Source organism: Vanellus vanellus (genome assembly GCF_965231255.1).
Source record: "Vanellus vanellus genome assembly, chromosome: 1".
Lineage (NCBI taxonomy): Eukaryota > Metazoa > Chordata > Aves > Charadriiformes > Charadriidae > Vanellus > Vanellus vanellus.
Window position 1 is genome coordinate 98,690,749 of NC_138905.1, and position 144,179 is coordinate 98,834,927.

The 144,179-nt window shown below is 42.8% G+C and overlaps 1 protein-coding gene across 1 annotated transcript; it reads left to right on the plus strand.

The window, feature by feature from the left end:
• Positions 1 to 2,452: 2,452 nt before the first annotated feature.
• Positions 2,453 to 114,166, plus strand: BBX (BBX high mobility group box domain containing). The gene is made up of 17 exons (XM_082498182.1): positions 2,453 to 2,981; positions 35,940 to 36,033; positions 55,354 to 55,524; positions 57,042 to 57,284; positions 63,509 to 63,707; positions 69,535 to 69,602; positions 75,257 to 75,337; positions 77,606 to 77,686; positions 82,930 to 83,010; positions 86,331 to 86,411; positions 88,689 to 89,607; positions 90,512 to 90,650; positions 93,860 to 94,008; positions 101,088 to 101,177; positions 108,573 to 108,770; positions 109,443 to 109,635; positions 112,476 to 114,166. The coding sequence occupies exons 3-17, from the start codon at positions 55,363 to 55,365 to the stop codon at positions 112,561 to 112,563; spliced, it is 2,772 nt and encodes a 923-aa protein (XP_082354308.1). The 5' UTR covers positions 2,453 to 2,981; positions 35,940 to 36,033; positions 55,354 to 55,362; the 3' UTR covers positions 112,564 to 114,166.
• The last annotated feature ends 30,013 nt before the right edge of the window (positions 114,167 to 144,179 follow it).

Genomic DNA, 144,179 nt, shown 5'->3' on the forward strand with positions numbered 1-144,179 from the left:
CACTGGTGTACATGTGTACTTGAACTGAAGAAGTAGAGAGGAGGAAGGAGGCTAGTATATTGTCTCAACAGCATACCTGGCTAGTATTTGTGAGAACTGAGAAGTGCCCTTTCAAAACTGAATATCAATTTGAATAGCAGTGGAAAACCAGCACTCAGTGCTGTAGAATCTCTCTTCTATAAAGCAGGTAGGAAACAACTGCTCTGAAATACACAGAATAATCCTGGGATTGGAGGTGGGCTTGTGACCTCGTTTACCTCTGGTGTGGTGGACTCACAGAGCTGTGAGTGATGCTGTACAGGTGTTGGTTTTAATTTGAAGAGAAGCCCAGGCATTTATGTAACAGTAATGATATCAGAAAAGGTTTGGGAATATCTTTGCTGTTGCTCCTAAGTTGAGTTTTTACCTGTATTTTAACCTTGCCTGCTGTTGGTCCACACACCACCACCAGCACAATATCCCATGCAGGCTTTGTGGATTGTTGGGTTTAAAATTCACTAAATCTGTTCAGCTGAGTGTATAAATTACATTCCCAATTCTGATATAGTTCTAGCTTTAAACTACATGTTTTCTTAGTAAGGAAGCAGCTGTACATCACTTCAGTGCTAATAGCTTCCCCGAAAAGGACGAGTAAGTTCTCCTGAAAGTGAAACTAGAGTGTCCCAGCATATGAAGAAAAAGGGATACATCTGCCAAACTACATGGGCACTAGTGCAGAAAAGACATTGAAATTAAGGTGGATAGGATCTGGTGTGTCGTTGCTCATATGCTGGCTGGCCTAGCCTGTGTGCTGAGGCTTAGCTTGCCTTTAGTCTCCTTGTGGCTCTGCTGATGTTGCTGCAGCACCTGAAGGGACTACTGCAGTGAGGCTTTGCATCTCCTCCATCGGAGCTGACTGCTCCATCAGAGTAGCCATAGGTAGGGATGTACGTCTGCATCTGTGACCTTCAACTTACAGCCTGCAGACTTAATGTAACTGCACTCACCAGAGGTAGGCTGTGAACTGGGGAGGCTGAAGACAAAGGCAACGGGTCCTGTCTGTCTGCTCTTGGAAACGAAGGCCATCGGGCTCTGCAGAGAGGTAGGGAGAGAGGTTATGTCTCCAGCCCAGTCTGGATTTGACTGCAGGCTGAGTATAGGACATACTTTGAAACAGTGTCAAAAAGTAAACAAGGTGCAGTGGATATCAAAGGAGTCATTAAATGCTTTGTTAAAAGTTGCTGGGTTTCCTAAGCTTCTGCAGTGGCATCTTCCAAATGTGAGTGAAAGGCATACTACAGGTTCCTGTATTGAGCAGAAAAGAGAAAATATGTGAAAGAAGTGTAAAGATCAAACTGGTTGGCCACCTTGCTTCTGTTTTCCCTTCTGTCAGTGCTGGTGTGGAGGACATCAGACAGGATTTTAAAAAGTGTAAGAACTTGACTTAAACTGATGTACTGTTTTGTTTTGGTTTGGTCCCGTGTCCCCTTTGCAACCCCCAGTGCAAAATACCTGCAAATCTTGCCATGCAAAGCTAATGAGGCAAAATGTTCAGACCTGAAAGAGAGCAAGACAGGTGTGCTGTAGTAGGAATACTCTCTGTGGTTACCCCCATGGTCTCATTTAGAAAGACCATAAACGAATAGGGATTGTCTGCTTTTAGCTGAGGTATAGGTCAGATCCCGGCTGTGCGAGTGTTAGGAAGATCCATTGACGTGCTGCTTTCCATTATGGGTTTTAATTCTTCTTTTGAAACAATGGCTGATGGCTCCCATGGTAGTCAGCACACCTTGCCTGGTGTCCTTCTGGCTTTACCTTGATGCTTTGTTTCCCAAGCTGGTGTTTACTTAGAAAGTTATGTGTCGCTCTGTTTTATGTGGGGGTTTGTAATGCCACCCTAATGATGTGAACAAACCTCACTCCAGAGGAGGGTGGGGACAGCCGACTCTTGCAGAGGGTGTGTGGGGGTGTCCCCCCCCCCCCAATCTCCTGGGACACGTGTGCCTTTGGGGGAGAAGGTCGATGAAGGGCAGGAGTTGATGCTCTTACCGACTTAAACCCACCTTGGTGTCGGGTCGAATTTTAGCCTGAAAAGCCTCGCGGTTCTTGAAGCTGTTTTCCTGAAGAATTCCCCACACGCCCCCGCTTTTTTTTTTTTTTTTTTTTTAATGTATCTTCATCAAAAGAAGTTAGTTACGCACAAAACATGGCAGTTCTCTTGTGGCTTGTAAGGCGCAGCAGAGAGCGGGCGGGCTGCCCGCGTCCCGCGGGGTCGTACCTTTCTCAGGCCGGCTCACGCGTGGAACACCCCTGCCGGCGCAGCCCTTCGCCCGGGCCGGGGCGAGCGTCCCAGGGTGGCTCGGGGGGAGGGAAGGGGACGGGCGGGCGGGCGGGCGACCGGCCGCGCAGGGCTGGCTACCTGCGCGCCGCGCGCCGCCGCTGACGTCGGCCCGCGCGGTGGGGGGCGGTGGTGGCGGGGGCGGCCGTGTGTGTGTGTGTGTGTGTGTATGTATTGTGTGTGGAAGGGGGAGGTGTTGTGGGCGTCCGTGTTTAGCCGTGGGGCTGGCGTGCGTGGCGGTGCTGGGCCGTAGCGCCGAGCTCGGGGCTGTCGCTGCTGCCTCCACTTCTGCCCGCTCCGCTCCGCTCCGCTCCGCTCTGCTCCGCCCCGTCCGTGCGCCCCGCGCCGCCGAGATCGGCTTCCTGCTTCTCGCCTTCCTCCGAGCGCCCTCACCCTTCCCGGGGGGGGGGACGACAAAGCCCAAGGAGAGAGGAAAAAAAAAAAAAAAAAAAAAAAAAAGAGTTATTCTTCATCGGTCTGGAGTTAATTTTTATGGGTGGCAGTGGGCTCCGCTGTTGCTGACGGGCGAACGCGCCGAGCTGGAATAAGCGGTATCATGGTGATTTTTGTTCTGTCGCGGCGAGGCAGAGCTGTAGGCAGAATGGTAGCCTGCTGCACCCAAAACATTTCTGTGCCAGGGCCGTGACCGTGGAAGGCGAAGGAGGTGAGTGCCGGTTTTACGTCGCGGTGGGTTCGGCCGGTTGTTAGAGGCGGAACAGAGAGTCGCAACCTGCCCCAGCTCAATAACAAGAAACGAGCAATTACGTTGTTATGCGCTCTGATTAGATGCTTTTGCTCCTACTAATACTGTAATGGAGTATACTCAGGAAATGATGGATTTCGCTGTAGCAAAGAGCTGTAGTTAATGAAAGTTTGTAGTGTGTAAATCTGTTTTTCTTTCATTGAAAACTGTAGATGTGGTACAAATATAGCCACAAAGGACAGATGATGAAGCTAAGGTTCACTCCAAACAACTTATGATAGAAAAAGCACTTGGGTAGTTTCAGAACTTTTAGATGGATTGAATAGTGCCAGAAAGAGATGTTACTGTGATTTAGTAATAACTGTGGATCTTGAATAATGAGGGAATATATATGAGTATATGAAGGAGTGACATGATTGTATAATGTGTGGAAATAAAACTAAACACAGTAAAAACAAAAAGGAAAAAAGAAAATTCTTTTTACAGTTGCCAAGCATCCCTTAGGATGAAAGCCAGGTTGATTGAGAGAAAGCAGATTCTTTGGGAGAGTATCTCAGTTGCAACAAATGGGCAACTTGTATAGAAGCGTGTTGTTATGTTGTTGCAATTTTTTTAAATTTAACTTTTAAGATTATTTTTTCTTTATCGAGTGAAGAATGTAAATACCACAGGTTCGTTAACCAGGCTTCAGCTTTTTAAACAGGTGAGCATTGTTTTCTGTATACCTTCTAATGGCGCTCTAAAATCATTAATCCATAACTGGTGGCAGGTTGCTACTTTGTTTTGTGGTATCCTTCTGCTGATGCCTTCTCATTACTACCCATTAACAGTGAGATTAATGGGACAACTTTGTTCATTCTGACTGTGGTGCCCTGAGTGATTTTGCAGAGGACTCTTCATAAGAAGCAACTCAAAAAGGGTAGCCGTGGTGGGCCAGCTGGGCGTTGGATGCTGCTGGCACAGCTACAGGGCACTGCTGCAGGTCTGAGCTGCTCCCCAGATGACAAGGGACTATAGGAAGAAATCAAGGATCTTGTTCAGCATCACAGGAGGTGTGATGTGTCCCAAGCTCTGAGGCCTGATCAGAATTGCTTGTGCTCTTGATCCAGACCAGAGTGCACGCTCTGAGTAGCTGTTTTCTGTGATGCCAAGTTGAATTTTTTGGTTCTGGTATAAAATGAAACAAATTTAGTCGTTGATTAGTTGTGGTAGTCGGGGATACCCTCTCTTACAGTGAAGTTCCTCAGTAGCTGGGCTGAAAGCAGTTCCAGGGAAACTCTGATTTTGGTTTGATGCATTTCGATGGAAAATGAGAAGAGGTGTGGTAAATCAGAAACTGGGTTTTGATTTGTGGTAACATTTTTGGGCATGACTGACTTTCCTTTTTTTCCTTGGTGGAAATTAGCACCTCTTATTTCAGTTGTGGGGCAAATAGGGGCATATTTTAAGTGTGTTGTGTTACAGGGCCACATTTACCACTTGTAATTGAACATATTTGTAGAGAAACCTGTAAGGTCAAAAGAAAAATAACAAACCACTTCTATTGTCCTGTCTGTGGTAGTGGTGGAAGAACCTTGTATAGGCAGTAACAAAAAAAAGTTCCAGTCATGTATGGCCCTGCATCTTTTGTATTTGGCTTCAGACTTTGGGTCTACTGCACTGCGTGGTTTTGCCTCCATGCAGTGTGTACATTCATTGCTGCTAACTACTTCTTGTTATAAGCTTGTGCTCAAGGCATTAACCTTGTGTTATGTTGTTACTCTGAAGGATAGAACTGTGTTTAAAGATATTTCATGTGCTGTTCATATCAGTGTGTTAGATGATGTGTGGCCATTTGCCTCAGTGTGTCGATTCTAAAGATAATTGTAAATGCTAACGTTCCCACAAGAAGTGTGGGAGAAATGTGCTTATCCAGTAGATGCAAATGTATTTCCCATGTGGGCCCAAGTACTCAACTCTTCTTTGCCAAAGTTGCTACCTTTTTACTCATATTCTGCCAGTAGAGAAACTCTGAAGCACTGAGAACACAGATGTGATGTTAAGTATCAAGCCCAACAGCTGCTGGACTACTTTGCTGTTTTACTCAATTTGTACATATTTTCAGAATGTTCATTCTGATTGATAGGAAGCTGCTATAAAAAATCCGACCTGTATAAGTAGAGTCAAGAGTTCCTACCAGTGGCTCTAAATTTTGTGTGTGTAACTGATTTGCCAGCCTTGCTGACAGCTAGGGTCGAAGCATTTGCCCTCGTTGCATCTTCATCACATTTTGGCAAACTGTTCTGCAGTTAACTTGTGGAAATTTGTTAATTTGTTTTGGACTGCACTGAAGGGGGGGGGGGGGAAATTCTGTCTGCAAGTTATATCCTTCCTTGTTGAAGAGATTGCAAGGGTGTTAATAAGTGCTCTCTATTCATAGGCCTGAAGAGAAGAGCAAAGGGTATGGCTCCCACAGTCTTTTTTCACCTTCAGTTCACTACATGTGTAATGCTGACCCCATCTTCAACATAGATAGAAGATGCAATATCTTATTTGAACTACAGCTTCCTGACAAAGAAGTGAATAAGGCTTATTTGACAGAAGTAATAGTGAAGCACCATGTTTAAATGGCAGCACTGTCACTGAAAGAAGCAGCCTCAGACACTTGCATCCCACCCCATGGGGCCGTGCTAGTGTTTTTGCAGTTGTGTAATGAACTGGACTGGAAGACTGATCATAGATAAAATTAATGGTTTTTTATTAGCCTAACTTTTTCTGTCTACTAAAGACAGAACAGACTGCTTTTGGGTGGATCATGTATTGTGTCATGTATCAGACTGGAGAACTGAACAGCTCTGTTGTCCCAAAAAAGGGTTCCGGGAGTGTGGGGAGCAGAAGCAGGACAGGGGACAGGACTGCTTTTGGCTTCAGAGCTGGCTTATGCTATCTTACTGCTGGTCAATTTAGAGCCTTAAGGGCAGGCTAGGTAAAATGCAAGAGAAAGAGGATGTATCTCCAGAAATAGACCACTGTTATCAATATTTCTTCTACTGGGGACACATATGCATCTTTTAAATGTGATTTTGCAGTCTGGATAGTTTCCAGTCCAGATAGCATCAGGTAGTTACTGATGCTGAAGATAACATGTCTTAATTGTGATGTTGCTCCTGTGATCCTTTCTGAAGTAGGTGCTGCCTTGCATAGCTTTCCTATATCTGTAAGAACAGTCTGACTGTTCCTACAAGTTGCATGGGACTTTCACTGAGTGTGTTTGATAAGTGATTTTAGCAAGGTAGCTCCGCCTGGATACAGAATACCAGTTTACTACAGATTCAAGATGCTGGTTAAATTTAAGTACTCTATTAAATTTAAAGTGCTGTAAACTGTTCATATGATTAGTTACTGAGATTTTGACTAGTGGTGGAATATCTCTAAAAGAGAAGGCAGCATCTCATCCAGTAAGAAGAGTATGTATCTGTGGCCAGTACTATAATGTTTTTGTTTGTTTTTTAAATAGCAGGGTGATTGTTGTTCCTTGTGTGTGATTTGTGGAGTTCAGGAAGTTTTTGTTAGTGGTTTTCAAGCTTTTGTTATGTGTGTTAGGTGCTGGCAAAAAGCAGCAATAAATATTTCTACATGAATTCCCTGGGGCTGTGTTTTGGCTAGGGTAGTCGAATGTTAATCTCAAGATAAAGATCCCATTTTGAGATTTGCTAGTGTAGACCCGTGCATTTGTTCAGGGCCTTGTTGCCCTCTGTGAGACTCCATGCAAGTACAGAAATCTATGCTAGTGGATTTTGACAAGGGATTAAAGGATCGATGTTTGCTTTGCTTGGAAGTTGTTCAGATAGTAGAGTTAAGAGTTGAAAATATCATCTCTACTCCTTCCCTTGCCCTACCAAAGTAAACTGAAAACCCATAGCAAAATGCGGCACACTGACTCTTCAGATTTTTGAGTAATACTTCAGAGTACCTTAAGCTACAAAAAGATGCTGTCCAATGAAAACGTTATACAAAACAAAAATCGTATTTGTGGGAGAGGAACAAAAGGAATGATAGTTTCTGGACAAGAAAGAAAACTTACTTAAATGTTCCTATCAAGCTTTCACAGCACGAAACTCAGTTGGCTTTTGTAAAGCCAGAAGGATTGAAAGAACTACCTAGAATCCCAAGCATAAAAAAAAATAAATAAATAAATTGGCTGTTTGGTTTGATTATATCTTTCTTGTAGAGGGAAAAGTAAGTCTCTCCTCTTCCTGTAAGTGGGGAAGCTAGTTAATGAGAGTAAATGACAAGGATAATGCTTTCTTTGTTAAGCAAATTACAGCAAAATACAAGGGACCTAACACTTCAAGAGTTGATGCAGCTGGGTCATGACCATGGTTCTGTAAGTATACAGCTTCTGCTGGTGAGGACATGGAGTTACTGCCCCTGTTGCAGCACCTTCTAACAGTGTTGATGGACATGGTGTAATGGCAGTGGCATTTTCCATGGAATTCTGTCTGGGATGATACTGGGAGAGCCTCACTGGGAAGTGCTGTCACAGATGTGGAGGGATGGTGCAGGGAGTTGGTGTGGTGTGCTGCCTCCTTGGTCCAGTCTTCCCTGGTGGCTAGGTAACCTGAGTTGAAACCCTGGCAGCATCTGAGATTTTTCAGATGTGAAACTTGAGTATGGTGGGACATAGTTTTTGTAATGAGGGCTAATGCTTCACAGGGGACTCCCCCCCCCCCCCCCCCCCCCAAAAAAAGCAGTCCCGAAAGATGCTACCAGAAAAACTTGTGCATTTCAACTAAGGATGAGCTGGATCCACTGCAGAGTAAAGCTACTCAAAACAGATCCCTCCCCTTTCATCTGTTAGATCACTACTGTAAGATAAAGCATTTTTTATGATATTGGGAGGTTAAAGTATTTTCAAATTGAAGGGGTATCTTTATGCAGATGTTCAAGCAAAATGTTTGTTTCCCAAACTAATTCAAAGGTGAAACTGTCTTGTAAGAGAAGTGAAAATAACTTAATTCAGTTGTCCTGTTCCCAGCTGTCTATGATAATGTATGTTTTTTAAGTTTAAAATAATAGTATGTGCATTGACAAAATCTCAGTCAGCAGTAATACCTCCTGTGTTGGTGGAACTCACTCAAGAAGCAGATTCTTGTTAGTCAGGGCCAGTAAAGAGTTACTAGATTTAAGCTATTTCCTCCCCCTTCAAGGCTGCAAGAAGGCAGCCAGCTAGTAAGGCCCCATTTGAAAAAGGCTGACATATTCGAACAACGCAACTGAGGCCTTCCTATCTATGTTGTTGTTTATGGTTTATTCAAAAGGATCACAGGATTAAGACTGTGGTAGAGGCTTTCTGAATTAGACGCTGGGGTTTCACTGCATGTCTAACTCTGAGTCTCTGGCAGGTTGTGCCAAGCTCTGTGACTTCTGAATCTCTACATGGAAGTGTTTACTGTAGGTATGGACATGTGCTCTCTGGTGGACCTGTAGTGAGACAAGGAATCCAAATTGCTGTGTTGGTGAAGTGGTGGTTAGGCAGAAGAAAAGGAGGTACTTTCTGACTGAACTTTTAGAATAAGTGAATATATTTTAAATATTATCAGCAATTTACACTGTTGCTTCTGATTAAATTTTCTGCAGTATAGGTTGACAAATGTACGTAAAATAGATAAATTCTTTGCTCCTCACAGTTCTGAGAGGGGTATTTCAGCTTGTCCTTCAGGTCAGCAAGCTGAGGAAAGATAGAAGGGCAGGGCCCTTAAAGAAAAGCATCTTCAGTTGACTGATACTGTTTAGCTGATTTCTGCTGAGTAACTAAGGTGCAAAGAGAGGCTGTCTTGAGATGCTTAGGCTTCAGTCAGTAATGTATTTGTTTCAAGATGGTCAGCCTCCTTGAATTATACCTGGAAATAATTCTGTAAAATCATGCCAAGATGAGTATAATATGCTCCCTTTGTGAAACATCTCAGGGGGAGGGGGGGTGGGGAGGATATGCAGCTACCCAAAGTTCCCAGGTAGTCTGTGGTAAGATCTATAGGAAAGACAAATTATGGCCAGATTCTGGGGTCATAAAAGCCTGATCAATATAATAAACCTTTTATCAAAAGGAAGGCTGTCAACCCAGGTATTTGCAGCACTAACAAAGTACAGCCGTGCTTTGGCTGATCTGCAAGTAGTAGAAGCTCCAGAAGGAGCTTCATGTATTAAATTTCAATGCACCAAGGTAGGTAGATATTTTAAGAATGGCTGTTGTATTTTGCAATTTCTTATCTTTTTATTCCAGTCTGCCACTATTTATCTTCTGCATGGCTACTTTGCAAACCAGCTTACTGTGTGGTTGTTTTTATCTTGCATGTACCTGCAAAAAAGTATGTTCAGATATATAAACACATATGTCTGTGTGTAGGCATATGTGTGTAATATAAAAAGTATGTGCATCTTGGGCAGCCACACTGCCCATGATGCAGAATGCAAAGGCAGGGATTGGGAAAATGAAGAACCGCCCACTGTAGGTGAAGATCAAGTGTGAGACTACTTGAGGAACCTGAAGGTGCACAAATCCATGGGACCTGATGAGATACATCCACGGGTCCTGAGGGACCTGGCAGATGAAGTTGCTAAGCCACTAGCCATCATATTTGAGAAGTCGTGGTGGTTTGGTGAGGTCCCTGCTGACTAGAAAAGGGGAAACATAACCCCGATTTTCAAAAAGGGAAATAAGGAAGACCCAGGGAACTACAGGCCAGTCAGTCTCACCTCTGTGCCTGGCAAGATCATGGAGCAGATCCTCCTGGAAACTCTGCTGAGGCACGTAGAAAACAAGGAGATGATTGGTGACAGCCAGCATGGCTTCACCAAGGTCATGCCTGACAAATCTGGTGGCCTTCTACGAAGGGGTTACAGTGGCAGTGGACAAGGGAAGACCAACTGATGTCGTCTGCCTGGACTTGTGCAAAGTGTTCGACACTGTCCCACACGATATCCTGGTCTCTAAATTGGAGAGACATGGATTCGACAAATGGACCACTTGGTGGATAAAGAACTGGCTGGACGGTCGCACTCAAAGAGCTGCCATCAATGGCTCAATGTCCAAGTGGAGACCAGTGACGAGTGGTGTTCCTCAGGGGTCAGTACTGGGACCTGTACTGTTCAACATCTTTGTCAGTGACATGGACAGTGGGGTTGAGTGCACCCTCAGCAAGTTTGCTGATGATACCAAGCTGTTTGGGGAGGTAGACACGCTGGAGGGGAGGGATGCCATCCAGAGGGATCTGGACAGGCTGGAGAGGTGGGCCCAAGCCAACCTCATGCAGTTCAACAAGGCCAAGTGCAAGGTCTTACATCTGGGTTGGGGCAATCCCAAGCACAAATACAGGCTGGGTGGGGAATGGCTGGAGAGCAGCCCTGAGGAGAAAGACCTGGGTGTGCTGATTGACGAGAAGCTCAACGTGAGCCAGCAATGTGCGATCGCAGCCCAGAAGGCCAACCATATCCTGGGCTGCATCAGAAGTAGTGTGACCAGCAGGTCGAAGGAGGTGATTCTGCCCCTCTACTCCACTCTCGTGAGACCCCACCTGGAGTACTGCATCCAGCTCTGGAGTCCCCAACATAAGGACATGGACCTGCTGGAGCATGTCCAGAGGAGAGCCACGAGGATGATCCGAGGACTGGAGCACCTTCCCTATGAGGAGAGGCTGAAAGAGTTGGGGCTGTTCAGCCTGGAGAAGAGAAGGCTCTGGGGACATCTTCTTGCGGCCTTCCAGTACCTAAAAGGGGCCTACAGGAGAGCTGGGGAAGGAGTTTTTACTGGGGCAGGTAGTGATAGGACAAGGGGGAATGGCTTTAAACTGGAAGAGGGCAGGTTTAGGTTAAACATATGGAAGAAATTTTTCACTTTGAAGGTGGTAAGGCAGTGGAACAGGTTGCCCAGAGAAGTTGTTGAGGCCCCATCCCTGGAGGTGTTCAAGGCCAGGTTGGATGTGGCCTTGGGCAACCTGGTCTAGTGGGAAGTGTCCCTGCCTATGGTGAGGGGGGGGTGGAACTCGATGATCTTCAAGGTCCCTTCCAACCTAAACCATTCTATGATGTTTCTCGTAATAGTGGGACAAAGTGGGCTTGAGTGACTGATACTGCTCCTCGTTCACTCTTTGCAGTTCACCGAAAGCATAGTGTGAGCCAGGGCAATGTGACTTGGCCTATCACAGTATAAATCAGTAGGTCTCTACCTCTGTCTACTACTCATTTTATCAGTGAAACTTTTTGACATGCTATTTAGACCAGTAGTTAACCCGCTCTTTCCGTAGAGGATCTTGCATGTAAAACATATAAATAAAATCAAGAAATAAATTTAGAATGGGTTAAACATGACAAGGAACTTCTTTACCTTGAGAGTTGGCAGAGCACTGGAACAGGCTGCCCAGAGAGGTTGTGGAGTCTCCCACTCTGGAGACATTCCAAACCCGCCTGGATGCCGTCCTGTGCAACTTGCTGTAGGTGACCCTGCTCTGGCAGGGCGGTTGGACTAGATGATCTCTGGAGGTCCCTTCCAACCCTGACTGTTCTGTGACTCTGTAAACTTGTGTGAAAATCTTACGAAGGCCTTACCCTTCGTATGATATGATGCTGGCCAGTTAAGACTGCATCATATCAATATTATTTTTATTGAAAATACAAATTAGGCCTGTTTAAAAACTAGGAAAATAGATGTAGGGTGTGCTTGTGCAAACCTCAGAGTGCTGCAGAACTTTTTTTCTGATTTTCAGACACCTCTGTGACTGGGCCCCTGAGCAGTGAGCGGCAAGAAACAGCTCTTGGTGATTTAGTGACATAAAAGGGTAAGGTGTCCCTCACCTTACAGAAATAAATGTGCTTTAGAGCCAGTTTTTCTCCATGTCCTCCATGTAAGGCAGATCTGACCAACACTTAATTTGCTAGACCTGTGAACAAGCAAGGTGGAGGTGTTGCCTGCTGAGATCAGAGGGCGGCTGAGCCAAGTACTAGCTTTAAACATCACTTAGCTGCTGCTCAAGCCACACTATTTTGAAGGAACCTTCTCCAACTCTAACATTAAGGCTTGCAAGGCTCATTTTTCTTTCTTTCACCTGTTGGTATAGTTGTGGTACCACTGTTTTCCACCTTCAGCTTGAAATAGGTCAGAGCTCCTTGACGATACCGTAATGATAATGTGTACTTTTATAGCACTTTTCACTTGAATTGCCCAAGTGATTTGTAGGATTGATAAAGAAAGCTTTCTGACTGAGGTGATTGAGGCATGTAGAGGCTGAGTTACAGGGAGGTTGAATATGAATTTAAGGAAGTCTTTTGGCTTACCCATGAGACATTTGAAGAACATGTAGTTCCTGATTTTGGGGGAGGGGGGGGCGCTAATGCTGCTAAAATTAAGTTATGTTAAACTGCATAGGTAGTGTGTGTGTGTGCGTGCGTGTGTTAGGAAATTGGGGGTGGGGTGGGATATCACCTGATGCTCACCATATTAGATTCACCTCTGGTACAAGCATTTAAAAAGAAATTATGTAAATAGCAGTCTCTGCTCTGTGAAGGAAGAGTACCAACACTTTCTTCCAGAGCCTGGCATTAGTGTTGCAGCAAAGTGATTTCCAGAAACAAAAAGTAACTTACGACAATCTTGCTCTTAGTGGTCAGGTGCCTGCAGGTCAGTTGCTCAACAGGTGACACAAATTAACACAAAGTACCAAAAATGGATCGGAATCCAAATTTGTTTCAAACTAAGGTGTTTATGTAAAAAAATCAGTACTGTTTTTTCACTTTTTTACTTCTAATATAGCTGAAATGACCATTCATCCAAGGCTAGAGTCTGTAGGAAAGCAGAGAGGGCCAAAGTGTGGGGGGCATTTGAAGGGGTTCCAGGAGGCAGTGAGGACCAGCATCACTTGAATATTTGAGGTTTTCAAGTGAAATTATACTGCCTTAAATTTCTGGAGCTTATGTCACTGGAAGTGTTAAAAATTTGTAATGCTTTATCAATTCTCTGTTTGTGAAGACTAATATTAATATTGTTTATAAAAGTGTTATCTTAAATCATATCTTGAATACCTGTTTAACATATTACAGTTCTTACTGAGTTTTGCATTTTATTAGGCAGATGGTTCTTCCATGACTGAGATACCTTGCCTCAATACTTAGGTGCTTTGTCCAAACCTACGCAGCAAGTTTCTGGTGGAGGAGGGATGGGAAGCAAGTAAGATCTGTTAGCTTGCTGTGCTGCTGCTTTGCTCTTTAATCTGTGGGCAAGACAGTCACTTGAACTGGTGCTCTGCACATGTAACGACACTATATCTCTTTGCCTGCCCCTGAAGAGGAACAGTAAACTACATATGGGTTAGAAACAACACAGCTGTGTCTACTCCCAAGCATGTCTAAGAAGGAGAGAACTTGAATTTGGCCTCGATGGGGGCCAGAAGTGGGAAACTAACGCTTAGGGCGTGATAGGGAATATGAACACGGAACATCATGAACATGGTTGATAGGACTGTATCACAGTTCAGATACTGGACCTTCAGCTGGAGCCCTTGCCAGCGGACTGCTGTCAGTACTGCGAGTTCTTGAAGGGTTCAAAAATCTTGTGTCTTGCCCTGACAGCCAGACCGCAGAAGCTGGTGAGGCTGCAGGAATTATCTGTGACCACTAGATGACTCCTTCAGCCTGCTGGTATGTAAACTCGGAGCTGAAAAAAGCTGTGGAGGTGAAGAGCTGGTACGGGAAGGAGAGGGCTGTTCTTGGTCCATACCGAATGAGACACACCAAAATAAACGGGTTATGTATCTTGCAACTGAAGAAAGTGTTAACATGTTTTTTAGTCTGAGTTGAAGTAGTTACAAGATAATATATACCCCTGGAAATCATTAATTTGTGAGGTTTGTTGATATGTACTTTGAAAGCATTTGCAAAACAAAGTTCCAGACCTGCTTAAGGTCAGGATGGATTTATTGAGACAATGAACATGTGAAGAAGCTAATTTTACAAGTTATACGACTTCTTGACTAGACTACAAGTGATGTCTGGTTTTGTGTCAAGCTCTACTGTTACAGCTCTTACTTTGCAAGCTTTCAAAAAAAGAAAACCCACAATAAACTCCACCCAGGCCAGCAGCAACATAATGCTATCTTTGCCTCTTTTTGCGTCTTGTAGATGGATGGATGAATCCCGTTAGGCTGGAAAAAATTTGAACAGACTATTGAAATTGAGGCAGAGACAGAATTTTCACAAACTCCCTACAGATTTCACTGCATACTCGGAGGGTCCACTCACCCTAAAATGCTCAGGATTAAATAATTTTGCTGTCATTTAGTGACAGCATAAACAATGCTTCAGTTTCATAAACATGTATTTGCCAGTGTCTGTACTAAGCATATAGTCACTCTGTCAAGGTAATTAGATGATGAGATGGTACTGTTTTTGCTCCATGTGTTTCTCTGACATCCATTTTTATTTCTGAGGTCTAATAATGAATCATTAGTTGCTATTAAATATGACCAGTTCCTGGTGCAAAGTATGTGCTGGATAAAAACAGTAGTGCACATGGCTGATGATATTTATTTTTTTTCAATATTGGTTTTCTCAGCGAAGAATCTCAGAGATGAGACTTAGCCCTGAACTAGGGCTTGATCTGTGAAGATTTTATATTATTCTTTGAAGTTATAATGTTTGAGCACATCAGTGTTCATTGTAAACATAGCACTAGTCCTATTTTTAAATTTAAAGTGCACATTAAGAGTATATATCTACTTTTAAGTAGGGGTCAGGTGTACCACCCTTTCCACTTCTATCATGTTTGGAAGTTCTCTTTAGCTGAAGTTTTTCATTTTCTCTTTTAAATATGTAAGACCTGTTGATAAGTCCAAAACCCCTTCTGAATTAGCTTCCAAAACCACAATTCTGGATTGAGTCTTCGTAAACCAGGACTAAAATTTCCTTGACCCAAACCTCTGACCCTTTTGAGGGTTACGTGTACCCAGAGGCATGTTGGGGTTCAGTTCTTTGGTTGTGTCACAAAGACATGATATAAAAGCAGCTGTTATGGGATTTTCAGTTACACATCCTACATGCATAAATAGAAAGTATGTAATACATGCAGTTCTTCATATATTTGCAAACATCCCCTGTCTCTCGCTTGCTCTCTCACATTCATAATATGCATACCTTGACATACATGCGTAGGCATCCTTCCCTTCCTCCCTACCTTCTTTTCTGCCCCGAGACCCCATACTTCGGGATTTGTAAATTTAGAAGTCATGCTATAGCAATTTCATACTGTTCTAAGGGGAAACTGCATGACCCATAATTTAAAACTAGACTAATGATTTGTAAATGAAGTGTGATAAAACTGATAAGAAATACTGAAATAAGGAAACTGGTTTTTGGCATTTGCCTAAATCATTTCCATCCATCTTGCTGCTGCTTCATTATTTTGTTACACTGCATGTTCTGTTTAACTTGCTTTCTGAGAATTCCATATTTTTATCTATTTACTTAAAAGCTAGTTCTAAGGAGATCCCTTGCCTTGCTTAATTGAAAAGTCAAGGAGGAAGATTCAGGGGCAAGGCTAGGGAGGAAGCTGATCGCCATCTATTTTAACTTGGTTTGGATGAATTCCGTGCTTTAATCTCTTAGGTGAAGAGAAATAAAATTATGTTGCAGCATGTTAATATCAGACTAGTAAAAGAAAAAAAAAAAATTAAAGTAGAGAAAGAAAAAAAAAAAAACCAAAAACCACAACATAATCCTGTAGTTCCCATTAACTTCTCACTCTTAACTTCTCACTCTTCTCACTTAGAACACAGGAAGTTCCGTTCAAATACACAGAAAAACGGTGAGGGTGACAGAGCACTGGCACAGGCTGCCCAGGGAGGTTGTGGAGTCCCCTTCTCTGGAGATTTTCAAGACCCGCCTGGATGCAGTCCTGAGTAATGTGCTCTGGGCAATCCTGCTTTAGCAGGGGAGTTGGACTAGATGATCTCTAGAGGTCCCTTCCAACTCTGAAAATTCTGTGATTCTGTGAAAAGTGTTTTATTGTTGGATATACTCTATTTTTCCTGCTGCTGTCAGTGATGGTGGTTGATAGAATAGAAGGCAGCATGTAGCATGGATCAAAGTGAGGTGAATGAGCTGAATTGGAAATTTACAATGCTTGAGCTAATCTGGCAGTGGAAATGACATGAGAGATGTAATTTCATTTAGAACTATGCAAATGGAGAGGCATGCATGCGTGCTGGTCCTATCTCCCCTGCCTCTGCCAGGTCCCTCTTCTTGTTCTCCTGGGCCCCAAGTGATGTGCTGGGATGTGTACAGGTTATCAGCTGTGCGGGGATCTGGCATTTCAAGAATTATTTGGGCTGCTGCAGCAGTTGGGAGCACAAGTGATGGTGGTATATTTTATGTTCACCTTCCTCTCTCAAGTGGCTGAATTGAATCAAGCAGCAGTGCTGACAGCAGCAGGGAAAAGGCTAAGCAAGGTGCTGTCATCCTTCTGCAGACCTCTGGCTTGCAGGACTCTCTGTGCTTGCCTGCCTGCCTTTCTGCTTCTTCCTTGTTCGTTTACTATCACGTGGTGGTAGAATAGTCAGTCTCTTTATCTCTTTGTTCCAACCCATAGTATAGTAAATTTTCACAGTGTTATGTCTTGTTGTGCGAAGACCCAGGGAGGGGAGTACTGAGAATGGTCAGGCTAAGACAGATACTCAGTGTTGCATCGTGTTTATTGAGGGGGGAAAAAATCCACAAAACAAACTCCTTCAGAGTCTGAGAAACTTTTCTGAATGAAGAGGAGAATTTTTGTTTGAGACAAGGTTGTACAGCAGTTTTACTTACACAAGTTACTAGTGAAGCATCAGGTATTTCTTACCCACTTCCAACAGTTTTCCCCCCAGGTACAAGCATTTGATTATGAAATAAGATTTAAATGTAAACTTGAAATCCTGTTCAGGACTGTTTGCAGATGCCTGTGAAAGAAGCGTGTCTTTTTCATTTATGTATTGGATTAGATAGCTGTAAACTGAATGTGTCTTAAAACAAGAGCTCCTAAAACTTTGAATTGGTCCTGCAAAAACCCAGGGTATTTTCATCCCTTAACCTTGTATTTTGCATAGGTCTATACCTGTATTGCTATCAGCTGAAGTGCAGGGAACATTGTACTAGCGGTTTCGTGAAGTTTCTTACAACTGGAGTCTTTCCCAGCATCAGCTTTAAAAGTCAGGTTTTGTTTCCTAGTTCCAATATTGAGACAGTTCTGAGACAGGTGTATTTAGTCTTCATTCTGAAGAGGGTATGTTCTATTGATGTGCATCCAGAAAATTGTTTTGGTGTGGGTAGGATTACTATTGTACATGGGCACAGGGGTTCCCTCTAGGATTAGATTTCCTCATCCTCCCAAAGCTGCTTTACGATGAATGCTTTTTGTACTGCTGAGAATTGGATTTGGCATAAAAGCCTGTTCCCGTGCATTGTGTAGCAACTGCCTAGGCCACCCTACAGTGCATGAGAAGTCCTCCCCAACCAGGGTGAACAAACTCCTACCATCTTTATCCTTCTGGCCACAGGATAGCTATGGGAAAAGAGTGCTGGAATACTTAAATAGCAGTTGTTAGTACTAATACCTCATTTTAGCATGATACTTGTGCTAATTTCAGTGGTTTACTGAGAATCCTTTGAAGTCAGTCACAATCTCAGTCTGTCTCCTTTCCAGCGTAGCATTACCAGGTAATTTTCAACTAAACAATCTATTTATGGGTTATGCCAAGGCATCGAGCTGGACAAGATGACACATTTGCTTTTTGCATGTGCAGTAAAGAGGATAAGGAATCTGTGTTTATTTAATAAACCTTGGTTCCTTAACTGAGGTTGCAGCAGAAACTCTGCATAAGGTAGTGCTAGAGACCTCGAAGTAGCACCTCACACTGGCCAAGCTGGCAGCCAGGAGTCTTTCTCAAGCAGTTGAAAGTTGATTGTTTCCAAAAAGATGAACTGTTTGTAGCAGGGCTTTTACAGCCTGAGATGGGTTGCAGCCGGTCCTGTGTGGAAGTAGAGTCCTGATGGCAACTAGTTGATAAGTATTCTGAATTTCTAAATTGTTTTTGTTGTTCCCTCTCTAATGTAAAGGAGCAGCAAAACAGTCTTCAAATACAGTACTTAATACTTATTTGAAATAATAGCCACTACATCTGTGTGATTGACAGGTTATCTCAATTTATCTCGGGGTATATTACTGCATCATGTATGTTTCTTAAAGTTGGTAGAGGTTTGTAACACCTAAGTTTGCAATAGAATACAGTGCAAGTTCCACTTAACACCTGTTAAGTGTTACTTATAAATAACTTAAAAAACCCAAACAAACAAAGCCCCCCCAGCCCTAGATTCAATATGCACAATTTTGTGTATACAACAGTTCTGCAGTCATCCTTGGCATTCTGCTGTTGACTCTCTGTACTGCTAGACTGGGTAATAAATACTGAATAGTCTTCTTCACACTATATTGTTGTTGTATCATTTTTTCACAACAGCTGAATCTTACTGCAAATGCTTTACAAATATGTTAACAGTACATTCATTATTATGGAAGAAACAACTACATTACATTTATACTATGTTGGAGGCTCAAAGTATGCTCTTTTTTTTTGTGTAATAGACATCTACATATACAGATCAGGCATAGTAAGGAAATCCAGCTGAAAGCTTGAAGAGTTGTCTTGATGCCACTTTTTCCTACACTAATATAGGCACAAGAACTGGAACTGGAGGTTTGAGGGGTTTTGTCCAGAAAGCATGAAAATTAGCACTCCCATGTTCATTTATTTTTGTTTTCTGACAAAGTTTTATAATTATTATTTAAACGTTTTTTAATAAGAGAATTCATTTTTTAGAGATCTGTGGCCTTTCCTTCCACCCCTGCAAAAACTTAGTTGACCACTCTGATAAGGTCTATAACTGCACGATTACATAGCGTTGGCGAGTGAAGGAACATACCATGCTGTTCAGCAAATACAGTCTACAAATACAGGTTAATGGTTAACTACATTTAAGTCTGGAAATGAACTTATAGTAATTACAGTTAATTATGAGACGATACAAGTGCATTGCCATGCGAAGTCTGCAGAACATGCTATAACTTCAAAATGTGTGTTAGGAAAAGGATTTGAGTATCGCAGCATTGTCTTAAGACAGAAATATGGTATAAAATCAGTATAAAATCACCAAAGAGCCTTCAAGGCTAAGTCTGGCATTAATATGCGGGCTCAGCTCCTTCAAGTGAACGTTTCATATATGTACCTCTAAAGAAAAAGTAATTGGTTCCCATTTTAACTGCAGTGATAACAACTTGTCCAGCTGTGCAGTTTGTGCCTGTGCTTGGCCCCGGAGCAGCACGTAGAGCAAAGGTAGTTTCTCCTGATGCATTTTTGGAACTACTTGGAGCTCATCCCTGTTAGAGCTGCCTTTGGGCAACTCCTAGCATGCTGTGTTTTGGCTTTTGCATATCTCTTGGCTACGCACCAAGGTATGATATTCAAGAGTATGCTGTGCACCCCTATGACTCTCTTCTTCTGGGGCAGCCTCTGTGAAATCAGGATTTTTATAGCCAGTTTTCCCTGCCTTTCTGCCCTCAAATAAGAGGCTGCGGCAGAACAAAGTAATTGGCTCTCCTAATTATTATTTTTTTTCAAGACAAAATGAGTCTGTCCTTCCTCCCATGGTCTTTATCCTTTTTATAATACTACTAATAATTTTTATTATTATTGGTTTGCACCTCCTGCTGAAAGTCAGATTCTGCAAAAAAATTTTAGCTTGTATGACAGGGACATCTGTGTGCAGCCCATCTTGCTAAAGTTTCACAAGGTCAACAGGAGTGCTGCAACAAGTGAGAGCTCAAAGGCCACAGATCTTAAGTGTTGATCTTGAGAATATTTACACATAGGCATAACTTCTCCACCAAAGCTCCCTTCTGTTGACTTCAGGGATGACTTGTGCATTTGAAATGGAGCCCAAGTGTAAGTGCTCACAAGTTGGTGACCACAGGAGGGGGAAGCAGGGTGTAAATACACTGCTGTGAAGGGTGGCATTCGTTTTCCTGCCCTCAGGTTATAGATTGGCCATCCAGGTGTTCTGCCTGGCCTCCAGCTGCTGCTCCAGAAGGGTGAGTGTCTTCTGGGGGTCCACTGGCATATCTGCCAGCCCCTGGGGAGGCCTCGGGTGCTCTAGCACTTCTCGCACGCTCACAGGCATTGCAGGCCTGGTTTTAGGCAACAGCATCCCATCCGAAGTAGCTTGACTGTCTTTCAGAGTAAAGAAACCTTTACTGAACAGGTGAAATTGAGATAAAGGCACTGCCTCATAGACATTAAAAACTAGCTTTTCTGAAACTCCTAATAAAAATGCAATAGTTACTGAAATTGTTGTCGGGGTTGTGACCAGCTGCTGCGTCAATCTCCCAAGGCAGACATGATTATTTTGGGTGGTTTTCTTTAATATGCTGGGGATGCTCATGGTGTTGGAAGACAAGCTAAGGAAGAGGGTACGGGACTGATGGATGATAGTGGTTGAGTTGGTTTGTGTGTGGTATTGATGGAGGGGAAAACCGTTGTCCTTCAGCCCATAAGGGTTGCTTCAGTCCTCTGTCAGCCTTCCAGTTAATAATGTTGTTTAAGAAACAGCTCTGTGGTATCTGTAAATGTCTTTTAGGAGGAGGGGAGAAAGTACTTATATAGATGCTTTCTGTAATTACATATTAAAATAAATACTTGTATCTCTGAGTGATTGCACAAAGCAATTAAGGACCCAAGACAAGCATTTCTTAAATTAAAAAAAAAAGTGGATTTTTTTTTTTCCCATCCTTTGTAAGTTTGAGTTGTTTTCCAAGTGATTTGTAACTGACAACTTGCTGTTATGGTGAAACTAATTTTAGGTAACTAATAATCATTAAATTTGTTACATCATAAAAGGCTACTCCTGTGATGAATTTAAAGCTGCTTTCTATTGTATAGTACAGAAACAAATATGTAATTTGGCAATGGAGAATAATAATCTCTAGCTGACACCTAACACTCCTTATTTTACTGCATTGCTGGGACTCTTTGCAGAGGAGTTAACCAGTGTTGTCCCTTGTTTTCTTGAGAGCTGGAATAGGGTGGATGTCCTGGGGTGCCAGCTAGATAGATACTGGAATAGAGCCCTTTCAACACCTCCAGCACTGGGTCCACTCTCACATGGCCTCTCGATTTTTACAACAAAAGCCAATTATGACCTGCAGCACTAAACATAACAAGATTCCCTTATTAAGATCCAGAATTTGGGGAAGAGTGTGGAGTGGTGCCTACTGAGAGAGTATGCTTCCTTGAGGATTCCTGTGTAGGAAAGTTTTCCTCATACAGCTGGCTCTTCAAAGGGGTGGGCACTGTCACTGACCAGCATCCAAACAGGTGCATTTTCATGGATCTAAATAGGAAAAGCTTTTGGGAAAGCCATGAGACCGTACATAGGCTTCTACACTACCTGGCTTCTTGCCAGCAAAGCTCCACTTGATTCACGGTAAGATGATGCTCCCATCCCAGCACATCTCCTTTTTATGGCACCCAAATTTATGTGAGGGCTCCCCTGAAAATTGAGCTATTACCTTTTCTGTGTAATTTCCATGGACCTGAAGAGAAAGGAAAGGACTGAAAATGTAACTGAAGGTACACTTGGATGAAAATGATCAAAGATCACAGAGCATCACAAATCTATACATTTATAGCAAGGTTATGTAATCTGTGTGTAAAACTTGGTATCGTGGTATAGTTTTAGTGTTGTATTCTTGAGATGAAATAGGAAAAGCAACTAGGATAATTTTTTATCTTTAAAGAAACCAGCTTTATTCTAAAACTCCTGTAAGTCTGTCTTTAAATACATCTCTGTGGACTTGTGATCATACTTTGAGTAACATCTTTATTTCCTTAATTAAAATGCAGGGTCTACCATTTTGAGACAAAAATCAGACTGGAGAGGGGTTGGGAAGAAGTGCAGCTTCCCTGTGAGAGTCCCTACTTTCCTTCAAATTAGTTAATTATTTGGTTCATGTTTCTCTACTTTTCTCAGAGTGCCTAGCATCTAAGTTTTTCACTTTTTTTTTTTTTTTTCCACTTTAAGGCTTCTGTGGGAAGTCTAGCCAATAAAAATTGAAGATAACTGTTAGGGCAACACCTCTGAGATTTTATTTATTTTTGTGCACTAGGAAATAAGAGACTGCAAAGCTGTTGGCTGATGCTGGAACAGCATGTTGGGGGCAAAATAATTTTTTACTGTTAAATTGCCAGAGTGTGTTTGTATATATATTTTTAATATCTGGGCCTGTTATTTAGACCATCTTTTATAATCTGGTTGATCACAAGATGTGAAAATAGAAGTAGCCATTGTAGTTGATTATTATTTTTTTTTTTTTTTAAACTGACAGCTGCAACATGGGAAAAGGTATTTTAGTGTTGAGTCTTTTGCTGTGCTATGGTTGGTGGAGTAGGGTTTTTTTGCTTTGGTGTTTTGGAGTTTTTTGGTGGTGTTTTTTCTTCAAGATTTTGTTGAGTTGCGAGAATTTAACAAAATATTTTTGATACTTTCTTTTTTTCCCTTGGGCATCATCATTCAGTATTTAATAGTGTTCTGTAGCATTAAGAAGAATTAATAGTCATCATTTTTCTCTTCTCTATATTTTTTGTAAAAGAGCTCTAATTTTTTTATTCTAAAGTCTGTCAGGTGATTTAAAACCAAAACAATTGAGAAGATTTAATCATTAATTTTATTTCTTTCTTTTTGTTATGAGGGCACAATCATGCTTTTCCCAATTTATTTTTGGCATTAAAAGAAAATTGAATAAGGATAAGGACCCTGTTGAGCTGAATGTAGCACAAATGAGCCTCGAAAGATAAATCGTACTCCCAAGCACTAACCACCTAGAGTCACAGTTACTTTAGCTTCTTAAATGGCATAGTTATAGTTCCTGATGTAGGAGTGCTGCAGTGATTTTGCACGCCTGTCCGTCTGTCCATTCCACCAAAACACTTCTGCAAAATTGTAAATGTGTCTTGAAGGTGGCTGGTGTGTGGACTAACTCAGGAAGCGTGCCAGGGGGAGATGGAAGAGAGTGCTCAGGAATTCCCGGTATATTCAGCATTCTCACATGAAAAAGGCTTGTCGGGCTGCAGGCTAGTTGGGGGTTTCTGTGACAAATCTGTCTGAATGCAAAAGCTGGAAGAATGATAGGAATGTGTGTTGTTTGTCCTGCTCAACGCAACGTAATTGGTTCTTCCTGGGGTTTTACTGTGCTTGATAAAGTTAATTTTAGGCCTGATTCTGCCTTGTCTGGCAGCTCTGCCATCCTGGGAGAAAGGGAAATGGGTCACAGGCACAGAAACTGGTCTTGCAGACAAAACCTGGCGGGTAGCTTTGGTGACGCAGAGCTGAGGCTGCGATCTGTTTATCCGCTTGTTGTTCTGTTGGCTCGGCGGTGGTAATGGGACTAAGAACTAAAAAAACTCTTTCTGTCGTTAAAGTGAGCACTGACACGGAGATCACCTGCTAAGTCAGAAAATGTCAGTTTTATGTCGCTGCTTTTAGGAACATGTACTTAGGGAAAGGATATTTGCTCCTAAAGGAATTTCATGCACATATACTTTCTCCATTTTGTATAGTAAATAGCAGTTTGGCAGTGCAAAGTTTTTTAGTTTGAGACAGTCCAGTTAAAATGTATGTAGTTAAAGAAATCCAGATGAGATTTTGAAATTACTATTGTTCAGAATAATAAAGGGGTACATGTGCATCTGTGCTGGAGTTGAAATATCCCTTGTTACTAGTGTTTTTAGAATTAATTAGACATCAGTGTATTGCTTTTTTTAAATTATTTATTTTTTTAAGTAACATATGGGTTGCTGTTGTGCATGAGAGGACTGGACAATTTAAACAAAAAAAAGAAATGGGGCTTGTGGAAGACAAAGTAGCAGTATAACAAATTTCGCAGAAAGCTTAAATTTCCTTCTTTTGCAGTCTCTTGTTTGTTCAGGTTATATGTGTATATATATGAAACAACTTACATATGTTATTTACTATATACATATTTTTTTATATTGTATACTGAATAGGAGGCTTGAAAATTCTGCCCCTCTCTCCTCCCCTCCCCAGGTACTGAGTTTATAGAATTGAAATCTGAGCCCTTCCCAGTGTTTTTCTCTAAATTTCTTCATGGTTCCATCAAACTCTGGCCAAGGATTTTGCTTTGTGCCTGACACTTTTCTATAGCAGGAGGCCAGGAGTTTCCATGTCACCCTTTGATACATGCTGGTCCTTCCTCAGCAGATAAGGAGGGCGGTTTCAATGGCCTATATAATTTTATTACAAATAGGTTGGGGTGCAATGATGAATAGGGCTTGTAAGCTGTGTTACAGCTTTATCCTAGCCTCTGAATGGCATAGGGATACAGTGGGCAGCTTAACCGTCTCGTTCTAGCACAGTTCCAACCACTGGGGGGAAAAAAACAACCCAAAAGCCCCAATGAAACCCAACACAAAAAACAGGCATCCAAGAACAACAGTTGCTTACCGATGTGTCCTTCTTTTTAATGAAGTTGGACAAGGATGCTTTTTCAACTTTCTGGGGTTTAATTCCCATGTATGCGACTTACGTTTTTAAACATTCCTCTGCAGCTATGAGCTTTGTCATCTTTTCCTCTGAAGGAAAGCAGAAACCACTGGATTTCAATAATTTGCAACGTGCTAATGGAATAATCATACTATCTAACTTTCCATATCTGTGTGCCTGAGCTGAGCACAGAATATGATTTGGAGGTATGAAAGGCTACTTCCCCAAATACCACACAGCGAGCTATAAAACTGGCTAACCGGACAGCATGGGTGGAGGTGTTTCTGTTTCCATTCCCAGGGTGACTTCTCAGCCTTCCAAGTGTATTCCATTGCATGAGGAGGATCTTTAAGAGGATCAGGGTTCAGGAACCATTTCCTCAGTAATCTACTGCAGAACACCTGAAGAAATAACTCATCCGTTAGTGCATTAACATTCTTGGTCTTAACCTGTAACTTAGGGATGCCAAATGTTCGCTTTTGCAATGCATAGTTATAGTTTGTGAAGAAATAATTTTCTTTTCCTCAGTTGATTCATCCTCAAATCAAACATGTATTCCCTTTGAAAACGCAGTTCCTCTGATCTCCTTTCATGGTGTTTGAATTTGTGTGTTTCCTTTCAGATCCTAAAAAAGAGCAAATCCTACTTGCAGGTTGGGGGGGGGGGGTTATTTGTGGGTTTTGTGCATATGTATGTTTGAGGTTTTTTGTTTGGTTAGTTTTTTGTTTGTTTCATTTTTGCATCATTTATTGTGTCTGTTTCACCTAGAGCAGTTTGCATGTCTTCAGCATTCCATGCAGCCCAAGACCTTCTCTAAGATTTGGGTTTTTTGTCTGTTTGCAAACCATGTGGCTTCCATGGTGCCAAAGAAAACCAAATTGGACTAGCTTAATTTTTGTTCCTGATGAGAACAACTTTAATAACTCCACTGGTCAACTTATCTTTTTGGTGTGAGTACAACCTTCTTGCATACTTTTTTGGCTGTCCCACTTTATCTTGCAAGCAGGAAACATCAGGATTCCAGTGTTTTAAAACTCAAGGGGGAAGAGGAGACTTTATCACTTTAATATCACTCAGTTTGCATATTTTAGTCACTAGAGGGCAGACTTGTACTTCTTTGAATAAATTAGTAACTGCAAACTAATAATTAATTCGGTCCAAAGAAGTAGAAATAGTTGCCTAATGAAAAGAAACATCTTTGATGCATTGCTTTTTGAATAAAACAAATAGAAAAATGACCATTTTCATTTTAGTTGAAGATGCTTCATTAAGGATTTCATTGTTCTGTGTTTTCTGAATTGCTCCGGTGCTCTGAAACCTGCTTGTTCTGATTTATTTGAAATAACATTGATGGAATTGGTGGTCAAGTTCAATTCCTTTCCATCTCCTGCTTTGTATGTACGTTACCTCATAGAAACTGCATATATGCATATGTTCTGTGCTTAAAGTCTACTGAGTCCACTGAATTTTCCTTTCAGTCAACTAACAAAACAATATTGCAGATAGAAATGAGTCACCTGATACTTGGGGCCGAAATCACCATTACTGTACTACATCTCTGTAATTCTTTTCCCAGTATGAAATTTGTTTTACTGTGCAGGTGGGAAGCATTTTGCACAGGTATAAAAGATGACATGCACCAACAAAGAATAAAGCCAAACTTTGTCTTTTTGACGTATAATGTAGGAAGTACCTTACAATTAATGGCCTGAGCAATTTTCTTTTAAATGACTTTGAGGTTAATAAAAAGCAACCCTCTCCCAATCTTAGAATTTCATGCCCACTTGTCTTTGCGCTTTCCTTTTTTTTATCCCACAATAGCAGGTGTGTTAAGAAAATAAAATAAGAGAATTGATTTGCTCAACACTGTCTTGTGGATCATAAACATAACTGTTTTATTGCTTGTTATCTCAGATTTCAAAAACAGCGAGAGAAGATCTGGGATGTGCCTATATTGTAGTAAAAGGTTCATTTAGCAATGGTGTTAGCAGTTTGATTAGATGATAGAGATATTAAGTGTGCTGATACCTGGCATAAGAATGCCGGGGGGGGGGGGGAAATTATTAGCTATTTGCGTTAAAATTCCTTTTCATATACAAGAATTTATAAAAACAGTCTTTAAAGAGATGTTGCTGCTAACAACTCCTCCTTTCATGGGTTTTATGCTATCTAATGACTGTTATAAAGGTCCAGTTCTTAAAATTATGTTCATTTAAATTCTTTACTTTAAAATTCCAGACTTTAATTAAAGTAACCCCCTTGATGCTTCTATTTAAAAAAAATTAAATAAAAAAAAATCTTGGAAGTGCTAGTCCTTGAAGCTTCAGAGTTAGGCACCAAACTACAGAGTTCATAATTACTTTTATTTGAAATCATGCAATTGTTGACATCCCATATACCTGGAATCTCCTCTGGTCTTAAGATGTTCTCTTTGTAAGATTGTATCTTCTACTTACCTTATTAATAGTATAAGTGTCTTGATAGATGACAGCAACAACACTGAAAGAGCTTTTTCTTATCTTTCTGGTCCCCTGAGCTCACTCTCTGTTGGTGCATTTTCGTTTTCAGCTCTTCTAATGTGAAGACTGGTAAACATCCCCCTGCAGAGGCCCTGAGAAAAGAGCAGTGACCTCAATTATGCACAAACATACCTCTCAGTTTTTGGCAAAAACCTGTTGTGAGTTGCAATGTTCAAGACAGCCAAAGTGAAGGACGTGCACGTTATTCACACATAAGACTTAAAATGCAGTAGGATTTCTTCCTTTTAGTGCAACGAACTCTTCCAACATCCTCTGTTTTCTGCCGCTGTTTCTTAGCTGAATAATTCCTGCAGCTTGGGCGAATGGACACTAAATTCTTGTGGCTCACTGATAAGGGCTAAAATGGGAGATGAGTAACAGTTAAGGAGAATGTATGCAAATGGCAGATATTTTCCCACCTCCTCTCGCTTACAAGCATGTTACCAGTTGCCTTTAACAATAGCAGGTACAACATGCTGAGATCGAAGTTATGATACTTGAAGGTGATACTAGACTGCAGCATTGTGCTTGGCTGATAAGAGCTGCCACAGCAGCCTTCAGAAGGTGTTGCAGAAGTGGTTGACTGTTGTGAGACATATGATGAAGACACCTTCATTTGAATAAACACTTGAGAAGTCTCAAAGGCTTTTGAAGGCTAATTGACACTTGTATTTCAGCTTGTCTTTTCTGGATCTCCTCCTCTTCTTTTCTGCCTCTTTCCCCTTGTTTTGCTCTGCTTTGTGGGTCCCTGGACTGCGCAGTTCTTGATTTTTAGATGTGTCGTGGTTTAGGCCAAATCCACCACTGGGGACCCGAGGGACCCCAGACGGGACCGACAGATGGTCCCCTCTACCCCTCTTCAAAGAGAGAGGCAGAGGAGGAAAAAGAGACTTATGAGTTTAGAAGGAACTAAACTAATGAAATATTAATAATAAAATAAAAAGAAATAATGAAATATATACAAAACCGTATCAAGCTCCCAAGATGACAGTCACGACACCGGCTGGCACTGGGGCAGTCCCAGACTGGACTCAGTGACAGACAGGAATTGGATTCTGTATCTGCATTCAAGATCGGGATCACAGGCAGACGAACAGAGTCCTCCTCAGACGTCGGCCATTGAAGGAAGAGCCCGTGACCCTTTGATCCCTCAGCTTTTATACTGAGCATGAGGCAGATGGGATGGAATACCCTGTTGGTCAGTTTTGGGTCACCTGTCCTGTCCACTCCTCCCTGCAGGTGGGACCCCTCTACGTTTTTCCACTTCCGACCCTTCAATGGGGAAAATAACAAAGTCAGCTGCTGTTGGGTGTTATAGCAATAAGCATAAGCAGGAGCCTCTCTGCATCCCATGCCTGAGCATCAGCTATAAACATTGGTCTTATCACTCTGAGAGAGTGAACAGTGTCTGCACAATATGCAGTTAATTTCAGTAGTCAGAAGATGCCCAGCTAAGAAGTGAAGTTACTGAACAAAATTGGTTCTGTTTTACCTCAAACCAGGACAGGATGGTTGTGTTCACTTGCCTCGTTTTGACTGCCTTCTCTGTAGCTACGAAAAACTGGTTGTATGCTTCTCCTTATTGAAGACTTGGCATTAATGTTTTGCATAATTTCTTTTTCTGTTTTTCCTGAATATTTCTAAGAGTGATGAAACTTGGGTGAATCAGGGCTGAAAATAAAAGAACAGTTTCTTTTCTTACCCATTTCATTCACTTTTAATAAATGGTGCTGGGGAAACAAGCATCATTACAGTCAGGTATTCTGGTATCATCAAATGATTAGCCTTTGTTTGCACTAAACATTTAATGCTCTAGGTAGACATTTTTTCAGTGCAAAAATTATGCTGATGATCTACAGCTGCTTGTGATGGATGCCTTTTTGGGAACACTTGTAGAATTAAGAAAATTGGTTGAATGGAATTAAAATTTGCCTTATTCTGGTTGACAGCTAGCTGTTTATAGTTCCCAGAAGTTATTCACTGAACAGTAATATATTGTACATGTGGTAGTAAATAAAAACCAGGTCCTGTACCAAGTTTATAGAGATATTTTAAACTTAGGAGGACACTGAAATGAACATGTCAGGTGTATTGGAATTAGACTGACGGACCTTCAGGACCTGTCTTCCCGTGATTCAAGTACAGGTATCTTCCTAGTCTCACTAATTTCTTTGCCACTGTGTAGGTACTTATTTCATGGTTGATGTGTTCCCACATGGGTAACTGGGAGCTCTTGCTGTTCTCTCTCAGAAGATGTTGCATAGCAGTACATATATCAATTCTGGGGCTCTACTGTGCCCAATTTACAGGCAAACATGTGCACTGTGAACCACCTCTTTCCTCTGCTGAACAGTCCTGCGTCTCTGGCAGCAGGTCCCATATGCTGGCTTAGAAAATATTGGTAAGGCAAAGAGGCTGGTGTCCAGTAGTTCAGAGTGGTCTGAAAGAGCCCAGGAGAACACGCAAGGAAATACCACTGTTTTTTCAACTGTCTTTTCACAGCCATGTTTGCAAATTTGTCCAAGCTATATAAACATTGAAGTGAAAATAACTTCTGCTTATATGGATAATGTTAGGAATCATTGCACCTTATGCCAAGCTTTGTCTTAATTAGAAATTTTCTTGCATGACTTTATTTGGGGACGTAAGCTGAATTAACCTATTAAAGTTGTTTTTCCTTTCAAAATTGGTTATCAATTGGATATCATCAGGTGAGCCCTTTTAGTGCTCATCCTGTTTCCCCCAAAGGGAAAGCTGTGGAGAAAGAAGAAGGAAAATTTATTTTGAAACTCAGGATAAACCAATTCTCTTCTACCTTCTCATCTCTCTTCATTTAGTGTAAAGCAGGTAGCAACAACCTGTGCCAGTTCTGGTGGATGCATGGGCATGTCAGTAGGTGTTCAGATGAGATGCTTCTATGTTATTTGTTCTTTTCTTTTTTTTTTTTTTTTTTTCTTTTTCTTCCCCCACCGCACCTCTCAGCCTCTTGCAGTTAAAGTGTCTTAGGAGTTACCAGACAAGACATGGGATCCATTGGGAAGTGATCATGAAGACCACTTTCCACACTTGCATTGCCCTCTGATTTTCAAAGTCTATGTGGATAAGCCCAAGACAAGTTGGGGGGGGGGGGGGGTGTGTTTTCTGGTTTGTGTAATTCTGAACTATACCCAGGTTCATAAATTATAATGTGATTAGCTGGGATAGTTTTCAGATCTTTAGCTTATTTGTGAGCCTTTTCCAATTTGGAGGTTGGTTACTGTTTTGTATCGCTTGTTGTATCAGGTACTTTTTAAGCTGTGAGGTCCTTAGACTGAGGGTTATGTTGCTTGAGTGTCTGGAAAAGACCATATGTGAAACGTAGAAAGTTTTGGTATCGTACAGCACTCTCCTGAAAAAATCTTTTTACTAGGGGATGGTGGTTGTTGCATCAGTGGCTCTCACTGAGCTGGTAAATGACACTGAGCTGCCACTGTGAAGCCCCACTGTTGTGAGCTGTTAGGGACACACTGGCAGGTTTGCTTGCAGTTCCCACTTGCTTGAATGGCGTTTCTCAAACTTGATCCATTCAAAAGGAAAGAGTATTTGAAGCGTTAACAGGCATGTTCATTGCTTCCATGCGAAGCTCCTGACAAGCGTTGGGAGTGGCCACTCAGTTTTCAGTTACTTGTGTCTTGGTTTCCCATGGAGACGGTGGCCACCTGGGTCCAGAGGGGCTCCTGAGCCCATGTCCTCATGCTTGGGTGGGCATCTCCAGCCTCCAGCGCTTCCAGACTGTAATGTCTTCACCAGGAATAATCTCTTTGCTACAGATTAGGTGAATACATCAAAATCTTGAAATATTTCTTCTGCCCAGTCAGCGTTGGTTTTACCAGCAGTCCAGGAGTCCTAATGGTAATTTTACTCCTGTCACGCTAGAAGTAATGGTTTGTAGAGCTCAGGGGGTGCAAGGAGTTCATTGATAATGTGGGGCAGATCATCTAGGTACTGTGAATTGGTGTAGTCAGCTGAAGACAGTGGCCTTGCTGAGCTTGTGACCTGTGGTGTAAAAAAGTAACAAGACTCAAGAGTGGGGTGGTTAGTTGTGGCATCCAGTACTATCTCACTGTTCAGGAAGATGCCCGCTTCCCCATTTTCCTGCAACTCAAGCTGATATTTATACCTTTAATATTGTCTTAGATTAAGCCTCAGCAAATCCAGTATTGTGCTGCTTCCTTCATGCAGAAATTGAGAAGTGCGGGGTACACGTTCAGCTCCAGACAATCCTTGTTTGCTTTTGACTCTGGGCAGCAGCTTTGTTGGGTTTAGGGTTAGTTGGATAACCAGTATCTGGCCACCATCTGATTCTGTGTCTGAGCCTTTTAACAGTGTGTTCAGTTGTGAACAAATGGGTTGGGTGATGTCACTGATCTGCAAACCTGTATCTTAAACTTCATCTGTAGTAGGATGGCTTTCTGTTACTGTAGTGGTGGTCAGCCCACTGCAGTCACTTGCCAGCTGCTGCTGTTTCCCCCTTTGTATTGTCAGAGATGGGTTAAGAGCTGGCCATGACATATTGGGTATGTGTCCAGGCCTTTGGTAGGACACACCATGCACATTGTTTTCACTCATGGAGACTTCTGTATGGTCACAGTGTTCTCTGGGCTGTGGACACCTGGTGGCTGTTGTGGTGTGAACAGCAGTCTGGTGCTCTGGTGGCACAGACCTTGCAGCAGACCACTGATTGAGGATAGGTATCAGCAGAAAGTTTTGATAGCTAAGTATCTGCGTTCTGCTGGGAATGCTTTTGTCCCAGTGGTGAGGTAAAGTAGGTAGACTCCACAAATCTCCTTTCATTGATTTTCTTCATTCAAATCTCCTATAATTTGACTTTCATAAACCAAAAATACGCTTGACCTGGCTTTTGCTGTAGGCTAAAGTGTACATGTATGGTCAGCTACAGAGCTCAGCTACTCAAATTGCAGTAACTTAGTCCTGTTTCTAAGCTCATAAATCCGTTTAACCTAAATCAAAGTAGTGAACTTTCTAAATGATTTGTCTTGTGAGGCTTCAGCTTTGTGGCTTCTTTTGTCACAAAAAATGGAATGATTTCTGACACGCTGACAGTCATATATGTCGTGGACGTAAATTCCAACATTTAGTACAGCTTTATTGCCCTGGCATCCTCTGAGGTTTGTGGTGTTGAGGAACCAGCCTAAGCTAACTGAGAATAAATAACTCTTAGACTGAAATAAGAATTGGAAGCATCTGAGTTGGTTTTAATTTACTAATGTGAGTTTCTGTGTAAATAAGGGCTTACTTATCTTTGTATATGTAATGTAACTTCCATAGCCTAAAAAAGTAGGAAATTTTAGAAGTCTGTTTGCTGATTTGAATTTCCGTAATGGCCTATGAAAAGTTACACGACACAAGTAATTTGGAGAAAGCAAAATGTTACATATCAAACACTCACTGAGTGATATTACTGGTTCTAATTTGATGTAGAGCTTGCATACAGTACGTCTTGTCACTGAGCTTTAGCAGACTGCAGCATAAATGGTCTTCTGAGATGCACCTTGCTAGCTATTAATGTCATAAAGCAATTCATATTTCAAAAGACTTTCTCTCTCTCTGAAGGTAAAAATCCCCTTTCCCAGTTCTTGTAAATATGTGTGTACAATAAAATAAACAAGTTTGATAGAGCCACAAAATCCAGAAGTTACACATGTTAAACTGTATCTCAACTATTTCAATTTAGACATTATTTCACTATATGTATAATACAACAGAATAAAAAGTCTGATTTCTGGCAAATTACTTACTGTTTACTTTCTCCAGTGAGACCTTTTTTAAACACTTTCTGCATTCCCATATGCTTTTATTGTGCAAAGCAATAAAACCTGCATTAGAACTTTATTGGGTAGGAGTTAAAAAAACAGCAGAAGTTGGGTTTTCCTTACCCCTTCGAGGGGATAACAGTGCATACAGGATGCTCAGTTATACTGTAGAGTCTACAAAATACAAAATTACAAACCTGCATGTATTTTTTTATCATATCGTATCTTTCTTATTTCTGACTTTGCTGGGGACTCTACACAGTGAAGGGATGCTCCAGAATAACATCGTAGAGCAGTTCAGGAGAGGTCTTCAAACATCATGTAAGCTGTCAGTTTGTTTTCACTCTTTCTGGATCTTTATCCTTCAGTCAGATTTGATATCCATAACCTGTTATAGGTATTGTAGGTTATTATCTGAATTGTAGAAGCTGCTTTTCCATGCAACAGGGAAGGCACAATCTCAAATTGTCTGAGGATGAATAAGCAACCCCTTTGAATACAAGGGTGTCAGGTGGTTCAGTAATGGTCTGGCTGTATTCCCATCTCATGCATGCTGATTTAAATTACTTTTGAGTCTAAGCTTGGTGTAACCTTATATATTTTTATGGGGTTTTTGTGATAACACAATAGAGACTTCAGGGCTTCCCTAGCAAAACAAGACAAGGGAGGGGGGGGAAAAGAAAAAGAAACCTGGGATTTTTGCTTGTTTTGATCCCTTATCTATTCTCCAGAGAGATGTCTTCACAGGGTTGGGTTGGGGTTTTTTTGTATGTGGTGGCTCTTGCAGACACAGCTTGTTTATAATTTTGTGTGTGAGGATACTGTTCTTTTTTAATGATTGTCAAGGAGAAAAATTAATTACTTAAATGCACAGTCTTTTTAATGAGAAGAGATGTTTTCTCAGGCATTACACTGCTTTCTAAAGATATTACTGAAGCTCAACAGAGTAAATTCAAGCCTACAATTCTCTGTAAGACAAAGACCTAACATCATCTTGGGACTTCAGGAGACATCCTCTGGAGTTTTGCCTGGGGTCGTCCTGAGTACTAGCAGATACATAGTGTACTTGGTGTGCTGTTATTTGCATAACAACCAGCGATGGCACCTTCTATTACAAAAAAGATCATCTCCAAGGTGTGCTGTGTAATATATCTGCTATCCCATCCCCCCGTCCACACACGTATACACACTCTGTTATCAACCTTAGAGGAAACACCTAAATAATAACAACTTGAAAATACTAGTCTTTAGGGCCTTTTTGTTTGCTTACTCACTGTACAGCCCTTTCTCTCATAACGAATTTAGGCTGTTTGTAGTCAGTTCGCCACTGTTGCAGATGTGAATCTTGCAGACAGGAAAGCATACAGAAGTCCTAACTTTAAGCCCTTGCAGAGGAGGGTGGTGGTGTACCAGCAGTGGGCTTTGTGGAGTGGACAGGGCCATGTATGGCCCCATGCTTGGCACTCCTCTGAGGCAGCTGGGGCTGTGTCAAGTGAATTCTCTGCTGTCTTTGATGTAGGAAGATCATTGAGGTATGTAGTGAGGAAGGGAGTCTGCAGTGCAAAAACACCCACAACGCTTAGAGGTTAATCCTGTAGCTGGAAGCGCTTGTCCACCCTGCAACACCAGTTGTCATCCTTGGACATTGGAGGGGCACCCATGCTAGCCTTTCTGCAGCCCCTCGCATGCAGCAATAAGGGCTTGAGATGGCATTCAGCTGCCCTGGTGGCTCTAACACATCATGTTGCTCTGTGGTAGCTATAGGCAGGGATGTGGGTGGCCAAAGCCACTTGTCTGCCATGAGGTAACATAATTAAAGAAACGCTATGAGACGGTGACTACTGCATTGACGTGAGTGTTTTCAAAGCAAGCTGTGTTCATAAGGACATGGCAGGAGTAAGGAAGACTTGGTGATTGCTGTTCAGGTGCAGTGTGGGGTGCTCATAATTTCTTTCCTTGTCAGCATGGGATAGTCAGTGTCCTGTCATGTCGGCTTCTGCTTCCATCTTTTCCAGGTGGTGGCTGAGTGTTCTGGGCAAGGCAAAGTTTGGGGGAGGGTTGTGGTGGGCAAATAGTTTTCCTGTTGCAACAAGTGGGTTCACTGCAGGAAGGTGATATGGTGGAGGGTGGCTGTTACTGTTCTGCTCTGTAGTTTAAAACTACCTGCTTTGGTTCCTAATGCAAACAGAAAAGGGAGCTCCACTTTGGAGAGAAACTAAAGGCAGATATACCACATTTGAGTAAATCAACATTGCAGCAAATAGGAAATATTCCACAATCTGTGACTTTGTATCATTTACAATTATTTTGACGTGATCAATTCTTTATTTGATAATTGACCATGCAGCAAATCATTATTAAAAAGGCAAACCTTGATGTCATTGCTGTGCCACTCAACAGAGAAAACAGGAAATTCTCTTCCACTCAAAGAGATTCAGTCCTTAAGCCTAGAGGAAGGGGCTTCATCAGCAGTTGTCTTCACAGGAATAGTTTTGTATTGATAGTTTCATTTCAATAAACTATATTTTGACCTGTTTGCGGGCACAGCTGCAGTTTCTCCTTGGCCAGTGGCACAGTAGCTAAATATAAAACCTTGAGTTTACGACCTAACTTGTATACATAGTTAGATGTAGATACTTCTTGTCTAAACGTGTATCTGTTTTTCCACCTAGGAATATCTGCATAGGCATAATAATACATTTTATAAAGCTCATAAAAATTTTGGAGGCATTCATAAAAACTCAATTTGACATGTGTTAAACAATCAGCAAAGATCCCCAGTAGTGATGAAAAGAACTGAGAAAAACAATAGTCCTATCGTTGTTTCTCTGTGGTCATAAAGATATGAAGATAAAAACCATAATGTCTACCTATAATCTTCACTATCCAGTCTTGTTTGAGGTGTGGTTTACTTGTGAAGTGGCTTTTTATGTTGGCTGGAGGCTTATTGTTTTGTTTTGTTTTTTTTTTTCTGCTAGAGAACTACAGAAGCAGTTTTCACCACCCATCTGGAGCCAGAGTGTTGGAGATTTTTCATGAAGCCACTTCTTCTTTGACTGTCGGTTAAGAAATGTGAGTTTTAAATAGGTGATAATGTAAACAAAATGAGAACCCAAAGTTTAAATCATCTATCTTACTAAGAGGACTTCTCCTTTCAGTTTTTATTGACCTCCGGTGCTTTCTTGGTGGTTCTCTAGAAAACTTTGCCGAAAGGAGATATAATGAAACAGTGCAGACAGATCCTCTACTTGCGGCAACATCGTTTTTGACTGCAGCTCTTCCAGTTTACAGTTTTACTCCATACTTTTGAGGTGTACAAGGCTTTGTTAAAAAAGAATAGCTGACAACAACAAAACCCCAAAGGAAAAGGCAGCATCTTTTTTACACACTTTTTATATTCATAATGAGCAGAAATAGCTGAATCCCAGGTCATGGGACTTGGCAGCAGAGGGAACCTGTGTTTTATGTGTCAGCGTTCTCTTTTCTAGACCTTAGTCTTAGGACTGCCTACATCAAATGTTTTCTTACAGTTTTTTTCCTTTACTTTTTTCTTTAAATCAGCTTTTTGGCTGTTTGCGTTGTTACTGGAAGTCACTGTTGCCACTATGGGTGGTCTTAAGGTATCCGTCCTTTCAAGAAAATACTCAGTGTGTAAATATTTTACAGAGCACTTTGCCTTTACATTTGGGGATTTTTTTTGTGCTGTCTATCTCTGTGGGTTTTTTCTTTAGTGGTAGGCCTGTGCAGTGGAAGTGCGAAGTAAAGATAATGGACTTTGGAAGTGGCGTACTTCTCCTCTGAGCTGACTTTGCCCTTGTACTGAGAATATTTACAATGATGAGAACTCATTTGCTCTTCCTAAGCTTTAGCCAAATGTTTTACTTGTTATAATTTAACAGTGATATAAGGCAAACTGAGGTATTTAATGCTAACGTCAGAAAGAGTTGCCAAGACCCAGTTTTCACAAATCTAGTTTTAGTCTTTAGGACTGGGATGAGTCATTTAATATGACGCAATGAAAACAGAAAAACAGGAAAGATGCTGAAACACAGAAGTGTCGGTTCATCTTCCGTTTTTCACACTCCAGAGAAAAACTTTCCAATCAGGAGTAAATTTTTAAGCTGTCTGTAGTGTAACTTCATGAAGATGCTGTGGTGTTTCCCAAAGAGCATGAGTTCAGGACTCTGTTACTGGGGGGGAGGGGGGGGAATGAAATGACCTTAGAGACCACTGAACTAAAGGAGTTGCCCTGCTGAGTTTATGTAGTAGCATGAAGAAGGTAGGATTGATCAAATAACCTGGCACATCCGCAGTTAAGTCCACTTCTTTTCCTTACCATAATGTCACAGTTTAAATCAGCGGAGGAACTTACATCATAGATAACGAACATAGCATAGGTAGTAGGATGTACTCTCTACAGGAGTACAAGGAACAATAAACTGTGTAACAAGTATTTTCTTGTCCACAGTAACCTGCCATTATTGATACCCAAAGCATTCAGGAGAAACCCATCTGTTTCCCAGGCTTTTGAAAATGCTGAATATATATGGGGGTATTCTTTTTAGAGTGATGATAGCCTAAATAAGTTGTGGCTTGTTGGCTGGTATTTTAAGATCTTTTTTTTAACTCAGATTTTTTTTTTAAGATCTCGGTTTATTAAATGGCAAAAAATGTCCAGCTTTGTGAGTTGTGTTGCATTGTGAATGGGCATCAGAAGATAAAGACAAAGGATCACTCAGCATTTCAAAGATGGAGGTTTCTGAGTTACTGCTTAAGAATGGTATGTGTTTACATTCACATGCACATGAAATACACCCATTGGGTGGATTTCCACAAGGATCCACAACCAGGTTTGGGAGTTCTTTTGTGTTCCGAAGTGCCCCTCCACTTAATCTTTTTAAAAGAAAAGAAAAACCTTTTCCTGCTTCCTGAGGAAGTTTCAGTGCAAACCTGCACTACTCATAGAAGGAACTGTGTCAGTTGATTTTAAGTGTGTGATTCTTTGGTGGGCTGACTTCAGTCTCTTGCAGTGACATCCTTTGTGTCACCACATAAGGCTTATGAAAGACCCATCTATCACAGAGATTGCTGCCAAATTACTGTATCCCATAGCAATTCTAGAGTATTTAAGAGACCTTTCACTTGTTTTCTCCCAAACTCCAAACTGTAGCAAACAGCGCAAGTTACGTTATTTTTTGAAACTTGAATTGGACAGTCCTATCTAAGCTTATTGAAGTTCTTGGGCATCTTCACTGTTTCCAGTAAGCTTTTGATCAGCAAATCATGTGTGGTTGTCTGTGCAGTTGCTTACCAGTTCATAGGGACCTCGACTTTCAGGGTAGACTTGTTTGTGTTTAGGCCCTTGAACGTAGAGCAACAAACTTCTGAACTGGCCAGTCCACAGATCTCTGAGGATGTTAAACATCTGGATTTTAGAAAGAATTTTTGATTCGGTGCCAGGTATTCTTATGTTATTCTTAAATGACACACACTACTTGACCAGGAAGCTCACTTGCTTGCTCTTGCTCTCTTGAGGTGGTTTTTTTTTGGTGGTTTTTTTTTTTTTTAGGGCTTTCCTTAGAAACACGGTAGCTTAATGCTCTTCTCCCTACTGAAAAACAAACTTTTTTAAAAAGTCAAAATATGAAGGAAAGCTTGGACGAAACTGGACTCACATTTCCAAACACAACAAAAATACCATGCTATGTTTAAATCTCATGGATTTACTTTTTTTCCAAGTGGGGGAGAGGTGTTTGCAAACTTGGGTTTGTAGTATTGGGCACCTTTCTGAAAAAATATAGGAAAGGTTGAGCTAAACGAGCTGTGCTACCTGTTCTCCAGCTACTGGTATTTCCAGCTCTTCTACATTTAGAATTGCTGGCAAATGCGGTAACATGGCTATAATCTCAGGCTACTACAGGTCAAATGAAAGAGTGTCGTCATTCTCATGGATCATGCAAAAGGGGGAAATTGGACCCTGAGGTATTTAATTGTGCTCTGAGGCACAAAGAAACATCTGGGAGACAGCAGGCTGGCTGACCTCAGCTCAGTCCCTGAGAGGATTGTGGAACTGGTCTTCATGGAAGCTGTTTCCAGGCACATGAAGGACAAGGAGATGACGGAACAGCCAAGCATGGATTTACCATGGGCAGATTGTGCCTGATTAGTGTGAAGAAGTGATGGAGACAAGGTGCTGTGAGCAAAGGGAGTGCACAGGACCTTGTTTACTTTGATGGTACCAAGGTTTTTGACGCTTCCATTAGCATCCCTGGAGCCAAACTGGATACAGACTGGATGGATGGTTGGATGGATTACAGTGTGTGAAAAATTGTCTGAACCAGTGGTTCAGCACTGAACTGGCAGAGAGTTACTGCTGGTATTCCTTGGGGGCTGATATTGGTGCCAGTGTTGTCTAATATTTTCATTAATGATACAACGATTGGATGGAGTTCATTCTCAGCAAGTCAAAGGTAACACCAAATTGGTGGAAATAGTGGATATGCAGGAGGGCAGAGATGCCATTCAGAGGGACTTCAGAAAGTTGGAGTGAGCTAACAGAACCCCATGAAGTTCAACAAAAGAAAGGCAGAAAGAAGCTTTGCAGAGAAGACCTGGGGATCCTAATGGGCAGTAAATTGAATAGGACTCAGCATCATGATCTTGTAGCCACAAAAGCAAAGGGCAGGCTGGGCTGTGTGAGCAAGAAAAGAGCCAGCAGGTTGAGAGAAGGGGATTTCCTGCTGTGCTCTGCGCTTCTGAGACTGTGGACCTCCGTACGAGAGAGACTGAAGAACTGGAGGACCACTGAGGTGGTTGAGTCTGGAGTACATGACATAGCAGGAAAGGCTGTGAGAGCTGGTTGTGTTTGGGCTGAGAAGAGGCTAAGGGAGGCTTCAATTGACTCCAAGTATCTGTAAGGCAATTATGAAGAAGATAGACCTAGACTCCTCTTAGAGGTGCACAGTGAAAGGACAGGCAAGAGGCAGTAGTCACAAGTTAGGGCAGGGGAAATTTTGGTGGGGCATAAGGAAAAATATCCTCCATTGTGAGGGTAGCGGAACAGGTGCCAGAGAGGAGGTGGACTCTCCATTTCTGGGCAGGTGTAAGCAGCATGATCCCGCTTTGAAGCTAAGCCTGCCTTGAGCAGGACTAGATGCCCCCAAGTGCTGTGAATGTAGTCTTTAATATTTCCCTTTTCTTAAAACAATGGGGTTTTTTAGTGCATGGAAACTAGTAATTATATAATCTAATTTTAAGGGAAAAGGTACAAAAATATTTTGCCTTAAATCCTTTATATGCAGCTTGTGTCAAATTCCTAGCTTTGGATCTTTTGAAGTGGACATTGCTGAATCATGTGATTGTGTTTCCATGAATTAAAAATGAGCCAAGTCTCTTTCTCCTTAAAAGAGCCTGTTATATTCAGCAGACCTCGAGGTGGTGATGCATTTTTGCAACATTAGTGAGCATGCATATTGCGTAAGAATGGGACCATTGTCTACAGCCCTGCTTACTTCTGATGATTTAGTTGGAAGCTTATTTGAGAGAGAGGTTTTTAGGGAAAAACTCTGAAAACTATGGCTTATGGCATAAAGCTACCTCTTTGGCAAAGAACAGACTTTAATGGTAGCTTGCTTTCTTCCAGGAGTTTGAAGTCATTCATGCCCAACATCCGTCAAGCTTCAGGAGAAAGTGGCTATAAGACTACAGTGAAATACCAACCATTAAATATGGGTGCATTCAGTTATGCACTTCTCATCTTTGTGAAGATATAGTTTGCCATTCTACAGGATTTCCTAATTCATACTCTAATTGCGTAGCTCTCAAATAAAGCTGTTTTTAAAATTATTCTATGAAAGAGAGTAAAGATAGTCCTTTTTTTTTTTTTCTTTAACTGCTTAAGCTGTGGGGGTTTGGCCTTTAGACCTTTTCCATCAAATGCATGCAGAATTTGAGCTTATTTTTCACCTGTATCTACATTTTACCTGCAAAAAAGCAGTGGACCTGGGCTTGGTGTTGCGTGGCATCCTGGGGGAAGTTCTTTGCTAACTTGGCTCAGGTCATTTTTATGCGTGGGCTTTGAGTGGGCACACACCTGATGGAACACAGGAAATATTTGTATCCTAAAAAAGGGCTAGCAGCCAGGTAGGCCAAAACTTCCATGCCCTCCAAATTGAATGCATGTTTTTGTTCAACGGATAAAATCAGTGGCGAAGTGCAAAAATTAGGCAGTGAGATATAGAACTATGGGACTTTAAAATACTTGGATTTTGTGCTTTAGGTGTTAAAAGGAGAGTTTAATGTGCTGAGTAGCTGAGGCCACCTTTTGGGGGCTTCACCTGCAAGAAGATAATACGCTTCCTTCTGAGGGTTTTTTAAGTAATGTTATTTATTCCTTCATTTTGGGTTTGTTTGTTTTGTTTTGTTTTTTTAATCTGCGCATTATGAGATTTTACTGCTCTTGTGTATGCCCTGTTCTTGTATTCAGGGGCAGCTTTGTGATTTCCTGCATCTCCAAACCTTAGCATTGCTTTTTATCTAGTTGCCCAGAGGTAGCTGCACTATTTCCCAGGACCTGTACATGATTTATTATGCTGAGGATGTTGGATAAGCCCCAAATCAGATAGACACATTCCACCATGTGTTTAAGGGCTTGTGTGCATTACAAATGGGAGACCGTGCTCAAGTCTAAAGTGAGACACCTACAGCTTTGTCCATCCAGTGTTTTCTCCGCACAAGCAATTTGGGTTGCCCAGCGAACTCCTTTGCTGCCAGTGTCGTGATGGGGTGATGCGCCTGGCTCGCTGGGGCTCTGCCGCACTACAACCTGTAGTGATCCCCGGCACGGGTGGTGGGTCAGCAGTGGCTGTTCGGTGCCTGTGTATGCCCATGGTGTACGCCTGCAAAGCCCTACGTGCCTGTGTGCTTTATCCGTTGAATTCTGCAGCTCCACGGAGGCTCACCTGGAGTTGGATCTAAAGCATGCCTTGCTGGGGATGTTTAATGTCTCTGTAATTACCCGTGTAACAAGCACACAAAAAGATTGCTGAATGTGAAGGTTTTCTTTTCAGTTTCTTCATCTTACATCTTCTGAAGGGAGCGTTGGCAGAAGGGAGCTGGGGCTGGGGGCAGAGTTACAAGCTTGCTTCCCAGTTTGACCATGAGTTTGTTTCAGAACCTTTTTTTGCAAGATTACATCTTTCTCAAACTCTGTTTCCAAACTGGAAAAATTAGGAAGATATCAATGTTCCCACCTTTTATTAAATTGCGTTGAAATCTGGATTCAAGACAGAATGAGTAAGAGCTAAGCTCCCCCCCCCCCCCCCCCCCCGCCCAGTGATTTAGATTCTGCCACAGCAAGGTAGCTAACAAGTCTTTCAGTAGAAAAATAATAGAAAATGATGTTTACTAACAATGTTTTTAAATTTTACTCTGTCTCCAACTCTATGTTCTAATACTTTCTCTGTAGAGACAGACACAAATTTACATGTATATTACTGTAGCTTTACCAAAGTATGTCACAGAAGTAGAACGTCTTCCTTTTAGGTTCTCAGAGGTCCATTGTAAGGAAGCCCAGATATTTTCGTTGGTTGGTTGGCTGGCTACCTGGTACTGACTTCCATATTTGTGCCTGGGGATTTCCAGATGGAGATAGAAGCACATATGTTTCTTTGCATACGCACTGAATTCAGAATTTGATGTGCTCTGCGTGTTTTCCACAGGTCGTCTGCCATGGCATACGCTGTAGGCTTGATGCCTCCCTGTATTGCATGTGCATGTTTAGCTGTTTTTCGGGATACCTAGTCAGCGCAGTTCCTTATACGTTGAGAATAAGAGGATATTTGAGGCGGCAGAAGACCTGAAGTAATTATTCCCATTGTGAGACTAATACAAGAAGTCACCAAACGTAGGTGAATATCAAAGTTTTGGGCCCATGTAACATCACAGGTTGGGTTGAGCGTAAACCAGAAACCTCTTGATGTGGCAGTGTGGATTTTTGGCTTTATCTGGTGTGAGAAATGCTTAGAACATGCTTTATTGTCCAGGGTTTTCTCATACATGCAGTTGAGGCTCTAATTACTTACAGACTTTGAACATGTCAGAATTTTCTCATGATAAGAAGTCATTAAGTTGTACTGAAAAAGCTCTGAATAATGAGCTGACATATGTGCCTTGTTTGTTTTGTTTTTTTATTCCTATGGATAAGATTGATAAGATTATTTTTCTCTTTTTCTTTCAATTTCTTAGTCCTAAAATCATCTGTCTTCTGACCCAAATTCAGTCCATAAGAATGCTTCAACTTAGGGTTAATTTAAGCTTCTGCTTACCATTGCAGCACCAAGAGTCACGTAATAAAATAACAGTAAGTGATAGACGTAACAAACTTTAAAAAAAGTTTCAAAAGTGGGGAAAGTTATTTTTAAATACCAAATTGAAATAAAAATTAAGATAACCACTAGATGGCACTTGAAAATTGTGTATTGAGGTAGTACATCTGCTATCAAAATCATTACAAATTTTGATAGACCCAAAAGGATTTTTTGTGGATCTGCCTAGTTCTGAGAGATGGTGGTGTTTCCAAAAGCAGAGTCAAAGTTCCTTTAGCTGTATCTCCTTCTGTGATCAAAGTAAATCACTGCACTAAGGAATCTCGTCTGCATTAAAAACCTGCTCCAGATACTTAAAATGCTGCCTTTAGAAAGAAGAGAGATACCTGGTATATGTGTGCAAATTCATTTGTTTTCCACTTGTTTTTATTTATATCCAGCTTTTTAACAAAACTCAGCTCTGCCCTGGCATTCTGTTTACCTTCTTGGGTTATGCCTACCTTGAGATATAACATATTTTGACAACATGCTGTTGCTTTAATATTTCTTTTAATATTATTTTAGGTCAATAGCTTGGAAATTAACCTGTAGTCTGGTAGGGGCAGGTTCAGGCAGGGAACAGACTCCAAGGGTTCACTTTGCACTAATTTTTCGCTTTACCCACTTTTTCTCTTGGTAGGAGGAGAGTATGGAAGGAGATCATAACAGCTTAATTCTGCAGAAAATATGATAGCAGCTAGGAATTTATTATCAAGTCCATCTTGTGGTATTTCTGTCACTGATCCTTGCACAAGCCTGTTTTATTTGACATTTTCATGTAGCCTCTTTATTGTTCTTTCTGAGATGCATAAGGGTTACATTACCATGATTTATGAGCTAATAATATTGAAGATGAGCAAAGCTGAGTAAATACTGTCTGTAGCCATTAATTTGATTCTTCTGGAGGAACTGTTTTGAGGGGTTGTTTGGACAACTGTCTTAGCCTATTGTACTTGAGTTGAAGAGAGCAAAAGTAGACAAACTATAATACAGGGTTGTTCAAGGATTTTATGGCCTATTAAATATGTATTAAGGGACTAATTCTTTCATTTGCTCGTACAGCTGTATATGGTTCCCCTGACACTGGTAGTAATTATGACTGAATTTTATTATGAAAGCTTCGTTACGCACATGGTAAACCTTAGAATGGATTACAGTAGCGATGGACACAGCCGCATTGTCCCGGTTTTGCAGAAGACGCTAGGACACAATCAACAAGAGGTGAAAAGGAGCATCGAACAATTTTCCCATTCAGCTGTGCTCACCCTGCGATGTCTGCTGCAGGAACATCTCCCCTTTTGTGCTGCTCCGTGCTGCGCAAAAGCACTTGGCTGTGTTTCTGCCGTGACTGGACCCTACAGCAATGTGTATGCCTACTAATCAAAGATAAAAATGAAGCTTTGGGAGTGGCAAGTACAAAAAGATGGACTTTTTCTTTTTTTTTTTTTTTTTTTCTTTTTTTTTTTTGACATTCAGAGGGTCTCACCCTCGAAGGCTGTGAACAGAACTCCAGGCCATCCCTCTTGTTGACATAAAATTTCAATTTGACTTTGAGTTCTTGCCCGCTAGGCCCTTCCGTGAGGAAGCTGTTGTTGAACGGCAGATGCCCTCGTGGGAAAGAGCTGATGGGAGTACCCATGCACTGAAATTCATTAAGTATTTCCTGTGGCCATCTTACCAGTAATCTCACTGGCTCTAAAGCTCTTTATGCAGAGATTAACTCTTTAGTGACTTGCAAAAGCTAGACGGAAGCCCTGGTGATCCAATTAACAAATCACAAAGATTTTCATTTTTGGACGATATTAAAATAACAGCAAAACACGGGAATGACAGCTGTCTTTTTAGAAAAGCTGCTCTTCGTGCAGGCTCAGGTAGTCCTGATCACACAGGAGCACAAAGCAATTTTTTCGGGGCGCATACGTGAATGCTGTCTCAGTTGTGGACCCTTGTTTTCATTGCTGTTGGGCAACTGTTCTCTCTGTCATCATTTCTCCCCTGCTTTAACTTGCTTTTTTGGATTGTGATGTTGCTATGGTCTGTGATGCTTTGCAGACAAGCCCTCCTCTCCTGTCTGAGAGGTGGTTGCATTTCACCATCTCTCTGTGTCCCTGGAGGAAAAGTATACGCCATTGATAAATTGCTCTGGCGTCAGCAGAGGGCTTTTGTGGCGGGTGTTTGTCATTATCCCCTGTCTGTGGGAGGAAGCAGAGTAGGTTGGGCTCTGCCTCCTCTGTGTTTTGAATTTCAGGCATTTATTCTGCCCACCTTCCCAGGTTTGTTGGTGCGCTCTCGTGTTGCAGCAGCAAAAAGAAATGCTGCTTTGGAGGAAAAGGATGCCGAAGCTTTCTGGCTGCGTGGGTCAGGTCTCTTTCACTAGGAGCAGGGCCAGGTTTTGCAGCGCACGTGTCCCAGTGTGTCCGTCCCCTGGGTGACCAACCTCACCTACATATGCAGGGAGGCCTGGCGCTGCTGCCTGGCTCCTTTTGCGTTTTCCCTGCACAGAGCAAGGCAGACAGGGAAGCCCCTGCCTTGCTCTCCAGGAGCTGCAGGCAGAGGAGGAGGCTGGGCTAATCCAGGCGGATTTTCCCAGGGGATGCGCGCGGCGGTGGGCAGACCTGCTGTGGCGGTCAGTTGGTACCTGGGGTGGTTAGTGCCCAAAGGATGGCTCTCACCCTAACAAATGCTTCTCTCCTGCACTCTGTGAACCGTAAATTTGAACTATCGAAGTGGTGTCACTGGAGTCTCATTAGCATTTTGGTGAAGTAAGCGTAGCTGTGACTTGCTGGGGTTCTTGTTCTGTTGTTTCTGCAGCTGATGAAGGCTGAAATGAATCTTGCAATAGCAAATGCACTACTGTAACTGAAGCTCAAGGCAAAAAAAGGCCTGTCTGCGTTAAGACTTGAGTCTTCAGACAACTGCTTTTTTTTTTTTTTTTTTGCCTTTTTTTCCCCCAAGTGACTCGGGAAGAAAGCCACATGATCTGAAAACTAATTTTAATAGAAAACGGTTATGGCTGGTTACTTCAAACTGTTTAAACTGCATCCTTCTGTGGAGGCTCCTGTTTGGAGACGTTAATGCATTTGAGCAAAGATGTTGCTGATTTCCACCCCCAAACCCATTTCTGCGAGGCGAACTCTTGCATGGAAGGCGCGTGCGGTGTGGCACGGGGCAGACCAGCCGCTGTCCCCTCCACTGCACCAGCGAGCCGCTTGGTGCACCCTTTGGGTGGGCGGGCTGCTGCTTTAGTTCCTTGGTGCCTGCTGCTTGTTGTTGGGTTTGGGGTTTGTTTTGGTTGGTTTTTTTTTAAGTTTACTTTCAAAAGGTACCAGCTTCCCTTCCCCTCCCTGCCCACCGCCTCCCTCCCCCCCAACTCCCTCCCCCGGCTGCCGGTTTAGAACCCCCGGGGCTGGGGCCGGTTTGGAGGTAAACAACCTCCAACCCCTTCACCTGCTGCCGGGGCTCAGCTCCTGCTCGGCATCCTCCCTCTCCTCCAGCACCCAGCTCGGGGCGGGGGGGGAAAGGCTGCTCGGAGAAAGCCCCGAGCACCTCCTTGGCTCTCCTCTGGGCCCGCGCAGGTCATCTGCGGAGGGCATCGCTCAGCGGAGCTGCCGAGTGTGGCTCCTCCTTTTCCTCGCAGCAGGTACTCACTGCCCTTTCCCTCTTCCCGAAGCACAGGGTGGTGGCTTGATGCAACTGAGGAGTTAGCACATGGGTACCGGAGCCCTAAAACAGCCGGCGTGCCCGGCCCCTTGCCTGCGGGTTCGGTGTGCTGGCCGGCCGGTGGGACCTGTGTCCCGTCCTGGCTCCGTGTCCCGTCCTGGCTCCGTGCCCCATCAGCTGCACCAGCCAGGAGGTTGCCTAGCCCCAGGCTACCCCGCGGCTGCCTGCCTGCCTGCCTGGCCACGGCACAGCTGCTGGGTCCAGCACCCCAGAGGCTCCTTTTCAGCTCCCCCCCCCCCTTATCCTGCACAGGTACCAGTGCCATGATGCAGTTACCGGCCGTTTTGTCACAGCCCCAGCGGTGGGTAACTGTTGGCACTGGGTAACAGCAGCATTTCTGATACCTCCTCCTCCTCCTTTTCCCTGACCCCATCCTCTGCAGCATGCCCATCCCTCCTGCTCTCAAACTGATGTGCTTTTCAGGCAGGCGTGTTTCCCATGCCCCCCTCCTTCTGGATTTAATGCTCACCTACTGGAGAGGAGTTGGGTTAGTGGATGTGCATCGCCTTTGAGTGGCATGGGTGTTTTGTTTTGATGTGGAAACAGTATGTTTCTCCCAAACAGACACTGTGTGGCCCCAACAGAGCAAATGTTTCCGGTGGAGTTGGTGGCTTGCCGTTTCATTAAAAACTTGGTCAGAGGGGGGGAAAAAAAAAAAAAAAAAAAGCGGAACTTATTGTGCCTGGCCTCAGGAAGTCTGTTTGAAAAGTGTTTGTCTACCACGTGGCCATCTTGTTATTTTTTAAAAATTAATAATTTGTGTTTGAAGTCCTGACTTTTTTCAGAGCTTAGGTTATATTTGGGATGAAGCAAAGTAGAAGGTAAAAGCCTGATCATTTCCTAAACCGTTTCTCACTTAATAAAGGTTATTTTTGTAGGTCCAGGAGCTGATTCCCGCAAGCCTGGTAGTTGGTACCTTCCAGCACTGATAAGTTTAAGATAAATGTGCTAATTTGGTTTTACCTAATAAGTGGCTGTTACCTGGCATTCAGTCTGGGAAAGAAACACAGAAATGGAGGGGAAAAAAACACCAAACAAAAACATAATCAAAGACTGGAGGAGGTGATTGTTTTTATAAAGGTTGTCCAAACTCCTGTCTGACCATCCTACTTGCATTCAGTACATTCTGAGTACATTTTAAAAATACATTTTTAGTTACATATTTGAAATGTCATGCACCACTTAGTTTTCATAATTGGATTAACTTTTTTTTTATACCTTTAGAATATGGGGTGAGGGGGGATGACACATGACAACTTGGGGGGTTTGTTCAGCAGTGCCATTGCCCTGCATGCCACAGCTCCTAGGGGTCTTGGGGTGCTGGGTGCCTCCCCCCCACCCGGCAGACACCCCTCTTCTGCTGTTGCTGTACTGCTGCCTGGGAGGGAGCGCGCTCCAGGGTTTCGCCTCTGTTTTCCTTCCTGTCAGCAGAGGCCACCCACCAACTCTGCATTATGGATGTGGAAAATAGATTATTTGCTGATGTCTTCTGTGTATTCAAAGCCAGTTATTTTTGTCTTTGTCAAGCTAAATGATGCTAGTTTTCACAGAGCGTTTCCTTTGTTTTACTTTGTGCTTTTTCTTCATTTTTTACCCCCCCTTTTTTACCCTTTTTTCTTCCCCCATCTTTCTCTGTCTTTTTATTGTTTGCTCTCTTTCCCTTTTTTCGAGTATATTTTCTAGACTATAGCTACCAAGTTGTAGTTTAACAAGTAGTTTCCCTACTGAAAACAAGCACTTGCTGGCAACCTAACCATGATACACTCTTGTTTTCCAGAACTGTCGCTTATGTAGCACTCCAGGTTTGGGTTACATACTGAATTTCAGGCCAGCTGTTGGTTGAAATACTCACTTGGGTGAGTAAGGTCCAGTCAGCTGTGTTTGTTCTCTGGCAGGGGCGTAAGGAAAGTGCAAAAGTTTAGTTCTGTGCTAAGTTTTGTCTTTTGAATTTCATAATCAGTTTACTCATACAGTGTAGTGATAGGATCCAGTTCCTAAGTCTGTCTTTTGAGGGCAATTTTGTAGCAGGCAGGGTTTGCCAGTCTTTGACTAATTTTTATGAGGATGTTCCTAAAAGCTGAAGAACTCCCTACAAAGTAAAATAGTATTGTATTCTATTTCTTCATGTTGTCTTCTATTAATGAAGAAAAAGTAGAACTAGAAAGAAAAACGAGACATTGTTATTTAAAATCAACCATTATTAAAAGACTTTGCAGTAGATCTGAGTTTAAGAGAATACGGAATAGTTTAAAATCATTTATGGAGATGGAAAAGAGTGTCATTATAAATTAAGTAAGACTTGTTGCTGTGTTGCTAAGCATTTTGTGTGGTGACAGTTCTATCCCAAACCTCTGCTAGCAAACAGGACTCCACTGAGTCTCAGCATGTCCCCCATTAAACCATCACATCTCTGAAAGTTAGAAAGCTCATTAATGGCTTTCTGCTGTGAAACAATAAAGAATATATTCACTGACTGGTCAGTAATTACTGCCAACTAGTTTTTGTCCTTCATGATAGAAATAACCTAATTCAGTTATTCCAGAGATAAAAGAAATTTATTTTTTCAAAAAGCCTTTTGTATTTAGGTAGGTATATTTTACTGTCAGCAGTCTCCTTTTACTTTTATTTGAGAAGTCAAATACCTCTACAGCCCACTAGACCTGTGAGAACATGAGCTTATTTCCTGCTCTCCTGCTTCTTTGTTGAAACAGCTCAGTTCACTGACTCAGTAGCCCCCAAAACACCAAGCCATTAGTGTCATAGTTCAGGTCTCTCTTCTCTTTTTGGTATTTGTTGTTATAAAGTAGTAGAGAACGTAGTGTAAAATAGAGCAGAAAGTGGGGAAGATCCACTTGAATTGTTCCCTGTGCTCTTTTGTACCCAGTAATCTGCATGGAGTCATCTGAGGGTCCCAGCTGGACTCCAGGAGGTGTAGTTTTAAGGTAACAGGAAAACAGAAATTGCACTGTCCTCATGGAAATAAGTTGAGCATTGCTGAAGTTCAGACATTATTCCATAGAGAATCTTCCAACAGGGACTACCCCATACTCACAATTCATATCTCTGGGGTTCTGCTTTTCCAGGTCTTGGATTTCTTCCTAGCCTATATTACAACAATGTACCTTACAGCACTTCCTTACTTTTAAAGACCTTTATAAGAATTTTGGTCTTTGTGGACATAGTTTGAGGAATGTCTGGTGAGTGCAGCTTTTTCAGCACAAGCACTAGCAGCATTCTTGGTGACAGATCAACCATGGGGTGAAGTAGTCCCAAAATTAGGACTGCAAAAGCTGGTCACCTGACTATATCAGGCTTTGTAAGTAACAGAGGAAGATAGAAGGAAAATAAAACTTAATGAAAGTAATCAAACATTTGTTGTTAATGAACATGTGCATACAGTTGTGTAATTGAAATAGAAATGTATGCCATAAAAAGCTAAACAATCATTCTTTTCCCCTACTCCCCCCTCCCTGACCCCATCTGGTTCTTTTCTTAAGGAATTTTTTTCTCTGAAGCCTTATTAGGATTACATATTTATAAGACATCCAAGAAAACTGTGACTCTCTGATTAATGTTTCCCGATCCAGAAAGGAAATAATACAGACAGCACACACACACACACACAAAAAAGAAAAAAAAAAGAAAAAAAGTTTTTTTACTAGTATAATATCTCTGTAATGTTTGATTTGTATATACGCTAAAGGCAGGTGTAGAACAGAACCCTGAAGGTATCTCTTGCTGTCAGTGGATCATGAATGTCAGCCTTGACAGGTATCCTCTGGTGATGTTATAAAGCATATGTGGCTTATTTTAAGCAAAGCTGTCTGTACTTTTGTCTTGTTGGAATATTGCTATTTTATCCCTAGTGTCTGTCACATTTTTGCCATCCTTAAGCTAAGAGATAGCTTGTAAAATCTTGTTAGCTGGTTTTAATTGTTTTTCTTTTTGTTAACTTCTAAAAGCCATTACATCTGCCTTAAAAGATACATTATATTTTTACTGATACTGTAGAAGAAATCACGTTTTTTGTGATAAGGTTCATAAATCCCAGTTATTGCAAACTTTGCACTTTGGGTGCTGTGTATCTTCTATACTTTTAAGTCCCAAATCCTGCAAAGACTGCCCATGACTTGTTCTGTGACTTTCTATGGAACTATTTAATTGCCAAGCTTAAGCACATGCTTCAGTTCTTGTAGGGTCCAAGTCCAGCTCTCTTTTCAAAAGCTTGCTGGTAGGGATGCTTGCCAGCACTCAGGGATCCCTGAGAGGGAAAGAAGGAGCTGGTATTTTTGCTTGCTTCTGTCTGCCAGCTTCCTGTCTCCCACACAAAACGAGCAGCTAACATGCTACTGATGATGTGTCGAGGGGAAAAAAAATCAAGTTAATAAATAGAATCTGAAGAGTCCACTAAATGGATTCTATTGATGTTTTGCCATTCAACAAGTGAATAAAGCCAGTAAAACTTGCGCTGTCATTTAATCATACGTGCATTCACTTGACCATGGAGTGTCTTGTCTAAGTAGTTACGCTATGTCTTGCCAAAGTCTTCTATACAAGAAAATGAATGAAAGTGTCCATGTTAGCTGTGTTTTGCATTTGACTGGATTTTTTTTTTATGAGACAGCTTCTCTCATAATTGTATAACTGTATGTGAATATATCAACAATTATGACAGAAATGCCCATGAAGTGTGGGGGTAGTAATACGGAAGATGAAGCAATCCAAAGGAAAACAAGTTCATCACACTATGTCAGCATCCATTTTTTAAAAGGAAAAGTCCCATGCAATGTAATAGAGAACTAGAATGTTTTTCATCATGCCAATCTTACATTTGACTGAGAGGCATCAGCAAAAAGCGAACACCAGAAAAGTCTCTGAAATGTAGGTCAAAACTTATGAGAACTTGAATAAGTAAAAATGGGGAAAAAAGGATTTGGAAACACAGAAGTATTGAGAAAGAGGGCCTGAAATAGTTCATCTGTTCGTGTTACGAAGGACCCCCTATTTTATAGAAAAGAGGGCATAGAGGATAAAGTGTGTAACTTGACATACTTAAGGGGTGGGGAGCTTCCAGGCCATGCTGTAAAAGCAAAGTTTGAAGTCAGTCTGTGGCCTCAGTCCTTCCATTAGTGGGGTTAAATCAGGAGTATTTTTGTTGTTGATCGTTGCAGAGATTGACTCCGAAGTGGAAGCAAAGAGCAACTGTATGTCTTTCTGTAGTAAATGGTGCCTGTGTAACAGCCAGGATCTGACTTACTCTGTGTCTTGGATCTCCTAAATTCGTGTTCAGCTGATTGGGTAAAGACCCATCTTGCTAAAAAGCCTCTTTATAGTAGAACTGCTGCTTCAGGGTGATGACTAGGGTAAAATGGTTCACAATTTAAGAAAACAACCTAATGAACATCACTTGAATTCCTGGAGCTGAGCATACGTTTCTATTTCAGCACTAATGTGCAGTGAGCTTTAGTTAATCTATTTTAGGGGTAACTGGGTGTTCAATACCTAGCCTTCCTGTGTGGAAAACCAAAATTACTTGTCAGCTGAGAAGTAGTAAAGAGACGTAACGTACTGACAGCCCCTTTGGGACTTGCAAGGTGACCGGTGCCTGGGGTCTGTGCTGCCTTGCCGAGCTCAGTGTGGAGCACAGGCGGGGCCTCGGGTGATGGAGAACACATGTGAAATACACTGTGGGATCACTTAAGTCCTGTGAAGTTTTCTCTTCATCTTTCAAAGGGCAGAGAGGTTCCAGCTAAAGGCGATGCTGTTGTTGAAATAGCACTGAGACTTCAGCTGAGCTTTGTAAAGGAGGATCATGGAGCACTCCACAAATGTTAATTTAGTTTCACACTAACAAGGTAGGAGGCGTGCAGTAATACTCATCTTACTTAGGACTGACTGCAGGCAGAAACTATATGATTAGCTCATCTAGGTAAGTCAGTGGTAAGGGCTGGAGTAGCTGACTGCCTGTTGTACTTGTAGCACATTTGTCCTGCTCAGAAATAGGCCAGAGACTTTATTGACTACAGTAATAGGCAGATCTCTATCATTTAACAAACTCTGAGACTCAGCAAATCTCTGCTGCCCACAGGAGCTGAAGTTCCTGCTCGAACAGTAACTCAGCTACTTTGTTGATTTGTGTCTGAAAATACCCCAAACAAAAGCAAATGGTGTTTCAGCACTTTAGAAAGAGAGACAAATGGGGAGTACGATGCAGCGTGGTACATGGCGGAGGTCACAGTGGGACAGAAACAATGTCAAACTTGCGTTTCATGGTACTGGATTGTGGTTTGATTTTTCCACACTTTAATGGACTTTTAAAGCCAAGTTGTTTGTTTCTATATATTTGAAGCCACTTTGCAAGTCACGGACAGAGATTTAGGTGAAATGGCGCATGATTATTTGCCATATGATACTCGCTGAAAAGACAGTAGTTGGTTATGGAGAATTATGAGAGGAGTGGGTGCTGTAAAATCAAAGTTTGAATGTGCTCCAGGTAGAAGCATCACGATGGGGATAGCAAAGTGTGGACCTTAATGGCAAGCTGCTGTGAAGTTATAGGGCATCCTTAACTGGTGGGGGCCAGGTACTGCTGACAAGTGGGGAGGAACTAAGAAAATCTAATGCACGTGCAGGAAAATGCCGGTTTAAAATGTAGGTTAAAATTTCTGAACTTGCTTCCTTCAGGGTTCAGTTGTTTCCTCCAGCAAGCAGTGTCTGAAGGTCCTTCAGCTTTCTGGCTGTTGGAGTCTTATGCACATTTCTGGTGCAAACAAGGGCATATTGCCAAAATGCCAATGAGTTAAACAACAAGAAACTCACATGGAAGAGATCAGCCAAAAACAGAATTAGTGATCGCGAAATGGGTGGGATACATTGGAGCACGGCCGGGGCTATACAGGCTGCAGCTGCTGAACACTGCTGTGTGAGATGGTTCTGGTGAGGCATTTGCCCTGATGGTGGTACCAGGGCTTGTGCAGGTGTCACAGCTTTCCCTTCTGCTGCTGTAGGCTGAAACATTAGTGCTCTAGCGGCCATCTTCCAGAAAGCAGCATCCTAAAATGCGATGTGGCCTTGCAGTTAAAAGGTTCGATCTCTTTTCGTGCCCTTCTCCTTAGAGTCAGCAGCCGAGCTTCTTCTGGCTTTGCCTATGGGACCAGGACTTAGCCCAGCTGCTTCATCCTGCTGGCAAGAAGTCCCTGTGAGACTTCATCTTTTTTTTTTTTTTTTTTTTTTTGGCTTTATAAAGATCTAGCTGGCTAACCACTCTCCAGTTTCAGTTTGTTTTGATGTTTGCATTGATTTCTTGGAAAACCAGCCATGCTCCTGTCAGGATTATGCATTGACATTACACAGAGTAAATAGAAGGCTACGGGGGACCAGACTATGCCGGCAGTGCTTGCTTCCTGTGGGCTTTGGTACTCGGATGTGGTGTGCTGAGCTTATTTATTTATATATTTATTTGCCCCTTAGTTGGGTAGCAGATCTTTAAGTCACCCCTTAAATTGGTAGTTAGCATGTGTTAAGCGTGTATTTTTCCTGAGAGGTAGTTCTGAGGTATTTTTTAGATAAGGACACACACAGGATAGGTGTGTAAGTAAATATTATTTACCTTCTGTGTGCATTTGGTTCAGTGGATGGTTTGTTTTGTTTGCTGTGCGGAGGCTTTTGTTGATGAGTACTTTGAAAGTGTCAGGGTAACTACTTCTGGTTGTTTGCTTCGAATTTGTGTATTAAAATTCACTTCTCTTAGGCAGGGAGTCAAATTTCCCTGTTGCACATTTTAATGGCACTTGGGAAATCCTAGCTCATAGTGTCATGGGGCTCTGCATCAACATTGCTATATGTAAGTGCATGATTAACAGATGAGTGGCTAGCAATATGTTCCACTGCTGAAAAAGAGGGATATCTTGACATTTTCAGAGGCAAAATATGAAAAACTACAGTGGACACAGGTGTGGGAGAGCTGTGGAGTCTCTTACTCACTTGACTAGTGAAGTGTGAGGGCTTTTCTGCTGTCCTTCAGACAGGAGCACATTCAAGAGCTGGACTGGCTAGTGTCCTTGCCTCACGCTCTTAAATTGTATGTTGCTAGTTAGTCTGGCATTAGGTGGAAATTTTGAGATTGGAAAAAATGTATCTATGCTGTTATTGACAATCAAAATAAATCTTCATCTAATATCTTGCCAAAACTTCCCAGAGTCTTGCAGTAGTGCCCCGCATATTTGTCACTGATTTGTTTAAATATCTATACAATGGTCATTTATGCCTAAGGGTTTGTTGTGAACTTATGACTATTTTTGCATGACAGGTCACAGTAATGAAAGGCAGTAGTAGGAATAAGGATCATTCGACAGAAGGAGAAGGAACTGGGAAGCGACCAAAAAGAAAGTGTCTTCAGTGGCATCCCCTGCTTGCCAAGAAACTCCTTGACTTCTCTGAAGAGGAGGAGGAGGAAGAAGAGGAGGAAGATATTGATAAGGTAGACTTCATCAGATGCTTTGACTGTAGAAGGTTGCTTCTTGCTGTTCTCTTTTGTGAACAAACACAGCCAATAAAAAGAAGTGATGCTGTCCCCATAAGGCTCTAAAGGCAAGCAGCAAGTAACACAAAAAAAGTGAATTGTCAATCATGCTTGTAAAATCCTGGACAAAACTCTCTTTTTTTTTTTTTTTTTTTTTTTTTGAGTTAGACTGTGAGAGTTTTAACTGGGTTGTTTTAATAACCTGTTGCATATCTCATTGCTCAAGGTGGGTTTTTGACATGGCTTTTTTACTTGTTTGTTTTAGACATGAAGTTAGCCTGTGCTTGATACCTGCTTCTAGTGGCTCTGAGGACATACCAAGCTAATAGTTTTCTTTCTATATTAAAGATGAAAAAAAGTACAAAGATTAAAAGGGAAAAAGAAGGAAAAAGCTGTCAACAATTTTTGCTATCTTGGCATGTGAAATTCAACGTACCCTCTATTGAGAGCACAGGTGGTATAATCTGTCTCTGGTTTGATGCTTGGTATTTTAATATTGTTCAATGATGCCTGCCTAACCCGTTTTTTGGTAAGGACTCCACAATGTGTCACCTCACAGATGTACAGTTAGACTCATCCTCTGTAACAAGGAGTGGGAATGGGTTATGGAGACATGATGTTTCCATCATGTGGATAACATTTGTATCTGCATCTCCTTGATGCCTTCCTAAAGCAGGTAGGGAGAGGTCACTGCTGAGGAGACAGCCTTGAGCCCCATATTGATAAGGAAGAGTGACCCTGACAAGGATAAGAAGCAGCAAGGAGGAGCCTGACACTCTGACAGTGCTTTCTGTTGACCTTACAGGTCGCTTTCACGATGTGGTATAAAATAGCAGTGTTAAGTAGGAGATGGTTTTCTGTCTCATACAGTAATTCGTTTCATTCAGTCAGAAATAATCTTTCGTGGTGTGTCCCTTTGTAGGAATGGTACGCTGGCCTGTAAGTGGAGAGACCCTGTTTTGGCAGTGTGTTCTGTTGAGATTTGACCTCTCTTTCTGACTGGGCAGCTGTGCAGTGGCTGCACTGCAGCGCAGCTCACAGGCTGAGTAATGAACGGCAGCAGACGGGGAAACAACTGTTAACCTTTCTTTCCTATGCACTCAGTGGTTGCAAACACACGTGACTGAGGTCTGAGGTAGTTCATCTCACCTCATCCCACTGAGATGATTTCTAGTTTGTAGGAAGGATCTTCTCCCTCCGGCCCCTTTAGGACTGTTACTAGAGAATGCTCCTCAGCTTAGAAATGGGCTCCACCTGCAAGTCGGAGCTTAAGTCTTGCAGAGAGCGTGAATGAACCTTGGACCGTCAGGTGAGGAGGTTTGATGTAGAACTTGGGGTCTTCTGGATGGAACGGATGGCATTTGGAGACAGCTGTGTGTAGCTGCATGCGTCTTCCTTGTTCACACACAGACTCTCAGTCTCCATGAGAAACGTGGGTAACTGAGTTTACACCCCTTCCCTTTCGGTTCTGCTAGGTGCCGCTCCTTGGTGCTGACGGTTTAGAGCAGGATGCTGATGAAACCGAAGATGATGAGTCCTCAGAGCAACGAGCTCGCCGACCAATGAATGCATTTCTCTTGTTCTGCAAACGCCATCGCTCTCTCGTGCGAAAAGAACACCCTCGCCTTGATAATCGTGGCGCAACCAAGATCTTGGCAGATTGGTGGGCTGTTCTAGATCCAAAAGAAAAGCAGAAATACACTGACATGGCCAAGGAAGTACGTACTATCTGAACAGTGGATGTAGAGGGAGTTCATTACACGTTTGTCTGTCTTCTGTTTCTCAGTGTATTAAATGTTTTCTGTGGGGTCTTTCTCTTCCCTGAGCTCCTCAGCTTCCCTAGTGGGATTATGGTGCCCAGAGCTGCTGCTGTTCTTGCTTTGATTCACTTGGTCCTTTGGACCAGAATGAAAAGAAATTAGTATGTCTACACAAACTAACCTGGCTTTAGTAGTCATTGGAACAAATATATGCGCTTTGTGGTAGATATCATATGATAATTCCTGCAGTACAAGCATTAACACACGCATAGAGTGTGGCCATTGAAAACAATAACTTATATAGTTCAGTATCAGCTGACTGTAGTAATACTTCCTTAAGCTGTGCATTTGCCATTGATAATATAGGTTGCTATTACAACACAGGTGGGCCAAACCAAAAGCATAGTCAACAAATGTAGTCCCTTTTTGCCTTTGCTAAAGAATTTTAAATTTACTAGTGTTTCATGAAGTGGTCTCCCTATGTATTGCTACCAATTTCTGATATAGCAGCCTTTGGTGAGTCCAATCAGAGAGCAAGACACAGTCAGAGTCTGTTAACTGAGAGCAAGGAAAAGAGATTTATCCCCACATTGCACAAAATTTTACGCCACTTTAAAATTTAAATGGGGCTTCTTAGGAAATAGCTTGCATGGTAAGCTGGCCCCAAGAAGGCTGTGGATATGGATAGCGGAGAGTGAAAGACAAAGCCAGTTACATAGGCTGATAACATCACCCCAAAACAGATCACTGTAATCACCTGTGTGATCTAGATTGTGGGTAATCATTGAATTAAGTCTTAGAAAAAATAATGGAGGGCCAGCAGGAACGAATAACATCTCTCTCATTCGTCAAGTAATGCTAGTGTACTGCAAGTACAGATAGCTGTGAAACAGTTGGGGAAACTATGAGGTGTACCTGCCCTGTCACTTGAAGTTGTCTCCTGCTGTTAACACACATATATAAGGTCAGGCTGTTCAGTAGTTTGTGTGAGCATGGAAAGGTCCATAGGTAAATCAAAGTGTTTTGCATGGCAGGTCCTTTTTGAAGCAGGGTCTGTAGTACCCCTGTAGTCTCCTGTCTGTGACATAGTGTTGAAATACTTGAGTCTTAACTTTGTCCAACCGTTCCTGATTTGTACTGCATTCCCACTTACAAATTAGTGATACTTCTTGAAACGTGTGGGAGAAGGGCAATTAGGAGATCTAGTACAGACACAGAGGAAGGAAAGATGAAAATGAAGAAATAATTTTTTGGAAGAAATAAACCTGATGTGACTGTTTCTCGTAGCCTTTTGTGTTGCCAAAGGAAACTCATTCATTAAGAAGGAAAATAATTGCAGAACCTCTGTATGAAGTGACAGATCTGAAACTATTAATCATATTGTTGTAGAAGTCATTGTTCCTATAGTGATTTATTTGTTTTTCTGGGCACGAAGAACAAATTGCATCTTCAGCATCAAAGAGAAACAATAAATCTAAGTAGTTTAGGTCATTACAGCTAGTTCCAAGAATGTGTAAAGAGAGAGAGCGTATAATTTTTATTCTTTAAACAGTTGTATGTTACAACAATAATTAGCAGCTATAATGTGCCATTTGAATGTATTTGGGCCTTCACCACCAGGCCTATTCTGTGTGTGTGTGTGTGTGTATCAGTTGTTTGTTTTAACACTCATTTTTATAGTTAGGTTTACTGCTGAGACTGTTAAAGAGATGTTAGTGTCAAGTCTAGTGCAAACCTTTTATTGGTATTTTTCTTTTTCCTAAGGAGCTTGTTTAAAAGTCAAGAAGGTGAATGCGTTTGGAAGGACATAAAATTACCATTGTATTAGTAATCTTCTGCTTGTGTACCTATACATATAAGCTCACTGAGGTTTAAAATACAGTGGATGAGCTTCTATTACTTAAATGTAGTTTTTCAGTGCCCATTGACTTCCAGTTTTCACTGCTTAGCCTCTAGCCACTGCCCTAGCAGGGCACACATCTCCCAAAGGATGCTGTGTCATATCTGCTGTCACCACAACATGTCTTGTGTACCCTGGGTATCTGAATCACTCTTCCAGATATACGAACGGGCCTGACAGAAGTGGTCCCTACTGCAGTGGCTACAATCCCTGTTATTTTACAGTCTTCCGAATGTTTTTACCACTTGAACTCAGAGTTTACAAAGCCAGTTAGCTCAGATCAAGCAGCTTTCAGTTTCTCACCTGCTTAGTACCAGCAGTTGATACTATCTTAGTGTGGTGGTGTATTTACTTAACACATATCTGGCTGTATGGAAGATTCGGGATTTTGGAGGACAGTGAGGCACTTGAACATTTTGCCAAAAGGAATTATGAGTTTTCCATTGGGTTGGACATCTGTCAGTGATTGCCACTGAGAGGATAGTTGGGTCTATGATTCATTTGGGCACTTTTGGAAAATCTCATTACCTATCTGTCTGTACCTTGGGGTGCCTTAATTTCCTAGAAAAACCGGCCCTGTTGCTCCCTCTATTTTCAGTCTTGTGGGTTACGGTCTCTTGTAGCAGCACCTGCCCCAGAGACCTTATTCTGTGCCTGCAGAGCTCGGTGTCAGCTTCTGATGGTGTTTTCTTTAGGAGCAGGTTTTCTATTTGTATCCTACAGATTTTGTAGATCATCTTAACTTTGAAAGTTTCATTATAGAGGATTTAAGCCCAGTAGCTGATAAATACTCCCAAGTGGAACCACAAGTGTTCCTACCATTTGGTAGCATTTCCTTTCACTGAGGGGAAAATGAATTCTGGCCACTCATAAATACACTCCAGCATTTTTAGTTACTACAATAATAGGGGTAGTGTTCTCCTGTTAACTCTTATGGGGCTTACTGGGAATATTCAGCTGCCTTGGAAAATAGCCAGTGAGATTATTATTGTTGAAGCCGTGTTTCCCTTGCTAGAAAACACTTCATTTTTAAAATAGGTCCTTGCATCGGCAAGATTTAGGCAGTCCGGAGTGATTCCTGTAGGGAGCAGCCTAATGAATCCAGGCTACTGCCATTCAGTGGCAGAGCTAACGCTTCTCCCTGCATGTGCTATGCCAGTGGTTTCACAGGTACAGTCAGCCCAGCTGGGAGCTTGCTATCCTTTGCTATCTTGCTTTGGCAGCTGCCTTGGAGTAGAAGGGAGCAAATGTTCTGGCTCTCTGGCTGAAGTCTGGCAAGTTCCCTGGGTGACCTATGGACCGTAATGTGTAATGCGAACCCTGCGTCCTTCTCGAGTAAAAAACGGAGTGTAGTATTTTATTGGGATTTTTTTTTTTGTTAGATCTCTGGGATTCATGTGACATTTAATAGCCCGTTGGTGGGATTTAAGCATCCGTCTAAAGTTAAGCATGTGCTAAGTGCTACCCTAAGGTGTAGCTGCAATCCACTTGTGAGCTTCTGTTCCCACTACACTGGAGAAAGCAAATCTCTTTTTTTTTTTTTTTTTTTTTTATTTGGTGATGAAAGCAACTCGGGGAGTTGCACTGAAGCGCAGCACCTTTTTTTAACCTCAGCTCTAAAGGGGCAGCAGTCCCACTGCATAACACATCCTTCCCCAGGATTTCACAAAACAGAAATGATACGTCAGACCAATCCCGCAAACATATCCTGTGCATTTTTATCCCTGGAGCTTCGGGATGTGACTCTGCTGGTCTGTCCCTGCCACTCCCATGCAAACCAAGGTGGTGTCTTTGCATTCCAGGTTAAGGACTTATCTTTTTTTTTTTTTTTTTTTTTTTTTTTTCCATTTAAAGTGATTTTAGAGATGTCCTTAGGCTGTCTCTGTGTTAAGTTGGTTTACTGCATAGTTGGTCAAATGGAGGAAAACAGTAAGCTCTGCTATTGCCTTTGGCGTTTTCTCATTACTGTGTAGCTCATTTAAGTTATCTTCTCATGACCTGGCAAGCAGAATCTATCAGTTCATTTTAGGCCTTGGTCTAGTAGTCACAGAAATCAATACTGAAAGTCTTTCTGAGCTTCGGATCAGGCCCCTTTATGCATTTTATAAAACTACTTCTTGGCCATTGTTTAACTGCTTATATTTCCTTTTTTGTTTACCTTGAGAGTTGAAGCTGTGAAAGGGGCCGATGAGTTGTCTGCCCTCAGTTTGCTCTCTCCCCTTTGGAGAGTGCAGTTAATGTTCACTTCTTGGCTTTGCAGAGGAGAAAATCTGTTAATACACCAGCTCACTTGAATTGCTCTTGTTGGAAACTGATTAAAAGCTTATTGCTGCCTCCTCTCGCAAATGGCATGCATTCTGGCTCTCATTTGATGGGCAGCCTGTCGGCTTGTCAAATTGCTCTATAGAATAATTCAATTACTCAAAGCAGCAATGCTGATATGAAGAGCTTATGTACCTTATTGCTAGTGATTCTGGGCTTTTCACTCTGCAGGCTGGAAACAAGATTTGTGAGTGGGCTGTGGCTTTAACAATGGAAGGCAAAGCTGCTTCGCCCTGTATTTCCTTACCCCCTCCCCTTCCCTTCCATCCACCAGGCTACTTTTGTGGCGTACTGACCTCCCAAACCAAGCTGAGGGAAAGGGAAAAGGGGTGAGGTGAGAGGTGTTGCGGTCCTTAGTTTGCAGATTTAATACATACACCCTATTGAGAAAATACAGACTGTATGTGGGTCAGCAGTCCCTGCAGATTTTTATTATTTATAGCCATTTCTATAAATACAGGACTTCACACAACGGGTTCACACGGTGCTGTGCTTCTTGTAAACTGAAACATTTTTATCCGTGCTACAGTCTGGAGGTAGCAAGTGCCAGCTGATAGGTTACGATGGAAATGAAAGTGAGCGATACGCATGCAGTGGCGATCTTGCCCCAAGGCATGCCGTTTATTGATCTGGGGAAACACTGCAGTGGCTTTATCAGAGGACAAGGTTTTCAGTGCTATTTCTGATACCCAAGAGCTTTATTTTTTTTCCTTCCCCTCTGCCTGTGTTTCTGTGCAGGCATGTGCATGAAACATAGGTGCTTCTCTGTGCCATGTGTGGGACTGGTGACAGCTGGGTGGGTGGGAACATGTGGAATCACGGAAGAAACTTCCTGCAGCTGCCCTGCTGTGCACTTCACGATAAACCCACTCTTTTGGTTATTTGCTGCCATCGAGAGCTACCTAGTGCATGAGGAGGTATTGGGTTCCTTTTCCCTGCGGTGAGCACTGGTACTTACTGGGTAGGCTCCCACAGCAGCCAGTGCTGTACGTCCCTATCAGTTGTTAGGAGAACATTTGCAGCTGGAATGTGTGGCGTGTTCCTCTGATTCGCCCTGTCTCCACCTTGCATAGCAACACGTTTAGAATACTGAAATGTGTTCTTTTTATTGCTGTTAATATTCAAAGATCTTGTTTTGGTCTCATCAGCAAGATACTTGGAAAAAGTCGTTGTTGCATTTTGAGAATAAAATAGGTCCCTATCCTTCCCCTACTCCCCAAAATATGTAGGATCCAGACCGTTTCCCCCACCCCATGTGTAGTCTGGTATGGTTTGTTTTTCTGCCTCATAGCAAGAGTATAGCAAACAACTGAGAGGTGTGCTGTGTGTTCAAGGCCAAACAAAGTTTTAAATGGTCCCAGTGTATTTTATGCAGCCATGCAGCATGGTACATTTTGGAAGGAACGCTGGGGTGATGTATGAGAAGTTAGTAAAAATTAGATGATACTGGTAATGGCTTATTTTCAGTGCCTGCTTTGGGAAAGCATATACTCAAATATTCTAAAATACAGAACTGTTAGAGAAAAATGAGTGCAAGGCAAGGAGCATCATGCTGCGTTTATTGCTAAATGTATGTTTTCATTTCATTCAAACTAGAAAGTAAACAAAGATTGTACCTGCAAAAGAATTCAAGTAGGTGTTTCTTTCCCAGAGAGTGAGCATACAAGCACTGGGGTGCAGTTTGCGGCATCAGAACTTCAGCCTGCTCTGGGTGATAAACTCTCAGGAGGGGAAAGAGCAACCCCACTTCTTTAAATACAGCTCTACTTATCTTAATATTTCTTCTTACTAAATTGTGTTGGTGGTCAAACTCTAAGCATGTGATTAAACTGTTAAAAAATCAAGATATTTAAGGATTATTTACTGTATTAAATCCTCTTACACACAGTGCACTCTATTGCCCTGTGGATAGTATAATGTCATGACTGGCATGACTGGTAATTTTCCTTTTCTTTTCTAGTACAAGGATGCATTTATGAAGGCAAATCCGGGGTACAAGTGGTGCCCCACAACAAACAAACCTGTTAAAACCCAAGCATCCACTGTTACAAACAGGAAAAAACTATGGGCCTTAGCGTCAGACACTGCAAAAGATATACCAAGCCCGAGGAAAGCGACAAAAAGTGAAGAAATGCCACAGCTTAACTTCGGGATGGCAGGTGAGATTTCCATCCTTGTTACTCATAGTATCCTCATTTTGTTTGAGAATGTGGCATTGAAATTGAACTGCGATACCAGTTTTCTTTACTGCACATGGTACTATAGTGCAGATAACTTTCATGTCCCAAATCAGGTTGCCAAGACTCCAGTTAAGCCTGCATAACAACTTTCTAAAATTTTCCTTAGTGCATGATTGCTTTCAAAAGTCGGGTCCAGGTATGTGGCATCATAACCCATACGACAAATGGGGACTGGATTTGATTGATTTTTAATTCCGGCTTATCTGCTGTTAGAGATGTTAGTTTTCTAGTCAAAAAGGAAAATGCTGATTGTGTGCATTCTTTTTCTTTTTCATAGAGCATTGTAATGTGATTAGTAATTTGCTGAGTACAAAAATAATTTATGGGTGTCTATGAAGTTGGAGGTGTTAACGTTCTTGTGGATGAATGTACTCCTGGAGCTAACTTTTTGTGTTTAAATCAAGAGAAGAGTGATATAATTTCACTTAAAATATGCTCTTTTGCCCATTATACCTTGGAGGAGTGGATTCTAACCTTTTAAACATTAAAAAATAAATAAATAAATAAATCAAACCTGTGAATAAGTGTAGGTGGAACGCCTGAACTGGTGAAAGGCAGATAATCTCTCACTGCTCACTTCTCCACAAATAGCAGAACTGTTGCAATCCTGACCTTGAAATACAGAGACATTAACATTAAATACTGGGAGCTTAAGAACCTAACAGTCAAGGTAGAAAATAATTTTTCCCCCACCACCCTTTTTTTCTTTTTTTTTTTTTTTTCTTTTTTATGGTTTGGAGTTTCTAATTTTATAAATACTGATGTATTTGAAACTTTGTCATGTCCTACCTAGTTTATGACAAGTGTTGTGGCACATAGGACTTTTCTGCTGATCATGAGCTGGAGAGTGGAAAATGGTTTTATGGAACAAGTGTAAAAGGATAAAAAGGCATGTATGCCTTTTCGGCAGTATAGTGGTATGAAAATTCCTGTAATGAAATTCCTTCTCACTATGAAGAAACTGTGAAATGTGATCAAAATAAAGTTTTTTATGCTACATAGTTGTGATATATGGGAGACCAGTTCTAAAAATTACAAGCCCCTTCATCCCATTCTGCTTTCACTATCACAGGAGTAACTTCTATGCTCCTTACAGGTCTTTTGACTTAACACAAAGAACAAGTAATAGCTCTTGGTCTACCTGTCTGCCATCCCCCACCGCACCTGCTGGGTTATTCAAATGTAGAGTTTTTGGGTATAGAGAGATCTTGAATGAACACCTGTCAGAGCAGAGGACAGAGAACTTAAGAATTAATTACAAACTAATCTAATCCATTGTTTTGTCTATAGAGCCATTCATTTCTGAAGAAAGCCCTTTTGTGCTACATGTGATTTAATTATTTTATTTTTTTTTACTGCAGACTGAGCCAATGTGCATAGTAATTCATAGGGGTCTCACTCCAGTCCTCATGCCAATGAAGCCTGACTATTTCTTGAGTATAACAGTAGCTCATAAAATAACAACAGCTTCTGGCAGAGATGTTAGCAGCATCCAAATCATTACGAGTCTGCCATGCCAAATGCACTACTGTTTTGTCAACTATATACCAGTTCATGCTAAATGTGTTTTGTTGTGTTCTTCTCTCCTTGACTTCATGTGATAGTTCAGTTCAACACTGACTTTTCTATCCAGCACAATCTCTTTGAAAATCCAGGCTGTATACTAGTCAGTGAACTAAAACGTAGCTGAACCACCTCAGAAACACTTTTACCTTTGAAACACCACTGACTTGTCTTGCATCTTCAAAGCAGATAGCTTCCTTAGGATAGGGACTATATGATTCCAGAATCATTCCAGGAAAGCTGTTTTACTTGTTGGTAGTTGTTCATCCTGTCTTGATTGCTTTTTACATATTACATTTCATTTTGGAAAATGTAATATAGAGAAAGATCTTCCTTTATTTTTTTTTTTTTTTTTACGTCTCACACAGGCCATCTCTCCTTTATTTTTGGCGTTCCAACAATAAACCACCCCACTTTTAAGCCTCTCTGTCATTGTGTCAAGAACCTGAGGTGTGGCACCTGCAGCCCCACTAATGGTGTCCTTGTTCATCCAGCCTGGAAGTTGTAATTGAGCAAGTTTTTCTCATGACATGGCTCACCTGTGATCTGTTGTAGGGCATAGGGCAAAGACAACTGCTCTTCACAGGTGAATGTGACCACTGCAGCATCTACCTTCACAGCAACCGAGCTAAGTGAGCAGCAGCTTTGCTATACAAATGTGCAAGATTTCCAATACTTTCACATTTCTACATCAGAAGAAAACCATCTGAGCCAAAAAGCTTTTTAGTGAAGAAGACGGTGGAAAAAAGACACTTCCTTGAGGAGGCAATATCTTGATAGAGATGCAAATTTTGGTTTTTAGAAGGAAGCTTAATTCTGCACCCAGGTAGAAGTTAGTTGAAACTGGTATCTGCTAGCCTTCTTTCTGCTTAGTTCTTCCTCAGTTCATTCTTTCCTCTGGCTGAAGAATTGTGGTGATGATGAACCAGCCATCCTGCTGAGTATCTAAGAAGACCAATACTAACGAAGTATGTAATTCCCAAATAATGAGATGTTTTTAAGTTTCATTGATATCTAAAGCTGTTGAGAAAGTCACGAATCGCCTCCCGTTCTGCAAGTCAAATGTGTGTGCTATTTTCTCACTACTGTTGATTTAACTGTAAATTGCTCTAAGATACCACTTAAAATTCTTAATTTTTCATACCAATAAGGTCTTAGTGCCATAAGAGAACCATTGTTGTGCTGAGAAGGCAATATAAACATATGGCAATGTTTGCATATGTACATTTTGTCTTCCCTTAGATCAAGTTATTTTGTAATTTGAAACCTTAGTGGAAGGATTTTTGTTTTTATCATGATCAGACATCTAAGCACCCGCCCTCTGCTACAGCTGCAGCATAAGTATTCCAGTTCTTTAAGCACCAAATTAAACTTTCACTTTCCACTTAGCTGTTGGTTTTTTCCTTCCCCTTAATTTTTATATTTAAATAAACAGTCTAAGTATTTGCTTACTTGGGGAAAAGGCAGTCCTATCTTTGCCCTGTTATGTTAAGCTACTTATTTGAAGGACAGAAAGCTGAGACCGCCAAGAAGATATTTAGAAGAGGGGGAAGAATTTTAGAGCCATACTGGGTGGTCTCCAGTTGTCCAAAACTGAGCAGGGGGAAGAAGGTAACTAAAGTGAAGCACAAGAGAGCAGCTGGGAGCCGTCAGTGTGATGTGGGCATAAGAAAGTGCTGTACTGCAGTGTGTCAGGCAAAGTGTTTTCAGGAACTGTAGAAGAGAGTTAATGCCACTGAACAGAGCACAGCTCATCTGATGTGTGTGCCCTGCTGGTCATTGACGTACAAGAAAGATGAACTCCACCTGGAATAACTGGAGAGGAGAGCTACAGGGATCACTGGGACCGTGGGAGATGGACATGCTTGATGACATCAGGAGATCTTGATTTGCTTAGACTAGGAAAGCAAGTGGAAGAAGAGTAGGGTGACTCCTGTAAAGGCAGAAGAGGGAAATACTGTTTAGAAATACCGTAGAACAGTTCTTTAATCTTAAAGATGCAGGCACCAGATAAAATGTGTACCACCTGGCCCTGAGTCAATTTAAGCTGACAACTGGAAGAAAGCTCTTAATGCTTAGATTTGGGTTCTGCAACAGCCTTCCAATGGGAATAAAGAAAGTAGAAAGCAACGAGCCAAGCCCTTAGTGTTTAACGTGAAGCTCAGTAAGTTTGAGATCTCTGGAGATCTCTTGCTGCCTCTCCTTCCTCCAAATTAACTCGCTGCTCAGGCATTATCTTTCAAGATACATGTTCACATGTCTCTTCTTAATTGCTCTCATGTCCTCTTGTTTGAAGCACTGAACAGTTTCTGATCAAGTATTTTGATGGCAAAAAGTGCTGTGCTGACAGGATCACTTCACTTATGAATTGTACGTAGGTATTTGCTGGCCCTTCCTATTTTCTGTCTCCGTATCTTCAACCACTTCTTGTTACTAGATCCTGCACTTCTGATAGTGCCTTGTTTCTTTGTAGAAACTTATTATCTTTTGTTCCCTTTTTATTATTTAAAAGTAAAAAGGTTTAAAAATAAAGCTAGCAAAAAGCCCCACACACCTACTACCTGTTTATTATGGTAAAGGAAAAATGTAATGCCAATTGAACACTGGTTTTGAAGCTAGATGCTATTTAGGCTGTGTTCTTAAGGTAATAAGCCACTCTTCTATGCTTGAGCTAGTGGATGAGCCTGATTTATTCACATTGTTTTGCTCTGCTTCTATTTACTGCTGTTTTAAGAGAGTATTGAAAAAACCCTATGAGTGTCACTGCAAGATACTGTCTGAGGGAGAACTTTTGGCACCATCTGTGGTATTGAATTAAACAGCACTAGTGAGTATTCCCGTGAACTGGACCTTGATAATCTGTAGTACTAAATCATTTGGAGGTTTACAGGTACAGGTTTGGCCTATGTCAGCTGAAAAGCTCAACAAATTCCTCAGCATCACTCATGAGTGGGAATGGGCCAGGGGATTTCCCAGTAGACATTTTGGATGCAGCTATTCTGCCTCCAAATTTTGCATAACAAAATGCAACCAAACGGACAAGAGTAATTGTGCCAGTTGGCCTCCGTTCTAGGGAATGATCCTGGGCACATGTAATTATTGTTGTGGAGAGAGGTTTTGTATAGTTTAGTGAAAGGAAATTGGGAAACATGAGTGCATGCTTAGTGAAACCTGGGGAAGGTTACTTATGAGACCATCATTACTGAAGTTGGTGTCTCAGCAATACAGCGAGGATAATGCTTCCCTTTCTCTCACACTGTGGCTGTTGTGCAAGACATTTGGGCCACAAACTGTCTCCCCCTCTCTACATGACATTCTGTTAAATCAGGCCCCTGCATTGCTTCCAAGGCACTCCCCCAAACTCAATTAGTCTTCATAACGATGAAGAGCAACCACTGTTCTGAGTGGAAAAGCCACTCCGTGAGTAATGCAGTCCCGATGCTCGTTGCTTTCACTTCTTGTTGTCGTTTTCTGAGCTCCTGAGGTGCGAGAAGGCTGGAGGCGAGAAGCTGTCAGCATCAAATACTCAGAGAAAGAACATTTATATCTCCATTTTACTTTCCTCAATTATATATTGTATTGGCAGGGCAACAAGTAGGCAGGCAGCTTGCCTGGCCAGCGCCTGTGCTGTTCTGGCACAGAGAATTAAGCACTTCATGCTTCAGAGCTGTCAGGCTGGCACTTTTCGCCAGTAAATGCAGCTCTAAATTAAAGCTAAATGAAAATAGAAATTTTGCTTCAGAGCTTGATCATGTCATTTTGTTCCATCCTTTTACTTGTTCAGTGGCTAAGGAAGGGAACCACTCCCTCAACAGGAGCATTCATTGAGTTATAAACATGTGCAATATTAGAGCATCTTTGTGTATATTTATGTATGAGATCATTACAGTTGCTGTTTAAAGATATCCATCTCTGTAGTACATAAAACCTTTGGCAGTAAAATTGTAAATCCACGCAATGGGGTGTTAAGCACACAAATCCAATTAAATCCTTCAAACAGCTTTGAAAGCCTCTCCCAGAGGGTACAGAAATGGTTATTTGTGATTCTCTTGAACTGCCTTTTATGGCAACTTGCTTAGAGTGTCTGTGACAAGTAGTCTTCTGGGGGTTTAACGCTGCAAATGGTAGGTTCTTTAAACAAGCAAATGAATAAGCTTAAGACTTGGTTTTACTCTTTTAACAGATCCTACACAAATGGGAGGCCTGAGTATGCTGCTTCTTGCAGGGGAACATGCCCTGACTGCACAAGAGGTGAGGAACACTCTTCTCTCCCTTATCATGAGCCCTCAGTTTAAAGAGAGCTCTGAAGAGGAATATTTGACCAGTGGGAAATGAAATTTAAGATACATCTTGGGTAACCCCAGGTGGGACTGAAGTGCGAGCCCTGTGACATGAGTCTCGTATCCCAACCGTGAACGTAGAGGTTGGGCCCAGTTTTTATATCAGCTCAATATTAACTCTGCTAACTGAATATTTGATCAGATCGGGCAAGTCTGTCCCCTGAGAGGATACTGTCACAGGCAGAAGGGTTGAAATACAGTGACTGCGTTAACAAACGGGTGGTTTGCAAGCTTTTTTGGGAAAGGATTTCATATGCTTGTGCAGTGCCTCACACAACAGTGGCCTTGGCACTAATAAAAAAAGTGAGGAGGGTTTCTTTGTTGTTGTTGTTGTGAGGAAAAGCAACAATTAACTATCTGTATGGGATAGCCCCAAATGCAAAATGTGTAGTGCATTTGAGATGGATTGCTCCTGTACTGCCAAGACTGAGCCAAGACTCCTTAATGCTTTGCACACCAGTTTGAGCAGTGGAAGTCTTTGTGCAGATGCGGGCATTGGCTTTCTGTGCTGCTGCATGAAAAATAAGAAACACTAGGGTAAGGTTGGAAAAGAAGTGAAACGAAATTTATTAATTTCTGCTAAAATGAGAATGTCCTGTAGTTTTCAAACTTTTAATCTCTCGGCTGGGAGTTTAAAAACTGTTTTTACTATGCTGTTATGTTTAAATGAGTGGGAAGGTGTACTGTAGTCACAGATACTCAGTTCCATTAAGCAGGGTCATTGCTATGACCTTGTGAATGGAGCCAGAAATTAGCCCATACTTACTAATGGATTACCATATTTTAATTGTCCTGCACTATCAGAGAAGCGGGTAAGTGTCAAAGTACTTTCCCAGGGAACAAAACTGCGTATCTCTGATTCTTCCAGAGGGTCCCCTATGTAAAATATGTCCTCCAGAACAGTCTGGGTTCTTGGTATTCTCAAAGGGACCCAAATGGATGAAGTTCAGTGCTCCTAACTGCAGATCAGCAGGAATTAAGTCTCCAGCTGTGCTTCTGTGCACTGGGAAACTTCCTCAGTTTCTTTGCATGGCAGCCCTGGTGTGTCTTCCATTTCCCTTTGTTTCCTTTGGATTCAATGTTTCAGTGGCGATTAGATTCGGAGCAAATATTTCTTAGGCTTGTGTTTCCCCAAATGCAGTAAAGATCGTAAACCTACTTAGACTTGGATAACTGAACAGCACTTCTGGCTTCCCATCCTCAGGCGTGTGGACAGAGGAAACATAAAATGTTCATCTTCACATGCCTATGGGACAACCTGTGGTTGGATTTCCATGCTTATGCTTGAAAACAGTTTCACACTCAAACCAGCATTTGGGACGTTAGCAGAACATGCTAGGAGGTGGTATGACAGGCTCAGTAGAAAACTCCAGAATTCATTGTAGAATTGGTATGCTGCTTTCCTCGTCGGTGGAGGGAGGTTAGTTGTGTTGTATTATAGTTGGTATTGACGTGGGGGAGAATTTGGTATACTAAGTTGGCAGCTGAGGTATTGTCAATGAAGAGGTTCAGAAGTTCCTTAACTATGGAAAATACAGGTATTGTTTTTATATGTATGTAAGTATGTAAATATAGGTTGTATATCTAAAACCCTGGCATTTCTATTTAAAAAGACAGTTGCAATGTCATTTTTAAAAGAATGCTCTAAATGATATTATGTAGTCTTCATAATCATTAAAGCATGTGTGTGTACATGTAAGATACACATGCATATACATGTTTCTTAAACTGGAGGACTGCCAGACATAAGATTACCTGTCTTAAAAATTGTTAATAGAAAGGAGAGCAGCAGTGGCACAGTTTGCTCAGAACTTGGGAGAAGATGAGGGAAATTTTACTTAGATGTCTGCCACGTAAATGCATTCAACGCCCACCAATTTTCTGTCAAGTATATGTTAAATGGATGTATAGGGACTTTTCAAGTCGGGTGTTTAACCTTCACATTGTCAGAAGCCCAGATGTCAGGTAACAAAGTGAACAGGCACCAGCGGGAGGATGGGAAAGAGGCACAACAGCAGTATTCACAAAATTGCCTTGAGGCTTCAGTTGCCATCTCTGTACGTCGCCAGTTACATTCCTGTTGTATTTTGTTCAATGGACTAAAGAGTTTTTCTTCTGATAACAGAATTCAGTATGGGTACATGATTGATTTCCAAGCGGTGGCTGGAGTTACTAAGCAGACAGGCATAGAAGCCACAGGCCTTACCAGCAGTAAATAAAGGACTTGGATATATGCAATGAGTTTCCACCTGGCTTTTGGGTTCTTTCATCAGTTACACAAGACTATGGAGTGTATATGAGCATATTTTGTGGAACACCTGAGCAGAAACGCCAGACGTGTCTGCTCCAGCAGCTGTCCTTGTGCTAAGTAGAGCCCGGTCCTCGCAGTGGGTATATTAGCAGAAAGCCTGAAGCTGGGTGAGGAGCCCTCCTTGCTTGACCGCTCACCTCCCTCTCTGCACATCTCCCTTACTCGCCCGTCAGGCCCTTTCCTTGCCTTACAGCAGCACCTAGTGGCCTGTCTGTAGGTTACTGCCCAGAAATCCTGGAATTCGTAGTCTAAGTTCGAAATCTGTCTCTTCTACCACTTTCCTCCTTTGCCGCTGCCTGGTACATCAGGACGGCATTAAAGCCACATCAGTCAGTGCAGAAGGTGAGCCACGGGCTGTCCATCGCCTTCGTTTGGCATGATCTGTTTTAGAGCAGGTTACGGTAACCTGCAGGGAAAGGGAGGCTGCGGAGGTGTTATCCTTGCGGCTTCGTTCTCTTCCAGAACAAAAGGTTACTGTGCACGCCATGCCAGGTCTGTGCAGGGTGGTGTTGTCCAGGGCGTAAATCAGAAGTGAAAAATATCTCGGTGCAGCTGAGGGTAAGCTGGGAGGAGGCAAGAAGAGAAGAAGTGAGGAGATGTTGAGGATGTTTTATTACGGCAGGAAATGAGACGTAGGCAATGGCACTATCTGAGTGTCCATTCCCTCCAGTAATCGTTTTAACGCTTTGATCAGGTTCAGCCTGGCAGAGGTTAGAAGTCCTGGAGATGATAACTTTACCACAAGTCAGGAGTGTGTGGGGAGCACCAGAGTAGAAGAAAACAGCTCAAATTAATGCTTCTGTCAAGTAAAGGCAACAGCATTCACTTTCTAGAGATAACAGAAATTGATAGGAAAAGTGTAGCTGTTCTAACCACAAAAGCATCTCTCAAGTTACTGGGCACCAGCAATCTGTCCTTTACACACAAAGCGGTAGGAGACCGGGCTTCACACCTTCCACAGCTTGTGGTTCCCAAACCACAAGGTGAACAAGCTGTGCCCGACCCCAGCACACGGCCTCAGAGGCAGCGAGACGGCTCATCCTTCCTCTCTGCACCCGCCCGGGGAGCGAGTGAGTGCCTTACACCCTTGTGTCGCAGGGGCTGAGCCATCATAGCCCCTCTTGGGGAGGGCTTCCCCACTCCAGCACGGTGCTCCTGGGGTGGTGTGGGTCAATGGATCCCAACTCAGAGCTGGTTTGTGCCATGCCAGCTCGGGCATCTGTTGACACTTTTGTGTGGACGTGTCCCTAGGTAGGCGGAGAAAGCTGCGAAGCCGCCGTCTCCTTTCCTGCGGGTGGGCAGAGTTCAGGCATGCGTGGCCCTGCAGCGCCTGCCGCGGGGAGCGGGGAGGTTTCACACGGCTTCCTTGTTCACATCGCTTCTCCTAAGCAAAATAGTTCCCTTTCGTACAGCTCATGGAATAGGCTTCACTTGCAAACAGACTGCTTCAACAGACACAGCAAACAAAACTACATAAAGCAGGTGGTCAAACTGCAGAAAATGTAAGTTGTATGGGGAACCAAATCCCAAATTTGGTTATTCCTGGGAGAAGTGGCCTGAAATCACCAAATGAGTGCTCAGACATGCAAGTAGCATCCTTATATATTTCACACCAGTGCAGAGACTCAGACCTTCAGAGACTGGTCACTCAACAGCAGCAAGATTGGTATGTATCCCTGGTGCAATCCACACCAATGCTGGGGCACAGACGTCTTAAACAGGTCATAAAGAAACATGAGAAAAGCAGTAAGAAACATTACATCCGTGAAAACAGTAACACAAACCATTGAAAAAACAAAAGACAGGCGTTAAAAATACATTCTCTGTAACCCTTAGGGTTGGTGTACTCCCGTAGTACACTGATAAAACATCCTGCTTGGTGTTTAATAAATATAATGGAAGCATAGATCACAGGAGGCACTGCTACTGCTTGGTTTTATGGTGGGAAGAAACAAGTTCAACTGTGTACATAAGCAAATTGTGTGGTACCGTTCCCCTTGGCTGTGGGTCGCTACACTTGGATTTAGTGTTTTCAGGGGAGTATGGGTAACAGATTCCTAAAACGAAATGCCACTGGTGCTACTGCAGGGCTTAAGCATCTCAGACAAAGAGCAGCAGGAGCAGCGGTACGAGCTGCATGTGCTGTAGGCCTGCTTATTCTGTGGTGCTTTGTGCTTACCAGCAACAGATGCAGTTTGCTAGCTAAATCTCGTGTGTGCACTCGCTAGTAAATGCCATTGACATACTTGTTTTGGTAATAAATAAGAGAAGAAACACGTTTGCATCGAAATGTTTTAAATAAACTGAAATTTCATGAAAAATTTAAATGGTTAGGGTAATAAAATTCCATCCTGTTACTTTCGTAAAATCCCACCAGGCTTCCTTCCTTTCTTCCACTTCCTGTAAGCCATGTTACCTACTTTATTTTATAGTAGCAGTACCTTATGCTTCTAGGAGTTTCACGTGTAAATCTTTTACATTCAAATGTGACATTTAATGAGTGTATCATATTTGATACAATTCCTTTACAGAATGATGCACATTTCTGGCTAATAAGAGTAATACGGCTAAGGTCGGTGTTAATTTGAATAAGGCTGTTGATTTTGAATAGTCATTTCTTTGTATTTTGATTTCAGAAGTTATGACTCTTTCTTGCACTGTTTCTCATAAGCACCCCTAAATGGATGTTTAGGTACATTATTTGAGCAATTTTAGGCTTGTGGTACCCTTAACTACTTATTTTCATGCTCTCAGGTGATTGGGGATTATTTTTCTAATAAGTATTTCTGTCACTTAGCAACCCTCAGTGTCTTCAGGGTTTTTTTTAGCTTCTAAGTAATTTTTGTATTCCAAATGGTAGTACAAATTACAGATATAGCAGTGTTGATAGCATCACCAATACCAGGTAGTTGTGTGTGTAGCCCAATATCATCAGTTTAGTATTCTGTTTAGTATTCAGTTTATTATTCTGTTGCATTCTCTTGCAAAGTTTGGAATTATAGAAGAAAAAAATCCCTGGTAGTTTTGTGGTCTTTCTTCTTAGGTGATTTTCAAATGCATTAAAATGGGTGCTAAACTGTGTTTTCACCTATAAATTTGATTCAACCTGTCTGGGGCAGTGAAACATTAGATTGCCCATCTTCTCTTAAACACTGCTTTTTGTTACTGCTGCCTGGTATTTTGTTTTGTTCCCTGTTGTTCTTAGCTTCAAAGAAGTACCTTTGATGTCTGACTCTGCACACTCCTTGTTTCAGATTTCCTCGGGTACTTGCCATTCTGATGCAACTAATTCTACGGAAACCTGTCAGAAGTCGTCATTGTTTCAGTTTGCAGAGGTGAGTTTCTTTAAAAAGGGTTGTCTTCCCCAGCATTTTCCTTCTAAGAAGCATCCGATTTTCAGCTGAAAGAGAAATCGGAAATCTTTAACTAAAATTCATGCTTTTGTTGGTTCCTTCTTTTTGGGTTTATAGGACTGGATCATTTACCAGGTAGATAGGTCAGACTGGAAGGGCAGGAGAGTGTGTTTAGGAACATGGTGGGAACCCTAGTGCAATAATGGAACTGTGGTTTAAGCAGTAATTTAGAGATGTGTCATGCCTGCATTTAAACTAGAGTCTTACTAGCTGAAGTTTTAACATGTATATTTGGATGTTACAGTATGTCCTTTATCTATCTTGGCTGCTTTAGTTGTTTCCTCCATCAAAAATAACTTGTAGATCTGGAATTTCCAAGCTTTTCTTCTATTCTATATCCACCAAATAGCTCTATGCAACTATGCTTTAGCTTTGCAATGTATGTTTTCATCAACGTATTTCCAGGTATTGCTAGAAGTGCAACTGGTGTTTTGCTGTTGGGTTTGTTGGGTTGTGGGTTTTTTTGTTTTTAAAGTAGATGCTATTTCATCCAAGTTCTAATGGATTTCATTGACATAATTAACATGACAAGAATGAGGTTGCAAAGACTCCTGGTCCTCTGCAAGCATCACTTGCTTGTTTATATCTTTCCAACTTTTTTGAAATTATCATCAAGTGACACACAAATATTTAGCTATATAAATATTGGTTGTACAGGATGCTGGGTGATGTTTGAGTAAATGTATATGGAAATAAATTTTGCCATAGCAGGGGCTTTTTTGTTACGTGTTTTCACACCAGCCGTGAATCTGACTCCTGTGTCTTTAATACTCATTGCTGTGTGCACCTTCATACTCCTCCCTGAACATCATCTCTTATGGAACAGATATGTTGCAATCCTAGCATGCAGAAAGTGGGAATTTTTTTGTTTTGTGTTTGTTTTAATGCCAACCCACAAGACCTTGAGTTCCAACTCAAGATCCGAGGCTTTCAAAATGTATTAGAAATAAAACACTGATCCTTTCTTTCTGATTAAAAGTAATGGCCACAGTGAAGTACATAACCTGTAACTAGGCTCTCAAACAGCCTGCTGGCTTTTCTTGTTAGGAAGAAGAAATGCCTGGTGTGCCAACAATACTTAGAAGCTTCTTAAAATTGGTTAATTCCAGTGTCGCTTACGATAGTTCTATGGTAATAATTCATCATCCATTTTCCAGTATTTCTAAGATGCTTTTGGATACTTATACTGTCAGTTGAGCAATGTCATACTTTGTATAGTTCCTCTTTGATAACGGTCTGTTTCTTGAACTTCCCTGTTAAGTCTTTCAAAAAGTAAGACAAATACCAGCTCACTTAATTGTTTCAGTTCATTTTACAGTGCCCAAGCAGGAAAATGCTAGAGCTGCGTGGTAGTAAGCAGGAATTGTGCTGTGAGCTGCAAGATATGCTCTTGCTAAGGGCTTGTGACCTCTGGCTTTTCCTTACCCCTCAAAGAAGAATTTCAGTGGGTGCCAGGAAACAGCTCATCTGCACCGCTGAAACTGGCAGTTTAGAAGTAGCTCATTGATGATCGGTAATTAGAAATGCATATTAGCTAGTCTTCCTTTTCAAGGATGTTAAACACCCTTTAGTGAGGCTGCACCTAACCAGTGTATGGTAGGTATGTGTGTCAATGGCACAATAATTGGTACTCGTACCAAGGTCTGACGTTAATCAGAGGTGCCATTTGCAACAAAAATAACTGACACAAGTTAAACAGTGTAAAACACAGTTACCTTAGGTCTGGAATAGAACTGGTATCTCAAAAGTACCTGCACACGTTGTGTGCTGGTCCATACTTACCTTCCTTGCTAAGTAGCAATTTGTGCTCTATCAGCACCACCATTGTGCAGCCTCAGGTCTTTCACTGAACTGTGAAATACAATATAGCATTAAGTTTTTGTTGCTAATCCTCTTTTGACATATCAGCAGGCAAATAAAAGCCCTTCAAAAAAAGTCTTAGCCTGTTTTATTGATCCTAGGAAAGATTTTCCTTGTGAAAAATAATTGGTGATCACCTTTTCACAGATGTCACCCATTTGTGTCTCCTGGCAAGCAGATACTGTTCTGTGTACGGGTGTGCTGGGACTCATTTGCATGCTCTTAGGTACCAGAAGTCTTTCTGTATGATGGATCAGAAATTTGGCACGATGAAGTTTGATATTGAAACTGAAGAGTTAGGTAATACAAACATAATTGTTTCCCTGACAGATCTCTTCAAGCACATCACAGCCTGGCGTCCCGGGACCTGTAAAACAAACCGAGGAGTCTGCATTGTTTCAGTTTGCTGAGGTATAATGGCTGAAATATGGTGGGGGAGGATGGGAGGAAGCGAGGAACCAGTAAGAGTTGTAACTGAATGGTGAAACACCCTGTCTTATAAAGGATTCCCATCTGTAGATATTTATCTTCATGAGAGCGTTGTGTTAAAAAAAATCATGGGGGGAATAACCAGTGATTGGACAAGATGTTGGCCAGTTCTGCCAGCTGTAGCATACGCAAAAGGCACTGGGCTTGTGAACGTTACCTGGCCTTCCATACCAAAGGACCACTGCAGACATATTTTCCAAGTGGCCTTTTAATTTACATCTAGGAAAACAACAAATAAAGGCATTCCAAAATGACACTATGCGCTGCCTATGGAAGAGGCTGCAGCAGTGCAAAATAGCAACTGACCTAGGGGCAGGAATCCTTTGAGAAATAACCTTGCAGGTCAAAGGAAGCTTATCACAACAGCTACAAGGGTATGTAGCGGCATTGTTAGGAGATGACTTATAAAGCCTATAAATTGCCTCTAAGTATGTAAGCTATTCTTCTTCCTCCACGTATTGAAGATTTGGAGTTCTTAAAGATTGCTTTTAAGAATTTCTTCTCACATGCGTTTAATGTGCCTCTGAATTGATTTTCCGCACGTATACTCTTCTTGCCCATTTGGGGGAGTCTAGTACTGCTTGCAGAATCAGTTTTGCTAAAGGTATATCCAGAGTGTGTCTGAAAAGACTGAGATTGGAGCTGGTGCTATCGTGGAGGAGCATAATGGGCTGAAAAGGTACCCTGTTTGTTACTCCGTGTGCTTACAGAGGTTTGACTACATGCAACACGCTTCTTTCTGTTAAATGTTAAGCTAATTGTGTACTGTGTGTTTTTAGCTTGGCTAAGATGGGCCTTGTTGTATTTCTTAGGAGGCCCAATTAAGAAAAAACAATTTACTGATTCAGGTGCCGTAAAACACCTGACTACAAACACCTCTATGAAAGATACAATAGAGTTAAATCTCTAATCGTGAAGATGTTTTCGTATGTGCCACCTTTTTTTAAAGTTACGAGTTAATTGGGAAAGTTCTTTTGAGAAAATTAGTGGAACTGAGCAGGCTGAAGTCATGTGCTGAAGCCAATCTTTTAAACCCAGTAAAAGATACAATCTGGAAAACATTTCTTGTGAATTTTATTGCAAAATATTGTACAAGTGAATCTGCTAACTTAGTTTCAGAAATCTTTAACCATCTTATGTTTTAATTAAACAGAAATTTTTGATACCTGCAGAGTTGAACAGGCTATGACGTGCCTTTGTACAGAATTTTCAAATCATCATGTAAAACCTGACTTAGCCATACTTTCAAAATTTCACAGAACCTAAAATAATTTCCTCTCCAAATGGAAGAAATAACAAAATGACAAACCTGAAAATCATCATACGGATGTGACAGTGCATTGAATTGTATACTACTATGCTGAGCCAGCTCATTTGGCACATTGGACTACATGTATGAATCATCAAATGTTAGGTAAAAGAGGTGCTTAAAAAGCTAATTAGAAATTGGAGAGGACAGTTTTAAAGTCAGGGTTAATCTTTTCCTTGTAAAAATATTAAAATTTGTGTGCAGTCTGGAGGGGGTTGTATTTTTTTGGTGTTTTTTTTCAGTGTCTGGAAATAAGGGACAGGAATCTGGAAAAGCAAAAAAAAAAAACAATCAACCAAACAAAAACCCCCCCAAATCCCTTGTTGGCCATGCTTATTCCTCCTGTGTTACACTGTTGTTGTGAAACCTTAATGGCAATGTCATGTTTTGTCTATAGCAATACAGAAATGGCATTTTTTGTAAGATTACAACCTGGTTTCAGTTAGGTTGTTCCAGGAGAAAGTCTTAAGCATGCTACAGAACCTCTTTCAGCTTTCTCCTGCCACTATTAAAGCTGCTTGTGCTCTTTCAAATATAAGGGCTTTCATTTGCACAGGATGTCTTTGTCAAGTTTGGCAAAAACCCCATTCCTTCCTGTGCCACTTCTGACTGGGTCCTATCAGTATGAACGCATTACTGCATTTAGTAAGCTAAATTATGGTAAGCAGTTTGCAGTAGGCTGCTGTCAGCAATGTACAGTGCTACAAAAGAGAAGAGAGAGGGAGAGAAAATAGTTATTTAGCCAGTAGCCAAGTAGACCTGTGAAGAAATGTGAAGTGTGCTGTGGTCTGATGTGCCTGGGGACTTTTGGCAGCCATCCCAGCTCAGTTTTGGTTCTGGCTGGGTGTTCCTCATATGTTCCCTTTCTCTTCGCCGCCTTTGCGGCAGGGTGAGTAAGAGTGCCTCTTTGTGAAGACAGCAATCCCATTGAGTAGACTTGTCATTTAAAATGGACACCTTTACCCCAGGCGTACAAGTCCCCCGTCACTCAGAAACAGCTCGTTATATGTAGACATAGCATGGGATTTTTTCTTCTTTACAGCCTTGGTTAAGCCTTTCATCTGTTTGTCTGTCCCAAGTGCTATAGTCTTTAATTAAAGCTGCTGAGGATATGGCTAATGAGGCCTGCCCAGTGACTTGCCACAACAGATAATGAAAATCCTAGGAGTAAAACTTCATTGGGTCCTGCGGGTGCGCAGGCAAGCGCCGTGGGGGTCATCGAAGATGATGTGACGTCCTCATAAGATTTTTTTGAAATTGGGAGTGTTGCCAATTTACACTCTTGGCTGTCATTCCGCTCTGATTTTGGAAATACTCAGCCCTAGTTTTGTCCTTCTCGTTCATACCTTTAGGGAAAGCCATTATATAGGCCAGTGATTTCTGCGCAGTGGGCTGTGTTCCTTAGCGTGGTGGCTGTTTGCAAGCTGTCTGCTCACATGGGCTGGTTGCTGTCATCCTCCTTGCCATGTGAGGGAAGCAGAGCAGATGGGACCCCTTGCTCTCTTGGTCTTACTGGATGTGTGTTTGGCAAACGTGAACAGATGGTGATGACTGCTTCATAGAGTAGAAACACAAGTACCTCTTAGATTTACTTAGCTAAACTCTCATCCGTTACTAAACAAAGAAAACGCTTCCTGAGATTGGAAGCGATAAAATTGCTAGTTTACCCATCTTAAAAACAAAACCCATAAACTCTTCATTTTCAGCTGCTTTTCTGAAGTTTTTCTCTAGGTAATAAAGAAAACCAATCACATGCAACAAGGTGAAATTTTCTTTGCTAGTCCTGCAGTTTACTATAGTTTAAGAAAAATTGAGGATGATTGTGTCCCAGCTGCATTCTCATATGCTCACTTTGAGCAGGCTGGCAGGCAACCCTTTCTGTTTATTTCTGTGCTGAACAGGTTTGAATCAAAAACTTTTGGTCAAAATGCCTTCAAATTGGGAGTGTGAGAGCTAGTCAGTATCTTCTCTTCCAGCCTTTTATTAGGTAAAGCTGTAACCTTCCCAGGTAAAGCCGTTACTTAAAATAGACAAATATATTTGCTCTTTGCCTATATACTGAAATTATTTAATATCTATTTTGAAGTGAAATGCCTAGTCTAGGAGGAGAAATGAAAAAGTGGTACCATGGCACATACTTCTTATGCAAACTAAAATGTAATATAGTAGCTAAAAAGCTGACCTGCATTGTAATAAAAGATAACTTGATCCTAATGATCCCCAAGTTAAACCTCTACATATGGAGGGGCTATTTGTGGTTGTGGTACTGCAGGTTCTAATTATTCTAATTAAAGCTAGAAGATGATGTTAATACAGGGATGTTAATACAGGGAATGAGATCTGTAACCTCACTGAGAGATGATTGATCAGCCATCCTCTTACTTCTGACGTTTGGCCAGCAGCTTTGGCAGAATGAGTTCTAAGTTTGTGTCTCTTGCGGTTTGTTTTCATGACTCTGAAGAGAATCTTTTTGCTGAAGTGAAATGTTGGCTTCCTCTCTTTCTATTAGTACTACAAGGATCTCGCTTGTATTTTGTTAGAAGCACCCATTCCATTGTCAAAACGAAATTCTTTATTCTTTCCTCACGTTATGCATCAGGAGGCAAGATATGCCTGCATGTTCTCAGGTTGTACTTCAGTGTGGGGGTGTCTTTCTGAACCTTTTCTGCCATTTGTACTGCACTGAAAAAATCATTAAGAGCTGAGAATTTATTATGGTAGAAAGATAAAAATTTGAGGCCCTCTTCCTACAAAGTGCACTGTACAAGATCCCTTGCTCCAGTGTAGTCCTGAGCAGGTTCCCTGAACTTTCTCAAAGCAAAACTAGGGTTATGAATTATTTTAGTTTAGTATTAAAAATTATTATTAACATATATTCAGGTATTATTCCCCATATTTTAAATATCTTGCAGTAAAATGGATGTTCTGGATCTGGGGGAGGGGTGTTGTAATGAATCTCCTTGACAATTGGAAAGTAAACTCTTCAAATAATCTAGTTCAAAAGAATGACATTAAATATAAAGAGAAAGGCTAAGCTGATAATTTTTGCATCTGAAAGATCGTGGTCATAAGCGTGATTTTTGTGATGAGGTAGGTGCCGCAGAAACACTGGTGGTCTTGCCCCTAATCTTAGGGCTTCTCAAGGTTTCCAGGTCAAACACCAACCAAGTAATGCCATGCCAGAAAAAATCAAATATGAGAAATAATGATTAACTCTTGCGTTGGTGAACTCATAATGCTGCACTTGGAAGCAGGTCAGAAAAAATTTGGCTGGAAAAGCAATTCCCTAAAGTGCGCTGGTAGTTATTTACTCAGTGCTGGTGCTGGCACACCAACATCTATTTAGAAGGCTAGATTTGATTTCCAGACATAAGGTCTTACTTCTTTTTTCTAACTAAAGAAAGTGAAACAAGCAGTGTCTGGGAGGACGAATGGTCTTCTCCTTTATCTAACCAAATGGGAAATACTGCATAGGCTTTCCAGAATTTTATTTCCTTGACCACCACAGTTTATGTTTTTAAGCAACAGGTATGTCTTGTTCACTTAGTCATAGAAAACACATGTAAAACACACAGCATGATAGAATACTGGCTGTGGGCAATACAAACGTAGAAGAGAATCGATGAGCCTAATCTAAGGAAGAAATTTTATATTTGCTTGTATCCTGCTGACTTCTAAATGCCTGTTAAATGTTTCTTGGAGGGGATTACCTACCTGAAGTAGGGCCTTCTGCCAGAAAGATCAGAAAGTAACTGATTTAACTGACTTCACAATTTTTTCATTCTTTTTCCCCCTTCCTTTCTGTCTTTCCTGTGTTCCACTGAAATATTTTCTCCTCTGTTCATTTAAAACCTAGATCTCATCAAATACTTCCCAGTTGTCAAGTTCTGAGCCAGTAAAGCACTGTGGGAAGTCGGCACTCTTCCAGTTGGCAGAGGTAAAGTTACACCCATTAGCGTCACAGTGGGAAGATGTGTGTATCTTTTCCCCTAAAAAGTATGAATTGTGTAAAATTTACTCTAGTATCAAATTTAGTATTTTGAGAAGCATAAATTGGTAAATAATAGAATAGCAAGAGAATTAGGCAGTTGCGATGGCCCCAGGGACCTAGCTTTTCTTTATACACTTGTTAATGTGCATAGTTTCTTGGAGACCACACAGAAAAAGTTATGCTTCTTTTTAGAAAAATTAGCCTTGTAACTATAATAAATGCAGTGCTCAGGACAACAGCAAAGACAAGAGACAACAGCATTCTTCTTACTGAAGAGCTGGACAGCAGGATTGAAAAGGTAGAGCTTTGGTTATAACAACTGGAATGTGTATTGCTGACTCAGGGACCCAGCATAAGAAGAAAAGTAAAGTTTGAGATCATCAGGAATCTGTATGAAGAGTTGGAAGTTGAAGCAGTGTATTAAGCTCTGAAATTGGCCTCTGTCAGTAGTAATCAAGAACACTAGGTCAGGTTTCCCAACAGTCCTGGAAATTCTCTGAGTCTTAAATATAACCTTGTAGAGGTCTCCTCTTTGATATGGATGAATCACTCAAAAACCTTTGAGGCTTGGTGTACAAATATTCCTCTGGATGATTGAAAGATACATGCAGTATTCCAGGTAAATAAGGGAGGATGTTAGCACCTTACTCGTACATGTTTGGGGTTTTTTTTGGGGGGTGGGGTGGGTGGGTGGTTTTGTTTTGTTTTTGTTTTGTTTGTTTGTTTTTTTCCAAAATCAAGTCCTGTGTCAATGAGGACAATGGTTCTCTAGATCCCATCTAGTGGCATCCAGAAATATATTCTTGCTGGTGAGGTTAATCCTTCTCAGGGAAAAAAAGACAGAGATTGGAAGCACTGAAATAGAAGCATGTCATGCCTTGTTCCATAGAAAGTAATGCTACTATCTGACTTTATAGGAACTCACATGAGTGGAAGAAAACCTGCCTTAGCCTACAGCCAGTCCCTGGCAGCAGTAGAGGTCGTGGGTGTTTGCTATGTTGTCTGCTGTACCTGTGCAAGGGTGATTACACCTAACTGTGATCAGTGATCCATAAGGGCATTTGACTACTGCAGCCCTGGGACAGCAGAAAGGCTGGTAATATTTATTCAGGAACACCAGAAGTTTTTGAGGTGTCCTCTTACAGGACAGCAGCAGGCTTTGAGTAGTGCTGTTCTGTAGTAAGGCTGTCACTGAGCACAGCCTGACTTTTGGAAGTCAGCGTTAAAAGTTGTGATGTGACTGTGAAGCTTGTGAAGCCCTAAGTTGGGTGAAGGACAGGTGCTTGTCCACGGGAGTGCAGAGTTTGTTCTGCATTTGGCGGAAAAAAGTGAAGCTAAGTCTGACAGTGTGACATTTGCATGTTGGACAGGTTTCCATGATATCTCTCTCAGTGATTGCTCAAATAGATTCCTACAAGCCTAATTTAATATACAAAATGAATGTTAAAGGCTCTGATTTAAACTGAGAAAAGCATGGCAGATGTGCTAAGCGCATCCTCCTTGTCTCTAGCTCTTCTGGGACATTGGTGCTATTAATATTTTTTTTTTTTTTCCAGTTTTGGAGACCTCTGTAATGTTGTATTGTAATTGGATAAATAAAATGTGAAAGTTTCAGCTTAAGTTTCAGACAGCAGTTCAGGACCTGGTTTGGAGCATCCCAGATAAACTGTTCATTATCACCTTGAGGATGTCGTAGATTTGCAAGTTGATTTGGCAGACATCTGTGCCATGCCGCTGTAACTCCAAACCACAGATGCTGTGCACTGGAGGGGACTGAACTGCTGTCTCCATGCTACTGGCATGGCAGGGGTCTGGCGCGTGGGAGCCTGTCTGCTTCTGCACGCTACACTGCTCTGCTCCTCCTTCGTCTCTCTGCTGTGTTGATAAACCAAATTTGTCTTCTCCCCCCCCCCACCCCTTGCCTGCCTTCCTTTTTGATATTTCACAGTATTTCACAGATGGTGATAAAATAAAATGCAGAAGTGGGTTAAATTATTTTCTAAAAAATTCTGAGAATATAGAAGTTTCTAAAAATTCCTGAAGCAGCCGCTCTGCAGTCTGAAGCCTGGGAGGCTGTTCCTGAACTGCTCTGCTATGTCTTTTGCTGTGCCTTAAACGCATGCTTTGTCTTCAGCCATCTCTGCGGAGGCATGAGGGTGAAGGGAGGCAGTGGTGGGGGGGGTGTCACCTCCGCAAGGCAAGGAGGCCACTTCTGCCACAGAGGGCTAACAGCACTAACAACGCTTGGCTGTAAGCAGCATTTGGAGACTTGAGCTGTAATGGTCAGAGCTTGGGAGGTGCTGTGAAGAGCTGCAGCTTCCAGGAGACATAGAGATACGGCATTGTTAACCTTTTTTGGTTATTTCCTTTAGGGCAATGATGGTTTGATTTCTGCAAAATCAACTTTGCAGGCCCATGTTGTAAACACTTTAGTTCCCCAGTCCCTAGAACTCCACCTCTTTCTAAGAAAGCAAGTATAAGAAACCTGCAAGCCTGATGAGAGATTATGGAAAAAGTCCTTAAAAATAGAACATTTTCCTCTTCATACTAATGGCCAGTCCTGAGACTGATACTTTTAATTTGTTTAGAAAAAGATAATTTAGTGGCACCTAGCTCAGAACTGATAGAAAACACTCTAAAGTATTGAAGATGATCACGGCATGATACAGGAAAAAAGATTCTGGAGAATAAACAGCTACCTGCTTGCCAGACAGCTTCCCGTACTCTTGAGGAGTAGTAAAGGTTACCAAAGGCTTGAGGGCTCCTACTTCACTTTGGTTTTGTAGCATCTCTTTTATGAGTCCTATAGGACACCAACAGGCAGTGCCATAGCCTGACAGAAGTAACCTTCCTAAGCTATGCAAATGAAATGATTTTGCCATCAAATGTCCAACCAAGCCTTCAAAAATACTGCCAGCTGGGTTGTATGCTGGTGTAGATTGGTGCTTAGCCACTGGAGTCTGTTTATGTGTGAGAGAATATGTGCTTCAGTTCTTCCTACTCTTCAAAGGGTGTCCTGACAAGAAGATACCCAAATCTGGAAGTAGCTTTTCATGTCCAGTTACATTATCCACCAGAGGAGTGGTGGAGCAGGGGTTTATTTAACAGCACGCACGGGTTTGCACTTCTTTTGCAGTATATAATCTTATGAATGAAGTTTTGGAAGAGGGAGAAAATGATCCGTTCAAAAGCTGTGTGGTAAACAAAAAAGAATTTGGCGGTTAAAATAATGTCTTCATTTTTCTCCCCCACTGTTTTTTCTTTAGATTTCTTCAAGTACATCCCATTCAGGTCCTTCTGATTTAACTAAACAGTGTGGAACATCAGCATTGTTTCAGCTGGCAGAGGTAATATTAAAATACTGGTGACTAATTACCACAGGTGCAGTGGGGTGGGGAAATTAATGATGTTGATTGCTGAAGTCTGGAAGGCAGAACAGTGCTACAGTTCTAATTACACTGTTACTTATAGAAGCATAAATTATCATGTCTTGGGTGCCACAAGTCAAGATTTCCCCAGACTAGCCATCAACTTGGAGGTTTCTAAGAGTCTGTGCTGCAGCTGAGGAGAAGTACCATTCCCTGATGACAGAGGGACTTTCCAATCACCACTGAAATTGTTTCAATTCCTTGTTTGAGGGTTTGACTGGTTTGGCGGGGGTGGGGTGCAAGGTGTTGGGAGAGAGGGCTGGATTAGTCTGTTACTCAGATTAGGGCATTGTCATTACAAATACCCATTAAAGGTCATTAGTTGCTTTCATTTATTTTTGCTTTTCGTCCCTACTGTTTTTTGAAGTGGGGAATAAACCAGTCAATAACTTCTATAGAAACCCTGCTATGATACCCTCAGCAGATCCTCCTTCTGGGAACAGTTAAAACCATTGGCCTCTTATTGCAATGTTGTATTTCTTTTGTTTCTAAGCTTCCCCCACCCCCCCTCCACCCCAAGCTTTCCCAATCTTAAAGACTGTGAATTGCAAGTTTATTTAGAGCTTACAAAACAGAAGTCACTTTTTTGCAGCCACATCCATAGCCATCTGTACTATTGGCTACTGCAGGAGCAGCAAAGGTATAAAGGAAAAAAAACCCAGACATTAGCCGGGGGGGGGGGGGGGGGGGGGGGGGGGGAATGTGAGTTTAATTGACAAAGTACAATTACTGTTGCATTCAATGCAACCGAGTTGCACTTTAAAGATTGATCTTTAGTGTTTGAAAATCACGGGCTGTGTTTACATTGCAGTGCAGTAAACAAGTCACAAAAGTACCTTGGGACCAAGAACCCACCTCAGCATAGTTGTGGGGCTCTCTTCTGCATAATTTAACCTGCTTCCTGAGAGACGCTGAGCTTCCCAAGCTCGGGTGTTTCCAGTGCTCAGCCTAGCTTGACCTGAGCCAGATCAGCAGTTTCTGCCCTGCGCAACAAGAATTTCAGAAACTTACTACGAAGTGTTCTATTATTGGTGTTATGCTCATACATATATTGGTGTAAGAGAGATTTTTAAATTGCAAGGAAAAAATGCCTTGCCAATTTGAGAAATCTAAAATTAACCTAAAGAGAACACAGTGATCTGGAGGGTACATCCATACTGACCACATGGCCTGTGGGCTGCGCTGTGGGATAAGGAAGCTCCTGATGTCTGGTTCAAAGCAAGCCTCTTCCATCTGGTTTTGCTCCCAGTGGCTGTCTGGTTGACATTTGTTTTAAAACCAAAATAGAACTGGGAATTCGGCTTGGAGGCTTTGAAGGGGAAAGTAAGAAGAAGAAAGCATGTCTTCCCAAGGGCAACTGCTTGGTGCTGTGAAGGACTGCCGTCTGTAGCAGTGTCAACGTAGCTTACGGGTGATCCAAAACCAAGAAGATCTCCCAAGTCAGTGCTACAGGAACATGGCAGACTAAGGACCTTTTTACAGCTCTTTTTTTTTTTTTAATAGCGCTGTTCCTGAGACAGTATGAGGGGTTTGGTTTCCATTAATGTTATCTCCAGGAGGAGATAACCATGGCAACCACTGCTGTTTTGCAGTTCTTTGCAAAATTAGTCTGTGACATGAGGAGAAAGATTCAGAAGGCTTTGTTACTACCTTCCAAATTATTTTGCTCATTCAAGTAAAAGAAAATAATCTCAATTGCTGAGATTCAATGAAATTCCCCCCCCACCCCCCCCTCCTTCAGGGCCATTTGGAAAATGGAGCAAAGAATTGTATCCAGGGACATTTGGGAGTTGAAGGGGGTATGGTTGTGAGATGTCAAGTAACTTGTCTGTGGCAATAGTTAGAGATACTGTATTGTTCGTTGCATTTAGGGTATTCTGAAAATCAATCTAGCAGTGGGTTTCCAGGTTATATAAAAGGCACTTAAAGAATCGTGGAAACACCACTGAGATCAGTTGGAGTCTTCATCTATTAGAGCAGTAGAACTTGCCAGCCTTATTCTAGTACTTATCCATCATCACGTTGCATCATTTTCAGTAGGGCTTCAGCATGTTTTTCAGTACTGTCCTTTAGCATGGTTTGCTTTCCTGAACTAAGATGCCAGAGAAGTTCCCTGTGTAATGCTCCTGTTAATATAGGTAAGTAACATTAATAGTTGATGTTTGTTTCAAGGGTCTGTTTTTAAACTCATTTTAGATGTGCCTTGCTTCAGAAGGAGTAAAAGTGAAAGAACCTGGGAAAACAAAAGTGGAAGCACCCGAAGATGTGGGAAGCGAAGTTCCAGAGGAAATGGAACTAGAAGAACTGGAGAAAACAACAATAAAAGACTCCTGTAAAGTAAAAGTAGAACAATCAGAGATAGAGAAAATGCAAAACCGGGATGAGACAAAAGCTGAGGAATCAGAAACTGCAAAATGCAGAGATTTTACTAGTCTTGCAATGGACAGCAGTCCTTTTGAGAGACATGATAACACAAAGGATCACATGTGCTGTTCTCCAGAGCTTTCAATGGCTGACATGAACATCCTCGGGCTAAAGCCAGAAAAGATAAAGAAGAAGAAGAAAAAGAATAAGTTGGAGCGGCACACAAACGAAAAATCCACTCCCAAGAAACCTTGTAAAAAGAGGCAGTCCTCTGAGTCGGACATTGAAAGTGTAATGTATACAATTGAAGCTGTTGCAAAGGGGGACTGGGGTGCTGAGAGACTCGGAGAAACTCCCCACAAAAAACCTCGCCCTGTCTCTAATGTGAAGGGAAGTATGTTGGATACAAAATCACCAAAGAAAAAAGTGAAATCGAAAGAGAAGAAAACATCAAAGGAGAAACCCCCGGAGACCACCAAAGAATCAAAGCCTCCCGATTTCCTTAGTATTGCAGCCAGCAAGGAAGTACCATGTGAGGCTTCTGATAACATTAAAGTGGAACCACTGACCCCAACAGAGGAGGTGGTGCCCCAGAGCTTACCAGCACAGGTCAAAACTGAGGACAGTGACTGTGTTAAAAAGATAGAAACCTGTGGCTCCAGGAAATCGGAGAGATCTTGCAAAGGTGCTCTTTATAAAACTCTGGTGTCAGAGGGCATGCTCACGTCTCTGCGCGCTAATGTGGACAGAGGTGGGTGGCTTTGAGTGTTTCATTTACAGCGTGAACCACAAAAGCCTGGCTGGAGTGGGACAGAAAGCAAAAGTCCATATTTAAGCTGGAGTATCAGCAGTGTGTGATTGGAATGCTGTGTCTGGTCACCTGAGATTCTGGAGGCAGGTGGAGGGGACAGAGTCTATAGGCCAGGGCAGGTCTTCTGGAGTCCTGCTGTCTGTGTTAGTACTCACCTCACTAGCTCTTAACCTCTTCCTTTTTGTCTTTCATGATCTCAGATTTAGCTTTTTGACCAAAGGCTTTGTTGAGTAATTTGTCCGCCTGCTAATAAATCTATGCAGGACTTGTGTTGTTCGTAACCCTGAACAATTAGCTTGTTTCTATACAAAAAACCCTTGTGGTTGTGAGCATAGCTCCCAGTCCTACAAGAGACAAGTGTATTGTGCATTTCCTTTGGTTGTTAGTTTTGCTGTAGGTTGTGAGCAAGAACCTTTTACTTTGTGGAAGGATAAATTTGAGATAATTTCTGGAAGCTTTCAGTGAGATGTCTTGAAATGTATTTTTCCAATTAATAGATTTATATGTGTAATTAGAACAGTCAGAAAATAAAAAGATGTTTGTAATTTAGGGAAGTTTATTACTGTAAATCTATTCATCTTCTTTTCTTCCTTTATACCATGAGAGATCCTGAGTTTAGAGGTAGTATAAAAACAGGGGGGGGGGGGGGGAAGGAAATAGTTGCCAATATCATCATTATCTCACTATCCACTTTAAAATAAATAAATAAATGTTTTGTAACCCCTTCAAGAAGGTGAAGCATCATAAGTTGCAGTACTGAATGGGTACACAAGTTCCTTCTGAGCCCCCTTTGTTTTGGCACATTTTTCTAAAGATGAGAAACAATTTTCTGCCTTCATACCAGGAAAAAGAAGCTCAGGAAAAGGCAACTCCTCAGATCATGAAGGATGCTGGAATGAAGAAAACTGGGCTTTTTCCCAATGTGGCACAAGTGGGAACAAAAAACTGAAAAAACCTAAGCCAAAAGAAGAGTTTGTTTTTGGGTAAGTTGCAGCTTAACACTGTTCAAAGTTTTAGTTAGGTCCGCCTGGTAACTTAAGAGTGAGTCCTCCTCATTGCAGCTAGTGAACTGTGTCCAACACCCAAATAATCACAAGTAGACAGAATTCCTGAAAATTACAAACCCCGCTGGGCTGAGTCATGCTCTAGATACTTGTTTATATACCAAAGTAATTCCTTTGAGATCTTTCCTGGTTTACAGTACTGTAAACAGATTTGAATAACATTATTTGCTTGCTTCTAAAAAAAACATGCAATATTTACCTGCTCAGGAGGTAGTGAAGAGGGTTACTTATATTTTCAGAGCGCTTAACAAGCAGTATTGAAAGTGCTGTGTAGGGCTCCAGTCATCATAAACAGATTCAGACTAGAAAGAATAGATCTCTTTGCCCACTCGGAGAGCTTGCTTATAGAGGAAGAGTAAACAATGTTCTAATATTGGTAAATAATTATGATAAATACATCATTTTTCCATTCTAGAGACAAGATATTTAAACTGTTCATGTACACCATGAAGAAATTGAATATATCAGAATAATTAATGATTACAAATGCATTAAAATTTAGAAAGGCCACACAGAATTACTTTTCTAGTGAAATAACAATAACAATTTTTGTCAGAGTATTACAGATTTATTTAACTGCAGGCGTAGTTGTTAAATCTTCTTAGCCATTCATACTTACTTGCAAATTCTTGGAAGAATTCCAGTTATCTGAATACTGAGGGTGAAAATGAATTAAAAGAAGTAGATTTTCCACACTTCATGCTTAAAATTGTAATGTGTTTCTTTTGTGCAGGTTTGTGATAGCCTTTTTTATAACCTAGTCTTTGTGAAATTTAGCTGCAGCTCACTTTACTGTAAAGATATTAAGTTGATGAAAATCTCCAAGTCTTGATTGCTTGGATTAGTCAAGAAAAAATAATGGAAACTTCTTGTACTTTTAGCGCATTGTATATAAGTTGTGTAAATATTTTTTAAATTTAAATTGAAAGATTGAAAACTGAATGCATCTCCTACCCCAAAAAAAAGTAGTTACAAATGATATATTCAAAGTAGCTAGGAGAATTGTGTAAATATTCATTTGCAAATCCTGTTCTACCATCATTAGCTGGCTGGATGGAGAAAATATGTATTTGCCAATATTGCTTCTTGATTCAGTCGTGTCATTAATGAATATTATTCTCAGTGAGCTCTGTAAAGGCAGAATCAGTAATTTGTGGAGCGTAAGTGCTGGAGAAGGTATCCATTATCCCTATTCATTGCACTACCTGATCTTCTAGCTACTTGAAGAGCTGGTTTTACCTCTACCTGCTCCTCCTAACTCTTTCTGCTCCCTTCAGCATCACCTTTCAGCCTCATTTTGTGTGTGTGTAGGGAGGAGAGTCCTCACCTCTTTGGAATTACATCTTTCTCCCTGTGTCCTCTTACCTCCTTCTCCATCAGTAGTAGTCCACAATTCCCCGATGGTCCCTGTCAGGTGTGGTTTGTCCACATGCTGCCCACTCCTTTGCCGCCCAGTGCTCTGCCTGCGTGTGTCTCCCAGCAGGATTTGGCTGTGCGGCATGAAGATCTCAGCTCAGCTACGTGTGTCTAACCAGGCTTGTGAGATGCTCTGAAAACTCATGACAATGTGAATGATTTTTTTATTTTTTTTTTAAATAATTAATCGCGGATACAGCAATAGCAGCACTCTCCGTTGCCTCCATGTTGCACAAGCTATAAATTACTAGCCAGGATGGCAACTCATCTGCTTTCAGAGTAGGGCCTTCCCAATTAGAGCTGCAGCCCCTCATATGCCACAGTGGGAGAGAAGCTGGGCCAGAGGATGGAATTGCATGACAGCTGTCAGAGCAGAAAATCAACTTGTTTTGTGGTTGTCAGGGAACGTCCATATTGAAGAGAATGGTAGCAGTGCCGAGCACCAGTAATGTCAGCTATCTTTGTGATTTAAAAACAAAACAAGCATGCACACACATAAAAGAACCTCAAAACAAACAACAAACCAACCCCACCATGCACACAGTCTGCCAAGAGCCAAGTCTGGATTTTAAGATAGAAGATTGCTTACCAAAAGAATTAATGATTACAGAGATAAAATGAAGTATCATTCTGTGTACCAGAGCTTTCAGAATGCAATTTGAAGTGCTGCTTCAGAGAGCAGAGAGAAACATCATGTCTCTTGTGATACTTCCAAGTGTACAGTGCGTAAGGGCCATCCCTCTAACAGCCGTGCCAGTTTTTGTCAAGTTCAGGTTTTCTGTAGCAAACAGAATTAAAGACGAGTAGAAAATGTCATTGTTCCCCTGTCATTGATGGTGCTATTTATAACCTGCCTAGCTGTGCGCATTACCTTTTATTAAAATACAATTCCTTCTTATGCTCCTGCCTGGCTGCAAAAATTTGTTGGAAGAGAGGGCTTATACAAGACAGTGTAATCATTACAGCCAGAAATGCCATGCTATACCCATCCCGTTTGAGTGGTTTATTTTCATCTGGCTATTAGGAACAATACCATGTCTGTGGATTTCTTGAGCTGTAGGTAAAGCTAATTGCAGTCATTCAGGTTGGGCTGCCGTATGAGGGATGTTGGGTTTCATGAAAGCATGAGCTAGTAGCGTTTTTCATCTTGCAACAAATAAAATATGAGGGGAGGAAATATAATCCCTCAGAACAAATACAAAGCTAATTCCCACCCCAAAGCGTCAGGTTTTAGAATATCCCCAGAAGACTGAATAGTTTGACATTTTTCTTCTGGTTTGAGGAGTACCACGACACTGGTATAAGGACTTTTATGTGAAGTTATTTTATTGGTTTGTTTATTTATTGGTTTTATTGTCTTTTTTTCATTCCCCTCACAGAACAGACAAATCTCCTGTATGAATCTGTGCAGCAGAACTAAATGACACTGATTTTTTTTTTTTTTTTTTTTTTTTTTGCTGATTTTGATATATGCAACTAGTGTAATCAGTTTGTGCTGAGGTACAAATGCAGAAGCTGGAATGTACATTCTCATCGCAAGGTTGGATTAATACATACTAGTTTGATGTTTACAGTGTGCGTGCACTTACCTCTTTGCCCCTCTCTCTCTCTGTAGATACATATGTATATACACGCACATGTTCCTAAACAATATATTTTTTTCTCCAGAAATGGAGTTACATTTAATTTGATTGGTTTTGTTTCCCCTTTAGCTTAGCAAAGTTGGAAGAAGAATTTGAAAAGAAATTCAACAGCCTCCCTCAATACAGTCCTATTACCTTTGACAGGAAAAATTCTGCTGTTCCAAGGAAAAAGAGAAAGGTTGGAAGTGGCTCATCTGAACAACCAAAATCCAACAAAGGTAAATTACCACATGCAGTACATTCTTAAGCACCACGATGCTATGACAAGCTCAGGAATTTGTACTTTCTTACTTTACTGTTATATGTGAAAAGTGTGATGTCAAAGAAAACATTTTTCTAGCACTGAAGTTAGTTAGTTCTCACCTGGGTTAGTTTTCAGGCTGTACTCTTGACTCCTGATTTTCATGCTGAGTAGAACTGGTTAGAGTTCGTACATTAAATGCATTCCTTACAGCAAGCAAATTTATCAAAACCATGAATAGTTGTGAGCTAAGTGAATTTGACAAGTTTTCCCAGGAGAAAATGGGGGAAAAAATCGCAGATGATCAAAAGGTTACATTTTGACATTTTTCAAATTGTAGTTTTATGCCAGTTTGCATTTCACTGTAATTTTAGGCTCTATGAATTAAAACATAAGATACCAGAGATGTCTGAATGAAATATTTGCATATTTTTTTATCAAGATTTTAACTCCTAACATAAGTTTGCAGCAAAAATGTCCTGACATAATTTAAAAAAAAAAAAAATTAGAGGACAGGAAAACCAATTCCATATCCAACTCCATTGCTGAGGCTCTTGGAGAGAGAAACTCATGACACATTTGGCTGTGTTATGTACAAACAAGCCTGTGACACAGAGGTGGTAGAGAAGTGAGACTATGGTAGGGAAAACTACTTTTAGGCAGTGGCGGGAATATTGATGCATACATACAGTACAGAAGCATCATAAAATGAAGGAATGATGTACCAGTAATCCTCCAAGATAAAAGGATGCTCAAAAGAATCCTCATTATGCACAGTTGATGTGAAGCTGGTTTCCTTTTCTGTTACTGTGGTGGTTCCACTGACTGACAGGTTCTCAGATCTAATATGGCTATTTTAGTCAGGTGACCCTGGATTAGATCTATGCCTTTTGAATGCTTCACAAATAATCACATTACGGTATGCAGGATTGAGCAGCTGTCCTTTTCTAGTGCATGCCAATTTTGGTATTGATTTTTGTATTTATATAATTAGATGTGGAACAGTCACTTTTGCAAAATTAGACTTGTGCTAATACCAAGTGAGTTCTGATTTCAAATGCCTTTCATTTTTTATGGTATGTATTTGATAGACCTTCTTCAATGAGCGTGAATGAATTGCATTACAGTGTGATAGCACAGTGGTTAATTAGGCAACATCTGTTGGGAATAAGATCTCATCATGTACTGTGACGTGGTGGTTAAAGCTGTAATAGCAGCTCCTTGGATTTCTCTCTACAGTATTTACCTGTTCAAGTGTCCGTATGTCTAAAAAATTTGCAGGCTCTACGTTGTTTGGGAATGGCGCGCTAGAATACTGCCTCAAGTCAGGTGGCCCAGAACAGCATTCTGCTTTTGACTAGATTCATACAGGAGCGCTTGATTTTTATCCTTGTTTGCATCACTTAAAGAGCCTTGGAATATATTCGGCCGTGTCTCAAGGCAAGGTCAGAAACATAACTGCAGGCAGGTTACAAGCCTGATATAAGCAGTTTTGGCACAGCCCTGCGGAGGAGGCCATGGAGCGTTTGCCCGTAGCTGACAATAAGGGCTCTTCAGACTAAGCCAGCTGACTTTGCACTGAAGCAGATGGTAAACAGTCACATGAACTTTTCCACCAACTGAGCTGTGGGGTTGCAACAAGCAGCCCCAGGACAGGAATATCTGATTGTGACACTGCTGTTTCTGTAGTGAACATCTAACCGCAGCCCTGAACTAAATCCAGATGGAGCTAGTGATATCTGCTCCTAATTTCAACGAATGTTGAATTCACTCAAGTTCGCTGGGCAAGCTGTCAGCTTGTGTCAGTCATTCCAGCTCCCTGGAGAGTGAAGTTTAGCTCTCGGGAGGTAGCTGAAAAACTTTCTGACAAACCTTTTTTCATTCGGAAAAGAAAGATTGCTAAACAGTAAATATTCCATGGCAATGGGTCGATTTTAATTTGTTTTATTTTGTTAGGATACTTAAAATTAGCATCCGAGTTGTGGATTTGAAACAACCTGAGCCAAACTGCATACAGGCAAGCTTTCTAGCTTAGTGGGGAGGCTGTTCCAGCTGAGCCAAACATTCATTAAGCTGAATCCTCAATTTAATTTGTGGTGTAGTGACAGGCCGTTCAGCCTCGCCGTGCTGTTGGCTTGCCTGTGAACTGTGACGAGTCCAACGATGGTTAGAGAATACGGACCTCCAAAGGTGTTAAGCACACAGGTCTGCGTACTAGGCTCCTATAAGTATTGCAGGATATGAAAATGGCCTGTTGTGCAAAATGATAGAGCTTAGTTTGGAGTGGTTCTGGGTTTTTCGAATTATCATGGTATTTTACACCATCAGAATTAAACTAAGGTAACATCTTATTCTTGCACCGTGATGGGTATGAACGGTGAAGGGTCGGTGTAGTCTTATGGGCGTGACTGTGGTGGGGTGTAGGAGACCTTAACTTTGCTCTGCAGTGCTCTGCATTACCGTGTGGGGTGGAGTTGTTTCTGCTGCTTTGCTCTGTCTGCAAGGTGATTAGAAGACTTGTCCAGCACAAATGACACCTACTAGTGGTTGGGGCCTCTGGATGTTTCCAAATAACAGATAATAATCTCTAGGGGTAGGTTTAGTAAACGCTCTTTAAAATAATTCCCTACTTTTTCTGAGTGAGCATGTGCAGGATCATAAACTTCCCAGGCATTCTCAGTTCTCAGATAGGTACTTAATTTTTGCAGTCTGCATAACAATGCCTACTAAAGTACATTTAAAATTCAGAAAATAGGTTGGAGTGCTCTACACTAAAACTTCCCCGGGATGTTAGGTGAATAAAAATGAAGAAATGTTTTTGTTTGTTGGTTTTGGGGTGGTTCCGTCTCCCGTAACTAGGGCTGTATGCCTTAATATGTTTTATTTTGGAGTAAATGGTGCCAGATTGATTTTTCTGTCAAATGTCATTAACCTATACCTACAAGAGGCCTGTTCTAAAACAAGCAGCCAGGACTGTCAGGTTATTTTCCTACTCCTAAGTGGAAAATGAGTGAGTCAGTGCACACTGACTCATTTCATTGTGCTTGTCGTGTCCAGTCCTCAATTCAGCCAGTTCTCTTCATATAAAAAACACCTGAAGGGCTCTGTAATGTGAAAGCTGTTTCAAATCCACGTGTATAAGGGAAAATTTGAACTTTCTTAAGTGAGAGACAATTTTTTCCCCAGAGCTTTCCAAATTGTCCGAATTCTGCTCCCACTGAAATTAATGGGGGTCTGTCTTCATTGGGAGGAGGACTGAACAAGCCATAATACTTTGGCAAATTCTACCTCAAGCGTTTTGAACTGGGAGTGTGCATATACAATAATAATGTCACAAAATGGCTGAAAAATACAGCTATACTGAATCTGCGCAGATGGCCCACTCTGACATTTGCTGGAGCTGTGACTGATTTCTTTTTTTTTTTTTCTTCTTTCCAATGGCATATGTGCCAAAACATCCCACCACACAGAAGTCAGCAGTCTGCAGTGAGTCACTAATCTGCTTGTATGCAAAAATGAGCAACAGGCATAGTCATTATTTCTGCCTTGTGCTGTGAAGAAATGCTCACTTATACACTAGGCGCTTCACTAAAGCTTTCCTTTTGGGAAGGCAAGGAGAGGCATGCGTAGTGTGCTTTTATTTGAGAAAGGGATTGTCCACAATTTTGTTTGTCTGTGGCCTCTAGGACTAGAAATAAAACATCAGCTTAAAGTGGATGCTTCTTTGTGGCATTCCTCTCTATCTCAGCTTGGGGTTTTCTTTTGGCTCAGTTCAAAGTGCTCAGATGCCTGGAGATCGCATGCTGTAATGTTCCAAAGATCATGACCTAAAAATACAGCATCTTCCTCCTGAGAGATGCAGAAATGCACAGACAGATCTGTTTGTCCCAGTTTTCTTACGATCATGTTGAAGGGTTCTCTATTTGATCAGGCTCTTTAAAGTAGGGAACTTTGTGTAAGCAGAGGGTGTGTATGCCCAGAAATGTGGAGGAAATGCAGTTATGGTTCACTGTGCATGGTGGGTTCATTTTCTTGCCTTGTGCTTCCCTGAGCAGCTGCCGTTGGCTGTAGCAAGTATTCCCAGGAGGAAATCCTGCCACCCCCAGTGAGCACAACGGACAAGCCAGGGATTAGCAGGTGGTTAAATCCTGTGGCAACTGCTGAAGTGCTAGGGAAAGGAAGAGTCATGTAGAGTATTTCCAATAGATGAGCGGGATAAAAGGACTTTACGCTCACAGGTGGCTATGTAACAATAGCAAGTAAACTAACATTAAAAGGATTTTTTTCAGCTTTCTATAGGAAATCACATCCAGAGTCTGCTGCCGAACAGCAAGCCTTTTAGTTAGTTTTTTTCAGTCAGGGATTTTCTCTGGACTGAATGTTGACAAGTGGCATTTGTTCGAAGTCTTGGAGTACTTGCCTGCTGTCCCTGTGAAACAGCTGTAGCTCAGCCATCCATCCTGTAAACTCCGGCATGGGAGTAACAGGAGTAACAGCTAAAAGGGTAGGAAATTGGAAGTCTCCTTATGAAAAGGCAGCTTCTCTTTTGATCCCACTGAAGTCAATATCCTTGGATTCTCCCATTTCGGAACAAAATTTTGGATGCAAGTGGCATGTGCCCTGGAGTAACCTACATGTTGCAGATGCAACCTTATGACAAAGGTGCCTTGGATGGTAGGAAGGAGATGAGAGGCATGGGTTTCCTTCTTCATGCAATGCTTGTCATCTTTTTGTGAGGTTTTCATCGCAGTTATTGTGCTTAGAGTTGCTGGCGCTGGTGCCAGTCTATGATGCTGATTGAAGCGGTTTATAGGGTACGGCTTGAGCTGTAGAAATGGAGACTTCTGTGATACTATGTAATGTGTTGCTTATTCGAAGCACCTGCAAAAAATCACTAATTTGCCAATTTAAAAAGAAGAATAATAACAACGTTGTAAGAATCGTCTAGTTACGTAATAGCTCTACCTTGTCTTCTTGTGTAACTGTTGTGGAAGACCTGTCTCTGTTGATGTGGGTGAAGTACTTGACCTTAGTCTTCTGAAAAGCTGTTTTTTCATTTAGGCTTTCCCTCAACCTGCCTGAGCTTTTTCATTCCTTGTTTTGCATTTCTATTGCAGTGACACTAGACCGCTTATCCAACTCTGTGATACTCAGAAAGCTTTTGTAAAATTTGCAGAGCGATACTTGAATCAGTTGGAGTGAACATGGCCTCTTCTATTGAACTTTCTGGTATTTTCTATACAAGTTCTAGTGAAGCTATTCAAATTCAAGCTGATGTTGCCTAATATGGTGTCTTGCTTGGGCTTTATTTGTTTTTTTGTCTGACATTATTAATCTCGCAAAGTTTTGATTTCTTCCGTGGTAAAAATCAAGCAACAGTGGGACACAAAGCCGACGTGTACAAAATCATAGGATTTCAATGCCTGTTTCTGACTGGCTTTTAGCTTTCAGTAATTTTCAATATCATTCAAACAGTCTAGTGTCTATGAACGGTTTTTGCTTCATAAGACTAGATCCTTCTTCCATGTGCTGCACACTTTTCTCCTCCTTTCCCTGGATAGAGAGAGTCAGTGATAGCAAATTGCAGGTGCATGATGTAGACCTACCTCGATTGCACGTTACTACATGGTTTCAGTTGTGTCTGAGTGGCCAATGTGTGTGGCTGGTTCCTTTTAAGGATGAGGAGGAGGCCAGTATTTGTGGTGGGTAGAATCCTGTTCCAAGTCAGCTGCAGATGGGAAGGACACCCTCTTGTTAAGCCGTAAACTGTCTTGTCATCTGCAGTGCATCTCGTTTCTGTTTGGGCTGGTCTGTTCTGAGCTCACCTGAAGACTTGCTTGCCTGCTGTACCTTTGGAAATAAGATTTTAAAGTTCAGTTTCTGAAAAGTAACGCCATAAAAATGGCTTTGCAGTGTAGAGACTAGGCATCTGTTATATCTTTGGTCTGTTATGTCTATATTGCTATGGTATCACTGTTTACTCCATTAGTGAGCCAAAGGGTAGCTTCTTGATGACCTTTGCTGGTGGCATAATGTGGTCTGATGTCGCGTAAGGTGCCTTCTGACTACTACTAGTAAAGACTCTGCTCTCAAAGTAGGAATGATGCCATGAGCTGGCCATAACCTCACCTTCCTCTCATGGGGGCTTCTACTTCTGCACTTAGTATAAACTCATTTCTGGTCACCAAAAAGGCAAAGGTAACTCTTGCATCCTGTGGTGGGTTGGCTGTGGCTGGCAGGTAAGTCCCCACCCTGTTGTTTGCTCACTCTCTGCCAGTAGAGTGGGGGAGAGAATTGGAAGGGCAAAGGCAAGGAAAAAACCTCATGGGTCAAGATAAAGACGGTTTCATAAGTGAAAGGGGTGGGAGGTCCAGAAACAAGTGATGCAAAAGCCAGCATTCACCACCAAACAAATTGATGCCCAGCCAGTCCCTGAGCAATGACTACTTTGGAAAAAACTCTCCCCCAGTTTTACTGCTGAGCGTGAAGTTATATGGTATGATATACTTCTTGGTCAGCGTGGGTCAGCTGTCCCAACTATATCTTCTCCCAGCCTCTTGCGCACCCTCAGCCTACTCGCTGGGGTGGCAGAGTGAGAGAGAGAGAGATCTTGATGCTCTGTAAACACTGTTCAGCAGTAACTGAAACATTGGTGTGTTACAAACACTGTTTTGGTCACTGGTCTAAAACGCAGCACTATCCAGGCTGCTATGAGGAAAGTTTTCTGCATTCCAGCTGAACTCCAGACACATCCAAAAGAGAGTGTATCTTTAAACAAGCAAACAAAACCCCTTGTTTTATTGTAAGACTAAGCGTTCCTAAGGTCATCATTCTCCGAAATGCCCTGTATGCGCTTCAGAATTGGGAGCTGATGGGTTGAAGTACAGCCTGCTGAAAGCCTCCAGAGTCCATTCTGGTAGAAGATCAGGTTTTGTGCTTCCCCATGAAATGGCATCCTGTATTAGTGGAAGGGGAGGTTGTATAGTACATACTGTGACTGTTGTACTCTTTTTAAAACTGCTAATTAAAAGTATGTATTATTAATGTTGTCTGTAGGTTCATTCCTGTCTCAGAAAAAGAACTTATTCTACAAAATTGTCAGCAAATGTAAGCACAGAAAGGAGAAGCTTAATGTTCCGGACACAGGTACTGGTGCATCACTTAGTTAAGGTTTTGGGCTGCCTTCTCTCTCAATTCAGTCGCAGAGAAATGCTTCTAGACAGAGGCTACTCAGCTCTCTAGTCTCTGATTGCTTTGGTCCCTTATTTCCCCGTCTGCTTTGATTCCATTAGCTCCTGGCTCCAGTTGATCATATTACCTTATTCCAGTATGATGCTGTTGTGTTCTTAATTGGCATCTCCCTAAATTACAACTTCCCTGCTCCAGACACCATGCAGCAGAGCTGACAAAGCAAGGGCAATTCTGCAGTAGGCCCTGAACTCTTTATCTTCCACAGCTCAGAACTCTTTTTGTCCTTTGGTTGCTCTTACCTCTGTCCCTTCTGTATCAGAGACCGTGCTATTTATCTCTTTGCCAGAGCATTTATCCACGTCCATATCTCCTCTCCTTGCGGTTTCCTGCTGTCTAGAACTGCAGACTGCAGCTGGTCAGGATATAAGAGCTTGTTTCTTCACCAGATCTCAGAAATACTAACCTAAACCAACCCTTCCTCTGTAGAAATCCTAACCAGCTTTCTGTTTGCCTCAGATTGAAAATAACCTTGACAGTGTTCTAAGTTATCTCCTGAACTTGCTCTACCCACTATCCTGCTGGAAGCTCTGCAAAGTCTTTTTCTTGTTACAGTAGTGTGGTCCTGCATACCTACATACTCACAACCCTGAGGGGCATTTTCAAGTGTACAGGATGATAGTTTAGCCTGATTCCCTGGGCTGTTTGTGGTTTGTTTTTTGTTTTGTTTTGTTTTTCTTTCCTGTTGTAGGCATGTTGCCCACACTATCCAAATCATGCCCAGGTTGTTCCTTAGCCCTTCCACAGTGGAGTTCTCTCCCACATCATCCCTGTGGTGTGGAAGAGCCTCTTGGGTTCTGCTTACTTGGATAGTTGCATGAATTTCTTCCATATTTTTTTTTCCCCATCCATACCCATCTCTAAAATAATAAAATGACTATGCCCATCTCCAGTTCTCCCAGCGACCTTTGTGCTTAATGTCTTTCCCTCAGGCTTGGCCATGTCATTTCCTCTCCTTCCCTGATGCTGTTTTCTGTCCTCTGTGGTGCACATGCACTATTTTCCCACAGAGGCTCTGCCAGCTCTGCTGCATTCCATGGTGCAAATATTTTGAAATTACTTGCTCTGCTTTGTTGTATTTGTACAACAAACATGTTGTAGGAGTTGCTTATGAGAAGTAACTATCTTGCTTCCATGACGGTGTGAAAAAAGCATCATGCATCAACATAGCTTTTATTGGGTGCCATTTAGATTTTTGTTCCTGAATTATTAATAGACCATGTAGAAAAATTAGTAAGAAAAATGTGTGTGTTAATTCTCCTGTGGGAAAAGAACCAGAAAGCGTTTAATACATGATAGAGTAAAAATTATAAACATGTTAAAATCTGCAGATATAAAATGTGGCTAAACAAAATGTCAAAATCTCAATTTGATTAAAAGAAATGAGGATGTTTTGATATAAAGTTAAGTGCGCACTATGATCAAAGATTCAAGCCTGACAAGTGTTGAGTACCCTGGCCGTGTTCCAGCACAACACAGAGGCATGTCCTTGGAAGTTAAGCATGTGAATAATGTCATCGTGTCTAAACACTAAAGATGTGTCTGTGCATTTGCTGGAGCAGGGCCAGTTTGCTAAGTTCCTCCCAAGATTGAAGCAAAGACACAGGGAACTTACCAGTCTTGCACAGCCCACGTAGAAAACATCAAAGGAGAGACGGTGGAGATATATATTGGTTGGGAACTGCATTTTCTCTTAATTAAAAGGGGGAAAAAATCTGGGGTCTTGCCTGCTCTTAAGTGTACCATGTAGCGACACTGAAAGCAAAGCGTTAAATCAGCAAAGTGCAGTGTGGGTATGGCGTTGGCAGGCGGCATACAGCCTCGCCATCATGTGCTGCCTACATAACTTCGTCCTTTCATGAGTTCCTAGGCAGCCGGGCCCTAGACTCGTTGACTCCACTGTCCCATATTCTGCTGCATTCAGGCTGGGAATCCCAGCGTCTTCATTTCAATTCAAATATACAAGGATTTAGTGAATCAAACATCAAATGAAAATTTCAAGTCCTTTTGGTGGTTAGTCTATATTTGTGGTGAGTCACAAACATATAATGTGTGGGTTTGGTTTTTATGGAGTTAATTTTGCTGGAGGAAGGAGTTTGAATATTCTTATAGCTGGAGAGGAGACACTTGCAAGGGTTGCTGTCAGCAGAGGTCATGCTAGATTCATGTTTTGTTGTCTTGATAAGTGTGTGTGCCTGCGCGCATCTGTGTTTTGAATAAAGAAAAGTGCAGTAAAGGCAACTTTTGACGTGATTGGGTTATGTTGTCTGGGTCTGTCTCTGGTTTGAATATGTGAGTGAATTTGTGACCACATCGTACACAGCGTCACCAGAGCAAATCACCATCTTACGAGTTTGCAGGTGTTTAGAGAGATAGATACAACCCAGTAAAATACCAGCAGACGTGCCACAAGCCCTGCTCCTTCTAGCAGAGAGCACACAGTAATGCAGCCGACTGTTAGGAGATACGTCACTTCCTTAGGAGGGCTGACAGAAGCACAGCTGGACCCAACCCTGTTTGGGGGAGGTTGAACACCACTCAGCTGAGAGATTTATTTTCTGCCACACTGTCAAGGCTTTGTGGTGGGAAGCAATACTTTAAATAACAAGGGGTAGGTCACAACTGTTAACTCCTTGCAGGTACATTTAGTGAGCTGTGCTGATGGCTCTTGCACGGTTTGTGTAACAACCAGATGCAACCCTGGCCTTTGCACCAGAAGGGGAGAAGAGGAGATGAACATATACACCAGTCTCAACACCAGCTGATGTGTGAAGGAGCCCCATCTCCTGTGGCTGGTAGAGCTAACTGCCTGCTACTGATCCTCCATCATCCCTCCCACATGCACATCAGTCTGTAAAGCCTTAGCACATATGTTTGAGAAAGAACAGGAAGTGCAGAAAATTAGCAGAATGACCTTTTTTTTTTTTTTTTTCTTTCTGCTGAGGAAGCCCTGTTGGGTGGGCCCTGCATCCCAGAGGGAGCCAGCAGCTCTGTGCCACTGTGCCTATGATATCCATCCAGCCTGGAGGACGGCTGCTGGGTCAGCACAGGTTCACGCAGCAGAGCTTCCCATCCAGGCAGCTGCTCCATACACCTGGTTTGACCATCTGCTGCTTTGTCAGCTAGTGTCCCTCTGCTTGTTTGTCCCCAGCCCTTGCTGCAGCTCCGTGTGCCACCAGACCCCATGAGGAGTATTGCAGCAGCATCCCATTGTTAGAAGAGCTGGAATTTCCACCAGGGTATAGGTCAGAGTGTACTTGGCGTCAATTCCTTGGTGAAGCGGTTCCCCAGGCACTGGTGACTTGAAGCTTTGCTCTGCCTCACTTTCCCTTTCTAACTTCATAAAGACCATTAAAGCATTACAGCCCATCTTTCCTTCTTGGTACCACTGTGCTTAGACCCGCAGAGCATTCATTCTCCACCTAATGGGGTTAAACTTCTGCAGTACTCTCTCATAACAGATGGGCGTTGCTGAAGAAATTCTTTTAAATCTGTCTGTGTCTTGCTGGAGTTCAGTCTGAAAAGCTTGTCCTCTTCTGTGGTTTGCTGAGTCAGTCTAATTGACTTCAGTTTTCTTGTTAACAAAGTTAGGGGGGAAATAATACTACATGTCCTCTGCATGCCTGCAGAACAGGATAAACTGTCCATGCTAACTTTTAACAAATCTAGCTCGGGAAATTATCTGCCATAGAGCTCTAGATGTTTTTCTCTCAAAGTCAGTTTTCTCGCCATGGTGTAAGCATGCCAAAAGGCCTACATCTTCATATCATGTGCTCAGCTCTGCTTGCAAAAATAGCCCGGTAGTTTTGCATGTGCTACTGTCATACGGAGAACTAACCATGATGTAAATACCTGTTGGCAGGACTGCACAGTAGCTGCAGAACCTCATTTCATTTCTAGACAGCATTCTCCTGAAAACGAGCTGAGCTCTACATGGGACAGCTTTTGAACACAGGACTGTGTAGAAACAGAAGGAATGTGAAATGGATCAAAGAAATTATTAAATAAAATACAGGGAATTAAACTTGTTTAGCCCTGTCCTTTCTGCACAGCAAAACCAAGTCCCGGTTTGGAGCAGCCGTATGGATATACCTTTGTCAGTTGAAGCAATGGGGTGCTGTTCCTCTTGAAGGAGGTGCAGGAGGACCCCTGTTAGCACCTAGCTTAGCTATGCGGTTGTTGAAGCACGGACTCCTTTATCCTGTGGAGTTCAGTGCAAAGGGTCTTGTGAGTGAAGCCGTTGTGTGATTTCCTTCAGCTTGGGTTTTATTTCTGCTTGAATAATAATCTGTAAAGAATTCAATGAAATGATTTCTTATCCCAGTGTCCACTAAGACTGCTAGAGAAGAAAAAAGAAGCTCTTCCCTTCAACACCCACCATCCACCCATGCACACACATAAAAATACTCGCTCATTGTTCACCTTTAATCCTTCCTTCTTCAAAACTGTATGGCAGCAATGTTATGACGAAGTGATAAAGAGCTTACTTTAGAGCTAGAGGAAGAAAGAAAGTAGAGGACTCTCGAGTCTCATTTCAAGGATTGAAAAACCTTAAAACATAGAGAGGGAATATACTGCATCTGGAGTTTGTCAGCCACCTTTTGCTACTTCTTAATCAAACACACCAACCTCATGTAATCCTTCTTATATATTTAACAACTATTGGCTCTTTTTATTTTACCTTTCAAGGTTTTTTTTCTTATCTTTAATTTCTTGAGCTTTTTGACACATACAGTATGAGAAAGAAAACAAACGTGAAAGGGAACTGTTGACTGTATTGGCCAATCATGTTAATTTCTAGTGACCTGACATGGCTTGTAATATACAACACATCTAATTAAAAATATATCAAATCAGGATTCCTTTTATGGTATGTTGTTTATTGTTTGAAATCATGTCTTAATATTTTTATTAAATGTAAAAAAAAAAAGTTACTTGTATTACTAAGGTTAAAGCCATTAAAAACTCAATCAAACTAGAATTAAACAGCACTGTCAACGTACTAGCCAATTAGAGCAAATCCCCAAATCAGAATTAACAAATAGCGTTGGACTACAACCAAACCCTTACATTAATACATAATCAACGCTTATGAATTCCCAAATAAGAAATCTAGAGAGAAAGCTGCCCATTTAATTATACATTCCAATTAAGATTTTGGTCTCTGTCAGTGTAGTAAGTTTATCTGAACATCCCACTATTAGCCCAGTTGAGTTACTTGAAAGTCACATTTGCAGTCTTTGGGGCTTCTACTTGATTGGACTGTTAAAGGGCAGATCTTTTCTTGTGATTTCTCTTGCTCTCTTTACAAAAAAAATAAGTTTTACAGCTGCTCTGGAAAGGTTAGCAGCTATAGTTGAACACTGAGAAAAGCTATTTGAAGCTGTAGGATTATTTTCAGAGTAAAGAACATGCACAAGTTCAAAAATGTTTTACAGGAGGAGATGTGATAAGCTGAATTAAGACCATAAAGGATTTAAGGTTTGGAACACTTCCAAATGTTTTTATAAATATGTACTAGATCTGATTATATTCTTATGCCATAAATCATTAAAAGTTCCCTTCTCACTTAAAAGAGCAAACGGCAACAGCTAACAAGATAAAATGTGTTGCAGCTATTCTCTTTACTCAGTCAACATCCTCACACAGTTAACAGTTAAAGAAGCTAGCAAAAGACAGAGGTTATATTAGCCATATCTTTGAATAGGAAGATCATTAAATCTACAAAACAAACAATGAACAAAGGGTAAATACACGCTAACAAGAAGAAGGGGCAAAGTCTGTGCAGACTGCTTGGCTGTTGTGCACAGTTTGTGGGGTTGGATGCTCCTGCGAGACGCAGCCAGTTTCAGCGTAGGAGGTTGGTCTCGTTCATTGCTGAGCCCTTCTGAAAGAGCAGTTGTTTGCATGCTAGCTTGAGGTTTTGAGCAAATGATTTTTGCTGGTCCAACCACTCACCAAGTGAACAAGTGCATCTTAAACATATCTTTAAAAAAGGAAGAAAGATTGAAAGAAATTGTGGGGAAGAGAAAGCTAACTGTAGACGCAGTAACGACTGTGAATTATATAAAGGACTGTTGCAAAGAGATGTGGTATAACCTGGCGGGTAGTAAAGAAGACAACAAGTTGAAAGTGCAGCAGGGGAGATGAGGTGCAAGCATTAGGAAAAAATAGGTAATCGTTCAGGATGGCAGTGCACTGAGGAGAATTACCCCAAGGACTTGGTACAGATACCATGAGTGCTCCCAATTTCAAGACAAGTAAGACAAGCATCTGTAAGAAATGTCTTGGGCATTCCCTTTGCTACCTGTCGTCTCTTTCTAACCCTAGCTTACGGTGACCACAGGTGGGGTAGACCTCATAATACTTCTATCACAGGAGGAAAAAAGATGTCAGAGATTAAATTTATGGACTAGTGACACCCTATGGTATCAGCAGTATAGCTTATCAAATCAATGGAAATTACAAACGATTGATGACTACACACTGATCTCAGGAAGCTTAAATACATTTTGTGATAGTTGTCTGGCAAGTTTCTTCATGAACAGGATTAACGTGACTTTAGTCAAGTGAAAATTTGTGATCATGTTTCACTTCGGGACAGAAGGCTACTTTGAAATGCCAACACTGGTACTGTTGAGAAAGATTCAAACTGTTCCATTCTCGCTCTCTGACTTTATGTAGGCGTTATTTCCATCATGGTATTTTATCCCGTGCTTGCTTTCTTTTTTTAGCATTCTTGTCTTCAACTGTGATCCAGCTCTGCTTTTGCATTTGCTGCCTTTTGGGTGTTTTAAGGTTTGTTGTTTTGTAAAAGGCAGTATTTCCCTCTGATTAGAGGAGATGACGTAGAGTGACTACAGAGGGAAGGCTGGGGTTTAGTCAGGAATTCCTGAATTCTGCTTGTGAGTCCATCTGTGAGCTAAGATAAGCTTACATGAGGACCATTATTGTTCCTTTAAATACATTTTGTCTCTTAGCTACTTGCTGGCATCTTCTGCTGCAGAGTGTTTTATACAGACTGTTTGATACGCTGCTCCCACTGAAGCGCTACTGCCCATCTCACAGTTTTCTTTGCAAATACTAGAAACTTGAACCTTCCAGGATATCTTTAAGAGCTGATGCTACTATTTCCCTGCAAACATCGGCAGCATTTGGATCATATCTCGCCATGGGGTATGCTCTGAGCACCTGTAAGGGAAGGCTTTATGCAGATAGATGCAAAACGGTAAACGAGCATAGCTAGTAGCTGAATTATTCCACATGTAAAACTGCATTTTTATCATCTTACAGCCATACTCTCAGAAGACAGAAATTCCAGCGAGTCTGCCTGGAAGAATAAATTTTCTATATCTGCCCTAAACACTCCAGAGCCAGCAATGATGCATGAGCCTTTAGTTGGCAGCCAGAAAAGGAAAGCAAGGAAAACTAAGATCACACACCTTGTCCGAACAGCAGATGGTCGAGTGTCACCAGCAGGAGGGACACTGGGTAAGGAAATTGGAGTTTCACTTGTGTTAAAACTGAATGGTTGGGGAGTACAAGCAACCTATCAGGGAAGTATTTTTCAATTAGATTGTTTTCATGCCTGCTTAGAAAGGTCATTCTTTAAAATACAGGTATCAGTCAACGGGGAAATCAGCGGGTCCATAATGGCCAACTTCTTTTGCTTGAATGCCCAAAACTGTCTCGTCTCCCTGGATATTTCTCTCTTAAGAACTGAGAGCTGATATAGAGAGAAACAGAAAACGGTTACCATTCATAATTTGTTTCCAGTCCCGCAAAGAAATTACACTGCAGCTAGTTATAGGACATAAAAATGAATTCCATAATATGACAGTCAATGCCACAGTCCTTGCAGGAGTCTTCTGCAGTTAATCTTTCAGGACTTCTGTATCCAAAATGCGCACAAAAGCCCTCCTGCTTGACCTAAAAGATCAAACTCTGTTGAATGCAAAATCAGTAAACTGCTTCATAAACCTTTAGTACTATTCTTCTGCCAGTAGCTTGGGTCAGAAGAGGTAGCAGCCTGAATCGAATTACACTTGCAAAATCAAAAGTCTTAAAGGTAAAGATCCTGTTAACACCGGACTAGTCAGTGTATCGTTGGGCTGCTGTGAATTTAAGGGCTAGATTTGCAAGCTTAACTTTCTTTTATTGCAGAGGAGAAGCCAAAAGAGCTGCCACAAAGTACTGTTCAGAAAACATCAAGTGCAGAAACAGATTGCAACAGTGAATGCTCCAGAAATGCAGAGACAGAAGAAAATCATAGTATTACATCAGATATGCCAGCGGTGTCTGCATTTTTTAGCTTGGCTGCTCTGGCAGAAGTAGCAGCCATGGAAAATGTACACAGGTATGGTTTTCTTTCCCCCTTCTTGTCTAAGCGAATAGTATGTGGCTGCCAGCTTGTTCAGAAAGCATGTGAATTGCAGACTGTTTAATTTGGCCTGTGTTTTCTCTTCCACAGCTTTCTATGAATGTCTGTTTTGCACCACTTGTTTAGCAGTGTTAAGTCCTCACCTAAATGACAATGTAATCTGTTTCAGTAGTCAGTAAAATGATCCTCCCTGGTAAGCTTACCTACCAATTTTTTTATATAAACAGGTTCATACGCTCCTCAAGATCCTAATGATTGAGGGTTTCTAATTATCAGATGCCATTTGTCAGATAATAGCAGATTTGAATAGCTATTGCATGCCGATTTGTATTTTTCAGTGGCCTAAGACTGTCGAGAGAATTTGATAAAACTTCAGCAGAAGTTTTTATGCTGAATATAGCTGAAGGAAACTAACTTGTTATTTTGACTCTTGTGCTTTGCTGTGCAGGAGACAAAGCGTCTGCAGAATGGCATGGCAAAAGAACTCTGGGTGATGGAAAGCCACGTTAGTTTGGGTTGGTCCTCTCAGTTACTGAGTAGACCGTCCACACAGATAAGGTGGAGAATGTGCAGGTTAGATAGGGCTGTTGGATCAGTTCAGCGTGGTCAGATCCTGCATGCTAGACCTGTGATAGGAGGACACCAAGGAGAGAAGTCCTCCCTGGCTCTTAATTATCCAGTGTTGTTCTTTGGTGCTGCAGCTTATGGGAGGTGAAACCCTATCCTTTCCAGCAGTGGAAAGTCAGTGGGGAAGTGCTGGGCCAGTTTGAAACCATCACAGCCTCTGCAAATGGCATTTGACAAATTGCTGGCTGCCAGAGAAACTCCACAAGGCAGCTGTTGATGAAACCATTCACAACCTCAGTTTACTGTTGATCTTGTGGCCCCCATCAGCCAACCCAATCCTACATGTTCAGGCTGTGCATAAAACATTGAAAGGCTTTTTAGAAGCTCAGAGGCCCTACAAAAAGCAAAGTCAGCCGAACCCAGCCTGCTACCTTTTGTCTGCAGAAGCCGTTGTCTTGCTTAAGCAGTATTGTTTGGGGTGAGAAGTGTTTTCACCGTGCAGTCAGCCTGGCCTTTCCTCCCAGCATTGCAAAACAAGCGTCTGCTATCGAGGCAGCAGAAGTCTGAACTCGCTTCTGTTGTCTTCTGTGGTCAGAAGCCGCAAAGTGAGACTTGGGGAAGTGCTGTGCTAAGCTCTGCTCTCACTCACACCCTTGTGGTTTCATTGATTTCCATTAACACTGACCAGAATTCCCCAAGAGCAACAGGATTTGCTTTGCTGTGGTTTTTCCCTCTTTGTTCCTCTTAGAGTTCTTGTCCTATTCTTGTCCCTGTTGAAGTGAGCTAATATTTGACATAGCCTTCTGTCTCGGACTCTCTTTCTTACTCCCACCTTTTGTCATAGAATCGCGCAGCTAGAGCAATGCAGCACCTTCCATGAAGCCTGAAAACACCAAACTGGCAAATATCCGGCAACTGTTGCAAATTCCAGCTTGTAATTACCATGAGGGTAAATGACACGGGGAGGACTCCTTCCCAGTAGAAACTTAGCCACGTCTCTGGCCGACTTGGCAAACAGAAGTCAAAACAGAAACCTAAATCTGATGGGCTAGATGCTTCTCTGTTTTCTACTCTGTCAACTGTTTGTTATCTTTTGCAACTCACTTCTTTGTTTGCAAATAGCCAGAAATGAGAACAACAGCATTAGAGGTTTGCTTGATGTGTTTCTTCAGTGTCTGAATTGAATTATGAAATAATTTCACAGAGCCTTGGGCCACGGAAGCCAGACTCCTTTTTAACTGTAATTAGAGCTTGTCTGGAAGCGGCGGCGTGGTTTTCGTTTGAAGGCTTCTTTTTAGCTTTATTTACCTTGTGCGTGCCCTGCTTAAGTGCTGTGAGCCTGAGCTGCGTTTTGTGCCAAGGACGCTTTGTTGCACTCCAATTCTACAAAGCGCGTTGGTACCTCCATTTCTACTGGACTCTCAGCTGCGCCGGAGTGAGGTGGAGTGGCCCTTGTGTAAATAAGAAGTGGGCCCCAGATTTTCGCAAATGGCACATGCTGTATCAAAAATAGAACCTGACTTGTGAGATTAGATAACAGGCGGTGACGCGCTTTGTGTATGTATTTTAAAAGGCAAGCTGCAAAGGAGCTCTCCCAAGTCCATCTGCTACAGTGATTGATGTTGATTTCCAGCACATAATTCTGGCGCAGTTTATTTTTATGATCCCCTGTGCCAGGGGATCATTTGTAAATTAACACAGCTGTAGTAACGAAAGAGATGTTGTGCTGGGCTGATGAAGTGTTAAGTCATGAAACTTGGAGTAATCCCAGCGCGCGACTCTGCCGATGAGCGTATTTCCCTATTGCTTAAAAGCTGGCTACAGACTTGCATTAACATGATATATGCCTCTGTGCATTTACCTTCTTTTGCCACACATGAGCTCTGCTTTCTGCTTCTGAGGGCTGAAGCCACTCCCTCACAAAACGAATAACAGCACTTGTGCGCTCTTAACTTACTCTTCAGCCGTGCGTTTTGTTTTCTGTAGTCAGATACCATCACGTCTTGGTTTTGCCTGACTTCGCATTGTGTTGCAGGTCGTCCTCAGGATATTGTGTTGCTGTTGCAGGAATACCTCTGAAAAGAGCGTGTAGCAGCAGTGTGTGGGCATCTGTAGCAGCAGGGAGTTACGGTGCTGTAATGCCGGATGTCAAACCATATCACGTGCTGTTTTCCGTCCTTTCTGGTCTGATAAAAGCACCTCCCATGCTCCAAATAATGATGGGTGGCTTTTCTTTTCTTCTTTTGCAGAAGTCAGAGGGCCACACCTCTCCCACATGATGGACAGCCAAATGAAATGTCTCAGGCTCCAGTGCTTATTTCCTGCGCTGACCAGTGAAGCTCCACTTTATTGTAAAACATTGTGCTTTACCTAATATCCTAGCCTTGTCTTTACCAAGGGAAGCTAGTCAGTCCATATGATGGAAACTATAGACTGCAAGCAAGTGTTTATTGCTCTGAGTGGCCCAGAATTCACTGGAAGCCAGACGTTAGCAACTTGGGCCAGGTCCTCAAATCGGAACCCAGTATGTAGGAGGGTGATACTAATTGTCTATTAATGAACAGAAATGGAATGATCCCAGAGCTTGCTTTCTATTGAAGGCTTTTAAACAGTAAATAGGTGGTTGGTGTGAAAAAGGCTGCCTTTACTGTTAGCTCACACAGCATCTCTTTTACCAACCAGAGAGTACGGCAACTGGTTTCGTATAATACCTAGTTATTCTAAATTAAAATGAAAAAAAAAAAAAAAAAACCAACAACAAAAACACTGACGCACTGCACTAGTTATTATTAGATATTCTTAGTCATTTTTGTACATGAAGATTTAAGTTCTAAGATGGTTTATATTAATAGGTTATGCCTACGTTTATATTGTAGAATGAATTTAAAACCTGTTCCAGAGAACTCAAGGCAGCCTGGACAGATGTACCATTGTTAGCGGTGTTTGGGCAGCCATGTGGTCCAGATGTTCTGCACTTTTATATTTGCCACCAGAGTGGTAGAGTTTACTGGCAAAAATTCTGACAGGCTAAGTTTGGGTTTGTTTCTTTTTAATTTAGCTTTGAATAACCAGGATGATGTGCATTAGAAAAAGGAGTGGTGTATGGAACAGAAAATACTGCAGATAATTGACGTCTTTCATGCCTTGGAGGGTTCCTTTATTTTTGCATAGATATCTGAGCAACTTGGTGAAACTTTCCTGTAAACAAAAAGTACTGCAAATGCGTTTTTCAAAAGTGACCTTAGTATTATTTCACCGTTCTAAAAAACCTAAACCCGTGACTTTTCGATATACATGTGCACCGATACACATACCTTTTACATTTTGCAGACACTGGCATTGTTGTAGTTACTATGCACAGTCCAAATCGGCTTCATAGTTTGCGTAAAGGGCCAATTACAGTTTGTGTTGGTAAAGCGGCGAGTTGTATAGAGATAAACTACAACTGAAGAGTAACGTTTGACTGAATTCAGACTACCAACCAGTTCCATCTGCCAGTTTCTGTCTTTGCTTATGTTGAATTTTTGTGTTTTGCTCTCATAAAAACATCCCAGAAGCAGGCCAAGTGTATCACTTGGCCTGCTCTCTTCGCTATCGTGACTTACACTATTGTATAACCAAGCATTGATTCCTACCAACAGATGCAAAGCGATCACTAGTAATTGATCTAAAGCTACAAATTCAACAGGGTACTTCTTCTATAGCACAAGATGTTTCCCTACTTTTTGCATTGTAGCACAACAATTTACCAAATTGGACTCCAGCAATAATTTTTCTATTAGTCTTCGTCATACCGGCTGAACTTTTGATAGTATTAGATTGAGTTTGAAGTTCTTTGAATTAAGTCTTTCAATGATGCGAGTTTACATCATTCTATCAGGCATTCTTATTTATACTTGACTGAATTGATAATGTGTTCTGGGGTTATTTTGTAACTAATTTGATGTAATAGCCATATGGACAGTAACTCTATGAATGCTTGCTAGGTTTAGCCTTTCGTTGTTGTAGTTAAGTGAAAGTCTCTGGTTCAGTGTTGGGAAACAATACACAACATACCACACGAGTTGTAATGAAGGATTAAAGGTCTGACAAAAGGCAGGTAGCTGGGGAAGTGTCACTGAAACAGCACCATCGAGGATGCATGTGTTGGAAGAAGGGAACAACAGCAAAAGAACAACAACATTTACAAGCCAATGAGTCAGTGAAAAGGCTTTTTAAAAATTCAGGTGAATATATGACTAAGAGCCCCTAGAATGCCATTGCAGCCTATGGCAGTATTTTTAATAAGATTTTATTAAAGTTTTATAAGTTATTTTAACAAGACAGGAAGAACTTAAAAGGCTTAAAACTGCTGGGTCACAGCAAGGTGGCTGTTGGAGTTTTGGACCACTTTATAATTAGCTGAAATCCAAATATGTTACAGTGCAGGCCGTTCACGTTGACAATGGTACTAACTTATTTCTCTAGAAACCTTTAGAGTAGATATATTTTTGTCAAAGCACCCCATCCTTCCTCGATTTAAATTTCAATATTGTTCCTGAAGATATTTCTGTATATTAATGGTACCTTTTTTAAAAGAAACAGAAAATTACTTTTTTCTATATGAATTAATATCTTACTTGATCTGCTTTTCCTTGACTTTCCCTTAGAGAGGGGGTAGGGTTGGGTCAGTTTACTGGATATGACTGTTTTCAGATACTTATAAACCTTTTTGTAGATATGCTTAATTTTTAAGCGATTAGGCACTGAGAGTAGCAGAAATCCTGCAAAGCTTTATAGTTAACTAGGCGTTTGCCTTTGTTGGTTCTCTGAGTGATGTCTTGATTTCAGTAGCTAGAATTTTCCCTGAATCTACTAGAAGGGGTATCAGTATTTTCAGGTAACAAAGTCTGTTAGCACAACAAAAATTTCAGACCAATATCTTACTGTATTGGGGTTGGGTTTTTTCCTTGTTTGTTTTGTTTTAATTTTTATTAATTTCAGCTGCTTTCATTTTGGAAGATCTTATTGCTATTGTGTGTACTTCAGTATACCAGCAAACACTGTTACCCGTTAACACATTGTCCACAAATGCCTCTAGAGAAGAAATTGTTGCACCTTATGTATATCTCAAGCAAACCAAAATATGATGCTTTTCTGCTTTGTTTATTCTGAATATGTTGTATCATACTTTACTGAACCCATTTTAACTTAGCTAAAGCTATCGATATTTATGCATTTCACATTATTTTCTGGATCTGAACCTGTGTATAAATCTTTCTTTAAAAAAAAAAGAAAAGCATTTACCATAGTCGTCCTCTGTGAGTTATCCATGGGAGGGGGGAATCTTGTCTCAAGTGTAAAATGCAGTACTGTCCCAGTTTTCCTTGGCTTTTATTTATTTAGTGATCTTTGATATTTCATATGTAGTTTTGAGGTATACTAACTACATCGTCGTAGCCGAAGCTACAGATCTAAGCAGCTGGGAGAAAATTACTGTAATGTCTTCTTACTTGTTCTAGTACTGTATACAAATATGGGAAAAATGTTCTGCAGAACATTTGAGATGCAGATTCTTATCCCCACAGTAGGTTATTTCTCAGATATTAGACCAAATCAATCAAAACTCGATGATCTTAAAGGATTCTGTGATTCTAAAAACATCTATGGAGATTACTTAATGCTCTGCTTATGGCAGTAACTACCCCTTGAATGTGCTGTGATTTCAGAAATAGAATATATTTATTTAAGATGACTGAATGCTCTTTTATACTAATACAGTATCCCAAAGTCATGAGCAAGAGACTTCTTGGTAGTTTGGGTGTCTATTTTATAGCATTGGTGCATGACTTTTGAAATTAAAGTGATAAGCTTTGTTGGAAAGGAGCACAGGAACAAGGGACTGGTAGACGCGTGTGAACTTGTGGTGTTAAAATTCCAGCTTTGGTCTTTACTATGTGGGTGAAAGCTGCCTTTGTAGCACAAGGCTGAAAAGCATTCTGCAGTTTGTATCAAGTAGAAACCCAAGAGAGTTGTAACTCACATCAGAACGAGGGAATGCCTTACGGTTTGGATGCTGTCTTTTGGAACAGGATATTAAATTGAAGCCGTTTTAATTTCCACTGCCTGTTTAGTACGGATACTGAACAGACTGAAGGCAACAGTTGTAGACGCGGGACATCTAAGAGAGGATGAAAGAAAAGCTGGCCTTTGTTCTCAGTATGACAAAGTTATGGCAACAAAGGGGAATTATGAAAAAAGATAGATGTATATATATATGTGTGTGTATGCATGTGTGCGTGTGTGCCTGGGTGTGTACATTCTGAAAAAAAAAAGTAGGAAAAAAAAAAAACAAAAACATGATGGGTCTGCAAGAGACTGTAATGTATGCTGACCCTTTGAGTGCACTCCCTTTTTTTGAATGCTGAGTCTAATATGGCTACCTCTCCTAAAAGACTACTTTCGTTAACTTCCATTTGCATTCAAGCTTGATCGTGTAATCTTTTCAGCCGTCGATACCATTTGTATATCACTGTGTGCTTTATTTTGCAAGAGCAACGTTTATGGAGCGCAGACAACGTCAAGGCTGAATATACAGTGGTAGCCAAACTATGTTGCTGGAGCATTTTTGTTTAACCTCTGCCACAGTCATATGGGTTGCAGGGACCTGGGCCCGCTAGCTCTAGTTGGTTCGGTGCAATCGGTTTTTGTAACAGCAGCAAACGCAGTGCTCGTGGGGTGGTGGACTTCAGATATTGCCAGAGGTGACGCAGTAAGCCAAATGCTGCTCTTGAAACTTATTCTGGAGTTTACGTTTGCAATCCCGATTTCGCAAGGAAACGTAACTGTGCAACTTGTGTGTTGTATACCATTCGTTATCCATTAGATGCCGTTTGTTTGCCGTGCTTGTTTGGTAGATCGTAGAGCTCCTAGGTATCTTTGCCATGTTTTGTAATACTTGTGGCATTCTCCTTACCTTGTACATACTGTGGAACTTTCACCTACAGCTGCCAGGATGCTGAGGCACTTCAGGACACTGAGCGCCGTGAACGAGTGCATTTAGTCTGTGAAAGAGTTACTTGCCTCCTCCCCTGAACTCCCCAATAAAAAGGCACAGTGAGGTTTATGCTCTCACCTAAGTACTAATATAGTCATTTATATACTCAGTATTTTCTACTGAATTGACGACTTTGAAGAAGCTTATGAGATGGATGTATATTTTATGTTCCCCCACTAATTCTTCTAAGGCAGAAATCTAGGAAGACTTGACATGAGATCTCCACTCAGCAACACACCTAAGCTTACGCTGCAAACCATCCTTCCTTATGGGGCAGCATTGTTTGCACTGTGACGGTGCAGGAGCCCCGATTATGGACCACTACACTCTTGGAGTTAAGCTTGGGCTTGCGTGGTATTCCTGGGGGAGGCATATCGTTGTGACCTAGGGCTGTCATTGACATGGAATTCTAAAAGCGACTGCAAATAGCTTAACGTTTATTGAGTTCTTCCAAATAATTGTATTGTAGTTTCTGGATCGTAACTGTTACCGTATACCAGCAGACCCACGCTGTACTCTACTGGAAAAAAAACACACTTGTACAGGCTAACTAACTAGGCTTCCAAACGTAAAGGTCTAATCTACTCTTTTCACCCCTGCAACCGAAACCTTATTTTCTCCCACACCCTGCTACACTTTGATCAGCGATTGGGCTTTGAAGGTGACTAAAAAGCAAGAGAGGCCTATACATGCTTGTGTCTGCGTGTACGTATACATATGCATGCGCGCACACACATAGGACGGCAGTGACTTGCAGCGTGTTCTCTGTACAAAAGTGTTCGCGTGATAGGCCATAAAACAACGTGAGATTTCTCAGACGATAGTTTTCCAGCTTTCTTGCTAGGTTTCAGTCTCTTTCCTTCACATTGCACCATAAGGTGCGATCTTCAAAAATCACACCTGAAAAAAAACTCGCAGATCCTGCTGACCTGGATGCTACGAAAACCTTCTTTCTCAGCAGTGCTTGCTTTTAATAACCAGTATCTGTTGACAGTTTTAACACAACGGATTTGCCATGATCTTTCTTCCTAGGTCCCAGTCCTTCAACTTCTATTCTCACACGTAATTCCACTGAATTTTGACCCAGTATTTGGCTTTATTCTCTCCAAAGTTTGGTGTCAAATATGCCTTACAATAGTTCATCAATCGTATAACAGAGCTACTGCCTTCTTAGCTGTGTGTAGTTAAAAGTCAATAAGCACATTTCTAGAATGTCATACTTTCTTCAAAACCTCTAATTTGATATTTTTAAGTGCACATGTTAAGTCATGTGTATAACATGCTAAAGTACATTAAACTGTGATAATGAAACTGAATAAAATATTTAATAAAATATTTGAAATGTTTGAAAAGGACCTTTAAATAGATTTCTTTATGTTCATTCTATTTTGGTTATCTAGTGTGTGCCTGTAAACAATTTCCCATTTAAACCTAATGATTGCAAATAAATACTATTCAAACGGAGCTTCTTTGATACTTCACCTGCTTTACTATCAAATGATTGTTTACTTTAACATATGGCTGAGTTAGCAGTATTTGCAGAATTTGGTTTTAGCTACAGTATAAATTTGTTGGCTTTGAATACTTAAAAAAAAACAAGCTCATTTTCCACCTGAAAATGGAAGATGCAAAAACCCAGAGATGGATCCTCAGCACTGTAAACCGTAGTTTCCCGTCAGATCATCCATTCAACTTCTACACACCGACTGTAAAGATGTCACATATTTTGCAGAGAACTTCTGCCCATTTGTTCTTGCTTACACTTGTCTATAACGGGAGCCTCCATTTTGTTTTTAAAAACTTCTGAGTCTGGTTCAGCGCTGTTGACGTTGTTGGAAAGATCCATAGACGCATGCAAGTGCCCCGCAATTCAATGGATTTATATTGGCATAAAGCTGGAGACTGTGTGACAGAGAGAGCCAGGATTCAGTGCCGTTGGGCTGTGGGAGAAAAGTTTGCCTTTTCTCCTGAGCTTTCCAGGTATCCACTTTGTGTTTCTGAATTTTGTCGTCTTTGCACAATTGGGAAGCTCGTTTGTAGTCCACACAAATATGAGAAGTCATCTCACATGCAGAAGTCCTTGCTATGTTTTCGGACACTAAGAGAACTTAACTCAGAAATTGATTCTCTTTTCAAAATAAGTAGCAAGTGTCATCAATGTTTGAACTTCAGGGTCCCCACTACTTTGGAAACTTATTTAAACCAGGACTGTATTCTGCCCATGTGTTTTGCCTTCTTGAGGCTTGAAAATTAGACTGTTGGGGATCTTGGCTTTTCCTGTCCTTGGATGCCTGAAGCCTCCTTGATCACAGTGTATTTTTCTGATCACAGAAGACCCAAGTACAGACTTGGTGGTAGAAGTCAGTAGATACCAGTTGTTCACATAGGAGCAGAACTCCTGTCTCTGAGTCAAAAGTAGCCTTTAGTTTGTTGTTTTTTTTTTTTTTTAACTACGTGCCATTTACTCAGGGAAGAAGAAACGTACACAATCTTGCACTGCCTTTGCTGGGCATGCATCAGTATGTCTGCAAAGAAACACCAGGAATGGAAGAGCTTGAGCATTATAGGCCATGTAAAGGTCATACACGTGAAGGGAGAGAAAAGCTCTGACTCGGTGAGCAAAAAGAGCTGGAAGAAGTCTTTTTATGAAATGTATATTCTGTCAGTATAGTATGCCCAGTCAGGGACATTGAAGTCACTGTTCTGTTTTTTTGATTACCAAATTACCTTAAAACAGTCATCTTCATTCCTCGAATTCCCATCTTTTTTCATCTGCTCTCATTTTGTTCTTCCAACAAAACACCTACTGAGTCCAACTAAGTCTCGGTGCATCTAGATCTGGTTTGTTACCCAGCTCTCACTCACATTGCTTCTTGCAGCTGCATTGCATTACACTGACACTCTCTTAACTGTCAGGTAAGAATTTTCCACTAATACTTTTGGAAAAACACAGGGTGGAAAGGCATCGTCCTCCTAATGCACCACACTTCTGCCAGGCACTCCAACATTTTCCCCTCCATACCATTTGTTGGGTTCTTCTAATTGTTCATCCCGGGGTTTTTTAACCTGCAGCTAACCCTGCTTTCAAACACTTTTTTTTTTTCCCCTACAGTGTGACAATATTAAGTGAGACACAAAGTCTACTTGAGCATACCATAACCATGTTATAGCTCATGAAGCTGTCAATTCTTCAGTAGGACACTAGCGCTTTGTAACAAAATACGAGATGCGTTCCTGTATCTGCTGCAAAATTCTATTTTGTTTTGTTTTCAGAAATAAAACCTGTGAGATATAACGCCTACCATCTATTCAGTGTCATCTTCTTTTTGTGGACTGTTCTTGGCACAGAAACAGTAAGAGGTGGAGCTCTGATACAGTTGTGTTTAAAATGCACTCTAGATTTCAGCTAGGCTTCAGTAGTTGTTTTCTGATAGGAGAAGATAACATTAGATCTTCAGCAGAAGTAAGCTAGCACGAGATGTAGCTGTCTCAACCCCAGCTGAAACTCCAGTTGAACATCCAGCCTATCTAAAGCGATACAAAACGTTTATTCCATGTAGAGCAACACTTCAGCCTATTTGTCGGCTCATGAAACAGGAGGAACTAGTTGAAATAGACCCAAAAATCAAACCAGTTGAGTTAGAGTGTCAGGCTTAGCACCAAAGTGTAATTTTCTGAATGCAAACACCTAATACTTTCATCTCCTCTGTAGCATTTGTTTATTGCTTTTGTTACTTTAGAGTTTGGATACAGAGAAGTACCATTGAGAGTGTCAGGTACATTTATTACAGTTTGCACACTAAGAGAAGGCGGGTGTTGCCATTAGACAACATCCAGTTTAAGAAAAAAAATAAGGGGAAAGAAGAAAATTGAGCACTCAGGAGATGTCCTAATGATCCAAAAGAAGTATTTGGAGTATATCTTAAAGTTAGATATATGGCCCACCAAAGGTTTCCCAGTTGTGGCAGAGCATCAGGCTCCAGTCAGATCAATCCAAGCACCAGTTCCCTTCCTTGCAAGGTCTGGGTGGATTCCCTTAATACCCAGTCAACACCTAGAGTCAGGATTTCATTTCAGGCTTTCCTAGTATGAAAAATCTCGATTCCTGAATGTTTTCACGAGTGAGATTCTTAAAATGATACTGCTGCTGGAGGACTTAAAACTCAGCAGCATGTTGCCAAAAGTTCAAAGATCTAGTATCTCAGATACTAACCTCAGAAAGTTTGCTGTAATGGGTTTTCTGTTTTAATCAGGGCCCTCTAAATGCTGCTGTCTTGCCACTGTGGTTTATGAAAACATCTTGCCATCTTTCAGGAGTTAAGGAGAATTTGCAAGTTGGGTGGTCCCAATCTGTCAGTGGTTCAAGATTCATTTTTGATGTTGGTGTCCAGTAATACTGGCTGAGATGTTCCATCTGGTTTGGTCCTCGCTGGCTCGGACAAACACCCCTTCTTGCCCTTGGGTGAATCTTCCCAGGACTCCCAGTTACAGCATTTGTCGTGAAGCAGGGCTCTTGCAGAGGGAGGCTCTTTCCCCACAAGCCTCCCAGCCTCTCACCTTTAGGATAGCGAAGTGTTCCTATGCCACAACAAATTTGTCCATGCAGCTGGGACCTCTTGCCCACAGCTGCTCAGATACTTTTAAAAAGAAAAATAATAAAAAAATAAAATAAAACACACCTAGGTGGGAACTCAATGGTAGAGTCAGACCTTCATGAACTTCCAGATTTTGGTAGGCGGTAGTTTGAGAGTGAGGGGTCTAATGTGTCTTCAGCCAGAGCAGCTATGTAAATTGTGTGCAGAGATTGACAGGTTACTGCAACAAGGCTGGGTTTCCTTTTGTTTTGGAGAGCAGTGTTTTCTAATGGAAGTAAAGTGGCAGGAAAATTACCATCGCAGCAGATGGACTGTTTCCTTGTCTTCAAGAGGTTCCAATTTCAAGAGCGAGGTTTGCCAGCCAGTCTAAAAAAAGGAGAAATTGCAATTCTAGTCTGTGGCTTTGAATGGATGCCGTGTTTTACTTCAGTGACTGTGGTGGTAACTTTTCCGTCAGAAGTAATACGTGAGCTACTTAAGGTGTGATGCAGTTTTAAACCATCCCATTTTAAGCATGCCTCCCTGCATGTATGCCATAAATAATACCACGTGTTCATCATCATCTTAATCAGCACTTAAGAAAATTCTTCCTGTTGTGTTTCAAGAAAATATATTGACTGGCTCTACTTTTCATAGTTTTACCCTGGAAAGTAATAGAGGGAAGCGTTCGCTATGTGACTGTTTAATCTCGGTACATAATTTTTTTCAAAACGTCTTTGCTAGTAACTATCTGTAGTGTACCATATTTAGGATATAGTTTATTCAGCTCTGGGATCTTTTAAAGTGAAAGTAACTGTTTAATTCTTAAGCAGCAATCCACACCAGCAAGGGAATCTCTTAGGGATGAAGGGTGTCCAAAGGATGCCAGATGCAAATGGTAGATGGTGTGACATAGAAGAGATGTGATTGCAGAGCGAGGAGCCGGGCTGCTGGCAGGTACCAGCACAGGTTCACAGTGTAATTGTGGTGACTTGCATGAGAGGAAAACAAAAGAACCTATGGTTTAAGCGTCAGGACTGATATATTTTTAACCCATTTGATTCCCTGGGTCCAACGCACTGTTGCCGGCACCGTGTGCTCTTGCCAGAGGGAGATGCGAGGGTTGCTGGGGCAGGAGGGTCCCTTGCTGTGCTGCTTGTCCTGAGCATTTGCTGCTTGTTGGCTTTCTGCAACTCCCCATTTTTAACTTACAACTGGATATGAAGATGGTCACAGGTTCCTAGGTCAGTCGAAGCGATATCTGGTAGAATGGTGTCACCCACTGAGGGGTGCAGCAGCCCCACTGTAGATTTAAGGCAGTAAAGTGGTAAACAGCAATTCCCGAGCACCTCCGGGATCACCTCCTTGGGGTGGCCGAGGGCAGTCAGCGCCTGCTTTGGAGGACAGGGTGTGGATTTTACGGTGGCAGCACTGGCAAGCCTGATCTTGGACCGGGATCTGAACAGCAGAAGCAGAGGATGTTCATAAAAAGTCAGTAGAAAAGTGAAGCAGAATTCTAGTCAGTCGCATCTATACACACATAACAACAGGATCCATGCAGTCTTTCATGTCTTTTGTACAAAAACTGACTGGAATACACGATGTTTGCTGCCACGAGCTCTGACAGCTGCACTGCTCACGCACTGTGCACTGTGCACTTGGTTATTTATAAACGAGTGAGGGGAAAGAACATTTGTTTTTTACAGATTTCTGTATCTACCAGATGGTAAAATGTACCTGACATACCTCGGTCACCGGGTGGTTAGAAGAACTATAATCTCCAGGTCGTCTGTAGGGCTGGGTCCTTATTTTGGCATTTTTAAACAGGTGCATTTTTAAAATAACTAATTTGTGAGTGTTGTACATGGGATACATGTTTCATGAGTGAGAACCATGAAAACACCATAATACATATAAGTCAGTATAAAAAGGAGCGTTTTCATGTTCATAGACTGTGTTAATCTGCAGCTTATTTAAAAAACTTAGACAAAAAATAAATGTGCTGTTCCACCTTGGCAAAGCAATTCTGTAATTGACAGCCAAGGGTTACCAGCAGGGATTTAAAAGCATCTTTAATAATTAAATAAAAAATTCTGGGCTTTTCGACCATTCAGAAAAAAATCCAAGTGCTTTGCAGGATGAGTAATTTTTTACTGGTTTTGATTAATAAAACCACAAATACAGTTAGTTTGACAGTCCTCTAAGAAATAGAAAATGGTGGATGTAATTTTTTAGATGCCACGCGTTGCCTCAGACCTAGACGAGAGCCCCTTGGCAGCACTGTCCCGTCACACTTGGCGTTGCTTGCGGGAGGACGTGGTGGCATGTCTGGAATGTGCAGCTGCCTTCAGCATCAAATTGCCGTCCTGTAAATCTCAGCCATGGGAAATCCATTGCCATCAAGATAGAAGGGGCATAAACAGCATAAAAGCTGTTTAAAAATAAGAACTGGTTGGGAATTGTCGCTTTAGTCAAATCTTCTGTCCAACTGAAGATGCTTTTTATTTGATAGAGACAGATGTCTTCACTGAATGGTTTTGTTCACGTTGCTGGAGGTAGGGAATGTCAAGCTTCGCTTACAAATTTCTCACCTTCCTTTTCAGTCGCCTTGCCTTTCCTCTCCTCTCTTTGCTTGAGCGGCTAGAAACTTGATGGACATCGGTAGCAAGATGTCCCGCTGATTTTCAGTAGGATGGGCAGCGTCCCGCACCTTCCTGAGCTACTGCACAACTCTGAAAGACCCACAGAGAGTATTTTTTCAATTAGTGGTATTTTAACAACAATTTTCCCCAACTGTGCCTGTGCATCAAACGTGGCTTCTGCAAAAAGATAGGTACAAGGAGATGGGATCCTCCAGCGAAGTAGGTAGAGCGGCAGAGCTGGGCTCCACGGGCCCTTCTTGCACCCCGGCTTTCTGTAGGAAAGCCCGAGCAGCACCAGTGTCGGCAACCCGGCAGGCTTTTGGAATACGATAAATTATTTCCTTCTCCTAACAGTTTGTTGTTGAGAATAGATTCACAGTTTAGGAGGATTTGGCCTGGTTCGTTTTTTAGTGCATGGCTTGTTATAGCAACTAATGTACCTTAAAGTCACATGGGTTTTTTTAAAACAAACCAAACCCCCCTTCAGCACTGCATGTTAGACCTGCAATGGTTGCGTTAACTCATACTAAACCTTAACTTGCAAAATAAAACTCTTACCGCATTTCCAAGTCTCTTTCTTAGAGGGGAAAAAAGAGGCCCCAGGCAATTAAATTTTCTTTCTCCATAATTACTGAAGAAACCTTCAAATCAAGTAAATGTAATACCAGCCTTTTCAATTACCTTGCCCACGTAGCCTTGCCTAAGCCAACAGGTACGCGTGGGGGAAGCCTGTGGGATCAGGACCACGTTGATGTGGAGCATCGTTGCTTTCCCTCTGGAGCAAGAGCCCCGGCCATTGGGAAGCACGGTGCAGCAGCCCCACTGCATCCAAGCGGATCGGACGGGGACACCAGCTGAAGGGTGCGCACAGACCCCCCACAGCGCCCACTGCAGAAAAGTGAAGCAAGAGTTGTGTCGTATCGAAGTAAGGGCTGTTGCTCTGCATGTCTCCTCAGTCAGTAAAATGTTGCTTTTAATTTCTGTATCTCTCACCTGCTTCTGTTTGAAAGCTGTCCTGGGCACTTTGTGTGACAGCGCTTGTGTCGGGTGAGCAGTTCTCTGTGGTTTGGGGTTGCTACAGTCGAAGATTTCGTGCTGGCTCTACCAGCACCAGACACTTACCGTTGTCATCTCCCGCCATCTCCTTGAAATACTGCAGTGGTGGTGGTTGTCTCAAGTCCCTGTGCACATGGAGTTATTGCCGATGCAAAGACATATTTATCGTCGTATTGTTGTTATTGGGCATTGATTTCATCACGAAACATGAATTCAGGAAGGATGCCACAGACCTTCATTAATTAAATTAGATGTGTCACTAGGTGGTCTTTTTTTCACCCATGTGACATTTATAAGTGGGAGGGGGGGAATTAATTCAAGGTGCAGACGAGCCTATAGGAAAGGCCAGCATAGATCAAATTCTGCATTTTCCACCTGCATTTCTATGGCGAGGGCAGGTCAGCAAGCTGCTAAAGTAACTCTTCACTGCAGAAATGGTAAACAGATGGGTTCCCACAGCCATCCGTAGGCGAGCGCGGCAGACCAGTGCTGCCGCTGCTGCTGTTTATTCCCTCCCTTTCATTCCTTGTAGGTGGATTGCTATTAGTGTTGTTCCATTAATTGGGCAGCGTCAGCCAGCTGAGAGGAGCTCGGTGTGTGAGGTCAGCTTCGGGCAATCGTATTACATGGAATGCAGTGCTGCAAATCATCGTTGTCGTATTGGTATTTCCTAATGGCGTTTCATCTCGATGTTTGTGAGTGCCTGTTTAAAATGTCCCAGGCTCCCAGCTTGACTTTTTTTCTTTTTTTTTTTTTCTTTTTGAGGCAGAGTCATGTTTCATGTAAACCGGGTAGTTCTTTGGGCTACTTGTAGCAGATTTTAAAAACCAGCTGTTCGGTGAATGCCCAACCTGTGCAAGCTGTTGGCAAGAACCAGCGAAGGATATTTAAAAAATGTAGTGATTTTTGTCAGTGTGGGGTTTTCTTGCTCATTAACAGGTTGCCAACAGTTCAGTCAACACTTTTCAAGACGACAAAAGGCTGAAGGAAAGCTTTCCGTGGCAGCTTCTGAAATGTAAGGGTGAACGTTTCTCTGCGTTCTTCTTGGTCTGCTGCTCCCCAGTGTTTTTTTCAGGGAGACTGTAAAAGTAGACGGGCTTTTGATGGCTTGTGAGGAAGGTGTAAGCTGAATCTTAGTAGGATGTCTGAAGAGCTTGTGTGTGTTCCTGGACAAAAAACAGCAAGCCAAGGCAGAAAACCGAGCAGCCAGTCAGGATATTAAACACATCCCGGGTCATGGCAGGATGAAATCTTGGCAGTATTTACTTGGCACAGAGTCACAGGGCCAAAAGGGACATGGACATGTCAGCTAGAGAGTTTCTCTGCTGTAAGACAGGTTAAGCTATACTTAGCAGGTACCTGATGGATAGGTGTTGAGCCGGTCCCTAAAAGCTTTTAGTAGTGGAGACTCAACTATTTCCCCGTACATTTTTGCCAGTGCTTGACTATCTTTGCATTTTGAGGGTGGTTTATTCCCCCAGTGCCTAAGTACAAAATTTTAGGGTATAGGAGAAAAAGACAGAGTCCTCAAAAGATGTTAGACAGAGAAGCATTTTAGCTGCTTTTATAAACACAACCTTAGAAACAACGATCAGATAAAACCTGAGACAAGGTTTTCACGGAGCGCCAACCCAATGTTGTGGATAGCCACAGCACTCCTCCATGCCTTTGAAAATCTCTTCCTTCAAATGGTGTGTCAGGTTGACAGTTAATAGCCATACCAGAGAGGTTCAAAGATACCTTTCTCATTGTGCTGTGTTTTCTATCTAGCAGTTGCCTTTAATTTTTTTTACAGAGTTCTGACAGTAAAAAAAAAAAAAAACAACAGAAAACGAAACCAAACCAAAAAAAAAAAAACCAAACCCCAAGCCCAAAACAACCCAGCTTGCCAGCTTTTTCCTCGGTACCCTTTTCAGACACTGCAAGTCCATCATTAAAGCCATATTGCGAGGAGGAAACCAAAGGAGAACAGCATCCGTTTCATTAGGCAGTGCTTGTGCCGGCCACGCGGAGAGGCTGCTGAGCACCGGAGCCTGCCCTCGCTCTGCGGCCATCCTTTCTCAGCTGCCTCTGGGCTTGGAAACGGGCCTTTTCCTGGCTGTCCTCTGATGGGATGCTGCTGGCGAGGTGTCACCTGTGCTCACAGCGAGGTCCCTGCCCAGTGTCCGATTCAGCCTCTCCCCCGGAGATGTGGGAAAAGCTGCCCGCAGTGGTGTCAGCAGGGCAGGGATTGGGACACCCCTGGGTCTATGCTTTGGGAGGGGGACCCACAGCTATACCTGTGATACTGTCTCCAGCTCCAAAACCAGGACTAGCGGAACAATTTTGAAAGTTAGGAGACTAAAGGAGCAAGTCCAGTGTGTTGGCAATAGCTGTGCGCTCCCTTGCTGATGGTGCACTGATTTAGCCGGGGAGATGCCAAGGGGGGAACAGACCATGCTTTTCTCCATGCAGAATACCCCATACCGGGAACGGGCATTCAGTGGGGGTGCAAAGGAGAGAGCGCATCCCTCAAGCAAGGGGTGCGACTGCCTTCATTTTCTGCCTGTGTCGGGCTGTCGGGAAGCTCCCTGCCTGCACTCCTGGTCGCTGTGCCTGGCACCAGGGCAGGGTTTTGCTGTGCTCAGCAGGAGTTGTAGGCTCACAGGAATGGGTCAGCAAAGCCTCTTCCACACTAATGGTCCAGGCACCAGGCAAAGGTCATCCCAGCCACGCTGGCGTGCTGCAGGGACCTGCCCCAGGTCCCACCAGCCCTGTTCTGCGCAGCACCGTGCAGCTTGGAGGCAACAGCAAAGTCACCTGGCTCTGGCAGTGAGCGGCGTTAGCACCTTCTGCAATGCCCGGCAGACCCTTGCTGACCCCACGCTGCCACGGCAGGGGCTGGCGGTGCTGCCGAAGGCTGCAGAGGGCACTGGGGTGCTGCCCGGCACCGCTCGTGCACGTCCCTGGCTTTGCAACACCAACAAGAAGAGACAGCAGCAGGCAGTGGCAGAGGTGGCCTTGCAGGCCCTGCCATCAGGCCCCCTTTAAGCCACTCCATGTGGTGGTACGGACCCGGGCACTGACACCCAGGGAGGCGCAGCAAGGAAAAACGGGGACTGGGTACTGTATCAAAGAGCTAAAATAAGTGAAACCACAGGCAGGACACAAAACAGAAGCCCCAGTAACACTGGCCTCCTCCAGGTGCTTGCTCCAGGTGACGCCTGGGCCAGTTATGGGCTTGGGTATGGCAAGGAGCATAGATGGGTGAGGGACCCAAGTCTATTTAGTTCCAGTAAGAGCCTTTGATGAAACCCGGGGCAACTGCCTACCGACCAGAGGCTGACTTTTTAAGGGCAGCGTCTCCACAGACAACCTGCTGTGGTGGTCGGCAATCTCGGAGTGTTGAGAGAAAAAGCATTTAATGGCTAAAAACGAAATGGCTGCAACAGAGCAGTCCAGAAAATGCAATTTCCTCATCAAACTTGTGGGCGGGAGAAATGGAACTTTTGTAAAAGTGGAAGCAAGGTGTGTGGAAGGGATGAACTGATCTTCCCTAAACCCAGTAATCACCCTGGCAAGGGTGGTGGTAGGAATTTTTGGCTCCTAGTTTCACACGCAAACTATGAAATACGGTGGATGTCTATCAAACTGCACTTCAGTTGCAAATTAACCAATATGTTCAGCAGGCCCTGGCTTTCACCATTGATACAGTCTTCAGAGATGCCTGGAGAAGGAAAAGTGTTTTCCTCCGTGTTTCACAGTTTCTCTCCTGCTCCAACAGACTCTTAATCCCTCGTGCTCCCCCTGATTTCCTCACTCCTGGCTCAGCCCTAGCAACCCAACCCAGGATAAGCAAAACCAGGTTGCAGTGGAGTCAAAAGCGACAAAAAAGGCTGCATTTTGCAGCGGATCAACCTGAGCCTGACTTCCAAATTACACCCTTTTCCTCAGTAGGCAAGAAATCACAAGAGCAGCCAGCAAAGGTGGTTCTTTAGTTGATTTTCTGTCCAGTGTAAATGCTTCTCTCTTATAATTTGCCTCTTTTTTTCCTCCTTCCCAGCCTAGCAGGGTGCTTCCCGTATTTTCCCTGCTGTTGAGTATCAGCATGTGCTTTGAGTCTGGTAGAGCTGAACAGGAATTATTAACAGAGCTGAGAACTAACACTAATCCTGTAACTCCTGCAGGCACAAAGTCCTTACCAAAATAAAAAAAAAAAGGAGCATTTCCCTTCTGCTCTGCTTGCGCCTCCATCTGCGTAACACCAGGGGTAGAGCGAGGTCCAGACGTGTAAGTCAGATGAAGTAATACGCTGTGGAGATGCAGGGACTGAGGTGGCTGACTTTTAAACTGTGTCCATACGCAGTGGCTTTCCCTGTGTAAGCAGAAGAATTTACATTGCGCACCGTACACGTCTGCTTCTCGCTTTTGTGTGTACCTCTCTTCTTAGGGTACCTGCCTACGTGCTCAGTTTGGGTACCTGGATGAGATGGGGGAGGACACCTGCCGCTTGGACAGCTAAGGTAGATGGCTTCTGAGGTCACTCTGAAATATCAGTCAGGAATTTTCTAGCTTTGCTGTTTTGTATGCAAAGAGGCAGAGGGTAATGCTGAATTCAGCAAGGATGTGTTTGCCTGGCAAAATGCTGATGAACTTTGTGTGCTGTTAAACACAGTCCACCCTTCATTCTCTGATATTGCAAATACATCCCGTTCCATCAGGGTGTCCTGCTTTAAAATACCCATTCTTCAGCTCCCCTATCAAAAAGTCAGAATTATTACAGGAAACAGTTTATTTATTGCCACGCGCTCCTTTATACATGTTCTGTGCTATACTCAAAAGATGGCTTCTTTTGAGGGTGTGTTGTACACTTTTGGTCGGGTGTCGGTGCTGGAACTGGAGGTCGTTTCAGCCCGGTGGCCTGTGGGGGGCTGGGGGTCCCGGGGGGGAGCAGAGCACTCTCTCTTCCTGGTGGGACCGCACCGAGTCCCACGGGCCAAATCCTGGCTTGGCAGGTTGCAAGGAAACGTTGCAGGCTGTGGGGGATACCCGGGCACGTGTGACAACAGAGCCGAAGTCAGAAACATCCCTTCTGCCCCCACCACCCCTACCCCCCCCCAGCCATCTCGCTTATGGGGTTTTCTGCCCGGGTGGGAGAACCCTGTGCTTGTGTTGCTGTGTTTCGGGTCTTTCCTGGGTCTGAGCCACGTAGGAGCTGTCCTTCATGCAACCCCGGCTCCTCACCACCAGGGTGGTACCCGAAGTAGAATAACTGCGTATCAGGGTGTCATCGCTGATTTTGGAAGAGGCTTCTAGAAACCCTTATGGCAAGGAGCGTGTTAAGTGACATCTGCGTCATGAAAAAAAACAACGTAGGACCTCAGGCTCAGCAAAGCCTGGGGAGGGTTGGGCTGAGAGCGAAATGGCATCACTTACGATGCCACCTGTCCCTCGATCCCTGTTTTTAATAGAAAATCCCATTGGAAGAGTTGCTCCCCGTCTGCACGTGCGTGCTCACGCTTTGCCTTTGCGAGCAGACCCCAAGACACAAGCAGTGAGCAGACTAGAAACGGGTGCCACCAAAGACACCCTGGGTCTCGACGGGTCCTAATGGTGTCCCCAGCAAATGTCTCTCCCTTCCCCGTCCCCTGCTCGGTGGCTTGGGCTTGGTTCTCGGGCAGCAGCAACGGGCAGCGCCTGCCTGCTTGCTTTCGGCAGCGCGAGGCTGAAATAGCCCAGCTGGAGATCTGGCCCAAAACGTGTTAAAAGCATTTCCTCAAATAGTCGCTTTTAATTGTATTAAGTCATAGTTAGTAGCCCTCAGGACACTGGCTGTGGGAGAGGGAAGGGTTATGCCCTAAAAGTAAAATATGGACGGATGGATGGGTGGATGGGTGGATGGATGGATGGATGCTGCGTGAAGGACTGCTGAGAGTTTGGTGTGGGGTGAGAGGCATCACATCTTCCTTAGGGAGAGGAGCCCTTGCGACGTGGTTTGAGCAACGTGGGGGGGAGTTGGCAGGGGAAGCACTTTCACTGAGAAATGTTCTTTTAGATTAAACAACAAAACTCTGCATGCACATACAGACTAGATCTTCATTACGTGGCCAGGCTTTGACAGTGTACTGCAGCATTATTGCTATTTATAATCAACAATTACTAACACTATAATCCAGTAAACTTAGTGGTAGCAATTACAGCAACATAAATAGCAATCCAGATGACTAAAGGCGTTGCTGTCAATGCGGATGGCAGCTATAGCATTAGTGAAAAAAAAAAATCCGGAGGGAAGATATCGGAAATTGATGTGCGAGCTTGGGTCTGCTAGTCTTTTATATACCATTTTTAATATACTTCCTGAGATGAAGCTTCGAAAAGGTACACTGCCTCTTTAAAATTAGTCTAGGAACTACAGGTAGTTCACATTATTTTTAAAATAATAAATCTCTATATATATCTATATTAAAATATATATGTATACATAAGTTGGCTAGCCTACCTTGTGGAAAGGCTGCAGCTAAACTAAGTCTGAGCTAATATTGTATTACCATGGTCTTCTGGTTTGTAGATAGCCCTTCCTTATTAGATGAGGTTCTGTTCTTGCTCCACAGAAGGTGCCTGTGTATATAACTCCTTTGTATTGCTTTCTGCAGAGTCCCTTATATATTTCTTACTACTAATGCTGTGTAGAAAAGGAAATCCAGAGATTTTACTACTGATAATTAACCATATAATGGCCATTAGCAAAATAAAGATTTAGTTGTTTGGGAAACAGATTATTTATATTGTGTATGGTTTATTGCCTGATAACTTGTTTGGTGACTGGATATTCTTTTCCTTCTCCTGGTCCTTTTCTGCTTTTTCCAGCTATGGTGTTTACTCCTCACTTTGATTATCTAGCAGGCAATAAAGTATATTGTATGTTTTGAAGCCAAGCGGTGTGCTTCTTAATTGTCCATTAAGGGGGAATCAGTGTTGGTGAAGCCAGAGGGTGGAGCTGCAGCTGCTCCCTGGCCGGAGGACGGCTCCGGCAGCTTTTGGGCAGCTTTTGGGCAAGGCAGGGCCCAGGCAAGCGCCCAAGACAAAAACTTGGCGTTTCCTACTGAAAAGGAAGGAGCTGCAAGCAGGAGCAGTTACAGCCTCGCTTCCTAGCCGTCCCTAAGGACATGAGGAGACCGAGCGATCACAGGTGAATTACTGTGTATCTTCTCATTTCACACAACAACCCTCTTTACTTCTCCAGCATGGAGAGCAGTGGCAGTGGCAGGTACTGTCACAGTCGCTTCTGGCTCTCTCAACAGCCTGGTGCCCCGGCTGTGCCGGGTATTTATCTGGAGGTATGGAGCTCGGCGGAGTTCAGCGCTGGCAGGGAACGTCAGGGGCACTCTGTGCATTCCCACACATGAGGCGATGCAGCATCCATCCTCAGCAGCAACACACACACACCCCCAGGCAGTGTGTGCCCAAACACTGCTCCCGAGAAGATGCTCCGGGGAAGATGCTCACGCACGTGGCAAACTGCCCGACCTTACCGGGTCCGCTTGTCTGGGGTTTTATTGCTTTGTGGTGTTTCTTTTTTTATGGGGAGCCAAGTTCTGCGTGGCGACTCCTCTCCCCTCTGACACCTTCTGCCCTCCCCTCAGCAGAAGGTGGCAGCCTTAGCGCAGCATGGGGGGGGGGCTGCAATTAGGTTACTCATCTAACGATGCCGGTCCCTCTTCGGGAGCCGGGATGTTGGCGCCTGGCCCCGCTCCCGTGCGGCAGCTCGGGGGAACGGGTTGAAAGAGGGCAAAGCCACTTCCCACTAAATCTCATAATAAACAAATAGCTTTGGCATCTGGGGAGATGAAGTTGCTAAAAAATTCAGCCTTTGTCGGTCATCACGATTTTCTGGTGTTTATATTTCCCCATTCCACCCTGAAGCAAAGGTTGAAATGGTGGCACTGCCTGTGCAGCAAAGTTTCCCAAAAAGCAGTAAAAAAAGCCCCTCATTTGTAAGTCAAACAGTTGGTTTTTTTTTTTTGCTTCAGTGCTGACGTTCATCTATTTTGCTAGTTTTTGTGGGGGCGAATGTGTGTGTATTGCACGCACGTACGCAAGGAGGGACAGCTGAAAAGCCTTAGTCCGTGTGCCTGAGCACCGCTCTGGTCCCTGCACCTCAAGGTGGGGTTTATTTTGGGGGGAAGGGGGCCAAACACAGGCTGCTGTACCCCCTCAACCCCAGTGCCCGTCCAGGCAGCTGCAAAGGGACCCACATGCGCACCGTGGGGCAAGGAGCTACTGCCCTCCGAGGAGGGATGGAGCACCCTGGGGCAGGTGCCAAAAAGGGTCCCAAGGGTGCCCTTGCCATCACACGGGGACACTGGGGAGCCAGCCCCACGGAGAGGGGTGCCCCGCTGCTGCTGGGGAGAGGGGGGTTCTCCTCACCCATATGTGTTTGAGGTGGGGATGCTGGGGTGAGGGGGACACCTCTTTATTTTACGCAGATGGACTCAAAGGGCTTGGCAAGTCAAAAAATTAAGTTTTGCTCATTTTTGAGCTGTCCTTTCTTTGTTTAGAAGCGGGAATACAACACGAACCCTTGAACAGCACCTGCAGTTTGGTCCTTTACCAGCGCACCTTCTGCTGGGAAAAAAGTGCTTTTTCGTGTTAATAAAAGTATACAGAGGATTATTCGGTTTGTTTCGACGCCAACAGAGAAGACGCACAGGAGGCTCACATGCGGGAAATGCCTGGCTTCGTCTTGCTCTGCTTGCTGCGTTGTGGGGGAAAAACAGGAATAAAGGCTGGTTCCCCTTTCTAAGCAGTGCCGCTTCTCCCTCGGACCTAAATCACGGCTCTTACGTCCTCAGCTGCCTGTGCCAGTGCTTGGCCTTACCTGCACATCCCACCCGGAGAAAATAGTTGGTAACGTAGGCGGCAGCAAAGCTGGCGGCTCTGAGTGGGTACAACAGCCCACAACATCTATATTCAGCAACGAGTGAGTGCTGGAGTAAAACCTCAGTTGTGAAGCATATTTTATATGCGTGTGTCTATATTTTTTTTTTCCTTTTTAAAACTTCTTATTATGGCATATTTATGATCGACGCTATTATTATTTTTTTCCATAGCACAAATCAGATCTGACACAGGCTTTTTTGCCAGCACAAGTTAGACGTAAGCAGAGAAGGGTTGCTGCAGGTATTTAGGGAGGCTAACGCCTTCCTCTCTGCATTAGTCCATCCAGCAGTCACAGGGAGCGTTTGCACAAATAAAATGAATCTTGTGTTCAAGCTGGACCTTGTGTCCCCAGAGGAAACCCTGGGCAGCAGATACTCCCAGGTTTGTGGAGGGAAGGTTTGGGTGCACTCCAGGCTCCTCCAGAAGCTGTGGTTTGGCAAAGTCCATGTCTGCAGCCACGGGCCGGTGCGTTTCTGTAGTTGAAGTGTGTCACCATTTGGTGAACGCTTTGAACCAGCTCCCCAAAATGAAGGACTTGCATCCCCCGCCCCCAGACTAAGCTGATTCAAAGTCCAACAAAAGTCTCTGCGGATATGCTTGTTTTGGGTGAAAGCAGAGCAGATCGGAGAATGACCGGTCCCTTGGCTGTACCGACACGGTGGGTTTGGGTAGCAGCTCTGGTTATGGGCTCAGTGGTCTCAGGATGTGTCTGGCAGGATTAGGGGAAAGTATCTTTAATTAAACCAGCTAGTTTAGGGGAGAAAAAACCAGACAGTTTCAGCCTGCAAGCCCCAGGGCTGAGCTGTGTGAGCATCGTTGCAGCTCATGGCCTCCCACCCCGCTGCACAGGGACCAGGTGGGACGAGACCCTCGAGCTGGGTCCCTGCACCCAGGGCTCCTTTCCGAGCCGGGGCCCCCTTTGAGCAGCGAAACCCTCCAAGGGTGGTTGGTGGTGAAACGCTTGCATTGACCACTTTTCTCCTCCCTGGTGGAAGGTCGCTATCGGCACCAGGAGCTCATTCTCTGTCTCTTTATGGAGACGGCTGCTGCTGGGATGGGAACACCGGCACCAAGGTTCCCAAGGCAAATCCCTTAAAACCCCATTCCTTTGGGCAGGCAATGCCAGGAGGCGCACACTCTGGAGAGCAGCCTGCCTCCCTAGGCCGCTGATGCACCACCGGGACTTTTGGGGGGGCTGGCTGCCAGAGCAGGACAGGGCAGCGGCCCACACGCCTGCCGTGCAAGTGCTACCCTGCGCTGGACTTGTCCTGCAAAGAGCGAACTGCTGCTGTGTCGTCTGATTACCGAAGGGAAACTTTGGCTGTGGGTCACCGAGCAGCAGTGATAACCTCTGATTTAAAAATTAAATAAATAAAAGAAATAAGTCTAGGCACTGCAAGCCATTTGGGGCAGAAATCCTCCTCCTCCTCCTCCCCCCCCCTTAGTGCATCTCATCAGCTTCCTGTTGTTAATTTAGATAGATTTGAGGGCATGCTTGGGATGGCACTTAATTGCTTGTCTTAAGGACCTGAGTCTTTAATTAAAAGCATGATATTACAAGGCATGGAGAGGAGTCCTAAGGCGCAGCGCAGCTCACGGATGTAAAATCTTAACAAATGTGCTCCACCTTCCTGGGTTTAATTTCTCCCTAGCTAAATAAAAATGGATTTATTTCACTAATATGCTTCACTCCTTAAACTTTCTTGAGCTTTCTATGCTATAAATATTTGATATATAGTCTGCTTTGCTCCTTATGGTGCACCATGAGATTTAAAACACCATGGACACTTGGGAAAGGAAATTTGCCAGGAAACTTTCAGAAATTCTTTTTTATTCAAGTAGAATTTGGGAAGGGGAAACCAAACTCAAATATTCTTGGGGCCAGCCATCCCTTTGGAAGGGGAAATCTCTAATTGTGCCAGCCCGGGAAGAGGAGTTTTCTCCCAGTGTCTCCAGCAGTTCCGAGCAGCAGGAGGGGCCGGGGCTCTGAAAACCTCTGGTGCTTCTGCTGCTTTTGGTTGCTACGTGAGATTTAACTGTGCCGACCTCCCAGGACATGTAATGAAGAGGCACATAGTGGAAATACGGGGTGCAGAGCACAGGGGTGCAAACCTGGCACTTAGGCCTCCGATTAAATCCTTTTTTTCCCCCATGTTCCAGAGGGAAAGGAGAAAGAAGTAGGTCTTTGTAAGTTCAGTCGCTTGGGCTGGAAGCTGCGTGAAAAATCTTCTGCTTCTGGGCCACTCGTGACGACAAATGCTTAATTCCTTCTCTGCAAAGTGGCGGTCAGGAAACATTGTCACTAAAGACCTCAAAGGCTGGTTTTCCCCAAAAGCCGGGGCAGGATCCCTGTAGGGCTGTGCGCCCCAAGGGGCAGCGAAGAGCTGGGACAGAGAGGTGTCACCAGGGCTGGAGGAAAAGGGAGGTGTTGGAGTGCCTTGGAAGCGGCATCTCCCAAAATAAACTTTCCAAAAGGGCTGTGGGCTGAGAAGCGAAGCAAGGAGAGGTCCACAGTAACCCACCAAAGCCTCTTTCAGATAAGAGTAATAAAGCATCAGCTGTCAGAGGCTGGCGCAGGGTGGTTATTTTTTTAGGATGCTGTGAAAGCCCATTCAGCTGTGCAGAGCAGAGTCTGAATTACCCCTGTGCTCGGTAACTGCTCTTCTCCGGAGCTTGGCAAGTGCAGAGGTTTGGTCTTTGTGTTTGCATTTTCTGTGGCAGGGAGCTGCAAGGCAGCCCTCCCCCCAAACGGTACACACATGCGCACACACACGTGCACATACACACAGAGCCTGGTGCCGCAGCCCCGGCTCCCAGCAGCAATCCTGTCCATTGTGGTCACTGCCTTGTGGCCTGGTGCTTGCAAAGGTACTCCCTCCTTTCTTCACCTCCTCATCCAGAGCTCCAAGCGATCTCACACCTTCCTTCGGTGGTGGTGGGTCTCCGTACCAGGAGCTTCACCGAATCGCACAGAATCACAGGATGCTCGGGGTTGGAAGGAACATCTGGAGATCATCTAGTCCAACCCCCCTGCCAGAGCAGGGTCACCTACAGCAGGTTACACAGAACAACGTCCAAGCGGGTTTTGAATGTTTCCAGAGGAAGAGACTTCACAACCTCTCTGAGCAGCCCCTTCCAGTGCTCTGTCACCCTCAAAGTATAGAAGTGTTTCCTCATGTTCAGACAGAATTTCCAGTTTGTGCCTGTTGCCCCTTGTCCTGCCACTGGGCACCACTGAAAAGAGTCTGGCCCCATCTTCTTGACACCCACCCTTTAAATATTGATAAGCATGGATGAGATCCCCTCTCAGTGTCCTCTTCTCCAGGCTAAACAGTCCCGGGTCTCTCAGCTTTTCCTCACAAGAGAGATGCTCCTGTCCCTTGATCATTTTTGTAGCCCTCTGCTGGACTCTCTCCAGTACTTCCTTGTCTTTATTGAACTGGGGAGCCCAAGACCAGACACAATACTCCAGATGCAGCCTCACCAGGGCAGAGTACAGGGGGAGGATGACCTCCCTCAACCTGCTGGCCATGCTCTTTTTAATGCACCCCAGGATGCCATTGGCCTTCTTGGCCACCGGGGCACATTGCTGGCTCATGGTCAACTTCTTATCCACCAGGACGCCCAGGGCCCTCACTGCAGGGCTTCCTGCTTCCACCTCTCCTGAAAAGCCCACAAGCTGCTGGCAGTCATTTCCCTGCAGGGCCGTGCTGTGCAGCTGCACAGGCTGGGTTTTGCAGAGGCTGCCATTGCTCCAGATGGGATCTCGGAACAGCCGGTGCCCTTCCCAGGAGTCTGGGAGGAGAAATGTCCAACACGGGCTGTTCCTTCGGAGGACACAAGCCCTATTCCTTCCTACAGCTCACTCCCTTGACACAAATCATTTATGACACTAATCATTTATAACACTAAAATGAAGAGGCGAAGGTGAGTAACTCTGTCACAATGCCATTGCTTTTGGGAGTTGGTTTTGGGAGAGCTGCAAGGAGAGCCTCGCCTGCAAGACACAGCACTCTAAAGTAAACTGAAAAGCCTTATCACCTGTCCACATGGTGTGCATGTCTCTCTTCTGGTGGTGGCACACTGCCGAGTGCTGCAGCTGGCGGTGCGTGGGCTAGTGCCCCACTGGGTGAAGTCTGCAGGTGCTCATGGTCTCCATGGGGGCTTTTGGGCATGGCTGTCTGGGCACGGCTGGCAGGACCACAGGTTAGCCTGGCCAAAGGGACGCTGAACCCGCATGCCTGTAACGCAGGTATTACACTTTAAAGCATGTTCCCAACCTGCTGGTGTGGACGGCTGGCACCCACCATAGTGGCATGGATGGAGGTTTGGGGGTGGCCACGGCTGTGGCGCCGGGCAGGCAGTGGTCCCTGACTGCAGAGCTGAAGGTGTCCCTCCCGTGGGGGCCACACCAAGAAGGGGGCGGAGAAGTGCATATAGGTCTGTGCCTGGCTGAACCGTGGTGTCACCTCTGGCCAGCTCTGGTGGAAGGATCAGGTTATCTCTACTAGCTCTATTTTATGGAGCGTTTTCACCAGATGCGTTGCTATGTAGAAATGTTGTCTCTTTTAGCTCCTTCCCGTGACTTGTTTGATTTGGCAGGCCACCAAGCCTCGGTAGCTGCTCACGTGTCCTTCCCAGCCTGGAGTTTGGCTGGGCCCTTGCTGGCAAACAAGCAGCCCCCCATCACTTAATTTCCATCTGTATCCGATATGAGGAACTGCTGTGCCATAGGTTGGCGTCTCAGTAGCTCTGGTAAAAGTATTGTCACAGCACAGCGGCAAGAGCACTGCTCGTCTCTCCGTTCAGCTTTTCTGGCTTCCACGGTGTTCACAAGCCAGTTTTGGACCACACCATGTTTGCCATCATCCACCCCAGAGATGGTTGCCTTTGATCTGCGATTTCCACAGGGTGGGCAGAGCGGGGACACCTTTGATCTGGAGCCCATAAATCACTTTGCTGGGGGGTTCTGAAGCCCCCTGTGTGAAAGCAGAGCTATAGAGCCCCAGACCTCTGCTCAACAGCCCCGTATTTATCGCCTGCACATTTCATTGTCTGACGACATGTTGCGGGTCGCTTCATTAGCCGTTGAGTCTTTACAACGGGCACCGATTGCGGTGAGAGTGGGTTTGACGTAAAAGCAACAGTCACGCGGCAGGAAGGCAGCACGCCAGGCGGCCGGCGGAGGGGATTTAGTTTCCCCCGGCGTCTTCTCGTTCCTTTGGCTGCTGAGAGAGATGCTTTCTCTGCCGTGCCCTAAATGCGCTTGCAGGCAGTAGAGTTTCGCCACGTGAGAAATTGGCCTGGCCTGGCCCCCGGTTTTGGTTTCTAAATCTCCAAATTATTTGTATAATTGAGTAACAGCCGGTAAGGATCTTTTTAAAATCAGGTCCTTTAAAGGCTAATGGAAAATATTCATACGTATTTACATGTAATGTAATTATTCCCTTGTTTTGCATGTTACTGAAAAAAGAAGTGGTGTATTCATAACACATGGACTTTTAAGGCAAATTTTAGCTGCTGGATTATCGGTATACTTGATTCATCCTTTGGGGGGCTGTAGTATGATTGATTCATCACTACAGCTTTAAGCAGGTGTTTAATGTCCTTTTTCTTTTCTTTCCCCCCCAGCTGGCTGGATGTCTCATTCCTGTTGATTTTAATAGGTATTGAACATGCTTTGCCCTCTGACATATGAAAAAAAAATAATCTTAACTTCAATATTTTCCTTAAATAAGCATGCAGAGCACAGGCATGCAAAGGCTGGCGGTCAGCGGCTGCCCCACTGCTGCTGCCCCCCAGGGCACACAGCCACCACGGCCACCCGTTTCCAATGTGCTTTGCTTTCTTCTTCTTCCCAAAGCACCGGGGCTGGGTACAGCAGCTCTGGGAAAGCACCAGTGACAAAGGTGATTTAAAGATTAAACCTGGCAGGAGGGGGAGATCCCCTGCAGCACAGCTGGGCATGACCGCAGTGCGGGGCCATGTTGGGGGGGAAAAGAGGAAAAGGAAGGGGAAAGGGGAAAGGGGAGAGGGGAAAGGGGAAAGGGGAAAATCCCCGGTGGAAGCTGGGTAGTGCTGCCTGACGGTTTATGCGGCTCAATAGAAGGATATGAAAGACAACGCTTCTTGCTTTTCCCTGCTCCCTAGCCCCACAGTTTTCCCTTAGGCTTGATCAAAAAAGGTCTCTGAGTACTTTGATGGAAACCTCTTCTGCTTTGCTGTGCTACGCAAGTTTAACGCCGTTTACGTGTGCTGAGGAACCACATCCGCTATGTGGAGCAATGAGTATATTCATCGTCTAACAAAGCCTTGCCAACCTAATCAAAATAAACCCTGACAGTTTCTATTAATTCAGTTGCCATGTACTGAAATTCATAATCCCAATTATGTAATTACTGCTATTTTTTTATTAGTTTACCCTTTCCATGCATTGTTATGGCATGTGCTCTACATCCCTGTTTCTTTGCCAGGAGAACGACATCAATGGAGGAGTTTCTTTGTCCTTGGTCAAGAGCCCAGTTGAGGCTATTTGTTTACAAATTTTAAACAGTTTGGTTGAGTAGTCTTTCCTTTTAAAAAAAAAATTGTCTGCAGGTGTAGTTACACGATGATCACTTGGGTGGTAAGGGTCTGACAAACTCTTGCTACCATTTCCTTGCACAAAGCAAAGCTAAAGCCAAAACCAAGTTGGGCAACAGTCAGGCAATTTACTTTGGCAGCAAAACACAAGCTGAATAAGGTCAAGACTGCCCAAAACAAGTTTGTCCAAGGTGTCAAGCCTCGTGGCACTGAGCTGCCACCCGCTTGCGGGTGTATCTTAATGCAGAGGTTTACCACGGGCCCTGTCTCTGCAGGCAGCTCTCGCTCCCCAAAATGTTCGACTTCAAGACTGCCTCCAACAGCTCCTCTTTGCCAAGCAAAGTGTTTCCCAAAATATATCTCATTTTGAGGCAGCTTTTCCTTTTATTTTTCCTTTTTATAACAGCCGTTGAAGGTAAATCACCTCCCATTAACGGGGTGGGGGGAGACAGGATGGACCATCCCTCCCACCTGACTTAGCAAACTCTAATCAAATAGAGTCAGTTTAAATCACTGCAAGCCTGGCGTCCGAGACGCTGAGTATTTCTCAGGTCTCACCGGAGCTGTTCCATCTCTTGGGAGCTGTTAAACTGGCACTGCTCATTTTCATGTAAACCAGTTTATTTCACTCTCATCTCTATTCCCCAGACTTGTTTCAGCCAGTGACGTGATCCAACCTGAACCACTGCCCGAACATGAAAAGACTTTGGTTAGCTGGTAAAGGCATAGTTCAGCATTTGATGGTGATGCAAATAATTACCAACAGCCCTATGGAGAGAGCTGTGGCACAAGTTGAGCCTCTTCCAAGTAAAGCGCTTGAGGTGCAAGCATGGCATAAAGAGGCCAAGCTCGTAGGCTCAGCTGTAGTTTCATCGGTTTTTGACATTTGCAGTCAAGATGTAGGGGTCATGCTTCTGAGAGCAGCATCAAACATCAGGTGTGACACTCCTGGAAGTACACCTGAGTTGCTGGGAGAGGAGACTGCTGTAGCAATGAGACTGAAATCATTGCCAAATCATTAAAAATAACAGAGTCGTATCCGTAGCTTTTTATTATTTTTCATTATTTAGCAAATTCAATGATTCTCAAACTCTCCGAAGGCCCAGTGTGCCCCCTGGTTACCAGTCTCCTGCAGAGCCAGGCAAGCACCGGTGCTTTGGAGGTAGTACATACTCGGGTGATCACGCTGGAGTCATGAGCTGCTTACATCTGTGTCCTGGTTTGAGGTAAAACAGAACCAATTTTCTTCAGTAATTTCTTTTCTTAGCTGGGCATCTTCTGACTACTGAAATAACTGCATATTGTGCAGACAGTGTTCACTCTCTCAGAGTGATAAGACCAATGCTTAGAGCTGATGCCCAGGCATGGGATGCAGAGAGGCTCCTGCTTATGCTTATTGCTATAACCCCCAAGGCCAACCAACTTTGTTATTTTCCCCGTTGGAGGGTCGGAAGCAGAAAAGCATAGTGGGGTCCCACCTGCAGGGAGGAGCGGACAGGACAGGTGACCCAAAACTGACCAACGGGGTATTCCATCCCATCTGCCTCATGCTCAGTATAAAAGCTGAGGGATCAAAGGCTCAGCTCTCTTCCTTCAATGGCCGACTTCTGAGGGGGACTCTGTTTGTCTGCCTGTGATCCCGATCCTGAATGCAGATCCGGAATCCAATTCTCAAATGTCACTGAGTCCAGCCTGGGACTGCCCCAGTGCCAGCCGGTGTCGTGACTGTCATCTCGGGAGCTTGATACGGTTTTGTATATATTTTTCATTATTACTTTTTGTTTTATTATTAATATTTCATTAAAGTAGTTTAGTTCCTTCTAAACTCATAAGTCTCTTTTTCCTCCTCTGCGTCTCTCTTTGAAGAGAGGTAGAGGGGAGCATCTGTCGGTCCCGCCTGGGGTCCCCCAGGTCCCCAGTAGCCGATTTGGCCTAAACCACGACAGTCTGTACAGTTTACACTGATTAGTTGCTCTTTCAAACTGAGCCACAACAAGGCAAGCACAGTGGAACTGGCCCAAAACACCCAGTGAGGCTGGGTTAATCCCACTCAAACCCAAGGGTTCCCACACAACCACCAAATCGCACCAGATTTGCTCTTAAACTGGTGCAGTCAATTGTGTTTCGGCTCAGTTCGTCTCCTCCTGGCTCTGCTGGTCTGGATGTGTCGTGTGACGTTGGATCAGCTGCTGTGGTGACCCCTCTCTGCTGTACAGGGAGGGGAACGGTGGTGCACGTGCATTAATTTTCTTCTGGCGTTTAGGAACCTGGCAGCTCTGGGGCAGGCACACCCCAAATTCAGGCAAGACCCAAGGGGAACGTACGGGAACCCCCTTTAAACGGTTTCCAGCCACGCATGTGCTGGGGTCCTGCAGTGCACGCGCGCAGTGATGGACGGTTGTATGTAAAACCCCTGAAATGAGATTTCAGTGCAGAGCCAGCGACTCAGCTGTTCTGTTCTAGTCCATTGTAGCAAATTACTTGCTAATGAGTCATTTGAAAAATTACTTACTGTTACCCACGGCTGACCTTGTCGTGCTGCTTCGCCTCGCTTGGCTAGTGGGGAGGGAGAGGGACGGTGGGGAGAGCCCCCCTCGGCTCAGCCGCCACAGCAGCATCACCCACCCGTGGGTGCGAAGGAGAGAGCAAGTGCAGGTGGAAGTCCAACCTTCACACACCTCCGCGGGGCGCACACCTCCCGGGGTTTAAGTGCAGGCTGTGCTGCGGGAAGGGGAAGCCAAACCCCTCTCTGCACTGGAATCGAGGGCAAACGCTGGCCCATGACACAAAAAAAAACAAAAACCAACAGCGTTTTTCTCTGGCCACTTCCCAGGAGCCTCACGCCTCCACGTGCCGGGGTCCGGTGGCTGATGTGCAAGTGGGGAGCACGGCACCGGTGGCCGGGGCTGCATGCCTTGGGTAACGTGGGCTGGGCGAGAGCAGCGACGGTGGCATCTCTGCTGGGACCGCATTGCTGCGGGGTCTTCAGCTGCAAGTTGGGGCTCTCTTTTCCTTCTGCATCCGCGTGGCGTTAGCACGCGCAGGGCCTCAAGCACTGCTGAGGCAGTAAATGCAGAAGTCTCTGAAACGGCTGCTTTTCCTGCAGCCACTCCATTGCTGTGCAGAGAAAACGTTATTTCTAAT

Excerpts from the sequence above, each read along its gene's own strand:
- BBX (XM_082498182.1), top strand. The coding sequence starts at position 55,363 with ATGAAAGGCAGTAGTAGGAATAAGGATCATTCGACAGAAGGAGAAGGA. Across the intron at positions 63,708-69,534 it reads GCTTAACTTCGGGATGGCAG|ATCCTACACAAATGGGAGGC; the intron begins GTGAGATTTCCA and ends CTCTTTTAACAG. Across the intron at positions 108,771-109,442 it reads ACCAGCAGGAGGGACACTGG|AGGAGAAGCCAAAAGAGCTG; the intron begins GTAAGGAAATTG and ends CTTTTATTGCAG.